Below are 126,127 nucleotides of genomic sequence, written 5' to 3'. Positions count from 1 at the left end.
ATTTATATAGTGACACTAATTCCGCAGCGCTGTACAGAGAACTCACTCACATCAGTCCCTGCCCCATTGGGGCTTACAGTCTAAATTCCCTAACATACACACAGAGAGAGACTAGGGTCAATTTGTTAGCAGTCAATTAACCTACTAGTATGTTTTTGGAGTGTGGGAGGAAACCGGAGCACCCGGAGGAAACCCACGCAAACACGGGGAGAACATACAAACTCCACACAGATAAGGCCATGGTTAGGAATTGAACTCATAACCCCAGTGCTGTAAGGCAGAAGTGCTAACCACTAAGTCAACGTGCTGCCCACAAAATACTTTGCATTTTAAATACTTCTTTTCAATAATTAAGAAAAGCTGAGAATATGAATACTGTCAATGGTTAGAATTACATATAAAATACATAAAATGAGGAATTGTATTATGGAAATAGGGACAATTGCAGGAACAGATATTTACATTCTGAAATGATGGACAGTGAACTATAACTACAACATGCATTTTCTCCTCTTCCGAAGTCCACATCTGTTGGATTGCTCTTCTCTGCAAATATTATTCCAGCCATGAAATTGTTCAGGACAGGGTGTCATGACCTCTGAAACTCCTCCATAAACAAGTAAACAAACATAGGAGCCAGTCCCAGCACAACATCATGAGAGGTTTACAGAGGCTCACCCAAGCCTCTCAGAGTTGTTTTCACAAGACCGCTGAGTAAATGTCTCTATTTAACACTTCCTATAAGATGCTGAAGTACAATTCTCCTTTACGGTCAGAACAGTGGGCAGCACTGTGGGGCGTGTTTAACATTCCGTGCAGGTTGCTGCCTGCATGGAGTTCATATGTTCTCCGTGTGTCCACATGGATTTCCTTACACAGTGCAAACATATACTGATAGGTTCATTAGTATGGTGCCACAGATTTCGCAACTCCTGACTAGGGATGTGCACCGGCCACTTTTGGTGTCTCGTGTTTTGTGTTTTGGATTCGGATTTGCTTGAGGTTTTGGGTTTGGAATAATTCGCAAAACACCTGACGAAAGGTTTTGGTTCGGATTTAAGGTTTTGGATTCGGATTTATTTTGAAAAAAACATAAAAATTGTTAAAATCAAGTTTTTGGGTTTATTTTCACTCCTACGCTATTATTAACCTCAATAACATTCAATAACAATCATTTCCACTAATTCCCAGTCTATTCTGCAGAATCAGTGAACTTTGTAATATTGCAGTACCAATGGACTTATACTGCAGGATTGTTTTTGGATATTTTTTTTTTTATAACTTTTTTTAAAAATTTAGTGCTGTGCTGTGCTGTTATTTCCCCAGCACAGCACGAGATATAGCAGGACAGAGGACCACCTAACACAACCTCCCTCTACCCTGATCAATGCCCGAGTGAAGATCGCGTCGGCTAGCGGGGAATTTATAGGATCCGAGTATTGCGAGATCCGACAACGGGATTATGACTCAGAGCCTCGGTTTCAGTTTTGCAATTGGCGGGAATACCCGGATCTGTCTCGGATCCGGCTCGGAACGGCAACGTTTGGGTGGGCTCGGATTTCGGATATCCGAGCCCGCTCATCTCTACTCCTGACATAGTAGCATAGATATGACATGCATTAAAACAATAAACACAAAGAGCCTCATTTCTTCAAGGCACGCCTGCTGATTTTGAGCGTATCGTATGTAAAATCTCTCTGCACATATCCAGAATTCGGCAGAAATGTCCATGAAAGCAGTCATGTTCCGTGCATCTGCAAGCGCAAAGAACACTTGCTACAGCCTACAATTTCTGGGAGTGAACTGGGAGAAGAAGGGGCATTTTGTCACAGAAAATTCACAGTAGGGGCGTTCCAAACTCAAGGGCACAGAGCCAAATCCTAAGCCAGCTCTGAGCACCTGAAAGTTATTAGTTTTCTGCCATATCTCTTGTCCCAGTTACAGGGCTAGTCTAAGTCCTGATCAACAGTGATTGCAGTCTAGTATGCATGCTATAACATGTGTTTGCAATTACAAACAACTGTAAACATTTATTTTATGTTCAGTAGACATTAACAACATTTACTGATTTAACATTAATACTTTTATTATTATCTGGAAACAATAATATAAGATCTTTTGAAAATGTATACTCCACATAGGTATTGGACGCATCCTGCTGTGTCCGTTGTAGTAGAACACAGCCGACCTACCCTCAATTTCGAAAGCACACATATCTTGAGCTCCGTGCCTTGCTGAAATTGGGCAGATGCTAAGCTTAAATACGTGCATTTAATACTGAACGCGGGTTGTGCTCAGAATACGTGCCTTGATGAATCAGGCCCAACATAGAAACATAGCTATATATTAAATGCATGGATGCAATTAACAGAACAAATTGCAGACATACAGGAACAGTTCAGCATAAGACATGACAGGGCAAAACAAGGACATCAGAGAGTTGGTAGAGGCCCATGAGAGCTTACATTCTAGAGGGACAGCATAATGAGAGACAAAAGGAGCTAAAGGGACAGTAAGCTTAGGGGTCCAGGCGTGAAATAGAGGATGGGGAGTCTAAACAGTTGAACTAGCAGGAGGGTGGGTTGTACTGGTGATAGGGTAGAAGGATAAGGATATTGGGCAGGGAAGATGGGGAACACTGGAGGAAAGATCGGTTGGGAGTGAGGAGAAGAACATGGGGCAGTGTGGAAAGATATGGAAAGCAGTCAGCGTAGTGCGAGTAGAGGTATGTTGTACAAAAGATCAGAGGTGGAACTAGCGAGCCCCGGATCCCTCCTCCGCGCTTCCTTGCACACAGCTCGCTAGTTCCCCATGCAGCAGGCCCCATTATCTCCATGGGCCCCGGTGCACTGCACCAACGGTAGTTCCGCCACCTAAGAGAGAACATACTGAGAAACATAATGAGAGACAGGGTTTGCAAGCAGTCATGAAACCACTAGTGATATTATCCATGCTAGTAGACCAGTAGGGAGTCTACAGGTAGTGTACATAGCAGGTGCTTGAGGTGGAGGGTAACAAGACTCACTGGAGAGCGATGGAATTTGTCATCTCAGTAGAGTGTTCTCCTCCTTTTTACCTTCAGTTTAACTCCGGTATAACTCTGAATCTTAATACACTTGTAACAAAACACACTTTGAACGAAAACACACTAGCTAAACAGCCAAGACTGACTTCCAGCCACTACCCCACCGAATGAGATATAGGTATATTTGTCTTCAGTGCCCCTCAGTCCTTCTTCTTACTGAAATATTTTACCTCTGCTCACCTGCTCAGCCATCCAGAACTAGGTTGTGGTCCAATTTTGCTGAACAGACTAGTAAAATTCAGTTAATGTGTTCTATAGGAAAAATGCAGCCTGCATGAATGCAGAGTATGGAAGCATGGGTTGTTATATACATAGACCATATCTTTTTAATTTGTGTGTGAGTTGAGTGTGAGCTGCCATGTTACCAATCCGAAAGTCTTCAAAGACAGTAACAGCACACCCTACTCGTTTACAATCACCCAGAAATAACATTAATACCCTCTACGAGCCCACACATAACATTAATACCCTCTACAAGCCCACACATAACATTAATACCCTCTACAAGCCTACACATAACATTAATACCGCCGCCAAAAAAAATACCTGCTCTCAAGTTGGGATGGTGGATCAATTCAGGGACAAACCTTTCCCCCCACTAGCTCATTAAAGTGGGAGGGGAGGAGAGAGAAGCAAGGGGAAGAGCGCGGAGAAAAGGAGAGAGATGGAAGAGAAACTGATCTCTGATTCGTAGCACATATGGACAGGGGGCTTGTTTGCCTTGCTGGTGATTTGGTCCTGCTTACTTATTCTGGGTACACACTACAAGGTTCTCAGCCGATTATCGGGCCAATCAAACAATAAATTAACCTCTGTTAATATCACATTAGTGTGTACTCTCCAACGATGAACATCATTTGATTTTTAAACCGAACTGAAAATCCCGTTCAACGATGGAACAATGTCGTTCCAATTCTGCAGTGTGTATGCCCTCAGGACCGGCAGTGTCCATAGATCTCTATGGAGTGTGCAGAGTCACGATCTTGTCAGCCTATGGCTATGACAGGTGAAGAGCACAGATCTGACGGTAAAATGTGTTTAGAGTGTACACATGAATCGGCTGCTGATTGGGATATTTTATTTTTTTCAGTCATTGGCACAATTGTTAACAATATCACATTGGGAGAGATTTTCTGTAGTGTGTACCCCGCCTTACATTATCTGTAACCTGGTAAGCGGGAATACTTCACAGGCTGTTCACCTGCAAGTGTTCCTCAGTAGTAAAACTGCTATGACAAACATACAATACTCAAGCAGTAGATCAAGGGAAATAACAGCCAGCTGACACGAGGAGCTTTAGTTTCCTTACTTTTGAAGGCATATTCCAAAAAGAAAAGTCTTGTACAAGAAGCTCTCAGTCGTGCATTATAATGTTTCCCCCAGTCTGGCTCATAAGAGATTTGTATTCCATCACCTGCACATACAACCCCAGGATGCTGAAGATGGTATGGAGGTGGGGGGAAGGGTCGTGCTTCCATAACGGTGTCAGACATCCCGCTGGGACCAATTTTCCAAAGCATTTTTTGCTGACGGAGCAGTTGCAGATACAAATCTGACACGGAGTCATTATTTTAAAACATGTTGTGTGACAGGTTTCATCCTGATGCCTGGAGCAGAGAAAGAGATATTACACACCTGGGGTCCTAGAGAGCAGAAGGCCGAGATCCAGTCACCCATTGTCCTGTGTGACTGACAAAGAAACCAGACCGGACACAGGCAGGTAAAAACTTTAACTGTAGAATGAGACATACAGCAGTATTGTAGTAATGTATACTGGTTCCCGACGCTCATCACATCTCCTAACATTGTCCTGGGAAACCCCTTGTGTGCAGTCCCTTACTTGGGAACCGTGCAGCATTTACTGTGCAATACATGGACAATGAACAGGTACTTAGGTAAAACTCTGACTAGCCTCCCAACAGCCAGGGACTCTGCCTCAATTTCTGCTACTGTTGCTCAACCACAGGGCGTAATCTACATCTCACAATGGAGACTCCTTTCCATGCTGCATAGTTGCAGTGACCAATCACAGTATGGGCGCACTTTTCAAGGGGGCTTTCATACAGAGGGAACCTCCTCCTCTAATTCAGCTCCTGTTAGCCATGGTGCCTCTGCAGTACCCCCCCCTCATTATATGGGGATCCTTTATAAGGGGGTCCTATACAATGTCCTCTCTCTCATTACTTGCGTCTTCCAGCCAGTCACACCCTTAGAAGAGTCCATGTCTGTCCATCCACGCCTCTCTTCCAGGCACTGTCATCCAAAGGCTTCCCAACCTTTCGGACCTTTGTGGCTTCGTCACTGTGGCCTCTAACCCCTCTAAGGGATCACAAAATTGCACCTCACGGCACCCACCAGGGACCCAGAACCTCCTTCCTCCTTCGTAGGTTCCAGCTACAATATGGCCACCACCAGTCTAAAGGTGGGAAACTAGAGTCTTTTAAAGACTCTGACTCCCACCTGACCTGCCTATACATGACGCTGGCGATTTTGTGCCACACCGTAATGCTCCACCACCGTTATGGTGACACAGGTTCAAATCTCACGTCTCCTGCTCCTCGGTACCTTCCGTAGCCCTCCTGGTGCCCTCTCTGCCATCACCAGAGGGCGGGGGCACAATCAGTAGCGCTATCGGAATTACAGTCCCACAGGTAAAAGCGACAAAGAAGGTGCACCACAATAAGGGGCATTTTTGTAAGTGCTAGGGTGTGTCCAAAGCCCCTCCCCTAAAGACATATGTGAATTGCTGCATGCATCTAAGGCACCAGCCTCTGGTACCCACGGTACCTCCATGATGATGTCCCTGCTGACCATGGTGAGTGGGGACATACCTTCTAAGTTCCCACAAGTCAGGATAAACATGACTCACAGGATGGCAGTACAGTCCCCTCAAATCAGGACTATCCCGCTGAATTCATTTTATGTAAATGAGGTGGAAGGGACAGATTCAGCAGACATTCCAGTAATGTAAAAGTAAAAATAAGGCCACTGACACTGTAGGTACATGAGAGGGGGACACAGGTTCGGCAGTATTCTAGTAATGTAAAAAGAAGGATGGTTCTTGACACTTTATGTAAATGAGGGATAAGATAGGTTCATCAGACATTCTATTAATGTAAAAGGAAAGATGACTGCAGACATTGTATATAATTGATAGCGGTGAGCTAAATTCAGCAGACATTCCACTTGTGGAAAAAGAAAGTTGACCCCTCACAATATGTAAATGAGGGGTAGTCACATTCAGCTGTATTCTATCAGCATAAACAAAAAGATGTATTTTTGATATTTTCTACAAGAGAGGGGGAGACAGATTCAAAAGCATTTCGGAAATATAAAAAGAAGACGTTGGACACACGTCTTCATGCACACAAAAAATGCCTACACATAAGTCCGTTTGGAGACTCTTGTATACCGTTGGCTTGCTTCTCTTTCCACCTGGAGAGGAGGAACAGGGGATAGAAAGGGGCGAGCCAGTGTATGTGGATGCACACACAGATACCCCTTTTTAGGTGATGGAGGGGTATTGCAACGATTCACAACAATATTGATGATGATCTGCAGCACTAGCTGCTTCTGATTGGCTAATTGCATATTGACCCCTCCAGCTGATAGCACTTAATTAATGAGTGTGGCAGCTCTATGAAGTGACAGCAGTCTATTTGCTTTACTTTGTTCCATTTCCTTTTGGTCTAATGCAAAAAAGAAGATTGCCATTGGATTTTCAAAGGAACAAACAACATTTGTTATTTCATCTAACTTTTTATTTAATGTTATTTCATTTTAATTTAATAGAACTTAATTTACATTTAATTAAAGTTTGTTTTGAAAATAGTATAACTGTCAAAACACTACTCCATATGTATTTAATTTAATTTATACTTAATTACCTTTAAAAGGGAAATTACGATTTTACAATTTATTAATAACACTGCACTAGGAAGACACTATTCTCTCTTGTGTATGTGATACTTCATTACATTATTATATTGTGTACAAATCAGGTAACTTGTGACTTTAGTATCTACTGCTTAAACCACCTTTGCCAACTTTTGCATTTTTTCCTCTGGGAGATCCTAGAGGGTGGGTCAGCTGACAAGTGTGGGAGGGGGCCATGGTGAAGTCACTGTAGCCCCACCCCCTGCCACAATTGTCAGCATTGAGCAGTTGGGGGCAGGTCTTAAAGGCGTGAATTGCGCTGTTAAGCCCCGCCTCCACTGAGGGATCCAGGAGAGAAACCCAGCAGACATCTCAGTGGTGTAAAAAGAAAGTTATGTGGAGTAAGGAATGATAGCGTAATGATGACAGCTCCTCTCTGCTAAAAACCCACAGCCTCTAGCTATATTTTTTTGGTTGTGTTCCTCGGTTTGGGGATAATTAGTTAATTTTAAACAATATAGATGCATTGACACCATTATCGTGGAGCTCTAAAGTTGCTTAGTTAATAAAAAAGGAAAAACACTTGGTGGATTGTAATTGGTGCATTCAGCCCAGAATCTCCTTATTGAAAGTCAATGGTGCAATAATAATATATTATATATATTATATATATATATTATATATATTATATTCATACAAAACATGCTTTATTTACTTTTAAATAAATATTAATTTCTAATAAGAATGGCAGAACAATTTTTTATATATATATATATATATATATATATATATATATATATATATATATTGATAGAAAAAACAAGTAGGGCGCCCAATGTGTAGTATCAGATAGAAATGGGGACGATGTAATAAACTGCGTACCATAAGGATTCCAGGATCATGTAGTATGGTAGGAGTTCCTCTTCAGAGGTAATACCTCCCCCTTACCCACAGGATGACGACAATGTGGATATTTAAAAGCACATGTAGTGTAGTATAGTCGTGTAATATAACACCAATTGTGATAGATCCACCACCACTATCAATAGTGTAAGCCCAAAAACCAAATGACTTTAATATTAGGTATACACCGCCAAATGGATATAAAAAGTCTGCGTACCAGAGATCCTATTGTATAAGCGACGTAAATATGCTCAAGATCAACAATCCATCATAGTGAGATCAGTCAGACAGATGTCATAGGCAGACAGAATGAGGTACAGAAATGATGCCAGTAGAATGTCAGTAGGATCAAATAGCTCAACGCGTTTCGTCCCAACACCGTGGGACTTCCTCAGGAGCAGAATGCACAATGACTAAATCAGTCAAAAGCACCGGCTTTTAACCGGGCGGACGCCATATTGGCGCATGCGCAGAACCAGCGTGTATCGCGCAAGCGCGAGAATAACTTTATTAACAAACACACTAGTCGTCAAAAACGGAGTGAAAAGTTTGCTCAATACATTTTTAGAAATACGAGCTCTATTGTAATCCCATATGGGAAATTAACTTAGAACACAGTCATCAACCCACAATCTAGCCATATTAACTCCGGAAACACGGAGTAGTACAAAGAAATTAAAACAATAATACATAAAAATACATAGTGATATACTAACTGCATACATATAATTATAGCAGCATATCCAATTAATAATCAAAATTCAATATCCATAGACTACATTACTATTAAAGGATATGGAACAGCTGTAATATCTCCCTACAAATATACAGTAAACCGAACAATAGTATATGTGTATTAATATACAAAATATACATAGAACAGGTTAACCAAGTATATGGAACAATTATGTCCCCTAAGGTCATATGGTCATATAAATACATGTAAATCTAATACAAATCATTATGCTAAAATTTGAAAACGTAAAATAATAAAATAATAAAATTCAAGGGGATGGTTATTAAAGAAAAGGGGCTATTTCGTACATCTCATTTAAACCAGTCGGTATTAGAGTCCCCAGTTGGAAAATCTTAAGTCACCTCCTCTTGACTTAAGTGATACTTTCTCCAGGGCCATAAATTTAAGATATTTCGGATCACTATTATGTTTAGATACAAAATGTCTGGACACCGAATGACTCTGCACACCATTCTTAATATTTCTTATGTGTTCCTGGATCCTTAGTTTAAGTGGGCGTTTTGTTTTGCCCACATACTTCAGGTTACATGAACACTCTAACATATAGATGACTGATGTTGTCAAACAGTCAATTCTTTGTTTCACACTAAATTGTCTACTATTGTCAAAATTAGAAAAAACAGTTACATAATAGTGATCCGAAATATCTTAAATTTATGGCCCTGGAGAAAGTATCACTTAAGTCAAGAGGAGGTGACTTACAACGAAAACTTTCCCAACGGGAAATGTTTTGGATTTTCCAACTGGGGACTCTAATACCGACTGGTTTAAATGAGATGTACGAAATAGCCCCTTTTCTTTAATAACCATCCCCTTGAATTTTATTATTTTATTATTTTACGTTTTCAAATTTTAGCATAATGATTTGTATTAGATTTACATGTATTTATATGACCATATGACCTTAGGGGACATAATTGTTCCATATACTTGGTTAACCTGTTCTATGTATATTTTGTATATTAATACACATATACTATTGTTCGGTTTACTGTATATATGTAGGGAGATATTACAGCTGTTCCATATCCTTTAATAGTAATGTAGTCTATGGATATTGAATTTTGATTATTAATTGGATATGCTGCTATAATTATATGTATGCAGTTAGTATATCACTATGTATTTTTATGTATTATTGTTTTAATTTCTTTGTACTACTCCGTGTTTCCGGAGTTATAATGGCTAGATTGTGGGTTGATGACTGTGTTCTAAGTTAATTTCTCATATGGGATTACAATAGAGCTCGTATTTCTAAAAATGTATTGAGCAAACTTTTCACTCCGTTTTTGACGACTAGTGTGTTGTTAATAAAGTTATTCTCGCGCTTGCGCGATACACGCTGGTTCTGCGCATGCGCCAATATGGCGTCCGCCCGGTTAAAAGCCGGTGCTTTTGACTGATTTAGTCATTGTGCATTCTGCTCCTGAGGAAGTCCCACGGTGCTGGGACGAAACGCGTTGAGCTATTTGATCCTACTGACATTCTACTGGCATCATTTCTGTACCTCATTTTGTCTGCCTATGACATCTGTCTGATTGATCTCACTATGATGGATTGTTGATCTTGAGCATACTTACGTCGCTTATACAATAGGATCTCTGGTACGCAGACTTTTTATATCCATTTGGCGGTGTATACCTAATATTAAAGTCATTTGGTTTTTGGGCTTACACTATTGATAGTGGTGGTGGATCTATCACAATTGGTGTTATATTACACGACTATACTACACTACATGTGCTTTTAAATATCCACATTGTCGTCATCCTGTGGGCAAGGGGGAGGTATTACCTCTGAAGAGGAACTCCTACCATACTACATGATCCTGGAATCCTTACGGTACGCAGTTTATTACATCGTCCCCATTTCTATCTGATACTACACATTGGGCGCCCTACTTGTTTTTTCTATCAACATTTACTCCAATTCCTCCGGATTAACCATCTGGACACAAGTCACCTGTGGCTGTCGCTCTTAAATTGAGCTATGTGTGTTCTTCCATTACGGGACTGATCATCTGGTACATTTCTATACCAATTATATATAAATTGGTGGTTACAGTGTGGTTGCTAGCGCCTCATTATATTGATTTTGTGCTTTTATATATATATATATATATATATATATATATATATATATATATATATATATATATATATATATATATAGCTAACGCTGTTCCTCACCTTTATGAATTCACAATCAAACCACACCAACAAATTTGGTGAAATACTTCCAAATGACTCTTGTATACTTGACTATTCCGACTGACTAGATTTTCCTAATTTCTTCTTTTTTGTTTGACTTATTTAGGCTTTTTGGCTGGCAGTTACCATTTATAATGACCTTTGCTATTCCAAATTGACTCGATTTTTCTATCCATTTATTTTATTTGTTTAATGAATAGGAATATACTAATTAATTTAAGCAACAAAGTGTAACTGCGAGGCCACCTAAAAGGCAAATGTCTGCTGTAGAGTAACTGCACAGCAAGAAGCAGCATAAAGACGAAGGGTGGAGCGGGATAAAGCCCAACGTCAAACTATGACGGATGACCAAACAGAACATGATCGTCATAATCATGCAAATATGACTCCTCAGCAAATTACCCGTCACAGAGAAAACAATCGAAGAGCGAACAGGACAGAAGTAATATCACGTCAACACCTACAAAGTCAGTCCACCAGATGCCGCAACATTCTTCATGTTGGTAACTTTGATGAAACAAATATGAATGCTCATAACTGTGGTCCCATGAACAGTATTTGTGAATTTCGCCACTCTAAGCATTTAGCGGCTGAGCAGCCATCTGACAAACTATTCAATCAATGTTTCCACAGGGGTAAAGTCAAACTGGGTGCAATAAGGTCTGCCCCTGTTAGTGAGCACTTAATGAAAGGACAACATGAACATTCAAAACATTTCTTTGACAACATAAGATCAATTAATAGTGCTTTAGCATTTGCGTCTATGGGTGTTAATATTGCCCCGCCACCTGGCTACGGTCCCTATTGTTTCCGAATTAACGGTCAAATTTACCATCCAGCAGGAACTTTGTATCCAACAAATGAGGACCAACGAAATTTTTCCCAACTATATATATTAGACCCGGATGTGGCTGCAAATCAAAGAATGAGGATTGTACGGCGATCTGCAAAAGTGGAGATCAAAATTGCTGGTGGCATGGAACAGGGGAAATTGGTAAAAGACTCTGAGAAGATTTACACAGACAATGTGGTATATAAAGAAATATTTGTAAAATAGGAATTGTGTTAAGTTGGGTTTGTTTTTTGGAGCCGGTAGTTGATTCCACAGTGATGCGCGGAATTAAACCGTTACAAAACATGGGCCCAACATGATCTTACTCTTATTTCTTTCTGTCATTTTGATGGGCTTTTAACTAGTTTTTCTAATATTTTTCTAATATTTTTAAACATTTTATTTTTTTTATTTTGTTCTTTGGTTGAGAGTGGAACTGGCAGTCCAAGGCATGGTTTGCATGTGTTAACCAAGACTCCACATGTACAGGTGGACCGAAGACTGACTGGTAAAGTGGCAGGAGTACTCTTACCACTACCAGCCAGTACAGCCGGCTGGTACTGCGAATACCTCGCAACATTTGGGTAACCAGCATTGGGACAGGGGGCATGGCCACTTTCCAATGGGGTGTGGCCATATCACAATGGGGTGTGGCCATGTCACAATATGGGCGTGGTCACATTCCAGGGACATGCCTAGCGACTATGAAGTGCTAGGTTGCCTTGTACTGAACCCCCTCCCCTCCAAGCACTTTAATTACTTTATTTTGAGCAGCAATGAACAGACAATGCTGTCCCAGACGGGGTGGCCCAAATCAGGACTGTCCTGCCTAAATCAGGACAGATGGGAGGTATGACTCAGTGATACTCAGCTGCTGCAGTGATACTGCTGCAGCAATAACAGATTTTCTATATTTGTTATCGTCTCATAGTAGTAAGTAGAGCCCAAAGTGAGCTTGGGATAAGGGATTTCTGTATAGCAATAAGGGTGAGATCTCAGCAAAATGGGGCATAAAAAACTGCCCAAGACAACTCTCCCCCTCTGAGAGCTCGTCCATTGTCTGATATAGTTTCAGGGCATGGAATGCATCAATGAGGAAAGTCTGCAGACAACTACAGCAATACAGCCACCAGGGGGCCTATGGGAGCAAGCCTGCAGCTGATACTTGGAAAAAGAATGGATTTGGAAACTAAACATATTTGTCTAAGAACTGGTCCAACAGACACGTTGCTTATCAGCATTCTGACAGAAGAGAAAGGCTAGGAATACAGTTTTTGTAAGAGAACACAGTCTCCTACTGTTTATTTTTTCCTTTGAAAAAAGTTTGTGGGTCTATTTATTAACCGAAGAAAAGCCCTATCTCCTGTATAAGGCTTCTCATCAAGGGCTACCGTCGGAGGAACGTGTGCCGCAATCCTCCTTTCGCTATCGTCATCTCAAAATGGCGATAGCAGCGTATATTCATTGCAAAAATGCTATATTTATTTAAATAAAACATTTTTTTTTTCAAACTGTATTACTTAATTAAAATGAAATTCTTTTATATATTTTTTTTTTATTTCTTGGAAAGTGAAATTGGAACTCCGAGATCCACGGCTTCCATTTACACTGCACATACATGAAAGCCAGGTCACGCATGCGTAGATGCAATCAAGACTGGCCGGTGAAACTGCTCCTGCTATATTTTCTATGTAAATCTATGTTATTACTGCGTAATTATAAACGCAGTTGGTGTTTTAAATCTGTTTGTATGCACTCTGCAGATGCATGTCGGTGTGTGGAGAATCATACAGACATCATACTATACTGTATGCTCCAAAGTGATTTTGTTAAAGGGAAAAGAAGACCATATATTTTTGGAGGGGTGGTTACTCCAGGTGGTCATCAGCATATCGATGCCGAGTATAGCGACAAGACTCACCCCGACTCCTCTTCACCCCGACAGCAGCCAATGACGATGAAGCAAGATGGCGGCTGCAGCTGATGATGTCACTAAGCATGTCGACGGCATTATCGCTGATGTTAAGGGGGTGAGGTAAGTATGCACCCATGTACGACATACTTGCCAACTCTCCCGGAATGTCCGGGAGACTCCCGGTAGGTCTCCCGGGAGAGCAGGCAAATATCCCGCATATGGCATTTGCGCCTCAAAATGACGCGATTCGCTGTGATTTGCGTCATTTTGATCCCCCTGCCCCCCCGCGACAAAAAACAACATTTTGTTGCGGGGGCGGGGCCAAACTGCCGCAAATTACCGCGCCCCACCCACCAACCACGCCCCCCTGCCTGGGATCTCCCGGAAGGAACTTACCAAAGATTGGTAAGTATGATGTACAATGTATTTTAGAAAGTATTATTCATAGTCACGTCGGGGTGAGTCTTGTCGCTCTTCTCGGCATCGATATGCCGTACCACACCCGTTACTCCTGTGTTGCTGTTTACAGACAGAACCAGACACCTAAAGGGTTAAAGTAAAACCTGTTATATTAAAATTTTTGGGTGTCTAAATGCAAACTACTCTAAACATCAGTATTTATCTATCTGCAGGTGTATGACATATATGCCAGGGGATAGATGGAACAAATCACTGTTCTGCATATCTCTGGGGAAGTTAATGCACAGGGCCTGTTTTAAGGGTTCAGTCTGCCCTAGGCTAATAAGCTCAAAGTGCCCCCTCACCTTCCATGCCAGGCTAAAAGGCAGCAGGTTAAAACAAACTTGTCCTTAATTTAAAATCCAGCTTTCTTCACCCTCCCCCTCACACACACACAACAAGTTTTATGCCCCACTTGGCTTTTTAAAATGATCACGGCAATCTGTCACTTATTTTGTTTTCATTAAAATCAGAACTGTCTAGCAGAACAAGTACTGATAGTGAAGATGTGAAGAGGGAGAGCTACATCACACCTGCACCTGCTGTCATTCTTGCCTCTCCAACTTGCTTATCCTTGAGCGATCAGGCAAGGGTGACTCATTGGGGAATTTTCAATTAGGATTCTCGGCCACACGGGTCCTGGTACCGCAACATCGCGGAAATCCACGATGTTGCAGTACCGTAATGGCACTCTATAGGCGCAGCCGCGCGTAATCACTCCCTCACTCCCGCGAATCTTAATTGAATACCCCCCTAATTCTTCAGCCTTTACCATGGGATTACTACATTTTTATTTCATATTTTCTTTTTAACCATTTTCTTATATTTTAAAACAAACGTGCCAAAGATGCGGGGGGGGGGGGGGGGGGGGGGAGCGGGTCAGGTGGGCGTGTGTGGGGCTCGGCAAATCACATCATGTGGCCCAACCCCTAAATGCACATTATTAGTTCTAGCCTATTATGGAAGGGGGCAGGGCCATGATGACGTGTGATTTGCGTCATAAGCCCCATCCCCACCATTTAATTGTGTCCAGGACCCGGGAGGTTGCCTTGCTCTCCCAGGAGCACGCTCATAAATTCTACAGTCTCCCAGACATTCCTGGAGAGGAGGCAACTATGTTTTAAAATGAATTTCAATTTATACCTCTCCGTCACAATTTGGCACCCCCCAAAAGCCTCACCCCCTAGGCTGCAGGCTGGTCAGCCTGTTGGATAATCAGTTCCTGTTAATGAAGGACTAGCTTGAGTGTAAAGGTACAAGGTTAGGGTTGGTACCTATAAGAGGCTGGTAGGTGGGGTCTAAGGGGTTTGTTTCACTTTCATTCTGATGCACACTGTATAAATACTTGGTTTTGCATGATGTGACTAGATGTTTTAATCTCATTTACGTCTAAAACCAATTCTCGCGTTTGCGCCGCCGGGCAATATTAAGCCACGAGTGCGTCTACTCACTCCATACTATTTTCTAGGATCACCCTTATTCCGTCCAGCTCCTTCCATTGGCCAGTTTAAACTTATGCTCCTCTGCAAATGTCACCCTACAGTAGTACTCCGCTAAGTGCATGATATATAGGCGTCCCTGCGCAAACTGAGGCGCACGCAGTTGGATGTTACGCTGTGCCCCGTAAACGAGGCATAGTCGTGTGTACAGAGAGTTGAGTTATTGCACAACTTGAGTCCTGGAGTCCAGTGACCAGGTATGAGGGAGCAGTGTCAGTGCTGTGCTGATCTCGGTGCAGTGTCAGTACAGTGCGGGGTTAGCTCAGTGTGCAGTGCCGCTCAGTCCTGCAGCTCTAGCCACGGGGAGAGGAAGCCTCTGTCAGGCGGATCACATCATCTGGAGGTTACAGAGCTCAGCCCGGGGAGTCTGCCCTGCAGCCGGTTACAGAACACTGACTGCAAGAGCCTGAGAATCCTCTGTCACCCGGAGCCCTCTTACAGGCATGTGTGCTACACATTACCATCATATACTGCCGGAGTCCTATACTGTCAGAGACCTGTGTGCTAGGCAGTGACATCATATGAAGCCATGCATTGCCATATGCGACTGTCTGAGCACCTTGTAAACAGCATCTGGTGAGTGTCACTCACCAGCTCAGGACGCAGCACCCAATAAGTGCCACCTACCTATACATCAGCACTTGCTCTGCACTTTATTGCCATATAGCTAATCAGCACTCCGGACACAACATCCATCAAAACTGTGACACCCATCTGCAGCCTGACGATTCAGGATGTTATATTGGCAGTGAGTCCCCCATCTATAAGAAAGTAAGGTCAGTTATACATCAGCCATCAAGATTCTTAGCACATCACCTGCTCTGCATGACACCTGCCATCCATGCCGAGGATACTGTCAGCGCCCAGGACACAGCACCCACTGTCACCTATCAACAGACAGGGCACAGCACCCAGAAGACGGCACACGTTCTTATCCATCATCAGCCAGGACACCTCACCCACTGTCACCCATCATCAGCCAGGACACAGCACCCACTGGCACCCTTTAACAGCCAGGGAACCCCACCCAGGAACTTATACCCGCTCTCAACCATCAACAACCAAGACACAGCTACCATTTGTCACTCAGTACCAAAACCTGTATCATCTACTCAGAACTTGGAGCAGAGCACCCACTGATTGTGAACAGCTATTTCCCCAGGTACTCCACCCACTGTATATCACACATAAGCACCCATTAAGTGTTACCAGTAGAGTAGACACTGATTCACCTATTCAGTTCAGTCTAGGACACAGTCACGGTGTGTCGCCCAATAGCACCTGTTGGCAGAGCCACCCAGCTCCATCTCCATCCTGGCTCCAAATCTGCAGCTGTCACTTTCTTGGTTACCTAGGTACAGCATGTTGCTCCTCCGCAGGGACCGCTTGCTCTTAGTCCTGGTTCTGTCTGCTCTCTTGGGGGCTGATATTTACTTCCACCTGTGGCCAGAGATTCAGATCAGACTCAGCCGGGGCTGTGACTGCAAGACCCATTCACCTGGCGTGAATACCACTGCAGAGACCGGACAGGGGACTACTAGCAGTCATATTGGCTCAAAACTCCAGCAGCTCTTTTCTCATCCTCTGTATCAGGAGCAAGGCACAAAATCCATACCCCAGGATTTACTGCTACACCCCCAGGAAACCATCCGCAACTACAAGAGAAGGGTCGCCAGCCTCAACAGGTAAGAAGACATTGTCTCACTACAACGTAAGTAGATACTTTAAACTCAATGTGACAGCCGTAAAAGATCCATTAGTTGTATCTAATTAACCGCATAGCGTGATCTAAAACATTTACCGTATATGACAATATGGCCAGTCTGAGTGGCATGAATGGTCTTTAACACCAAAACTTTACTTGATCATGATTTATATACAGTCTAGGCCAGTGTTGGCTAACCTGTGACACTGCAGGTGTTGTGAAACTACAAGTCCCAGCATACCCTTCCAGCAATAAGCTGCTATATATTTGCAAAGCATGCTGGGACTTGTAGTTTCACAAACACCTGGCGTGTCACAGGCTAGCCAACACTGGTCTAGGCCCTATATGAGCATCTGTTCCATTTCTGTCTGTTGCCAGATGCACAGTGCCCTGTCATTAGCTAAGTGCACGTCTATATTATGCTGAGACAGTATGGGTGGCTGTGGATATACCAAGACTAAATGCTGAGGAGGAAGCAACGGACAAGCAGAGGGAAACAGGGCAGCTCTCTAACTTCTGGTGAGCTTTGTTATCACACCATGCACAGGTAGCTAAAATCTGTAAGTATACATTGATATATAGATTTATATCATCATCATCATTTATTTATATAGCGCCACTAATTCCGCAGCGCTGTACAGAAAACTCACTCACATCAGTCCCTGTCCCATTGGAGCTTACAGTCTAAATTCCCTAACACACACAGACTAGGGTCAATTTGTTAGCGGCCAATAGGAAAGCATCGACCAGACATATCTTATTCTAATATACTATAACTAAACAATGTATGGAAGGGCTTCATCAGGCAGGTAAGTAAGCTTAGGCCCACTAATCAGTGCCTATATTCCTGCTCTCCTCACAATAATAATAATATTACTAATGGATTGTTTCCAATTAGTGCCTAATTAATAAGCCTGTGCTTAAGAAGAGAACTGGAAAACATGTCATGTTGCCTAACAACAATCCGTCATCTAATGCCAGGCTCAGATCACCCTTTTTATTTAACAGATTTCCTCTTTGTTTTTCTAAATAAAAAGTTTTCCAATATTTTTCTAATTCGCTTCAATTTCCACATCTGTACAAGTTGTCATTTATAGCCAGCACAGATGACGTAGGCAGGCAGCTTGGAAGCGTGATCTATGTTTGCAGAACAGCTGAATATTTTCAGCACCATATGTATTTCACATGTCCCAGGCAAGAAATATGGTAAACCCAGTTTCCCTGTATATGTCAGACAGAAAGGGACTCTTGCCTGGACACTATGGGGTTAAACTTTCCTGTCCAAATCCTTGAAATTGTTTGTCTAAGGATGTTCTGTCTATTTATTAATTTCAGCTGAATTACTTTTCATTAACTAGGTCCTAAGCACAGTGCGCTGACACCTGGATAATTCTACACATCGCCTGAGGGCTTAAGTCACATGGGGAATAGTTTAAATGACAGTTTTCTCACCAGTGAAGCTGGCCATACACATTAAAATTCCATCTTAAGATCCAGTCATTTGTAATCGAATTGTAAAATGTCAAAACGTGCCAGTGAGGATAGATTGAATACAATCAGGTGTAAATGTGTGAATCTGCGGGTAATAGAAAACTGGGGGGAAGCTGTCATTTGAAATGGGATTAAAGTCACAATCTGATTCTTCTTAATCTGATATTTTTGAAATATGCAAAGATAGCGTGTGTGCTGTCATTGAAAGCGTCTTGTTGTATATAAGGTGAATGATTAGCTCTGTATATTCATAGGACTGGAATTCCAGGTAATGTGCTACTTACCTGTTTAGTCATTCTGTAACTATAGACCTGCGAATCTGACTCCTTTCACAGTGAGCTAATACTCTGTTTATGATTGTCACACTCATCTTCCAATGGCAATAACCTGAACTGAATTTAATGATGTACTAAATGCCTTTATGACTGGGTCACATGTATATTCTAAAATGCTGCAATAGTCAGGAAGTTGCAGCATTCTACAGAGAGGACACTCTACGTTACGTCCGCTCATCATAACGTGGAAGAGAATGGGACATGTTGCGTGCAGCATTTAGACCAGTGTTGGGAACAGGAGGGCCAACATCGGCCAAGCGACCCTTCACCTGTGGCCCCCAGCCAGCTACACCCGATCTGACTTATTCTCTGCCTTATAACCAAGCTGATAATAAGTCTGAATAGGAACAACAGACCTCAGCATCAACTGCACAACCCTGGGAGGTCACATAACGTACCGAAAGAGGAGAGGGAGAGAGTGCAGTGTGCTCTGGCCAGTTTGATCCCCCTCCTTCCTCTGTGGGCATAGCAAAGTGGGGGAGGTCTTATGGGCAGGTGGTGGAGGTCTACTGGGCATGTGGAGATGTCTGCTGGGCAGACTGTTGGGCTTGGAGGAGCATGTGTAGGAGGTCTGATGGCCATAGAGAGGAGATCTGAGGGGCAGGTGGTGAGGTTTGAGGGGCATATGGGTAGGTCTGAGTTGCATGTGGAGGAGTACATGAGAGGTCTGAGTGCATATGTGGGTGCATTGTACAAGTGGGTGTCTGAGGGCATGTGGTGGGATTTTGGAGCACGTGGGAGCATTTAGGATGAGTGATGTGGATGTGTCATGGTAGTATTCAGGTTGTTGTTTTCATTCATGAAATGAAGGGTAATGTGCGCCCCTTTTGAAGGCTGGAGGGCTACACATTTACTTCTTGAAGTATATTGGGTTGTCCATCACTGATTTAGACAGAGGAACAGCATTTACCATTCACTTCCATGTAACTCTGAGTGAGCGTATCTCAGCCTACTCATCATCCTCATCACCATTTATTTATAGAGCGCCACTAATTCCGCAGCGCTGTACAGAGAACTCATTCACATCAGTCCCTGCCCCATTGGGGCTTCCAGTCTAAATTCCCTAACATACAGACACACACAGGCAACTCTCTTTAGAATCTTTTAAACTATATGGATAGAAAGAAATGTATCTAGTAAAAGTTGCATGAGGGCATGTACAAGCCAACCAGCTAGTCTTCTAGAGGTGAGAAGTGCTTTCATCTACAGCTAAACCACACAGCTGGGATATATGGAACTAGCTAGAATGGTGACTGATATTTTGCTACGTGATTTTACCCCCAGCCCATGGACTTTAATGGTGTTGCCATTTGTCTCAAAACAAAAAACAAGAGGTTATACAAAAATAATGACAAGTGACAAATTGTAGATAGTAGCAAGAAAACCTTGCGTCAATTGTTGTATGTAACACAAGTTACGCACAATTGTATTCTTAGCATTAATCTCTGTGCCGGCTGCTCAACTGGAAGCTCCTAAGCGATATAGTAACATTTTAACTTCTATTTCTGAGTAAACCAAAGCACATTGTTGTTGAATTTTGCAAATGGTTTATGTCACAACATAGAGAGAGCATTACAGGGGAAATGTCAAATGTTGGTTTTAGACCACCCTTGGTCATTGTCTTCTGCCTGGGTGAGCATGTTATAAGCTTATTACACTGCATACAGGGCCTGATACAAGCTGGAACGCCACACCCTGCTTAATGAATATAAACATTAAATATAGGACCCCCCCACACACACTTTACGTTTCAAAACCTCCAATATATATATATATTAATAATTGTCATCATCATCACCATTTATTTATATAGCGCCACTAACTCCGCAGCGCTGTACAGAGAACTCACTCACATCAGTCCCTGCCCCATTGGAGCTTACAGTCTAAATTTCCTAACACACACACACACATACACACACAGACTAGGATCAATTTGATAGCAGCCAATTAACCTACCATTATGTTTTTGGAGTGTGGGAGGAAACCAGAGCACCCGGAGGAAACCCACGCAAACACGGGGAGAACATACAAACTCCACACAGACACACACAGTCAAATCTAATGAATCTAGTTTTAAGCATATATATTAATGTTACTTAAAGGTTACCTGTTATTGGATAGCACTATTTGTATTTTGTATCTGTGTTCATTTAAAATAAAACATTTTCAAAAAGAGAACTCTTCATTGATTACTATAAAATGCTAAATTTTCAGGATATAACAATTTGCAAGTTTACACTTGAACCAGGACAATAGTCAGCCCTGTATATTCTGCCCTATCGTAAAAATGTGTTTAAAGAAAAATATGAGGAAATGTAGTTTTTCCCTAATAACACATTAGACTATTTCCTAGAGCTCTATGTAGTATATTTGAAGAGGTACATTTCTTAAATTTATTCCCATTTGGCTCAGTATCGGGTATCTGTGACATAGCACTGTCCCAGCGGGTCCTTTGTAAGCCCACGTCAAAACTATCTGTGCTTTCTACACTTCAATGTCACTGTCCCCAGCATAACGGAGCTTACAATCTAATTTTGCTGCACACAGCAGGGCCCAGTGTCATGTGACTTGTCCAAGGTCATGATAGCGATACTTCTTCAATGGGTAGTGATCAGATAAGATATATCATTATGGCTGGAGAGACAATAAATACACGCACAGGTGGGGTGTAGTATATGCTCTGAGTTTATCAAAACAAATCATCATCTATATATAATGTTTTAGTCACATAGACATTTTAGCACTGCGCAAACGTGAATCACAAAGTCCAACATCAGCAAATATTACAGAGAACAAAGAAACATATATATGTCCTGTGGAACTGGACATAACTGTTACACATCATAGTTGCAGTTCTTGTATATCCTTGAAACTTGCTAATAAAACTAAAGCCTATTGTGACTTGCAAAGCTGTAGGCCTGAACTCTAAACAATATTTTTCTGAACAAACCAAGTGAACTCTTTCAGTCACAAATGGCTGACATTGGGATGTGAATTTCAGCAAATCTATCTATCACAGTTATACTGTAACCTGCTGAATCCATAGCTACCTGTTGCCTCTAATTTCAAAGAGACATTCCCAGATTTGAAATATATTGTCCCTGATTTATAATGCTGACTAACTGGACAGTACAATTTCTCCTATTCCGTATACAGTATAACGTGCAGTTCTTGCTATCCTTTTTCCATGGATTTAATTGGTATTTATTAAAGAAGTGCAAGTCACTATTCTCCTATTTACAAGAGAATTTCATAAAAAAAGTGTTGTGAATTCATTATTTACCTCTCTGCTCCCCTATGAGGCCCCTGCTCTACCCTCTCAATGTACCTTGTCAATATTAGGTTCTAGCAGAGCCATCCTTGCATCTAGTACCATATAAGTAGTAAGAGTAGTACAATATTTGGGGATTTTCCCCTCTCTGCAAGTACAGGGGATGGAGATTCAGCATTCAGCCTGCGACATTGTTAGGAAACAGAGGAGGGTTTTTACTCATGACAGAAATATGTGGAAATAAAGGCTGAATTCTCAGGATAGAGGCGGAGGTCCCGTCCAGCTCTCGTCTGGCCTCACACCCGTCTACTACTAACGCCAACTGAACATAGTTTGGCATGCTGGGAAGTTCATCTCTGCGCTTCCTCCCTGGATCTCTTTACCCTTCAGCTGCTGTCTTCTTGGGGGAACGGGCTGCTTGGGGAGTCAGGATTGTTGGTCTGGAACATGATTCTTCAGTTGGTTCAGTAAAGGGATTTGTTGTAATGTGTTTTATATCCAGAGTTCACAATTAAAGGGTGGAATTTGGGTCTTGGATGGTGGATTTTTCATATTGTAATACCCTGGCGTAAAGCAAACAATGACTATTTTGTGGTGCCAACTAGACATTATCCCTACCTGTGTTTTGGTTCTGACTTGGGATATGAAGGGGTTACTTTTGCTTATCCTACATTCCTGTGTAGGATACCAATGTGCGTTACTTAGCAGTCAGGTTTATCAGCTGTCTGGGGAATTGAGGATTTTTTAAAATGGTTTCTGGGAGTGTGTACGAAGTCTTGATCTGTCCGAGCAGAGACAGACAGACAGGTGGATAAATTCAGCATAGTTTATTAATGGAACTTTGCAGGGAAAATTGAGGTTAATTATCTGTAACGTGTATTTCTTTTTAGGCTGCTTCTTAGTTGCAGCTGCTGCTGATATCCAGGTGTATTGCTGCAAATATAGTCAGAGTAGACATTAGGTGTGTTTTTTTAAGTGCGGCTTCTCTTCTCTTGTTCCTCAGGGGCATATTTAACAACTACCGATGGCAAAGTATCGTGCACTTACTGTTAAAAACACGTCCCTCTGTGTGTCCCAGCATATTTAAGAAGGGTGCATCGCAGCAGATATCGTGCATCCCTTTTGGTTTTTGGGAGCAGTCACCATTCTACAGTATGGTGACTGCTCCCGGCCGCAATCTAACAAGTTCTGAAAAATATTTTTTTTTTCGGAAACTTGTCAGCTGAAGCTGTTGTACATTATCATAAATGAAAAATGTCAGTGCTGTCAGCTCTGCTCCGGAGAGCAGAGCTGGACAGCGCATGTGTGGAGGGATCACATGATCCCTCCCTGTCACTCACCGCTCGCTCTCTGCAACTATAGTTGCAGAGACAGAGCGGAGATGTCTGTGTGCATGTGCAGTTCTTAGAACTGCACATGCGCAATTGATGTATGAAGAGGAGCGAAGAAGACCTGGAGGAGATCCAGAGACATCGCATTACGAAGAAACAGTGGTAAGTATGATTATTATTTGTTATCACAGAAACAGCAGTTTATCGGAACTGCTGTTTCTGTGTTGCGTTTATCATCAATTTGAGAACTAGTTTAATCCTTATCAATGCGAGAAGGATTGAAAACTATTTTTCACTTTATGAGAAGATTGATAAATGTGCCCCATAGTCTGCATGTAATCCTTTATATATCGGTTTATGGGCAAGTGGACATTAGCACTTCTTGTTATGTGGTCTAATTTTGACCCCTTCTATGTTCTTTACATTAATTATCACCCTGGCTTATAGTCTAGAGTAAAGTGATTGCAATCTGACATATTCTAACGGCCTTTGCAAATTTCCTATGGAGCTGAGCACAAAGCCTGTCAGTAGAACAGCTAACGCCATCTTCAATTGGCGTTAGCCGTCGGGGTAAAGCTTAAAATTTCGGGGCTTGATAAATAAGATGCTTTCACAGTCTCCATAGACAACGGCTGGGACTGCGATTTTTGATGCGATCCTCTTAAAATTAAATAGCTTTGTTACTTTAGCATGCTGTGATCACCCCTAACTGCAGCTTTCGGGGGATTTAGCGCCATCTGAACCTCCTTGGACTTTGTGCTTTGTGTCATTCGCGGTGTCTGCTCTTAGAGTAAGTTAAAGGGTAGTTAATGCTAAAGTAGTTGGTGATCACTTTGAAAGTCTGGCTTGTTTACGTTGGGTGGTGGTCATTTCAGTTATAACAAATGTGTGTGTTTTGTATATAGGTTAAAGTCTACAGACTGACAGATACTCTGTTTGGATTTCTTACGCACAGCTGGGATTATGTCAAGGCTGAGTGTATTCATGAATGACAAGACAAAAGCAGAAAGGCAGATTTTACGCAGGTTAAGCGCACAGGAGATAGCAGCCAAGCCTGGCCGTGTAAACACAGCTATGATCGTAATTCACAGGAAAATGACCAGCCGTTCGGAGAAAACATTGTTGATCATGATATTACCTGAAGTGTTTTACAAGTAGCTCAGCTCCACAAGAGTCATCCTCTAGATCTTGTACAAATTCTGTGCTTCCACGTAAGAAAACAACCTGGCCCCCCAGATTTCTGTGAGCTGTGTCCTGGAATCGTGAAATCAAACTGCAAATTGTCATGAAAGGTCAGTTGTCTTCAGGAAATGCCCAGCGTCATTACGTGGTAGCCACATGTTGGTGCCATGCTCAGATGAGCGAAACTGGTCTATGGAATATTTGCCTCGTTCTGCATTTGGCCACGGAACGTCACGCGTTTCTTTGGCTGCGTTTGGCCTTCAGTGTTCTGCATGCCATCTTTTTGGTTATTATATAATATTTTTAAATTTTTACTGTATGAGTGCCCAACACTTTTTCGTGACAATTCCATAAACTAATCACCCTTTCTGCAAAAAAAAAATAACACTTCTTTATGGTACCTTCCAGTCCTCCTCCCTCCAGTTTGCATGTTTGTATCTTTACTCTAGAAAACACTGACTTCCTGAATTATATACATTCCTTTGTTATGTTTTAATGTTTCTATCTTATCAATCCTGTGTCTTCTCTCCTCTAAGTGCTACATGTTCGGCTCTTGAAGTCATGCAGCCCATCCACCATTTTATTTGCCCATCTCTGATTTATTTTATTGAAGTCTTTTAGAAGAAGTGTCTCCATAACTCTACACAGTTCTCCAGGTGAGGTATTAAAGTGAACTATAATGTGGTAATGTAACGCATACTCGCCTACACATCGCCGCAACAGCATAGGAGGGCGCAAATCATCTAATTACGGCATTTTGACTCAGGGGCGGGGGCAGAGTTATGTGATTCTTGGTGAATCGCGTCACAGAGGCCCCCGCCCACTTCACTTGCAAGTCGCCAGGGTGCAGGAGAATGGCCGTAATGCCTGTTATGGTATGGACACAACAGATGAAGATCCTTTAAAAATTCTTTATTATCATAATAAAATTCAGTAATATTTAAAATATTATTTTTTTAATTTTGAAAACATATTGAATCTGTTGTTACACTGTTTTATACAGTATTTATTTAACTTTCTTATTAGTGGAACCGAAGCCCAAAACTTGGCTTTCAGTTCCAGGGCGCATGACCCTGGAACTGAACAGGGCCCTGTACTGCGACAAATTAACCCTTTCTGCCCCGGGCCAGTATTTCCTGGGAGCCTTGAAGGTAATTTTTTTTGTCGTTGTTAAATTTCAGCGATAACGGAATTTGTATCGCTGCAATAAAGTATATTTACCTTTCTCATAATCCACGGTACTCTCTCATAATCCACGGAACTCTCTCATAGTCCACGGATCTCTCTCATAGTCCACGGATCTCTCATAATCCATGGAACTCTCTCATAAGGTATATCTGCTACAAGATTCAACTGTGTAAGGATTTTCATTGCAAAACAGTCCGGAACACTGTGTGATTAATTAGCGCATTGACGCTTGCCTGTAGATGGTGACATCTTTTATTCATAGCCACTATATGGCCCTTTAAGATGTATATCACATACTTGCCAACTTTTCCTCGTTGGCTTCAGGGAGATCTGGGGGGAGTTGGGCGTGCGGGGGTGGGGCTTGACGAATTGCATCATTTTGGCCCCGCCCTCTAAAGGATTGTCACAATTTTGGACAATTAACATTTCGGGGCTTGATAAATAAGATATTTTCAGCCCCCATAGACAACAGCTGGGACTGCGATATTTGATGCAATCCTCTAAAATTAAATAGCTTTGTTACTTTAGCATGCTGCAATCCATACTTGCCAACATTTTAGATTTGGCTGCCGGGGGAAGGTGGGCGTGCAGGGGACGGGGCTCCGAAAATTGTGTCATTTTGGTCAAGCCCCCGTGACATAATATTTGCGTCATCATTGGTGGTTACCAGAGACGAGACAAGGTGCAGGTCAGATAGTTCTAAGAGGGCGTGTGGGAGAGTATTTTGATATGAGATTTAAAATGTATGAAGGGCTGGTGTTGAGGGGTTTGTAGGTAAGGGTGAGTAATTTGAATTTGATTCTGGAGGACACAGGGAGCCAGTGTAGGGATTTGCAAAGTGGTGCAGCAGATGTGGAGCAGTGAGAGGAAAATCTTGCAGCAGCATTTAGGATGGACTGAAGTGTGGATATATGGGTGTCAGGAATGGCAGATAGCAGGAGGTTGCAATAGTCAAGACGGGAGATGATGAGAGAATGGATAAGAGTTTCGGTAACATGTTGAGTAAGAAAAGGGCGTATTCTGGCAATGTTTTTAAGGAGGAGTCGGCAGGACAGGGAGAGAGTCTGGATGTGAGGAATCAAGCAGAGCAAGTGTGTTGTACTCCTGACTTTGAGGCTGTAATATACGCCTGAGACAATAGGATTCCATTCACTGCAAAGTTAGCAGTACAACAGAACATTGCTTTGCTGATCTTTGTTGAAGAAGTGTGCAGTTACCATCTGATGAGGTTGTACAATGACTGCAGGGTTAATTTGACAAACCATTGTCTAGATAAGAATGTGACCTTTGCCGGGGTGACCTCTTCTGGGAAAAAATCACAGGGCAGCTTGTTTATCGGTATTGACTGAGCACAGGGAACAGCTTATCTTTTTATATCTGTTTTTAATCCAAAATATTCTGTAACAAACTCACCTGAGCAGGCAGACCCACATTCTACATCCACACACGTGATTTACGTGGAAACGGATTTTCTATCAGTGTTGTCCATTTCATACATGTGTTACTGCAAAACTTGTTCAGTTATCTACATCTCAGGGTGACGATAGCAGAAAATTAATGGGAATAAAGCATTCAATAAGCAATATTTTCAAAAAATATTTTATTTAAGAAAAAAAATTATATTTTTTACAATAATTATTTTTCTTTTTATGTGGAACTGAAAATCCAAGTCTGGGCCTTAAGTTTCGCCTGTGCATGTGTAAACTGGCTAGCAGGGTCACACATGTACATATTCGCTCGGACTGGTGTGGCCAAATGGTAAGCGGGTGGGGCCATTTCCATAATTTTGGCCCGCCCCCTGGCAGAATCTTTATTTTGTATCGCATCATTTTGACACCCGACCTGCAGGATGCGGGAGACTTGCTTGCTCTCCCGGGAGTCTGGGAGACCTAACCGCAATTCAGGAGTCTCCCGGACAATCCAGGGGAGTAGGCAGGTACGATATATATTAAAAGTTGTCTTTAAAATTTGTATCTCCTGCCAAGACTTTTTGTGATCCTTGCGTTAAATTTTTTAAAGAAAGAAATTAAGCGTAAAAAATATTTGCATTGTTTAATGTAAACAATCATATAAAAGCCTTTTTTTTAGTTCAAGTTTAAACATAATTATGAAGACTTTGTCTATTTTTTTAAAAAATGACTCCAATATACTGAATCAGTTTTTGTGAATTCTGTGAAGTCTAGCATCACAAATAGGAACAATATGCATCTAGCACAAACATTTTGTGATCTAAATAATATTCAACATTTTGACCAGTTTATTATATTTCACAGCCTGTATTTGTGGTGGCGCACTTTACTATCGCTGTCTATGGATAAGTGGTTGCTGACGAGGGGGTAAATTTATCAAGCTGCGAGTTTCCGGCAGGTTTGAAAAGTGGAGATGTTGCCTACAGCAACCAATCAGATTCTAGCTGTCATTTTGTAGAATGTACTAAATAAATGATAACTAAACTCTTGATTGGTTGCTATAGGCAACATCTCCACTTTTCAAACCCGCCGGAAACTCGCATACATTTACTCCTAGGACTTCACCAGAATGTAAATATGATATATTTCAATAAACTGATATAATGGTTGCTGCTGGTTTAAGGTTTCCTGAGGAGATTGTCAGTGATTGGCTGCTGGAAAAACTACATCTCCCAGCATCCTCGAGTATCCGTGTATATTGGGAGAGAGTGACACAAATATGGCCGCCATACCGTTCTCTTCTGGTTGGATCAGCAGCATGGATGGACGCAGGCAGAGAGACAGCGAGACACATTTTATTATTATATTTTTTTTACCAAGATACAACTAGGTAAGAGACTGAGGGGCCTATTTAGCAAAAGCCGATAAGCCCCTTTGTTTTCCCTGTTTTTACTGGTAATGGGGCTTTCTTACTTTGTGCCCTATGTAGTAATAAAGTTGACCCCCATGACAAACTTATTGTCTCTGGCTATCGCTGTCCCCCTACTGCTGTGGGTTCGGCAAAATATATTAAATCGAGCAGTGAAAAAGTTTTAAGGAAATCACAATCATCATCACCATTTAATTATATAGCGCCACTGATTCTGCAGCGCTGTGCAGAGAACTCATTCACATCAGTCCCTGCCCCCATTGGAGCTTACAGTCTAAATTCCCTAACACACACACACACAGACACACACACAGGGAGAGACAGACTAGGGTCAATTTTGATAGCAGTCAATTAACCTACTAGTATGTTTTTGGAGTGTGGGAGGAAACCGGAGCACCCGGAGGAAACCCACGCAAACGCAGGGAGAACATACAAACTCCACAGAGAAATATATAGAAATTGTGTCTATGACCCGCGCCAAACCAACGAGGAATAGCAATATAGTCCACGTTCGCAGCTTTCAGGGATCAGTAAGGTCTCCAGTATCCCCTGACATACTGTATGTCAGACCAGCAAAACGACATTCCTCAGTGCAGAGTGCATCATAAATTTGGGGAAATAAAAATGAGGAGCGGCATATTGAATGTCATTGGTTAAAAAACGTTACCATCTAAGGAAAGCAGCGGACAAAATAAATTATTGATTATGCAAGTCATTTTAAAATGAGCAGGCCTATCATCCTTCTCCAGATAATACATTTTCTGGGCAGAGGAGTGCATAAAGAAACTGTCGGTATAATATAACTTATATATTATATCTACTTTATGTATATAAGCTTTTTTTTTTTTCTTTTTAAGACTTGAATTTAATCTTTTTTTTATAGCAGTGGAATCTGCCGGCTCACAGACACAATAATGGCTCAGTAGGATCAAAAGATGATAAATTAATTCTATAAATTAGTTTTTATAGCTGCAGTGGGTATAATTTTGATAAATAGGACCCAGAGTATTAGCTGCCACAAACACGTGTTCTGAGTTTGACAAACGGCAGCTTATATATTCATGTTGTTAGCTACAGTTAGTTTATTTTTGAGTGAGTGTGTGTGTGTGGGATTTATTGCTAAATTAATTGAATATAGCAATGGGAAGTAATAGAGTTATCAGCATTGTCACGAGCGCACTATCCGTGCCCATAACTTGGATGTTTACTATAAGGGTTTAAATAAACAAAGCTTCAGTACACAACCTTATACTCCCCTATCACAAGTCTAGCTAAACTACACCCCAAAGCGGGTCTCTCATTCATACATTTAATTACAATTAATTAATTGAATTACTGCAATAAGCCCCTGAGAATCTGTTACACAAATGTGTGTGTGATGTCCCAAGCACACACCACTAGGAAGTCTTGTTGAGTCTTGTTGCCAGGACTTCGGCTTCTACTCATTACACCACCATGCTAATTGTTTAGCCTAACCTTTAAATACCAATATCTTCCAGTCTTTACAATAAATAAACTTGAATCTATGTAGGTATCCTAGACTTATATCAAGGGGGGAATTTGGGTCGTTAGATGGTATCTCACAGATGTGGCGACACTGGTCTGTGACATGCATGTGCTGCAATTGCTCGCTTGCTTCCTGAGGCCATTTGTGCCATTTTAATCCACGCCAACCTTCCCCCCAGCCCCAGCCACCCTCAGTTTTTGTCAGTTATATCTTTATCTTATGGAAGAAAAAAGGTTCTTGGACCATCTGCACATGTTAGTGGGAGGTCTGTTGTAGTGATTGCTGCATGACGGAATGTTCAGGAGTTTCGGTCCTGTAGATTAAGGTGTGTTGGTGGATGTGTGTTTACCTGTGGGATGTATCGTATTCCGCTGGTGGTCCTCTTGGAGCTTCTTAGAATGTTGGTTAGTATCTTCTTGTTGGTACTGTGGAGAAAAGAGACGAAGGGACAGGGGAGAGAAGAGAGGGGGTCTTTCCTTGTTTAGGTCACTATATTGGTCTTCAATGGTTACCTTCTTGGTCGGTTCTTGCGGGTCTCTATCAGGATAAATATCTGTTGTTCTAAGACGTCGAAATCTATTTTCTGTGTAGGTTTAAGCTCTTTTTTTTGTTGGTTTATGGTTCTTTTGCCGACCCTAATAGCTCGCAATGTTTATAGCTGATATTGTTTGTGGCTCTAATACAAGAAGTAAAAGACAAAAAATGTCAATGGCTCTTAATGTCAGCAGCTTGTAGTGGTGTAAAGTGCACAGTGTGGCTGCTAGTTTATAGCTTGTAATAGGGTTTTTTTTATGAATGTCTATAGATCGTAATGTTAGCACTGTTTTGCTAAAAAAAACATAGAAGATCTTAAACCAACACAGAAATTAAATTTTTTTTAGGGCGCAAGGCTTTTGGGAGAGTGCAACAATTCTTGTGGGTGCAAAATTTTGCTAAGAAGTATAAACTGAAATAAATTTTTACGTATTCGAGAATCGTTGTTCTGCAAAGTAAAAAAAAAATGTAGTGGTTTTAATCTTGACATTTTCCCATGGTAATGGCTGAAGACAATGGGGCATATTCAGTTAGCTGTGGAGTGCCTCCAGAACGGTCATGGGGGTTCTCGGCGGTGATGTAACATTGTGGATTTCTCATTGCCCCTCATAGGGATGCGAGGAGAAATCCGTGATGTTGAGAGTTGGGGGGAACATCACGGCTAATTGAATATGCCCCAATGAGTCTTCCATTGGTGGGCGCTTCAGAAGTGCGTAGGGAAGATGAGGATGGCAGCACAGTGGCCTAGTGGTTAGCACTTCTGCTCCACAGCACTGGGGTCATGAGTTTGATTCCCGACCATGACTTTATGGAGTTTGTATGCTTTCCCTGTGTTTGTGTGGGTTTCCTCCAGGTGCTCCGGTTTCCTCCCACACTCCAAAAACATACTGGTAGGTTAATTGGCTGCTATCAAAATTGACCCTAGTTTCTCCCTCTCTGTCTGTCTGTGTCTGTGTCTGTGTCTGTGTCTGTGTCTGTGTCTGTGTCTGTGTGTGTGTGTGTGTATGTTAGGGAATTTAGACTGTAAGCTCCAATGGGGCAGGGACTGATGTGAGTGAGTTCTCTGTACAGTGCTGCGGAATTAGTGGCACTATATAAATAAATGATGATGATGAGGACAGGTACTGATGTAACTGCTCCCTCCCCCATCACATCTTCACCCTCAACAGCAATTGTTCATTCCTCCATTTTACAACACAGTTATGATAATAATGAAAATGAAATAAGTGGAAAAGATGGCCTTGAGGGACCCCAATGGGAAGTGTGAGGGGGGATTAGGAGGTGGAGATAGAGACGGAGAATGATCTGACCGAGAGATAATAGGTGAATCCAGAGAAGACTGTCTGGCCAAGGCCAATGGAGTAAAGGGTGTGTGCAGCAGAAGAGGGTGGTCCACAGTGCCAAAAGCGCAAATAGGTCACAAAGAGTAAGTACAGCGAATTGAATCTTGGACTTTGCAACTAGACAGTCATTGGTATCTTTGGTGAGGACAGCCTTAGTTGAGTGGGGGGGACAGAGGCCAGATTGGAGAGGGTCGCAAATAGAGTTGTCAGAGGAGAGAGATTAGGTGGTAGTTTGACGGTGAGGCAGGGTCAGGATGCCGGTGTAGGAAACGCTTGATGAGGTGGAGGCACACGTTAGGGGAGCGGAAGTAGAGAAGGTTATATTCTATTTATTAGTCAAATTTGATTGTAGGAAAATAACGTGAACCACATTTTTATTTGAGTGACATAGAGGTGTTTTATAAGAGAACATTTTTCACTCATAGCTGGTATAAAGTATGTTACAAAAATTTTAACCACATGTCTTCATTTGGGGAGCTCCATTGTGCCGCTGTGTGTGTGTATTTAGGGAGGGAGAGTTGCACTGTGCCGCTGTGTGTGTGTATTTGGGGAGTGAGAGCTGCACTGTGCCGCTGTGTGTGTGTATTTGGGGAGAGAGAGTTGCACTGTGCCGCTGTGTGTGTGTATTTGGGGAGGGAGAGTTGCACTGTGCCGCTGTGTGTGTGTATTTAGGGAGGGAGAGTTGCACTGTGCCGCTGTGTGTGTGTATTTCGGGAGTGAGAGCTGCACTGTGCCGCTGTGTGTGTGTATTTGGACAGTGAGAGTTGCACTGTGCCGCTGTGTGTGTGTATTTGGGGAGGGAGAGTTGCACTGTGCCGCTGTGTGTGTGTATTTGGGGAGTGAGAGTTGCACTGTGCCGCTGTGTGTGTGTATTTGGGGAATGAGAGTTGCACTGTGCCGCTGTGTGTGTGTATTTGGGGAGTGAGAGTTGCACTGTGCCGCTGTGTGTGTGTATTTGGGGAATGAGAGTTGCACTGTACCGCTGTGTGTGTGTATTTGGGGAGTGAGAGTTGCACTGTGCCGCTATGTGTGTGTATTTGGGGAATGAGAGTTGCACTGTGCCGCTGTGTGTGTGTATTTGGGGAGTGAGAGTTGCACTGTGCCGCTGTGTGTGTGTATTTGGGGAGTGAGAGTTGCACTGTGCCGCTGTGTGTGTGTATTTGGGGAGGGAGAGTTGCACTGTGCCGCTGTGTGTGTGTATTTGGGGAGGGAGAGCCGCACTGTGCCGCTGTGTGTGTGTATTTGGGGAGTGAGAATTGCACTGTGCCGCTGTGTGTGTGTATTTTGGGAGGGAGAGTTGCACTGTGCCGCTGTGTGTGTGTATTTGGGGAGGGAGAGTTGCACTGTGTCGCTGTGTGTGTGTATTTGGGGAGGGAGAGTTGCACTGTACCGCTGTGTGTGTGTATTTGGGGAGTGAGAATTGCACTGTGCCACTGTGTGTGTGTATTTGGACAGTGAGAGTTGCACTGTGCCGCTGTGTGTGTGTATTTGGACAGTGAGAGTTGCACTGTGCGCTGTGTGTGTGTATTTGGACAGTGAGAGTTGCACTGTGCCGCTGTGTGTGTGTATTTGGGGAGTGAGAGTTGCACTGTGCCGCTGTGTGTGTGTATTTGGGGAGTGAGAGCTGCACTGTGCCGCTGTGTGTGTGTATTTGGGGAGGGAGAGTTGCACTGTGCCGCTGTGTGTGTGTATTTGGACAGTGAGAGTTGCACTGTGCCGCTGTGTGTGTGTATTTGGGGAGTGAGAGTTGCACTGTGCCGCTGTGTGTGTGTATTTGGACAGTGAGAGTTGCACTGTGCCGCTGTGTGTGTGTATTTGGGGAGTGAGAGTTGCACTGTGCCGCTGTGTGTGTGTATTTGGACAGTGAGAGTTGCACTGTGCCGCTGTGTGTGTGTATTTGGGGAGTGAGAGTTGCACTGTGCCGCTGTGTGTGTGTATTTGGGGAGGGAGAGTTGCACTGTGCTGCTGTGTGTGTGTATTTGGGGAGTGAGAGTTGCACTGTGCCGCTGTGTGTGTGTATTTGGGGAGGGAGAGTTGCACTGTGCCGCTGTGTGTGTGTATTTGGGGAGGGAGAGTTGCACTGTGCCGCTGTGTGTGTGTATTTGGGAAGTGAGAGTTGCACTGTGCCGCTGTGTGTGTGTATTTGGACAGTGAGAGTTGCACTGTGCCGCTGTGTGTGTGTATTTGGGAAGTGAGAGCTGCACTGTGCCGCTGTGTGTGTGTATTTGGGGAGTGAGAGCTGCACTGTGCCGCTGTGTGTGTGTATTTGGGGAGTGAGAATTGCACTGTGCCGCTGTGTGTGTGTATTTGGACAGTGAGAGTTGCACTGTGCCGCTGTGTGTGTGTATTTGGACAGTGAGAGTTGCACTGTGCCGCTGTGTGTGTGTATTTGGGAAGTGAGAGCTGCACTGTGCCGCTGTGTGTGTGTATTTGGACAGTGAGAGTTGCACTGTGCCGCTGTGTGTGTGTATTTGGACAGTGAGAGTTGCACTGTGCCGCTGTGTGTGTGTATTTGGGGAGTGAGAGCTGCACTGTGCCGCTGTGTGTGTGTATTTGGGGAGTGAGAATTGCACTGTGCCGCTGTGTGTGTGTATTTGGACAGTGAGAGTTGCACTGTGCCGCTGTGTGTGTGTATTTGGACAGTGAGAGTTGCACTGTGCCGCTGTGTGTGTGTATTTGGGAAGTGAGAGCTGCACTGTGCCGCTGTGTGTGTGTATTTGGGGAGTGAGAGCCGCACTGTGCCGCTGTGTGTGTGTATTTGGGGAGGGAGAGTTGCACTGTGCCGCTGTGTGTGTGTATTTGGGGAGTGAGAATTGCACTGTGCCGCTGTGTGTGTGTATTTGGGGAGGGAGAGTTGCACTGTGCCGCTGTGTGTGTGTATTTGGGGAGGGAGAGTTGCACTGTGCCGCTGTGTGTGTGTATTTGGGGAGGGAGAGTTGCACTGTGACGCTGTGTGTGTGTATTTGGGGAGTGAGAATTGCACTGTGCCGCTGTGTGTGTGTATTTGGGGAGTGAGAGCCGCACTGTGCCGCTGTGTGTGTGTATTTGGGGAGTGAGAATTGCACTGTGCCGCTGTGTGTGTGTATTTGGGGTGGGAGAGTTGCACTGTGCCGCTGTGTGTGTGTATTTGGGGTGTGAAAGTTGCACTGTGCCGCTGTGTGTGTGTATTTGGGGAGTGAGAGTTGCACTGTGCCACTGTGTGTGTGTATTTGGGGAATGAGAGTTGCACTGTGCCGCTGTGTGTGTGTATTTGGGGAATGAGAGTTGCACTGTGCGCTGTGTGTGTGTATTTGGGGAGGGAGAGTTGCACTGTGCCGCTGTGTGTGTGTATTTGGGGAGTGAGAGTTGCACTGTGCCGCTGTGTGTGTGTATTTGGGGAGTGAGAGTTGCACTGTACCGCTGTGTGTGTGTATTTGGGGAGGAAGAGTTGCACTGTGCCGCTGTGTGTGTGTATTTGGACAGTGAGAGTTGCACTGTGAAGCTGTGTGTGTGTATTTGGGGAGGGAGAGTTGCACTGTGCCGCTGTGTGTGTGTATTTGGGGTGTGAGAGTTGCACTGTGCCGCTGTGTGTGTGTATTTGGGGTGTGAGAGTTGCACTGTGCCGCTGTGTGTGTGTATTTGGGGTGTGAGAGTTGCACTGTGCCGCTGTGTGTGTGTATTTGGGGTGTGAGAGTTGCACTGTGCCGCTGTGTGTGTGTATTTGGGGAGTGAGAGTTGCACTGTGCCGCTGTGTGTGTGTATTTGGGGAGTGAGAGTTTCGCTGTGCCGCTGTGTGTGTGTATTTGGGGAGGGAGAGTTGCACTGTGCCGCTGTGTGTGTGTATTTGGGGAGGGAGAGTTGCACTGTGCCGCTGTGTGTGTGTATTTGGGGAGTGAGAGCCGCACTGTGCCGCTGTGTGTGTGTATTTGGGATGTGAGAGTTGCACTGTGCCGCTGTGTGTGTGTATTTGGACAGTGAGAGCCGCACTGTGCCGCTGTGTGTGTGTATTTGGGGAGTGAGAGTTGCACTGTGCCGCTGTGTGTGTGTATTTGGACAGTGAGAGCCGCACTGTGCCGCTGTGTGTGTGTATTTGGGGAGGGAGAGTTGCACTGTGCCGCTGTGTGTGTGTATTTGAGGAGTGAGAGCTGCACTGTGCCGCTGTGTGTGTGTATTTGGACAGTGAGAGTTGCACTGTGCCGCTGTGTGTGTGTATTTGGGGAGGGAGAGTTGCACTGTGCCGCTGTGTGTGTGTATTTGGACAGTGAGAGTTGCACTGTGCCGCTGTGTGTGTGTATTTGGGGAGGGAGAGTCGCACTGTGCCGCTGTGTGTGTGTATTTGGGGAGTGAGAGTTGCACTGTGCCGCTGTGTGTGTGTATTTGGGGAATGAGAGTTGCACTGTGCCGCTGTGTGTGTGTATTTGGGGAGGGAGAGTTGCACTGTGCCGCTGTGTGTGTGTATTTGGGGAGGGAGAGTTGCACTGTGCCGCTGTGTGTGTATTTGGACAGTGAGAGCTGCACTGTGCCGCTGTGTGTGTGTATTTGGGGAGGGAGAGTTGCACTGTGCCGCTGTGTGTGTGTATTTGAGGAGTGAGAGCTGCACTGTGCCGCTGTGTGTGTGTGTATTTGGACAGTGAGAGTTGCACTGTGCCGCTGTGTGTGTGTATTTGGGGAGGGAGAGTTGCACTGTGCCGCTGTGTGTGTGTATTTGGGGAATGAGAGTTGCACTGTGCCGCTGTGTGTGTGTATTTGGGGAGGGAGAGTTGCACTGTGCCGCTGTGTGTGTGTATTTGGGGAATGAGAGCCGCACTGTGCCGCTGTGTGTGTGTATTTGGGGAGTGAGAGTTTCGCTGTGCCGCTGTGTGTGTGTATTTGGGAAGTGAGAGTTGCACTGTGCCGCTGTGTGTGTGTATTTGGACAGTGAGAGTCGCACTGTGCCGCTGTGTGTGTGTATTTGGGGAGTGAGAGTTGCACTGTGCCGCTGTGTGTGTGTATTTGGACAGTGAGAGTTGCACTGTGCCGCTGTATGTGTGTATTTGGGGAGGGAGAGTTGCACTGTGCCGCTGTGTGTGTGTATTTGGGGAGGGAGAGTTGCACTGTGCCGCTGTGTGTGTGTATTTGGGGAGTGAGAGTTGCACTGTGCCGCTGTGTGTGTGTATTTTGGAAGGGAGAGTTGCACTGTGCCGCTGTGTGTGTGTATTTGGACAGTGAGAGCTGCACTGTGCCGCTGTGTGTGTGTATTTGGACAGTGAGAGTTGCACTGTGCCGCTGTGTGTGTGTATTTGGGGAGTGAGAGCCGCACTGTGCCGCTGTGTGTGTGTATTTGGGGAGGGAGAGTTGCACTGTGCCGCTGTGTGTGTGTATTTGGGGAGGGAGAGTTGCACTGTGCCGCTGTGTGTGTGTGTATTTGTACAGTGAGAGTTGCACTGTGCCGCTGTGTGTGTGTATTTGGGGAGTGAGAGTTGCACTGTGCCGCTGCGTTTGAGTATTTGGGGAGTGAGAGCCGCACTGTGCCGCTGTGTGTGTGTATTTGGGGAGTGAGAGCTGCACTGTGCCGCTGTGTGTGTGTATTTGGGGAGTGAGAGTTGCACTGTGCCGCTGTGTGTGTGTATTTGGGGAGTGAGAGCTGCACTGTGCCGCTGTGTGTGTGTATTTGGAGACTTAGAGCTACACTGTGCCGCTGTGTATGTGTATTTGGAGACTTAGAGCTACACTGTGCCGGTTTGGGACTATGGCGAGTCTGTGAATATTGCACTTTGCTGTATTTAGAATTGTGGATCCCATCTACATAAATGTTTCAGTAGCTCTGTAATTATCCAGTAACTGATATACAACAATCTCTAGCAATGAAGCATCCTCTTCCCACACATCATAATTCAGATAGGGCCTTAAAGGGGAACTATAGATATAATCATGAGATTCATTAAAAAAAAATCTGTTATCCACAGATCCATAGGAATAAATTGATATAATACATTTTAAAGAATACATCTTTATTGGATTTATACAAAATATTTTAATAAGTTGAATGTTTCTGGTGGGGAGCCAAACTTTATGCTGCACCCTCACCCTCTCATCGATGACCTCATCTGTTCCACAATGAATGAAGTGTTACAGAAGGTATAGTCTGCCCGCACACAACACAATGTCCTTACTGGAATGTATTGACATTCCAAGAACAGAAGATATCATTGTCTGTGTGTGTTACATCTTAAACCACACTTACATTCATCTCACTACTCGTGCACACCTCTTCTGTGTCTCTTCAGCCTGGATGTCACACTGATATTGTAAACCCAGCTTATCCAAAAATGAACTAGTAATATTTCCTCCACCATCACATGCTTAGTCATGTCCCTGAATTTTCCATCACTGTCAACACAGCCTGCCTCCTATGCCAACCTCACATCCCATCACTCTGACTTCACGTACACAGATTCCTTAGGGCACATATCTGCCGATTTTTAGCGCACGGTACGCAGATTCACTCTGCGCATGCGCAGAGCAGACAGATACGGCCGAGAAAGTGGGTAAGCAATGTTCATGCGATAGTGAGTGCAAGGAGCACTTACTACAGCTTCCGATTTTGGAGAATGAAGAGGGCGGAAAAGCGGCGTTTTGCCGTACTCCATGTACAAAAGTGGCGTGCCAAACTCGAGCGCACGCAGCCATGGCCTTATCAAGCTCTACGGTCATAAACGCAACTTGTTTTTCTGCCGTATCTCTTGCATTAGCTCTGGGGCTAGTCTAAGTCCCAATCAGTAATGTATACATCCTGTAACATGACTTTGCAATCACGGGCAGCTGTAAAATGTATTTGTATGTTCAGTAGACATTAATCGTTTTCTAATAAATGTATTTCATGAAAAAAATTAAAAATAAAATACTTCCCCCCTCCCCCACACAGTTTTTTTCATGAATGCCTTTATTATTACCAGGTGACATTAATTCTTTATTTTTTTTTAATATCCTATGCGTTGTTTTGAGAATTTGTAATCAACAAAGGGATTGGACGAATCCACACTGTAGCAGATCTACACTGGAAGTCAACAGTACATGTATCTTGAGATCCGTTCCTTGATGAATTTGGGAGTCCGCAACTCATGGATACGTGCACAGAATACGGAGCGCGAGTTGGCCTCACAATGTGTGCCCTAATGAATCAGGCCCAGCATCTCTATAATACACCCTCTTCTGAGAAATAGTGCCACCAAGCTCTTAACACACCCGGATTTTATACATATAGGGTCTAATTCATTAAGGAAAGTTAGGCAAAAAAATGAGTTAGTTTTCTCCTGGACAAAACCATGTTACAATGCATGGGGTGCAAATTATTTTGTTTTTTCATGTAGCACACAAATACTTGATAGCTTTATTTGTGACATTAAAAGTTGATCTAGGACATGCCCTACCCTAACTATAAATCTGTCCTCACATTTTAAATTTACCTCCCCCTCCAATACAACATGGTTTTGCCTAGGTGCAATTCTGCTCCATCCTACGTATAGAATCTTGCTGCTCTCGCAGCTGCCCACTGAGCTCGATCCAGCCCCTCTTAGCATCTCCTCACTTGCACATCTATAGGATCACTCTGGAACTCGCCTAACCGCCCACTGCAGTTGTTCCAAGACTTTACGCTCATTCCCTCTCCCCTCTTGTTATCTCCTCACACGCACATCATCAAGACTTCTCTTGTCTGGAACTACATTTGTCCAAAGACCTGACACATAGACCTTTTCGTTATCTCCTCACACGCTCATCTCTTGGACTTCTCTAAAGCGGCTCCTCATCTCTGAAACTCTCTAGCTTCCACCACTGGACTGTGTCCTGGCTTCTCTACTTCTAATCGGTCACCAAACACGCATCATCCGGAGAATAAATACACTGACTGCTTCAAGCCCAACATCTTCCTTTGACTCTTGTCTTCCATGCTCCCTTTTCACTTTACATGGTAAGATCTCAGGAACCGGGCCCTCTGTTTTCTGTCTTATAGGCTGTGCAGTGTTATGTAAAATGTTGGTGCTTTAGAAATTCTAGCTAATACTAATAAAACATGAAAGTTTGGAGTTGGCTTTTCAGAAAAAGTAGATTGTGATCTGTAATATGGAAGAAATACAGATGTTTTAGAAGGTTCCTTATGTCATTGTAGGTTGAAACTGAGCAGTTCTAGATGTACGACATTGTGTGATCATAGCGGCAAGGTCCCAAGGTCATTGTTATGAGCAGTATTTTGGTCTTGGGGTAGATTAACAAGAAATCGACCCAACAGATCATTACTTGGACATTCGGTAACAATCGTACTACACATGGCAAATACACAGACAGGTCTTCAATATAATTGATTGCCACTGTCACTTACAGTTTAATATCCCATTTAGCAGCTTCAGAGATCTATTTTGTTGGCGTATGTGACCCCATATTTTCTCTCTTTGCAGACGGCGCAGGACAAACCACTACGAACTAAACAGCACTATCCCATTCATAGAGGCCAAGTTCGATGTCCAAGCTCCTTGGCTGGAGTTCCACTTGGGGATCACTAAAAACGCACTTTACCCACGTTCCAGTCCTGTAGTGGACCGTCTTCTTGATGGAATGAGTAATATAACTATTATAAGCGCAGGTAAGCACTAAGCTCTGAGATGTAACTTCCATATCCACCAGCAGGCAGTTTATTCTTAATCCTGTATTTAAGGAACCTGTGCTATATAGTTTGGGCAGTTTACAGAATCAATTACTCTGCACGACAGACACAAAACATATACTACAGCTTAAAGTACATTCATATTTTTACTATTGTTTAATGATCTAAGTAAGCTGAAAGGCACAGAGCAGCGTAGATATATCTTCTTTCACCACGTGCAGGGCTGGCATGCCGAGGGAACGGATGGGGTGTGTAAATGGGCTATTTGGGACCCCAGAGAACAGGCGTAGCTCAGTAATTTTCCCCTTACTGATTTCTATTTCGTGCTGATAGGCGCAGGAGAATTTGGGGTTTGTACTACAACAATCAAAGATTTGTTGTGTACATATTTACTAAGGGGTCTATTTAAGATGCGGTGGAGAACCAAAAGGCTGGCAAAGGACTCTATCACCACTTGTTGTATTTATCAAAATGTTAACATCTGAGAAATAATAGACCTCTATGGGGACAGCAGCACCTGTCAATTTATTAAGCTATGAAAAGCAAAGTTACTGGTATTGTCTATGGGTCCAGCTGAAGCCTCTCCGGCTTCACTGGTCTCTCACCGGGAAAGCGCTTTGCACATATCACTTTCTCCATTTGCCAGTGACTGTAGGCTGCCGGTGAAGAGGGAAAATACTTTGGGGTTAACGTTGGGGCTCCCAGAGCAGTCCCGGTGTCACGGTTCTTACGAGGAGACTCGGCAGATGTAGCGAGACCAAGAGATTCGAACAGTTTGGCACTACTCCAACAGGGCGCGGAGTCTAACGAGGAGACGGTGTTCACCAGGAACTGCCGCAAAGCGGTATGGGCTTAGCTGCATCTACCTCGCAGGTCGCGGTCCCTACTAGAGCACTGTACGAAAGTCCCTGGGAAGACTACAGGCAGTAGTACCGTAGGAAGGATGATCAATACAATAAGTAATGGCAATGAAGATGATGCAGATCGGTGTAACTCTGTAAACCATTATGTGGTGTAAAGTTCAGGAGAATGAGCGTCAGCTCTGAAGACAAATGTAGAGGAGATGTCTGGAGGTGAGCGTCAGCTCTGCAGGCCACTATGTGGCAGAGAGTTCCGTAGAGTGAGCGTCAGCTCTGCAGGCCACTATGTGGCGGAGAGTTTGGTAGAGTGAGCGTCAGCTCTGCAGACCACTATGTGGTAAAAGTTCAGGAGAATGAGCGTCAGCTCTGAAGACAAATGTAGAGGAGATGTCTGGAGATGAGCGTCAGCTCTTCAGGCCACTATGTGGCGGAGAGTTCCATAGAGTGAGCGTCGGCTCTGCAGGCCACTATGTGGCGGAGAGTTTGGTAGAGTGAGCGTCAGCTCTGCAGGCCACTATGTGGCGGAGAGTTTGGTAGAGTGAGCGTCAGCTCTGCAGACCACTATGTGGTAAAAGTTCAGGAGAATGAGCGTCAGCTCTGAAGACAAATGTAGAGGAGATGTCTGGAGATGAGCGTCAGCTCTTCAGGCCACTATGTGGCGGAGAGTTCCGTAGAGTGAGCGTCGGCTCTGCAGGCCACTATGTGGCGGAGAGTTTGGTAGAGTGAGCGTCAGCTCTGCAGACCACTATGTGGTAAAAGTTCAGGCGAATGAGCGTCAGCTCTGAAGACAAATGTAGAGGAGATGTCTGGAGATGATCGTCAGCTCTGCAGGCCACTATGTGGCGGAGAGTTCCGTAGAGTGAGCGTCGGCTCTGCAGGCCACTATGTGGCGGAGAGTTTGGTAGAGTGAGCGTCAGCTCTGCAGGCCACTATGTGGCGGAGAGTTTGGTAGAGTGAGCGTCAGCTCTGCAGGCCACTATGTGGCGGAGAGTTTGGTAGAGTGAGCGTCCAGAATGGAGGTAAATAACTGCAAAGTAACAGAAAGCCACTTCAATCACCAGGAGGTAACACGAAGAACAGGCACTGAAGATAGAGAGGAGGTGCCTTTTAAACTTGCAGCCAGGGAGAAGGACCAATCAGCAGAGAGCAGGTGAATTAGAATAATGCGCAGACCCGAATCCAAGATGGCGGCGCCCAGCGGGAAGCGGAGCGCCGATGAGAGGTGAGTCTGCCGGGTGTCAGGTGCGCTGCCTGAACACCCGGCGCGTGATACCCGGCTTAGTAAAGTGCAGCGGTACATATTGGGGGCTACCACGCTGGCAGCAGAATTAGACCTTAAATACACTATATGGACAAAAGTATTTGGCCACACCTGTTAATTATTGAATTGAGGTGTTTCAATCACACCCGTTGCCAGAAGTGTATAAATCAAGCACCTAGAGATGCATTCTCCATTTGCAAACATTTGTGATACAAAACGGGTCGTTCTGAAGAGCTCAGTGACTTCAAGCGTGGTACTGTGTTAGGATGCTACAGTTACAATAAGACAGTTCGTAAAATTTCATACCTGCTGGATATTCCACGGTCAACTTTAAGTGATATTATTAGAAAGTGGAAGCGTTTAGGAACAACAGCAACTCAGCCACGTAGCGGAAGACCACATAAAATCATAGAGCGATGTTAACGACTACTAAGGCACATGGTGCGTAAAAGTCGCCAACGCCCTGCTGATTCCATAGCTGAAGAGTTCCGAACTTCCACTGGCATTAATGTAAGCACAAAAACTGTGCGGTGGGAGCTTAATGGAATGGGTTTCCATGGCCAAGCAGGTGCATGCAAGCCTCACATCACCAAGACCAATGCCAAGCGTCGGATGGAGTGGTGTAACGTACACTGACACCTTACTGTGGACCAGTGGAAACATGTTCTGTGGAGTGACGAATCACGTTCCTCTGTTTGGCAGTCGGATGGGCGCATCTGGGTTTGGCGGATGTCGGGAGAACGTTACCTGCCTGATTGCATTATGCCAACTGTGAAGTTTGGTGCAGGAGGGATAATGATATGGGGTTGTTTTTCAGGGTATGGACTAGGCCACTTATCTCCAGTGAAGGACAATCTTAATACTTCGGCATACCAAGTCATTTTGGACAATGCTATGCTTCCAACTTTGTGGCAACAGTTTGGCGAAGGCCCTTTTCTATTCCGACATGACTGTGCCTCAATACGCAAAGCAAGGACTACAAAGACATGGTTTGATGAGTTCAGTGTGGAAGAATTTGACTGGCCCGCACAGAGCCCTGACCTCAACCCCATCGAACATCTTTGGGATGAACTGGAACGGAGATTGCGAGCCAGCCCTTCTCATCCAACAAATGCTCTACAGAATGAATAGGCACAAATTCCCCCAGAAACACTACAACATCTTGTGGAGCCTTCCAAGAAGAGTGGAAGCAAAAGGGGAACCAACTCCATATTAAAGTACATGTGTTTGAATTCAATGTCATTACAGTCCCTGTTGGTGTAATAGTCAAGCGTTCAAATACTTTTGTCCGTATAGTGTATGTGGCTGTCCTGTACATACACTAATATTCACCTGTTTATAGCTACCAGTCCTGTGTCTGTGATGAGCCACAAATGAGCTGATGATATGCAACTCTCGGTAAACGCAGTGCAGAGCTTCAGGAATAAACAGCAGGGCTATGGAAATCAGACGTGCAAATTACATCTGTCAGAGTATCATTAACATCCCATGTATAATTACTCGTCTGCCGCATCTCAATCAGCCTGTTAGCAGAAACCTATTAACTCCTTCATGACTTGTGACCTCACACCTTGCACACCACACGCTGCACAAAGTATAATAACTCCACATCAAACATACAGGGCTTTTCCATTTGAATCTGGGTATAAGTCCTGTCTGGCTATAAGATACTTGCCGTACGCAGACAGACAGAACACAGTGCAGGATACGTACAATGTATAAGTCTCATGAGAACACATGCAACAACAAAAAAGATTTCATACAATTAATTTACAACTCCTGATACTGTAATCATTAATAAAATTGTTTAAAGAAAAAAAAAAAAGTTTTTTTTTCCCATTTCTTTTTAACATGAAATATATAAATCAGGAAGTTCTTAATGTGTACTGTACATAAAATGCATACAGTTTCTATTACTTGCAAACACATGTTCTGGCACCCATACGTATCACTGTGATTCGGCACTTACACCCGCACTGTAGCTGGTGCAAGTGATATGGCTGAAAATCACGTACCTAAGAATTGCCCCGAGCTTGAGTCAGGCGCATGCGCGTGGGCGCACCCTCGGCAAACCATATTTAATCTAGATATAGAGTAAAGAGATTCTCTGTAAGAGAGTTACTATGTTTCTGAATAATAGAAGTTTACAGGGTAAAAGAGTCACTAATTATGAGTAATTGAAGAATTAATCAGCTTGTGGTTCTGGATGCTCATTAAATAAACTAATACAATTATATTATTATTACGACACATTCTTATGGTATGATGGGGCAATTCCTGGTAGAAGTTATTTTACTAAAGTGATATATACAGTAGAGACTCACACGCTGAGCAGTTAACCCCATCATTGCTCTCCTCCACTTCACCTCCTGATCTCATTAAGAGACATTTCCTGTAGCAGACATGTGATTAGTGCGGGCATTGGCTCAGGTCTTGGTTGTATACAGCTGAACCATCCTGAACTCGACCAGTGCCCGCTGAGCTCTCAGAACCATTCATTAGTCTGGGAACTGTTACAAGAAGCTGCTGAGAGGTGGCCAGCACCTCTGTGTGCGCTGCAGTAATTACAGCACTTAGCGGCCTGATTGTATACCAGCCAGCAGATGGCGCAATTAGCGGGACGGCCTAGGGCAGAGGTTACAGGCTTGGCCAAGACGATGTGTTATGTCAATCAGTAGTGAGTATATCAAGCTGCTCTTTTTATAAGTAACCTGATTTTTCATGTCTTTATTACAGATTATAGTGCAGATGAAAAAGCTTTGAACGGGGACTGCGACTGCAGCCAAAGTGAGTGACCCCTCTCGCGTCATTATGTTGTGTTACATCACGTTCCGGACTATAGTGCGCTTTTAAAATGGAAACTGCCGTCATCTTTTTTGTATAAGTGATTTTTACGCGTACTTGCGATGTACAGTACTGATAGTAATTGATAATTGAGTCAGAATTTCTTCCTGTCTCTGTTCACAGTTGTGAAGCCGAGCGGGACCCATCTGAAACTGGTTATGCGTTTCCAAGATTTTGGGAAAGCCATGTTTAAGCCTATGAGGTATGTGGGAAGACCTGATCTGAGGGTGAGAATACGTTGTATTCATTAGTATCATTTTAATGTTATTTATGTTTTTAGGTGCAGTTTTTGTTTTATAGTTTAACAGACTTGGTTCTACATAACCTGCATCAATGTCTATATAATAAGGTGCCGCTCGTGCATTGGCGGAACTACCATTGCTGCAGTAGGTGCCCATAGAGACACTGTTTCCCGCTTCCCTGCACCGGGGTCCACAGCTCGCCAGTTCCGCCTCTGCGCCCGTGTAATACCCCTGATGCTTGAGTCTGACCTAGAAACACAGAAATTAGGGCTAGTCTGAAAACTCACTAGTGCTGGTCCTCTGAATTGCGATTCCACCTACCCAGAACTGTATTAGTGATGAGAATTGGTGACAAACTGGGCAAAGCAGGTAACTTGTCTCTCCTCTCTGACTTTTTCGGGGCTGTGTCTTCTCACGTCTGACCCGATCCCCTCATAAGACAGAGCCGAGAAGAACAGACCCCAGAAGACTTCTTCTATTTCGTGGACTACCAGCGACACAACGCCGAGATCGCTGCCTTCCACCTGGACCGGTAAGTCCTACAGGACACCCGACATGTCATATGAATTAAAACGTCAATGTAATTATTATCACTTGTCCTTTGCAGTAGAAGAGGGGCTTCTCTAGACAAGCGGAGTGTAAGAGCACTTGTTTATTTGACATAAACGTCCTGGAGCACACAACATTTGCCTCATCCAATTCTATCATCTTCCAGATGGTTGTAGTGCAGAGAAACCGGTGTGACCTCTAAGAGATTTTATAATAGGCCTGCTTGTTATAAGGAAGCCTCTGCCACTACACCTCCAGCATAACACACGGCTATTAATAACACTAATATTCGTTCACTTTTATTTTTCAATCATCCATTCAGATATTTTCTAACTCTTAAACTTAAAGTGTCTCTATTCTTATATATTCTGTATATGTATTACTTCTAAGATATTCTCTGACCCACCCTCTTAAACATACATGGTATTGTGCCTGTTGACTAACTTGTGTAGATTGTAGCTCTTCAAGCGTCCTATCTTCCAGTTATATACAGACTTGTATATGTATAGGCGTATAGTATTACAGGATATGCCTGACCTTTAAATCTATATCAGTTATTTAAACTGCAGAAGTAAAGGGTAATTGCTCCTAAATATCAGGTGATTATATGTTTGAGGAGTATGTTTACCAGGCAAGAATATAGGATAAATGAAGATAATTAATAGCCTGTCCAGGTCACGTAGCACTGTACAATGCAGCAACTGTAATCAAAGCCACTACAAGACAGGAAGTTAGTGACAATTAGCCTATTACAAATACTGTTCTGTTGGCTTGTAATATGTTGTGAACATAGAGAATTTACAGTTATAAGGGTTAACCCGTCACATAATTGTGAGGAACAAGGCCTAAATCATAACTGCAGTGTAAATATGGTAGATCAAAAGAATCCATTAATAAGTTGAGTTACTAAAGTGTAAAATGTGAAGCCAGAGAGTCTGTTGTGTATGTATTCGGTGACTCTGCACATCCCAGTGTTAGAAGGTAGCAATGTCACCTGTAGGAGCTTCCAAGGGCGCTGCGGTGAGCTATATCCTGACACAAGTTATTTTTTTGGACACTTGAATAAACTGTGGGGCCGTTCACAGCTTAACACCCTTGCAGACAAAGGCAGCATTTGAAGGCTGCCTATATAGGTATCTAGAAATATGAACTTCAAAGAAAATGTCTTCATGGTTCATATTTTGGGAAATATGTGTGGCACTCCATACTGAGGAACAGAAATCGCACCAGGGTTGTGAATGACAGGTACTGGTAGTATCAGGGAACAGCTATAATAACATGTCTTTGGGAGAGCTAAGTCACATTGTTATAATTCCATCATGTTTGGTATTTAAATGTGCCGGAGATTATGACCGGTTTATTGAAGGGGGAGTTATGTTTCTGGGATATATCTGTGGAGAGTTACCAAAGGTCAGAACTTTTGGAATATTTGTTAGCAAACTATAGTGACACCCAGGGGACATTCCTGCCCCCCTATTAGCATTAACACTGCCCCTGTGAAGACCGTCCCATTTCATTTTGCTTAAAAAATCTGTGTTGAGAAGTAGCAAATTGTCAGTCTTTTGTGAAATCAATCACTATTGATAAGCTGTCCATCTTCACGCCAATTTCCCTTGGCCAGAATATACCAGTTATACTCTGAATTTAATCCCTTTTATTTTAAACTGTTTTGCTTGTGTATGTTATGTCAATTGTTTATTAATTGTTTTTTTATATCTGAATGCCCTGTACCTTTGTATATTAAATCTATAAATTTAATAAGTGGCATCCTTGATACTCTAACGAATCCATTAGCCTGTTGAGAAGAATATAGCTCAGCCAAGTTAACCCTTTGATTGCTGGTGTGGACTTTGCTAACCTGTGGGTAGGCAGAAGCCTTGTGTGCCAGTGGTCGGCAGTATATTGGGGTCCTATTGCCCGTATTCAAACCTGAAGTGTGTGGGGGTGTGAGAGCGCTGTGTGGGGGCGATTCAGCAGGTCTATAACCTGTGTGATAGGTAGAGACATACTGAGTGCTGGCATCATGTGTAACCTCATACAGCAAACACCCAAAGTCACGGAAGCTGGGAGCGTGTTTGTGACATATTACACAGTAAAACTGGTCTCTGAAATTGCTGAGATCTAATCAACAAGTCTTTATGGGTCTAATTCATTAAGGTACTCAATTTAACGCAAAATGGCACGTATAGGCATTTACGTTCCTTAATGAATCAGGCCCTAAATATTTAAATGTTGGGGAGTTTAGTGAAAATAAGCATTAGGTTGTTTAAAAGATTGGGATAAATATGAAAATATCCTGTAATGTTCCTGTGTGTTTGACTTTGAGCAGCTCCAGACTAATAGTTCTGTCAAAGCCCTGCGGCCTATAGTCCTTTTCTGATCTATTAGATAGATAATAGACCGCTCATCACACAATGTCGGTTTGGGCACGGGGTAGTTCATTTTCCAAATAAAATGAACAGGTTTCTGCCCCAAACTTAAATAGTTAAATGATACTGTCCCTTTCCTAAAAATGGGGATAAGGGTACGTGGGAAAGTTTGCCTTTAAACCGGCGGTTCCCAAACTGTGCGCCGCGGCTCCCAGGGGTGCCGCGGCGCTGTCACTGGGGTGCCGCGGGCCAGCCATAAAAAAAAGAAAGAGCAGATAAACTTACCAATCCGTGTGGCGCCGGGACCCAGCAGCCTCCTCTCTCCCGCAGCTGTCACTGAATATTGACGTCAGTGACAGCTGCGGGAGAGAGGAGGCTGCTGGGTCCCGGCGCCCGGCGGATTGGTAAGTTTATGTGCTCTTTCTTTTTTTTATGGCTGGGAGAAGCGGAGGAGGGCAGCGGGCAGCGGAGGAGGGCAGCGGGCAGCGGAGGAGGGCAGCGGGAAGCGGAGGAGGGCAGCGGAGGAGGACAGCAGGCAGCAGAGGGGGACAGCGGGAAGCAGAGGAGGACAGCGGGCAGCAGAGGAGGACAGAGGGCAGCAGAGGAGGACAGAGGGCAGCAGAGGAGGACAGAGGGCAGCAGAGGAGGACAGAGGGCAGCAGAGGAGGACAGCAGGGCAGCAGAGGGGGGCAGCGGGCAGCAAAGGGGGGCAGCGGGCAGCAGAGTGACAGAGGGCAGCAGAGGGGGGCAGCGTGACAGAGGGCTGCAGAGGGGGCAGAGTGCCTGGATGCAGAGGGGGAAGTGTGACACTCTAAGGGTGCCGTGAACTGCAAAAGTTTGGGAACCACTGCTTTAAACAATGTTTCCTGGCCCCTAGGACTATCCACAGGTTGATTATATGCTAAATATTGTATGTGTCAATATCTTTCCCTTGGACTATTAATCTCTCAAGTGTGACTGTGATCTTCTTGATCAGTTCTGTTAGATGTTAGAAAATACTCCCTTCTCCTCCACACCCTTTTTCCACATTCCACACATGTACAAGATAGCCGATTCCCGTAATATCCACCAGCTACAAATAAGTGATCACTATATAAATCACTCTTGGGGAGACAGAATGAATGGAAGGATGGTCATGTAAATATTTGTTATAGAGACCAGAAAAAAAATTCTCCTGGGTGTCACAGTGCCCTGGAACTAGAGACAGGCGTTGCTGCTGCAGGTCAGAAGTCAGGACTGTTTAATGGATAGTACACTGAAAATGTAGTTTACCGGCAAATCCCCTTTGTTCAAATAATGCACAAATCAAGGTATGATGAAGATAGATTGCAGATGTTGTGTCCTCCTTTTGTAAATCTTTGTTCTCCTATTCCAATCAATGAGAACATATGTCATAAAATTTGAGCAAAACTTTGAATGGGTCACTTATGTGCAGGAAGTTTTTTTTTCTGAATTAAACAGAGTGACTCCCATGAGCATCTTGGTACTGCAAGCGTTCTACTACTATATGTGACTATCCGTCCAATTGGTGGCACAGAAATATTCTACAAATTTTAACGCTCTGAACGGCAAGTCTCTCTGATTGGCTGTTCGTATACTGAACTCTTTTATTAATTTGTGTTGTGGTTCCTGTTAATATGGAGAGTTACGCTCCGCCTCCGATCTTGGTAGCGGAGTCCCCTGTGATCTAGTGAAGACAGGAAGTGGGGCATCCTCCAGCCGTCCACATCGCACTACTGAGCATGCACAAACAGGAAGTTTAGCTCTCAGCAGGTTCTTCCAGTGACTGTTAACCTGTAAAGAAGTGATAACTGGAGATTGTATTCGTTTTGTGTAAACTTATGTATAGATATATAAAGTGAGTGGAGGCACAAAATATATATAAGCAAGCTCTGCTGTGATAAATGCTGTGTGTGTTCCGCTGCAATGAAACTTGTATCACCAGTTCTCATTTCCCATCTTACTTATATAATTTTCTGTGTTGTAGGGTCCTGGATTTCCGGCGTGTTCCTCCTGTCGCTGGGCGGCTTGTGAATGTAACGAGAGAAATACTGGAAGTGACCGGCAACGCCGACCTAGAGGGTGTGTTCTTCGTTTCTCCAGGTATGGGGGTGTTCCTGGGGTACATGGGTCGCTCACCATAAACTTGACGTTACAACAGGAAAAATGTACTGCAGGTCTAGGTTATGTGATGTCCTTTCTTCCATTCTGCACTTATACATCGGACATTATATCATTATTATACATTATAGCTTGTCCCACGAGGGATTAAATGTTTAGTTATTTTTCATCAGACATTCTAGTAGTGTAAACAGATGACCTCTGTTACTGTATGTAAATGAGGGAAGAGACAGGTTCACCAGACATTCTAGTAGTGTAAACAGACAGATGACCTCTGTCACTGTATGTAAATGAGAGAGGAGACAGGTTCATCAGACATTCTAGTAGTGTAAACAGAAAGATGGCCTCTGTCTCTGTATGTAAATGAGAGAGGAGACAGGTTCATCAGACATTCTAGTAGTGTAAACAGAAAGATGGCCTCTGTGACTGTATATAAATGAGGGAAGAGACAGGTTCACCAGACATTCTAGTAGTGTAAACAGACAGATTACCTCTGTCACTGTATGTAAAAGAGGGAGGAGACAGGTTCATCAGACACTCTAGTAGTGTAAACAGACAGATGACCTCTGTCACTGTATGTAAATGAGGGAGGAGACAGGTTCAATTAGTTATTCTAGTAGTGTAAACAGACAGATGACCTCTGTCACTGTATGTAAATGAGAGAGAAGACAGGTTCATCCGACATTCTAGTAGTGTAAACAGACAGATGACCTCTGTGATTGTATGTAAATGAGAGAGGAGACCGGTTCATCAGACATTCTAGTAGTGTAAACAGACAGATGACCTCTGTCACTGTATGTAAATGAGAGGAGACCGGTTCATCAGACATTCTAGTAGTGTAAACAGACAGATGACCTCTGTCACTGTATGTAAATGAGAGGAGACAGGTTCATCAGACATTCTAGTAGTTTAAACAGACAGATGACCTTTGTCACTGTATGTAAATGAGGGAGGAGACAGGTTCAATTAGTCATTCTAGTAGTGTAAACAGACAGATGACCTCTGTCACTGTATGTAAATGAGGGAGGAGATAGGTTCATCAGACATTCTAGTAGTGTAAACAGACAGATGACTTCTGTGATTGTATGTAAATGAGGGAGGAGACAGGTTCATCAGACATTCTAGTAGTGTAAAAAAGAATGATGGCCACAGACACAAGTGTTTGAGTAAGGTGATTAAAAACAGCTCCTTTCTGTGTAGTTAGCCCATAAACATTTTGACACTTCTGATCTGATGTTCTGCAGGTAACAGTTTGGGTTGGTTCGGGATATGAGGATTCACATTAAAATAATCAAGAGCCGGGTACCGTTTGACACTTCATACGATGCCAACACGCAGATTGTGCTTTATGCCGCTGACTACACGCTGTGGTTTTTGCTTGATAATTTGGCTGCCCATCCATTATAAAAACATTTGTCCTACGAGAAAATGAAAATAGGCTAGAACTGCCCGTGACCATTGGAGGGGTGGTGCCTCCTTCCTATGTCACAGTTAAAGAAGTCCAAGTTGGCACCCCAAGTAATTTATTTATTAACATTTTTTTTATATATCGCTGACATATTACACAGAGCTTTACAGAGAATATTTACTCTTTCACATTAGTCCCTAATGGAGCTTACAAGCTTTAATCCCAACTACACGGACACACTAGTGTTAATTATGTCAGATGCCAATTAAGAAACATACAAACTGTCCGCAGACAGGTCACAGGTCATGATCAAACTAATGAAAAAACAGTCAGTATTTAAATTATGTGCAAAACAGAATACTAATTTGCACCCCTTGCATTGTAACATGGTTTTGTCCAGGAGACTGAAATAAGAAGTTTCTTAAGTTAAGATCCTTAATGAGTCAGGCCCCTGGTTCGGACTTTACCTGTACAAATTTAGTGCTTTATGAGCAATTGATGTTTGAGAAACAGAGGATAATGTCTGTAAATGGGGATAAATCATATCTGCGTTGTGACCGCCATGTTATTTATTCTTTTCCCAGCCCAGAACGTGTGTTTTTTTGCAAAGTGTTTATACATGTGTAAGACGGAGTATGCGGTTTGTGGAAACCCCCACATGTTAGAGGGCTCCCTATCCACGTTCCTTCCACCTCTGACCAACGCACCCCGGCTCTCTGTCCCGAATCCCTGGATAAGATCCTATACCTTCTCCGGAAAAGAGGAGTAAGTATAAGCGAGTGGGAACATTGTATTGTAACTTCCGTCCTGATTAAACCGGTGGTAATCGTTTTCACGATTACCACTATTCCGAGTCCGACACCGAGGACACCTTCAAGGAAAATCCGAGTGTCTACAAAACTGATTTGAATATAACCAGACTTACCTCCAAAGCGACGCTCTACATCTCCGATCACAGCAGCATGTTCCCCGCAAGACTTTGACGTCCTCGCGACCTGAATAAATCTTAATTTAAAGAGGCAATTGCGGATTTTCCTTGGAGGTGTCCTCTGTGTCGGAATTTTCCGCACCGTTAAACCGTACCCTACCCGATTAAACATAGGGGCTACCATTACTATGTGATGAAGCATGCAAAAAAAACTAGCAACATAGAGTGGACCGGTGCTTCTACTGCTGTATTATGGAGTGATCTAGCCTTCGACCAAATACTTTCTATAGACAAGAATTGCAATACTGACACCTGGAGGCTAGAAGACGGTACTGCCAAAAAAAAAAAAAAAATCTACAGGACATTCAGTTTAATCTTTCACATCTTACAATTACACTTAGATGATACTATCACTTTAACTAAATGTAGGATGTTATATGATCTCAGTATCAGACACCCGTCCGCCGCCCCCCCCCCTCCCAGCTGATGATAAATGCAATGACTCCAGCCAGATATTTAAACCAGATCCCACAATCCTTAGCTTGAGTCACAGAGCCCAATGCAGCGGCCGCCAGCCAGATGTTGCGGCCGGGACAGAACAGGGAGCGCTGCTGCTTTTAACCCTTCGTTGTCCTCGTTCAAGAGATATCATATGCAGTTCCGCCTTCTTCTTTTCAATATGTTGAAATGTACTTTGCTCAGAGTGCAGCTTGGCAGCACGTGAACAAGCGCTAACAAGGATGGCTGCAGGTGAAGCAGCGACAAAAGTTCATACAATGAGCCTGATATTTTTAGCAAATCGATTCTTGTTTCCGTCCTCAGTTATAATCTGCCCTATCTACAGATCTAACCTTATTAGAGGTCTCTGCACTCTTAGAAGCTGCTCAAGAGATTGGGACTGTATAATAAATCTGTTGTTATAAAGCTTCCCCCAGTCACCCTTTTTTTTTATAACCAGACTATAATTACAATACCGCAGCATTTATCAGAGATGATGATTTGCATCACACTCATCCCTTCCAGACCTTGTGTCTCTGCAGAGCTGAAGACATGAGACCTGATGACAGATTTAAATAGAAAAACAAAAAACATGTTGGGAAATAATGACCAAACTCTGGGTATTATTGAGTCTGCTGCTTGGTGTCTGTTATGAGATCAGTGTAAGGTGGAGGGAAATATAATCACTGTACAAACACTGTCTGACCGCACAGAGAAATATTGTGCAATATCTTATCTAGAGGTTCAGCTTTTATGGTACGTGGAGACACTAGACCCTATGTAGCGTATAAACTATTCATGGTCATTATACCCCATGCTGGCATAGCATATACTGCCTCGTTTACCTGTCACTAGACAGCGATCAGCCACGACATTAAAACCACTGACAAGTGAAGTAAATAACACTGATTATCTTGTTACAATGGCACCTGTCCAGGGGTGAGATGTATTCGGCAGCAAGTGAAACAGTCTGTTCTTGAAGTTGATGTGTTGTAATCAGGAAAAATGGGCAAGAGTAAGGATCTGAGTGACTTTGACAAGGGCCAAATTATGATGGATAGACGACTGGGTCACAGCATCTCCAAACGGCAGGTCATGTGGGGTGTTCCCGGTATGCAGTGGTTAGTACCTACCAAAACTGGTCCAAGGGAGGACAACCGGTGAACTGGCAACAGGGTCATGGGTGCCCAAAGCTCACTAATGCGAGTGGGGAGCAAAGGCTAGCCTGTCTGTCTGGTCCAATCTCACAGAAGAGCTACTGTAGCATAAATTGCTGAAAAAATGAATGCTGGCTATGATAGAAAGGTGTCAGAACACACAGTGCATTGCAGCTTGCTGCGTATGGGGGCCTGCATAGCCGAAGACCGGTCAGAGTGCCCATGCTGACCCCTGTGCAGTGCAGAAAGCATCTGCAATGGGCATGTGAGCGCCGGAACTGGTCCATGGAGCAATGGAAGAAGGTGGCCTGGTCTGATGAATCGCTTTTTTTTTATACATCATGTAGACGGCCAGTTGCATGTGCATCGTTTACCTGGGAAAGAGATGGCACCATGATGCCCTCTGGGAAGAAGGCAAGCTGGTGGAGGTAGTGTGATGCTCTGGTTCTGCTGGGAAACCTTGGGTCCTGGCATTCGTGTGGATGTTACTTTGACACGTACCACCTACCTAAACATTGTCACAGACAAAGTACACCCCCTCATGGCAACGGTATTCCCTGATGGCAGTGGCCTCTTTCACCAGGATAATGCTTCCTGCCACACTGCAAACATTGTTCAGGAATGGTTTGAGGAACATGACACAGAGGTCAAGGTGTTGACTTGGCCTCCAAATTCCCAAGATTTCAATCCAATCGAGCATCTGTAGGATGTGCTCGAAAAACAAGTCCGAGCCATGGAGGCCCCACCTCGCAACCTACAGGTCTTATTTGCTGTTAACGTCTTGGTGCCAAATACCAAAGGACACCGTCGGAGGTCTTGTGCAGTCCATGCCTCGGCGGGTCACAGATGTTTTGGTGGTACGAGGGGGACCTACACAATATTAGGCGGGTGGTTTTAATGCTCTGGCTGTTCGGTGTATACTGCTCATTAATACAAATACTGAGGCTCCAGAGAATAACCGATTACTATGCAAATAAGTCCGCATCCTTACATGCTACAGTGAGCTTCTTATTGGGGTTAATATTTCTGTCTGACGTCTCTAGTGATGAAAGAGTTTCCCAGCTTGTTGTTTTTTCACAAGACAGGAAAAAATAATCCCAGTGGCCAATTTTCCACTGACATTTACACAAAACATCTGGATTGCAAGACGCAGGAACCCGGGGGTGGGGAAATCGCATCCATTGAGCCGCAGAATCGCTGACTTCTCATTGTTTGATAATAATTTAACCCAATTAGCTCTGCTGTCAGCTCACTGCAGCACACCTACACATCATGCTGGGAAGCCTGGTGCCCTCCTGTGGGACAAGAGGGACATTACACCACGTCAGACCCGAGAAGAGCAGATTCCCGTATTAGGGCTTGATCACATATAACAGTTGTGCCAATGTGCGTCTCTGTAGACTTTTTGAATGTTTTGGTTGGGCTTATAAGAGTTTTCTACACTTTTAATGTAAAACTGGACACGTCTAAAATGAAAGTTGCAACATTGCAAAAACCACAAACCGTGGCTGTGTGCACTGCTCCATTAAGAACTGGGTGTTGGAATGTTGTGAATTTCTTCATGTGAAAGAGCCCCTAACATTCCCAAACTTCATTTACTGGCAGAAAGTAAGAAAACTCGTAATGCACAGTGTGAATCAAGAAGTATGACCAGTCCATCTGTCACTGCTCATGGAGAGGATCTCTCACCCAAGTTCATTATAATACGCAGCAACCCGCTCACCCCAAATCCATTTCACAACACAGCAGTTCTATGTCACCATAGATCAGTGTTGGCTAACCTGTGACACTCCAGGTGTTGTGAAACTACAAGTCCCAGCATGCTTTGCCAATATGTAGCAGCTTATTGCTGGAAGGGTATGCTGGGACTTGTAGTTTCACAACACCTGGAGTGTCGCAGGTTAGCCAACACTGCCATAGATCATATAATACAATACACAGCCGTTCCCTGTACCTCTCGCAGAATGAACTGCTATGAATGGAGAAGGTTATTCTTCTGACTTTATATGCTGAATATACTCCCATCTCTTCGGAGTCTATTAGGATCTGATTGTTTAATTATCTTCATTTGTTAGGTGGGAAATAAATCCATCTTACTGTGACTCTGTGAAACAGCTTCATCCCTACAGCAACCAGCAGAGGCTCCTCAACATGATGGACCTGGCCATATTTGACTTCTTAATAGGTAACATGTTGTCTGTGATGACCGATGGCAGAGACTGATTGCTATGATGCTCTCCAGCCTAACCCTCTGTGTGATTGAGGTCTCTTCTGATTTGTAGGCAAAACGGGTGGGGGCGATCTTGTTGCTTGCTTGATAATCCACAAACTCCACACAGGGTCTCATGGAGAGTTCAATGTGTACACAATTATTTTGCTTTCCCTATCACGCACGCCCACAAACGTATGTAGACTTACATCTGTGTGTAGATTGGGTTGCACTTCTATTTTTACAACTGCTTACGCTTAAGACGTGTACACACCTATGTAGTTATCCTGTAGATCACGATTCACAACCATTTGGTCAGATATTGAAAAAGTGTGTGTACGCTTCCACGATCGCATTTGATTTTCTAAAAATCATGATCAACAATGTCGGACAAATGTGGAAGTGTGTACGCACTCACGACCAGCAGCGTAGGCAGATATCTGTAGAACATGTACAGAGTCACGATCATTTCAGCAGATGGTTATGAGAAATGAAGGTCTCGGATATGAAGGTAAACCGTGTAGGTGTGTACCAGGGGCGGATCTAGAAAAGTATCCTACCACGGGCGATTTAGGCGGGGCGATTTAGGCCCCGCCCCCTTTTTGACTTCAAGGCTGCTGGCGGCTGCACAATATGTGCAGGTCCGCTCGGCAGTGACAATGTGCTGCCCGGCTGCTCTGATTGTGTTTTAAACACAATCAGAGCAGCCGGGCAACACACTGTCACTGCCGAACGGACCTGCACATAGAGTGCAGCCGCCAGCAGCAAGCCCCCCCCCCCGGATCCGTCACTGGTGTGTACACATAAATGGGCATGCTCATCGGGACTTTCAATCCTTGGTGAAATCGTTACAGAAATCACATCTGAAGCGAGATTACATAGGTGCGTACCCAGCTTTAGAGAGGTAGGATGGGATAGGGATGGGGCGTGCAATCGTAAGTGGCGTACAGTAAGGGTGTATTCTCATAAATGCAACCAAGTCAGACCTGGACACAGACGCATCTCAAGAGTCGTAACTCTTGGGGGCGCTGGAGAGCTGGTGCAAAATACAGACTAACGATGATGATCAGCAGCATTAGCTGATTCTGATTGGCTGATTGCAGCTTGCCCTCTAAGCGGATTGTGCTTTATTAACTTGCATTGTGCCTATATGATAATAAGCAGAAGATTCAGATTGCACTCATACGCGGTAAAGCGAAAGGTGTTAAATGCATAAGAGAGTATCCCTATTTTACATATCAGGAAATGGTACGTTCATTTTAATGGACGATTATCATCGTAGTTGTCTTATATAAAAGAACCTACTCATAACATGTACAAAGATGGATGTAGAACATGTCTGAGGCTGAGCTGAAGATATTTGAGGTTAAGCTGTTTGTGGGGGAAGGATATTTATCCCGCACACAGGACATCCTGACAGCAGTTAAGGTGAAGGACACAGTCACTTGTCTGAAATGGCTGATAACATAAAACCATAGTTTGCCCTCAGTTATATAGAAAATATAAATAGAATATAAAACATTACAAAGTATATACTGATCACAGTTCTCCCTTGTAAAAGATTCATCAGACAATATACTATTGAGGAAATGTTCAGTTTTCAGTAGAGTCCGTACACAGTTATATAGTTCACTGCACCACCAGCAGAGAGGATCCTGGGAAATGGAACCTTGGGCATTTCACAAGGCGAAGCGGTCACAGGTTCATGAATAGAGGTTGTTGAACAAACAATGGGAAATAGAGACTCCCAATAGTTCAAGTGATTGGCTTATGTATTAAAGCAGATCTTCTAAACATTTCAAGCTGCCTTCCACCTCAACAATAGCAATATGTGTGGATCAGGAGTATCCTTGCTTTAAGAAACAATCTCTTTTACAGGCATAGGAAAATGTGTTCCAACACTCTCCGTTCATGAATCAGAGACCTCTAGAGATCTGTTGAAATATAGGAACTTTTAATTATATGCGATTGTTAGTTGTAGCTATTTTAATACGAATTGGTCCTTTAGTGTTTCACAATATTGTTCCTCTCACACACACTACTTTCTATTTAAAACGTATTTCCTATTTTAACTTTGCCAGTATTTGGCAGTGAGTTTAGTGCAGCCGACCTATGTGTATGTAGAAATTATTTAAATTACAGTGGTTTTATTCTTTAGATAACCATCCAGGTGAGAGTGCCTACGTTGCAGAGGAAATTGTAACTTTACCCAAATAGAATCCATTCCTAAAAAGATTTCAAGAAGAGACATCCTGCTGTAGACTGTTATTATGTGAAAATAGCTGCTAGCGTTTCCTTATGCTCAGAGTGACAGACAACACCTTGGAGTGTTCTATTTCTGACATGTTAAAGGTATTACTCTTGGAGTTTCAATGTAGGAAATGAACTCCATCTCGCCCATTCACTCTGCAGGAAACATGGACCGCCATCATTATGAGATATTCACCAAGTTCGGAGACGACGGTTTTCTTCTACACCTGGACAACGCGAGAGGGTAACGTCTCCTGTTCCTATAATACTCAAGTGATGTTATACTGCTTAACTGTATAAACAGTGAGTTCTGATATCTCTTGTGCTCATTAGAAAAACTTGTGTATTTAACGGAATAATGCAGCCATACTGTAAACTGCAGATAAGAAAAGTTGCAGAGAAGTTACAGAAAAGACAGTAGGCAGAGTGCATGAATGCAGCTCGCAGACTTCTACTAGCTATATACTTTACAATGGGGAGTGCGCTATCATAAACCACCAGATGACCCTCTAAGTTGAGCGTTTTGTTTTTAAATGTGTTTCTATGTTTGTGCACTGTAGGTTTGGGCAACATTCCCATGACGAGCTTTCCATCCTGGCGCCTCTGTACCAGTGCTGTCTGTGAGTATTACACTTTTTCCTGTTATATAACAAAGAGCAAACAGAGGATCCTCCTGCATACCACAAGGTGTAGTCTTAATTACAGTGTATGATAATATGTGGATTTAAATTTTATGTCTTGCTCTTTATAATTCTACCCTAGTTATAAGAAGGTTGGTATAACAATGGAGTTCCGCTATTATATTGCAGGAAACCTGGCTGTGGTAGATTTAAGGAATGGATAAGATTTACTTTCATATTTGGCCCTAGTCACTGACATTCTCCTCCTAAGTTTATAAAATGAATGGATTAGTCTGTACTTGTCATTTTGTACTACAAAATACTTACATGATAAAGATTACTCCATAATAGGACAGAATTTGTCCCTCTGTTATATGCAGGACACTAGTTTCCATGACATTTACCCGATTTGTTCTTGCAGAGTGAAAGAAGAAACATGGCAACGCCTGAATCTCCTGGCCTTGCCAGAGTACCAGCTGAGCGATGTGATGAGAGAATCTTTAAGCCGCGATCACCTTGAAACCATCCTGACGGAGCCGCACTTAGCTGCCCTAGACAGACGGCTGCAGAGAGTACTGCACACGGTGCGAGAGTGTGTGCAGAGATATGGAGAGGAGGCTGTATTACTGAAGAATGACCAGCCCACTCCTTTCATCCAGTGGCACAGGACGATAATTAGCTAGAGATCTGCAAGGCCCCTACAATAAGCAATGAACATACGGTCATATTTACTAAGTGTTTTTAAATCATCTACAAACTATGCGCCTCCAACTTAACCAGCCACTTAGTAAACATGTGCCTTACGAATATGCTGCATCAGTCTCCAGTCCTGTTTACAAATGTGAGGATGCTCACATATCGGTGATCAGACTAGCACCAGTTTCTGAATTTGTGCGATACCTTGTGTGTCCTCGGCCCTGGAGATAACCTGTGTTGGACTAGCAGACTGTGATTAGACAATTAAGCAGCCTCGCAGTGGGGCAGCTGGTGAAGATGACCTTTAACCTTCCCCTGAATTATTGGGGAATAGCACAAAAGAGTATCAATATGAATCATGCTTTTTTTTTTTTTTTTAGCCGTTGGTGACACAAATGCCTGATTCCTGGTAATTAATTATTAATCTGTTACTTGTATGTGGAAGAAAGGTTGTCTGATTTGGTGATAGCACAGATTTTGTGGACTTGTAATAAATGAAGTGCCAATTGATATGCAAATGACAGCAGCCTCTCATATTCTACACTAAGTGGTGGCCTAGGGACTCCAATTTGTCAACCTTTCCTTGAAATCCACCGCAGATCAGGTTTTCCCTATGTAAGATAATTACACGTGTATGATGAAGGAAAGCCTGAAAACATGGAGACAACTGATGAACTCTGCGCACTAGTCCTCCTAAAATCTCATCAGTATGAGTGAACTACGAATCATTACATTATAGCTTTCTGGGAAGAAAGGAGTTTATTGGTTGCTCTATTTAACATTAAAAGGTACAATAGAACGAACTGTAAACTTAGCTGTGGCTTTAAGTGTTTCTGTATCAAGAATTGGTGGCTCATACTGACTTTAATGATCCGGATATTGCATGGAGGAGATTGTAGAATGCAGAGACCAAACACTCCACTCTGACAGACAATCTCTACCCATGGCTCTGGTAAGGTCACCATTACTGATCGTAAGGTAACAGATTCATGTGTCTGGTGACGGTGTTGGCATCAGCTCTGAGCTGGCAGAAATAGAATATTGTCCTATATGTTACTGGGAAAATTGTTATCTAGCGCAGTCGTATCTGTTTAATGCAATCTATATTTAAATGGGACAACTTTTTGCACCTTCCTACTGGATTTCAGCTAACGAGAGCACTTCTAGGTGTAAAAAAAACAATCAATAAAAACAAAATCACACTACTGTGACACATATAATAATGTCCCAAATGCCCCCTCAGTGCTGCGTAATTTAAATCATAAATGAGGCTAAGCCACACAGAATTTTAGGATTAAAGCATACATTTTATTTGACTAAAAGGGGTGGTCCTAAGTCGGTTTGACAGTGCCAAGGCATCAACTGTGCTTTGTAAATGAGGTCCTCAGGTCCTCTAATGTTCAACTACACTGCTGCTGCCACCATGTGGCAAGATCATGAACAGCACCTGGCCAAACTTGCCACAAGGAGTAGAGTCCACAGCAAGAAAGGTTAATCCCAGCTGCTTGTACATTACAGGTCAGCATTCCACATCTCACAGAGAGTTGCTGGCATGGAATCTACATCCACTTCATATCTTGCTGCATATATATCTATCTATATCTCTATATCTATATATCTATATATATCAAACACATTTCCCCGGAAGAACAATTACACCACACTCCATAGTCAGTAATGAAAGCCAGATGCAAGCTTACCCATTACCTGCAGGGGGCAGCATGACTTTACCAGAAGTGAGAGAGTGCTATCATGTCCAAAAAGCAAAAGAAACACCAACCAGACACATGAAACAAGTTATGTTGAAGGCAGATTCTCCCCCCAAAAGGACTTTACAATAGGATAGCCTTTATAGAACATCAGGCAGAAGGTGCTGTGTTGCTGTAGGCAATTAAGAGGATATAGTCAATCTGTATATCTTCGGTAAGCAGACTCTACAAGACTACGCATCTGACTGTGGAAGCGAATCAGGAGTTTTAACAATAAAAAAAAAAAAATTAAGAAAAAAATAATCTACAAATACCAGGCATATTGATCATTTTCACAGTAATTGTACACTACATTGTCCTTTTATATGCAAAATGCGTACACAAGTGTATGAATGAAAGCCACAGATAATTTTCACACGTCCCTTTTACTTTAAACTGGATAAAAGACAATTTAAGAATTAAAATCATTTTTATTGCTGAACCTGCTTTTAGGAGAAATCTATAACAAAAGGAATATATATTTATATATTTTAGCACATACAGTAAATGAGACTTATATAATCAGGTAACAATACAAAAATGGTCCTCTTTATGTGACTAGACGGTACCTCTCTAGGACACCAATCTCCAGAGCCTAAAGGTGCCAGCTAAGATAGAACTGTACAGAACTTGTGTCTTCAGATAGATGGCGATAGCACACACAATGGAAATAAAACAAGGTGCGCTATTAATATTTCACTTCACACTGGCCTGCTTCAAATCAGATAGTCTACAAAGCTAAAAAAAATCCGGTGGTGGTGATACAGGACAAGATGCAAGACGCAGACACACACAAAGTGATTTGGAGTGACAAAATAAAATCCAATATATATATTATAGTCAGATCCTGCGGGAACGTGCAGTAAATGCCCAACTACGCCCGATAAGAACACCCTGCCAGAAAACTGCAATCGTTTAAAAACGCCCAAAAAAGTGTTGACCCCAGCTGTGTATTAAGAAGCTTGAAATTTTCCTATGCAATGAAGCAATTTAAAATACATCTTTATTAATTAGCATTAAATAAAAATAATAAAATTCTGGGGGGCTCATTAGATTTTGCAGGGATAGAACATGGAACTGTACCACTAAACAAAAGACAAACGTAATTCAATGCTGACAAAACTCCAATGAATAGTTGGGTTGTCTTATAAAGAAGTCAGTAACTCCGCCTTGCTATACTGACCTTGGATGACAATACTCGTTCCATAGTTCAGGACTCTGATCTAGCTTTCTCCCAATCTGCCCAGCAAATTCTCAGATTGTGCCGGCTAACCCTGCTTCACCCCCCCTTCCCCAATCCTGGCAGTGCGTGAACTTCCCAAAAATGACACACTCTTCACTGATCACCAAAGATATCAAAGATCAGAAGGAAACCAGATCTGAAGGCATCTCCTACCCTATATAAACCTTTCATACCACACCAGCAGTAGACTTGCCGATTCCTAAAGTCCACAGTGTCACCTTACTGGATCACCCCGACAACACAGGAGTGAGATGGTAGGGGACCCTTCTAACGGCCCCGCCAAACTGAGCTAAAATCAAATCTTATGAGGTTCGAAAGAAACGTATTCTAGTTTTGGAACAACGAATACCAAGACTACAAGAAGAGAGGAATAAAGTAGGGGAACTCCAGAAAGACAGTCCCTGCATTTGCGAAATGTGAAGACAGGACACCATTGTGTGTGTGACCGCAGAGTAAAAACACATTGAAAAATACAAACCATATTTAAAAATAAGAGAAACAAAAAAGAAAAGCTTTCACTGGTACAAGCTACCAGGCCCCCCACCACCCAACAACAAATAGCTTTTGGTGCCAGATACCAAGCGATGCTCAGCCCTCATTACAGAACCACCGCTCACAGGAATATCACACAGATAAGCGGTCGCGGTTTTCCATGCGTACAGAGATGTGGTGTCGGCCGGTGCTAAATTGATCTACAGGGTTAAACTGGGGGGTGGGGGGCTCAGAAACGCCAACACGAGACGGACATCACTTGTTTTTTTTTCGGTAGCTTAGTCTTAGTGGCCGAATCTACTCTTATTCGACAACCACCAGTTAAACAATGAAATAAACATTCTTACAATTGTTCCTACAAGCAGTGGCTTGCTGTACCTGAACAGCTACTGGGGCATAGGTCAGCAACTAACCCACTCAGCTCACTTTATTCCTACATGGGTGGCACCAGGACTTCCCTCCACAGCAAGAAGAGACTGGCAGCTCAAAGGTTAAGAGGAAATAGAAAATGACTTCGAAATTTAAAAAAGAAAAAGAAGCTGAGACTTTCCAGCTTGTCCTTGTCTTGAGACTGACAGGGGCGGTGGTGCCATGGCGAACAAGCAATCTGCGGAGGTGGAGGTACGGTGGTGACGCATCGTGGAGGTAAAGCGGTGCAATGGTGGCGTGGTGCACAAGCTATCTGCGGAGGTGGAGGGTGTGGGCAGGAGGGGGGGGGGGGGGGATTCAGACAGACAGTGACACAAAGCTGTTGTACTGCTGGATGTTTCTCTTCAAGATGTCTGAGCAGGGCCCCAGGACACGTTCAAAGCGTGGGCGGTCCAGCTTGACACACTTCAACGGTCCGCGGGCCACCACGGTGGCTGCTCGTGGTCGGTTCATCAGCAAAGCAATTTCACCTGGAAGGAAATGACGACAGGAGTCACTTAATGTAGATTACATGGTCCATGCAACACTCTCTGTATAGTTGTCAACTGGGAAGCAACCAAAGGCGCATGCTACAGAACATTAGATTAGCGTTTGATTGTTTGGGGCTCTGACTGTTCTGACTGGTGAAATCCATCACAGGACCTGCACCTGGATGTAGTGTAAAGAGAAAGCAGAGGGGGCGCCAATTAGCACAGAGGGTAGGTTTCTCAGGTCGTCTTTATAAGGCAGCTATGTAAATAAGAGAACATACACTCTAGTGTACAAAGAAAGATGATGCTTACACCTCTGCTTCTGGGAAGGGAATAAAGAGCCATCCTTTCCGCTTGTGTTTGGTCACAATGTATATGCAAGCTGGGACTATTACAACAATACCATTTTGTTGGCGGTCAAGCAACCCCTCTCCAGTCAGTGGGGTTTCTGAACATTATCGCTCCCCTGGACTCCAGCATAAAGACGTAACTCACCAAAATAATCCGAAGGACCCAGTCGGCCCACCTCCACAAACTCCTCGTTCTCAGATCGACGTTGGAGAACAGCCGCCGTACCCTATGGAGAACAAATACACCGAAACCGAAGGTTAAAAAATGCAAATTAGAAAATGATTATTTAAAGTTATTGGGAAAAATATTGAGATGCCATATTATTGGGCTGGAGCATGAGATAGGGATTATATGGCATACTGACAGAATGACCATTACAGATCAGCATGGAACACAGCGCCATCTATAGGCAAGGTCGAAATCACAGACAATGCGGCTTCCCATTGGTCCCCCTACCCAGAACCCTGCTCTGCACCACTGTAGGTGCTAGTACAGCTTAAATCATACATTGCAGAGTACGTCCATATACATGAACAGGCCGGGGTTATACACGGTGACTAAAGGCCTCTCACCTCCAGGATAATGAAGAACTCATCCCCAGGCTCGCCTTGCATCACTATCTTCTGTCCGTCCTCAAACTGGACAGGTTCTAGAGCGTCTGCTACAGTCAGCCGTTCCCACTTGTCGAGTGATTCTGTAGAGTGCAAAAAAAAAAAAAAAAGAGGGGGAAAGTTGAAACATTACCACAGAAAACCTCTAATGTGAACATGGTGGTAGACAAGACTTGTCCTTTAAACACCAATTTGGAAGGTTGGAAATGTAGAAGCAGACTCTGTTATAACAGCCACACACCATCCAGAGAAGCTTTAAATGGTTGTATAACATTCATGTAGATCACTAATCAGCTCTTAGGTGGGCAGAGTATGCTGGGACTTGTAGTGGCACAGGAATCAAAGGTTTATAGATGGAAACAACACATTACAACAGCCCACTGGTGGGGAGTACACAGCAATTCACACCTCGTCAGAACCATGGCTTTGCTTAGAAAATGTAGTGAGGGAAATAATAACTATATGAAAGTACTAAAGATATAAACAACAGGAAGCTCAGCGTGTAGAGGATGCTTTTGGTCTATGAACAATCCTCGGCACAGGATCTAATGGTGAACAGATAATGAACTGGGGCAGATTGCTTCACACTGAAAATCTATAAATTAACAAACCTAGCTAAAACGCAAAGACCTTTATATGTGTTTATCAAGTCTGAGATGTGCATACTATCCGTGGCCTTATCCAAAAGTATTAGAAATAATCACCTCTCGGTAACACAGAGACACACACAGCATTCAATAACTCACCTAGAATAGACACCTTGCTCAGAAATTCCTCATACATCTTTCGTTTCCGCAATGTACTCCCCTGGAATAAGATCACACATTAATACACAGATTATGTCTATGTAATTGACTTCTTCCAGATATCTAAAGGTAGGCAGACCTACCATAAGGATTCGTCTGTAACTGTCTCTGTCAATTCCCCACAACTTAACATTGGTTTTGGCTTTCACTGTGGCGGCTCTAGGAGTTCCATAAATCAAAGCCAGTTCTCCAAAGCTGCCACCCTCCCCGATACTGGTCATCCACTCATTGCTGACATACACCTGGAAAATAAAACATTTGTAGGATCTACAATACATTGCAGCCAATTCCCAAAATACAAGATTTCTTTTACTTAAGATTCAGTAAGACAGCAGTCGCACTCAGGCCGATCCTCTTATATACATTGCAAGACAAGCTGGGGCTATACGGCGCTGTACACCGACAGGGCAAGACAAGAACGCTTACAGTTTATTTCTCCCTATAAACTGCCATTGTCATGGCTAGAATCAGACATCAGTGAATGTGTCATGGTTCATGCCACTGGATAATGTTGCACTTAAACAGATCATACCTGAAGAGCTCAGTGACTTGTGATAGAATGCCACCTTTCCAACAAGTCAGTTCATCAAATTTCAGCCCTACTAGAGCTGCCCAGGTCAACGGTTTGTCCTATTATTGTGAAGTGGAAACATCTAGGAGCCACAACAGCTCTGCCGCCAGGCAGTGCTGTTACAAAAGCTCACAGAACAAGTCTGCCTACTGGCGAATAAAAATAGTCTGTCCTAGATTGCAGCACAAACTACAGAGCTCCAAACTGTCCCTGGAAGCAACATCAGCACAGGAACAATTCGGCAGTTGCTTCATCACCAAGCGACCAGACAAGCCTCAGACCACTTTATGCAATGCCACACACTGATTGGAGTGGTGTAGAAGCACACCGCCATTGGACTCTGGAGCAGTGGAAACGTGTTTTCTGATGCTACTCTTCACTATCTGGCAGTCTGATGGATGAATCTGGGTTTGGCAGATACCACGAGAACACTTCCTACCCGAATGCATACTTCCAACTGTAAAGTTTGGTGAAGGAGGAATAATGGTATGTGCTGTTTTTCATGGTTTGACCTGGGAATGTCACATAATGACATTCTAGAGAATTGTCCACTTCCAACTTTGCCACAGTGCACAAAGTGAAGTCCATCGAAAAATGATTTCCAGAATTCGGGTGAGAAGGAATTTGATTGGCATGGACAGAGCCCTTCAACCCCATTGAACGATTTTGTGATGACATAGAACTACAACTTCGAGCCAGGCCTCATCGCCCAACATCAGTGCCCGACCTCAATAATCCTCTTGTGGCTGAATGGGAGCGAATCCCCACAGCCATGTTCCAAAATCTAGAGGAAAGTCTTCCCAGAAGAGTGGAAGTTGTTATAGCAGCAAAAGGGGGACCAACTCCATTATATTTCCCATGGTTTTGGAGTGAGATGGTCAGCAAGCACATATGGATGGGATATCCGGATGTCCATATACTTTTGGCCACGTAGTGTACTTAAATAAGTACTGATTGTCAGTTCATATATAGTTATGTTTTTAAGCAGGTCTAGTCACAACAATAAGACAAAATTATGAATAATTTGAAAAATTAGCCATGTAAACATGCCGGGATATTTCTATCATCTACACATTGCTAGCTATGCTTTATAAAAAAACAACGCTATGTAGTAATATGGTCACCCTTGAACCTCCCCTGCAGATTGGTCATTCAAAGCCAATACATCTTTTTTTGTGATGTATAATGTTAATTGACCAAGCTGCTGCACACATTGTTGAAAAACTAGTTAAACAAATTACAGAATACTCACATCCATTTCACCTTGGTCGACAACATAAAAATTATCTCCTTCATCTCCTGCAAGAAATTACAAAATATTGATGGAGAAACAACAAATGCTAACAGGGACAGAAGAAAGTGAGGATCGACATAGAGTGTTAACCCCACTGTATCACATCTTTGTCAGAGCCCCGCTTCTTATCCTGCCGTATCATTCCTCTGCCAGAGTCCACGCTTCTCATCCTCCTGCATCATTCCTCTATCAGAGCCCCGCTTCTTACTCTGCCGTATCATTCCTATACCAGAGCCCTGCTTCTTATCCTGCCGCATCATTCCTCTAGCACAGCCCCGCTTCTTATCCTCTGCATCATTCCTCTATCAGAGCCCTGCTTCTTGTCCTTCCGCATCATTCCTCTAGCACAGCCCCGCTTCTTATCCTCTGCATCATTCCTCTATCAGAGCCCCGCTTCTTATCCTCTGCATCATTCCTCTATCAGAGCCCCGCTTCTTATCCTCCTGCATCAATCCTCTAGCAGAGCCCCGCTTCTTATCCTCCTGCATCATTCCTCTAACAGAGCCCCGCTTCTTATCCTCCTGCATCATTCCTCTATCAGAGCCCCGCTTCTTATCCTCCTGCATCATTCTTCTATCAGAGCCCCGCTTCTTATCCTCTGCATCATTCTTCTATCAGAGCCCCGCTTACCCTGCCATATAACTGACAGATTTAGCGCTTACGATTTCGTATTGCCCCTTTGAAAAAAAAAACCAAAAAAAAAAAAAAACCACACTTCTTACCCTGAAACATCTCCTCTCTGATAGCTTACTCTGTATAACCCATATGACAAAGACCATCTAACCGGGCTATACCCTCCATCAGACAGAACACCCGCTTACCCTGTTGTATCACAGTCTCTCCGGCAATATATGTCACAGAAAACATGGCATCAAAGATGTCACTGTAACAAGAAAACACCATGTACACATTTGGATCATTATCTGGCATTGAAGTAATTTAGGGCACACGCATGTTGTATGTGCAATCAGCTGGAGACTCAAAGGGAAAAACTGCTGCCTGTTTCCATCAGATACAACATGTTAGGGTAGCAATAGTTTCCCTATATTACAGCTCAAACCTCGCCCACCCCACCTATAAACACTGCTTTGTAGCCAGACAAGCTCAGAGATATCCATCTTTACCCATGTTCTGAATAAATGATTACACAGGAATCTAACTGGTACTAGTAGAGGCTAAGTAGAAATCAATTCAAGAAAACAATTACACCATAATATTAACTGTGAGCCTAGTTTGCACCAGGGACACTACTTAGAGTATATATACACAAACACACACACACAATTAGTGCGCCACTATACCATTATCAGACATTCCTAATATCAATTCCGCACAGGTGATCTTACCTCCTCTCATTGTCATCCAGATGAGCAAACAAAACATTCTTCTCAATGGCCTTAGCCAGAGCAGCCATAGTCTTGTAATCTTTGGGGATCACCTGCAAGGAGCCGCAATACAGGTGTCAGACACTGGTGTAGTGATGTAACAAAGGCATGTCGCATACAGGAAAGATCAGTTCCCATCATTTTATTACCAAAATGTCATATTACATCCAGCCACCTTTAGTACATAGCTCATCAGCATGGTTGGGTTATTATACCTGGATGGCCACGGTTGGACTATCATAAGGAGTAAAATGACCACTGATAATAATAATAATAATAGTGCAATACACAATATTATTTATTTCACAGCTGGAAGCCGAGAGCTTGTTTACCTTGCGGACGTACGAAGCAGCATCTTCCTCGGTGTACACCTCAGCACTGATTGCCCCACGGCGTCTCCGGCCCTTCACCACTGGGTTCATGGGTGGGGGAGGGGAGATCTCATCCTCACGAGAGTCAGAGCGGGAGCCCGATTTCTGCTGGTTTACTGACTGTTTAGCTTCCTCCTAGTGCAAGACAGAAGGAGTAGTATTAATTGTGACCCATTTGCTGCCAGCATTGTCTGGAAGTGAGTGCACTGCGGCTAGGTAATGAGAGCCCGGTTCTATGAGTGGGAGTGTACACCCTGTGGATAGGTCTTTACTCACCGTTTTCTGGGTGTAGTTAATAAACTAGAGAGAAAGGTGAACAGGAGATAGGAAAGATGAGCAGTAAAAGGTTTAATTATGGTATGGTGTGCTGATACAAGATAAATAATGTCGGTTGAGGTTGTTATGAAAAAAGTTAGCCTGGTCCAATAATGTCTGTGCCTTGTTCAAAAACGAAAAGAGACTAGACAACAAACCCCTTCCTCTCCTTTAGTTTACAGCTAACCACAGAACAGTCAGCACAGACTGTTGGAATTGGCTCTGGTTTCCAAATCACTAATAAGCTGTCAGTACAGCGAAGGAGCCTACCTTTTCCAGCCGCTCAAAGTACTCTCTGAGGAAGGCCATGGGTTTGTCAGGCCGGGCCGTGCATAGCTGTACAATGCAGTCTTTAAGCAGCTGCTGGATGTTGTGTTTCTGTACATAGTGCTCACACTCCCGAAGGCTGCGATCCTCCTCGCTGCTAGTACTGCACGATGCCATGGTGCTGGAGCTGAAACAAAGGAAAGAAAGACAGCTATTTATAGGAAACAGGAGCAAGCTGTCCCGGGTACTAGCTGACATCCATGTATAGAGCTAATCTGTATAGAACTTTGGAGACAGGGTCCCAGGATCTTCTACAAAACATCCTCAGCAGCGATAACTTTGTAGTGCCGCCCCGTCATGACATCATCCCTGAGCGACTTAACACAGACTGCGTCACAAAATAAACCCATTTACAATAAATTACAATAGAAGCTTCTTTATCTATAACTAGAGATAAAAACATAAAACTAACTAGTGAAAAGCATGATTTGTAGCCATGAACGGGTAGAATTTATACATAAGTATATGCACAAATACTGACTGTCACATCATGAAAGACAAATTTATTAACATGTTGTTCCTGGTCTTGACAGTTTCATTGTTTCTATTAGTTGCCAAAGCCACGCAGAGGACAGATTACAATAAATGCTCTTCAATGATTTCATTAACAAGCAGTTCTGTCTAAATGTCAGCAGCATTCAGATGTTCTTACTATTGCAAAGCAAAATGACTGGCGTAAATTATTGCCTGAACTGAAATAAAAAAAATTTTTGCTGTACTTTTAAGCTGACCACACAGACTGATCTTGTTGCTGCATGAGCACCAGGTGACAGGACTAATATCCAATGGGTGAACAGACGTAGTGACCAGATTAGACAAGACCCACGTCTCACTAAGCAGCTGGACCACTGGAGCATGTTAGTGCGGGAGGAAGATGAACGCACAGACCACTAGCAGTGATCTGCAGTCATCTTACAAGCACATGTCCAATAATAAACCAAGCGATTTCAATTATCATGATCGCTTTCAGGCTATCCGGACAACTGCCAGCGGCCGGCTGTGTTACCACAATGTGCATGGCCAATATTAAAATACTGCCAATTGGTTTATGTCAGCTCTGCCAGTTTAAGTCCTTATAACCATACCGACTCTCTCCATTTCCCATTACCATAGTCTAACATTCTCCATCTGATATTTCTAATGTGCACTCACCTCTAGAACGACATGATGGTCACAAACTAACATAACAATCAACTTGGCATGACTAACATCAGTCCATGAGAAATGGAACATATATGGCTGGCGGATGGTTTGCAAACACAACCTTGAAATTCCCGGATGTCCCTTTACACAATGTAGATTGAGAACTGAACATACATAGTTGGTCTCATTTATGAAGCACCCTTGATGAGCTTCACAAATGCCTTGGGGGTCATGTGTCAGGGTGGTCTGCACAGAGCACACCAAAGGGTCTTCCTACTTGCTGTTCCCTGGAGACGCCGAGTTGAGGGGAGGCCACAAAGTCGAGAGTACAAAGTGTGAATGTCAAGGCCCGCTTCCTACACCTTCATAAACACCCCTTCCAATAAATACATTTTTCTATAGCGCTACTAACATACCCCACCTCTTTGTTAAGCCTCACGTACGGCTGAAACAATCCATGAAACAGAGGAGACATCAGGAATGTCTTTATTACATGTGGCAGTCTTCCGTGTGTGAAGCTTTTTATTGCATTGCTCAAAGCGCACATAAAAAGTTGCATACAGCGCCATCTTGCTCCACAAACCAAGTCGTGGGGGGAACCGGATCTTGCACTGCACATGCAAAGATTTTGGGTTTCGGAAAGTACCTTTAGTATGGCAGAAAAGACTCCACATGAAGAGGTCAGATACCACACCGATGTCCAAGGTCATTATAAACAGTAACACCCTGCTTGTTATGGACAAACAATGTTTCCCAGGAAGTGTCATTTATCAGATAAAACAGCTTCCGACACCTTCTACCACTGAGTTACGGGAGCTAAACACAAATCTTACCACAGAGCAAGGCTAGTACCACCAGTACATGAAACAGTACTCAACTAGACACTTAAGGCTCATGTAGAAGTAACGCATATAAACATGCCGTCTGTATGAACCCCACCTATGGGAGCCCTTAAAAATGAAATGACAAGATAAGGTGTTTTTTTCTTGTGCTTTGAAGCACCGTCTCTCTACTACAGATCGCTCAGTATAACCTGTCACAGTTACTGCTCTCCGAGCAGAGAATCAGTCTGTGACGGAGCATTTCACAATTCGTCTATTAGAAATCCTTTGACTTGCTTACTCACAACTGCTAAAGGAGATTATACGCTGTACTCCTTTGTAAACCAACTTCTCAACAATTCCACACTTCACATCAGTTCTGTGACTTGAGTCTGTCCCATTCTATTTCCTTCTGTCAATCTAGCGGAGACAAGATAATACTCTTATAATACATTAGCTTGGGGGAAGTGGCCTAATATGATATCTGAAGGCAGTGGGGGAGGGGTGTGTATCATAAGTGTGCGGTAAGGTCCAGAGAGGTCACTAACTTTGCTCATAGCTTGTAGAGAGGGATAACACAAAATGTCTAGCATATACAGCATGCTCTAAAACTGTCACTCTGGAAAAAGAGGAACAAAAAAGCAGTATAAACAGCTACATATCATGGTAACAAATTACAGGATTTTATTTCAAGTAATTTTGAAACAAATACTTCCTACAAAAGCAGCAGTTTTAAAATTATTGGACCACCTATATTTTTTGTTGCAAAAAACAAACAAAAACGAATAAAATATCCAATTAAACTGATCTTATACAGGTTTTTCACCTGATTATCAGGCCAATCACACAATAAACGACCGCTCAGTCCGATATCGCATTGGCGTGAATGCTCCAACGATGAACGATTATCGTTCCAAAGCAAGTTATCGCTTCATTTGATTTTATAAACGAACTAAAAATCTCGTCCAACGATGGAAGGATGTCGTTCCAATTCTGAAGTGTGTATGCACTGATGACTGGCCGTGTAGGCAGATCTCCACAGTTTAGAGTCACAATCTTTCAGCCCTTGGTTATGACAGATGAAAAGCACAGATCTGAAGGTAAAACGTATATAGTGTGTACACATGAATCGGCATGCTGATCGGGACTTACAGTCATTGGTAAAATCTATAACGCTATTGCATCGATAGATATTTTCTGTAGTGTGTACCCAGCCTTAGCCTGGAGTCTGACAAACATAATTACGCACACAAGAAGTTTGAGGTTTGTGATCAACAATATAGTAAATTGCACACTGTCCACTATGACGAACCAATGTCATCTCAGAAAGGCAAAGCACAATTTAGTTTTAGGATAGGTGTGTGTATGTATATTTATGTATATTTTTATACATGTCTATCAAGAAAACATTTAAAAAAAGAGTAATTAAGAGGTCTTCTGATACAGAGCCAATGGATATTTTGATCAGTAGACCAGTGTTCTATTATTGGGGAATTTGACATAACATTTAATGTTTTTTAGCAACCCGCCAACTATGCACCGATTGATGGTAACAATGCACTGTCCAGGATGCTCACATAAGCATATCAAGTCACAGGGAAACCTCATTTACATTTCAAATATAATACTACACAGCAATGATGCAGACTTATCATATATCTATACTTTGTATTGTGTTTAAAAGGAACCGGTCATGTTTGGCTTAACACCTGTTTTACATAGCATCTAATGCTCTATGGAAATGTACAAAAAAATCAGCGGGCCCTATAGGCTTATGCAGGGACTGTGTGCATAAGGCACCATATCCGTCCCAGACACTGCAAGCCAAGTGCCCTGGGTTGAGTATAGTGCATAACATTAGCATACAGGGTGCACTGAATTTTCTGTGCTCTCCCACAGAGACAGGTTCTGTACTTTGTATTTTCCGAGAGAGTGTTGACACAGGAAACAGCATAAATATTTCATAGCTTTTTGGGCGCTGATCAGGGTAGGAATCTCTGGACTCACAGAACCAGAAGTACGAGTCTGTTAGCATGATGCCAAGGCTTATTTACAACGTGGGGCAGGCCGGGGTAGGTGCCAGGGGCCCAGAATCCACAACAAAAGATTGCTAAACCCAGTTAAGACATTCTCAAAGGCTGCATTGATTCAATAACAAACAAGTCACAATACAAAGTCCCACTATGAGCTAGTTGTGGGACGGTTTTAGCCGTCACCACAAAACACGGCACTGCTGACGTGTGACAAGTCACCCTCTTTCTATTGTAAGTCAAGAAACAAAGTGTCACCTCTTCATAAAACCATTATGTAAGGATGTATAATTCTCTGTATTCCTCTCCCTAACTTTCAATGTAACTTTCTGTTAATACTGCCAGAATGTCTGCCAAATCCACTTCCTCTATTTACATAGAATGTTGTTTGTCAGATAGTTACAGGAGACTGAAGAGAATGTAAATAGAATGTGGACATAGAGGACAGAATTCTTCCAGCCAATGACAATGCTTGGTGCACTAAAGAGCAGATATTACCCGGAATCCCCGCTCTACACTGTTCACTCTCCAAAATGCTGTCAGGAAGGTAAACAGTTCATTTACTTTGTTTTTATTTATTGAGATATTCATCACAGTTTCTATTTAAATGAACAATGTCATTACACACTTTAAAATTCTCTGTGCAACTGGGAAACACCAATCAATGATCCTCATTTCTCATGGCAGCTGCAAAGGAGGAGTAGTCTGTACATTTCAGCTCTTAAAGGAAACATTCTACATCTAAATAAATTAAAGCAAACAGCATTCTCCAAAACAGTGCATATACTTCTATCAGTACCTATAAACAATAATTGTCCATGTGTAAAAAGTATTTTTGTTAAAGTCGCTCGAATACCATCCAGGTTTCTCCGTTGTTATGACATGCAAACAAAGAGAGATGGAAACTCCAATAGCGTTATATCGTTAAAACAATTTATTCTAAAACAGATAAAAATTTAAACTTGCATTTAGTAAGTCGTAACGTGCATATAACGGGTTCTTGGCAATCCTTAGGTCCAGAGACTCTCACTGTAGTTAGGGGTTAGACAGCGCTTTCCCCTGGCAGCTCGTCAGCTGTTTCTGACTGCTCGATGCCTCCGTGACTTCCGGGTTTACTGTCGCCTAGTGACCGTCCTCAATCCTCATTGGACCCTACGCGTTTCGTCAATTCACTTCATCAGGGGTAAAGTATATCTCTTAAGTCTCCGGCCACATCTCTGTGTATAAATCCCCTAAACCAGTGATGAGCCATAGGCCTTTTTACCTGTGCCCTCCAGAGCTTTCCTGCTTTGTCACATTTTGTTTTTGTTATAGCTTGTAACATTTGTTTAAAGTCCCTACTGATATGTTATTACATATAGGGGTCTCTTTCTTAGATTAAATGTATTATATTCAAAAGATTACTGAGATTAAGGGCAATGTGTGGCCCTTTTGATGGCTAGAGGGCCACCCATGCCACCCCTAAATGGTTTTTGGCTTGCTGATCACTGCACTAAACACTGCATTTCTGCAAGTCTGCCAAGCTGTCACTCAAAGACTGCCTGCTCAGAGAAGCACCTCTCCCCTGCACAGATATATGTAGTGCTCTATAAACACTACAGCTATTCCTTGTATATCAAGTGGATTAGTGTACATATCATGTATATCAATAAAGAAAATGTCAGTATTAATTAAATAACAATACTTTAAAGAAACTTGTTAATTTATTAACTTTCAAGGGCATTTCAAGTTGATGAATGTATGAAGGTTTTAGTACACGGTACCTATGAGATATAGCCCTGGTAACAGAGGACACTGTGACACTAGTATTTTAACCCCTTCTGTCCTACGTTTTGGTTTCCTTTATGAACTTTAATAGATACTGAATACCAAAGTAACTGAAATACTCTTCAAACCTAACGAACGCCCCTATACTCACAACATTTAATCAAATCATTAAGTATCTGGATAATTTTGACTGTATCTGAATTATATAAACTGATTTCAAGCTTTCTAGTAGGACAGATGAAATCTAGTCACTGAAGGCAGTTTAAAAAGGCTGGTACGGCTTTTACAGTAGTAAAACAAGAATTTAAAGGAAAAAAAATATCAAAATATAAATACTTAAACTCAAATTTGCTGCTGTGACACAGTATTTGACAATAATAAAAAATTTCTGATTAAAAAAAACAAAACACTTAAAAACCAGGTGTTAAAAAAAAATAAAAAAACTGAACAATCACTTCTGAAAATAACCCTTAAGTGACTAAGATGTATGATCATATAGCAAATTCTCTGGTGTATGTGCGTATTAGTAACACCAGGCCACATGAACTGCAGTCACAACTGTCCACATGTCTCCAAAAGGTCATTAATGTGACATCATAGAACTACCTTGCACTACAGTTTCTGTGAAATGGACCAGCAACATCCCGATTGGCCATTCCTACCGTCCGTCCCAGCACACTATTATATATTGCCTGGACATATGGGAACTTAAAACTTACAGCGAGGGAACACACACCAGATATTTCCAGAAGCGATATTGACCAGCAAATAGTTTACTTACTAAACACACCAGGCAGAGACAGTGCCAGACTTTAAAGGAAACTTGTCAAGCGTCTGGAACACTGTGTTTAACCTCTTCCCTGGTAGAGAGGTCAACATTACTAAAATAGCTAAACAAAAGTATGTAAAATATCTAGAGAGCTGTAAATAAATAATATAGTCTCTCCTGCCAATAAATAATAAAACTTATAGATCTATCAGTGCTCAATATGGATGGAACTAGTACTACTGAAACGTAATAATTTCTAGAATACCATTGAGCAACAACAGGAAGGATGTTTTTTTTTTCCTTAAAGAGTCTAAGGACATCACAGGATATCCACTAGTCACGAATCCATGCAATTAAAGACTCCGTTGCAGTATTCAATTACATAGTTAGGGAGATTGAAAAGACACAGGTCCATCAAGTTCAAACTTTTGTAAATTCTAAGTATTTCAATCTAGAGGAAGATCAATCACACAGCAAGAAAATCAGACTGCAAAAGTAATCATCTATTCTGTGACAACAGAGCAAATAGTTCAAATACTGTACTTTATATCACCTCTCCTGTAACTTCATATTTATTTCATTTTACCCCACTTTAAAATGCCAGTATTAAAAGGATCAAGGTATTGCAGCCCACAACAGTATATCGCAATAGAAAGTGGATAATCCATCTGAATATATATGTTATGCAAAAGATAAAATGACTGTATAAACATTAACTCTCAGGTTAGTAACATGGTGCATCTAATGCTTTCTATAGAGATGTTTATCCAACCACACAGACTGACAGTTCACTAGAACAGTGTCCAGCGTCTCCTTTCTCACATCCGATACATGAAATACAGCCAAATTGCTGCTAACTATCCTCAATACAGGCCCAGGGGCACCCAACACAAAGCCCCCAGCACTGTCCCATATCACCAATAGCAGCAGTAATCACTAACAGTCCCTCAGTCCCTGAACTCTATCGCTTGACAGATGTTCAGGGTACCCCAATAACTACAGAGTTGGGCTCATAACTATCTGATCATTAATACAGGTAAAAGAACCCTCAAAAAAAAAATCCCCCATTACTCACCCTCTCATTAGTACAGGTACAGTACCCCTTCTCCCCAAAAGTAAAGGCCCAGTACTGTCCCCTACTCTATAATATAGATGCATCGTCCGCCAATATTGTCCAACCTCAATACAGACACCCAATAATAATACAGACCCCAGTACTGCTCCCTCTCATAGTGTTGTCAGAAACACTGTATTAAGAGCAGTGATGAACAGTTCATCCTTCAAGAGCCCCCAATACCATCCCCCAGTAATGACATAGCCCCAGACACTGTCTCCTCTCAATAACAGTATAAGTCAGTGGATCCCAAACATTCTCAGTTCAAGACACCCTTAGGGTCTCCATAATTTTTTCAAGGCACCCCTAAGCCAAAATATTTACCAAGAAGTCCCCTGCCTTGCTTACAAACGGCCCTGACCGATGCACCCCTGTGAGATCGCCACGGCACCCCAGGGAGCCACGGCACACAGTTTCGGAACCACTGATATAAGTAATAACTCAGCCCCGAATGCTGTCTCCTCTCAGAAACAAAGCCTACAAAACCGTCTCCCTCTTGTTAACAGTATCTTCCAATGCTGTGTCCTCTCATTAAGTGCCCCCCCAATAATAACAGAGCCTTCAACACCGTCTCCTGTCGATAAACACTGTCCCCCCAATACCGTCTCCTGTCGATAAACACTGTCCCCCCAATACCGTCTCCTGTCGGTGACACTGTCCCCCCAATACCGTCTCCTGTCGGTGACACTGTCCCCCCAATACCGTCTCCTGTCGGTGACACTGTCCCCCCAATACAGTCTCCTGTCGGTGACACTGTCCCCCCAATACAGTCTCCTGTCGGTGACACTGTCCCCCCAATACAGTCTCCTGTCGGTGACACTGTCCCCCCAATACAGTCTCCTGTCGGTGACACTGTCCCCCCAATACAGTCTCCTGTCGGTGACACTGTCCCCCCAATACAGTCTCCTGTCGGTGACACTGTCCCCCCAATACAGTCTCCTGTCAGTGACACTGTCCCCCCAATACAGTCTCCTGTCGGTGACACTGTCCCCCCAATACAGTCTCCTGTCGGTGACACTGTCCCCCCCCAATACAGTCTCCTGTCGGTGACACTGTCCCCCCAATACTGTCTCCTGTCGGTAACACTGTCCCCCCCAATACTGTCTCCTGTCGGTAACACTGTCCCCCCCAATACTGTCTTCTGTCGGTAACACTGTCCCCCCCAATACTGTCTCCTGTGGGTAACACTGTCCCCCCAATACTGTCTCCTGTGGGTAACACTGTCCCCCCAATACTGTCTCCTGTCGGTAACACTGTCCCCCCAATACTGTCTCCTGTCGGTAACACTGTCCCCCCAATACTGTCTCCTGTCGGTAACACTGTCCCCCCAATACTGTCTCCTGTCGGTAACACTGTCCCCCCAATACTGTCTCCTGTGGGTAAGTGTCCCCCAATAATAACAAAGCCCACCCTAGCCCCTCTCAGTAAGTGACCCCCATTACTGCCTCCCCCCACGGTAACAGTGACCCCACCGATGATACAGCCCCCCCTACCTGCCTTCCCTCAGTGAGTGCCCCAGTATAATAATACTACGGTCAGTCAGAGCCTGGTCTCCCACTCGGAGGCCGCAGCCCGCTCCCACCCGCCGTCTCCCACAATAACGGCCAGCACGGTTACCGGAGGGCGCTGCGCTGGGTGTAGGTCAGGTGTTCGGGCCGCTCTCCCCGGTGATCCGGGTGTCCTGGGCCTCCACCTCCGGGTGTCTATTCCTCGCACTCACCGGAAACCGCCGCGTCAGCCAATCACAGCCCACAAGTGACGTCAATGGGCCTCGGTCTGACAGGAAACGGTTACCTTGGCAACGCTCCCCCTCTCTCCGCACCCTTCCACTGCCGGCCTGTCCGACTTCCTCACTACCCAGCATGCACCGTGCTACCAAACACACTTTACATAACAGAAGCAGCTATCATAAGGCTCATAGAACAGTGTATTATATGTAGTGTAAGTATACTGTAATAATATCCCTTATGTCACCCTACAGGAAGCAGTATACATATCTGTATGTTACTATACATTATATCTCATCAGCCCTGAAGGTTAGACAGACACCAAACATATTTCTTTTTATTTTCTTCCCTCTCCCCCATCTTTTACTCCCTCCATCACTCTTTACCTTTCTCTCTTTCCTAATCTCCTCTCACTCCCTTCTCTCTCCAACCCTCTCTATCTCTTTCTCTCTTTTCTCCTTCCCTCTCACTCTCCATTTCTCTCATTCCTCCTCCCCTCTCTCACTCTCTCCCGTTCTCTCTTTTCTTTCACTCTCTCTAATTCCTTCTCCCCTCTCTCACTCTCTCCCGTTCTCTCTTTTCTTTCACTCTCTCTCATTCCTCCTCCCCTCTCTCACTCTCTCCCGTTCTCTCTTTTCTTTCACTCTCTCTCATTCCTCCTCCCCTCTCTCACTCTCTCCCGTTCTCTCTTTTCTTTCACTCTCTCATTCCTCCTCCCCTCTCTCACTCTCTCCCGTTCTCTCTTTTCTTTCACTCTCTCTCATTCCTCCTCCCCTCTCTCACTCTCTCCCGTTCTCTCTTTTCTTTCACTCTCTCATTCCTCCTCCCCTCTCTCACTCTCTCCCGTTCTCTCTTTTCTTTCACTCTCTCTCATTCCTCCTCCCCTCTCTCACTCTCTCCCGTTCTCTCTTTTCTTTCACTCTCTCTCATTCCTCCTCCCCTCTCTCACTCTCTCCCGTTCTCTCTTTTCTTTCACTCTCTCATTCCTCCTCCCCTCTCTCACTCTCTCCCGTTCTCTCTTTTCTTTCACTCTCTCTCATTCCTCCTCCCCTCTCTCACTCTCTCCCGTTCTCTCTTTTCTTTCACTCTCTCATTCATCCTCCCCTCTCTCACTCTCTCCCGTTCTCTCTTTTCTTTCACTATCTTTCATTCCTCCCCTCTCTCACTCTCTCCCGTTCTCTCTTTTCTTTCACTCTCTCTCATTCCTCCTCCCCTCTCTCACTCTCTCCCGTTCTCTCTTTTCTTTCACTCTCTCTCATTCCTCCTCCCCTTTCTTTCTCTATCTCACTCTCCCTTTCTCTTTTTCCTCCTTCCCTCTCACTCTCTCCATCTATCTCACGCTTTACCTTTCTCTCTTTCCTCCTCCCCTCTCTCACTCCCTCTATCTCACTCTCTTCTCTCACCATCCCTCCCTTTCTCTCCTCCACTCTCTCACTCTCTCCCGTTCTCTCTTTTCTTTCACTCTCTCTCATTCCTCCTCCCCTCTCTCACTCTCTCCCGTTCTCTCTTTTCTTTCACTCTCTCATTCCTCCTCCCCTCTCTCACTCTCTCCCGTTCTCTCTTTTCTTTCACTCTCTCTCATTCCTCCTCCCCTCTCTCACTCTCTCCCGTTCTCTCTTTTCTTTCACTCTCTCTCATTCCTCCTCCCCTCTCTCACTCTCCCGTTCTCTCTTTCACTCTCTCTCATTCCTCCTCCCCTCTCTCACTCTCTCCCGTTCTCTCTTTTCTTTCACTCTCTCTCATTCCTCCTCCCCTCTCTCACTCTCTCCCGTTCTCTCTTTTCTTTCACTCTCTCTCATTCCTCCTCCCCTCTCTTTCTCTATCTCACTCTCCCTTTTTCTTTTTTCTCCTTTACTCTCACTCTCTCCCTCTATCTCACTCTCTTCTCTCACCATCCCTCCCTTTCTCTCCTCCACTCTCTCACTCTCTCCCGTTCTCTCTTTTCTTTCACTCTCTCTCATTCCTCCTTCCCTCTCTTTCTCTCTCTCTCTCTCTCTCTCTCTCTCTCTCTCTCTATCTCACTCTCCCTTTTTCTTTTTCCTCCTTCACTCTCTCCGAGGGAGGGAATTCCACAAAGTGGGTGCAGCCCGAAAAAAGTCCTGTAACCGAGAGTGGGAGGATGTGATGAGAGTGGAGGAAAGATCTACCCTTTTTCACTGCCTGAAAATCAAGCCATGTCTCTACATCGCTGAAAATCTCAAACGTGGCTTTATAAGGAAATGTTCGTCCTCAGCAAGAGCCAGTTTCTTTTTTGTCAAAAAGAAAGATGGAACTCTGCGACCCTGCATCGATTATCACCAATGGAACGCCATCACCATTAAGAACCGGTACCCTCTTCCACTTGTCACAGAATTGTTCAATCTGATAAGTGGCTTTAAAGTCTTCTCCAAACTGGACCTCAGGGGAGCTTATAACCTAATCTGCATTCGTGAGGGTGATGAATGGAACACTGCCTTTAGGACTCGCGAGGGACATTTTGAGTATCTTGTTATGCCCTTCAGGCTTTGTAATGCCCCGACAGTCTTTCAGTCCTTCATCAACAAAGTCTACCAGGATCTTCTTTACAGCTCCTTGGTAGTATACCTCAACGATATTTTGATTTTTTTCTCCTGATCTCATCTCACCGCGCTCATGTTAAGAAAGTCCTTACCCGTCTCCGAACAAACCAATTGTTCTGCAAACTTGAAAATTGTGTGTTTGAAGTTTCTTGGATTCCATTCCTGGGATACATCGTCTCTGGCTTACAGATGGATCCTGAGAAGTTGCCTGCGATTGTTAACTGGCCTAGACCTTTAGAGTTGAAAGCAGTGCAATGCTTTATCGGCTTTGCCAACTGCTATAGGCAATTTATTAAGCAATTTTCCACTCTAATTGCTCCTATTACCGCCCTCACCCGAAGATCGGCTAATCTGAGGAATTGGACTTCTGAAGCTATATCTGCATTTGAGTCCTTAAAGTAAGCATTTTCTGCTGCTCCTGTTCTTGTCCAGCCAAACCAAGAGATGCCTTTCTTCCTCGCAGTGGACGCCTCGCCTATTTGTGTGGGAGCAGTGCTTTCACAGGAATCTCCTGCCGGTTCCTTGCGTCCCTGTGGATTCTTCTCCAGGAAGTTATCTCCGTCAGAACGCAATTATGATATAGGGGATAAGAAGTTACTTGCTAACAAATCCGCTTTGGAAGATTGGCGTCATCTCTTGGAGGGAGCCACCCTTTCAGTCACTGTATTTACTGACCACAAAAACCTCATTTACCTGCGAGATGCCCGCTGTCTGAACCCTCAGCAAGTCCGCTGATCTTCGTTCTTTAGCCGCTTTAATTTGAGACTTACTTATCGCTCTGGTGCCCAGAATTTTCATGCAGATGCTTTGTCTCGGTCCTTTGATAAATCTGACTTGCTTCCTCTCTCTGAGCCTTGACTAATACTTGAATGTTCCACCATTGTCGCCATCACTAGATCCTCTCCTAGGACTCCTCCAGCTGGTTGCACTTACCTCGATCCACATCTTCGCTTGAAGGCTCTTCGCTGGGCTCACTTCTCTAAATTTGCAGGTCATGCCGGCTTTAAGAAGACTGTTGCCTTATTATCCTGGTGTTATTGGTGGCCAACCCTTCGGTCTGATACGCGTGAATTTGTCGCTGCTTGTGCAGTTTGTACCCAAAGTAAATCTCCCAGAGATCCTCCAGCTGTTTTGCTTTCCCCTCTACCAATTCCGGAATGACCATGGGTCAGTCTCTCCATGGATTTCATCTCCGACCTTCTTCTCAGCAATGGTTTCAACACTATTTGGGTGGTAGTGGATAGGTTTTCTAAGATGGCTCACTTCGTCCCATTAAATGGTCTACCCTCTGCCCCTAAACTAGCACGAGTGTTTATCAAAGAGATCTTTCATCTCCATGGGTGCACGCAAGAGATAATATCTGACAGTGAATCCAATTTGTATCATGCTTCTGGAGAGCTTTTTGTAAAGATTTGGGAGTTGATTTGAAGTTTTCCTCAGGCTGTCATCATCAGACCAACGGTCAAACTGAGCGTGTAAATCAGGATCTTGAGTTATTTCTTTGTTGTTTTTCCTCCAACAACCAATCGGAATGGAGTAATTACTCCTATGGGCTGAGTTTGCCCATAATTATCATGTTCATAGTTCCTCTGGCTTTTCTCCTTTCTACACAGTATTTGCTTCTCATCCCATACTACCAGATTTTTCCTCCTCTCAGGCCCCTGCTGCTCGCTCTCTTGTTCACGACCTAGCTCATATTTGGACTTCTGCTAGGGAAAATTTATTGAGATCCTCTCAGCAGTATAAACGATCTGCAGATCACCAACGAAAATTGGTTCCTGTTCTTCAACCTGGTGATAAAGTATGGCTCTCTACTCAAAATCTCAGACTGCGGGTACCATCCATGAAGCTGGCTCTGCGATTTATTGGTCCCTTTCCTGTAACCCAAGTCATCAATTCCATTACTTATAGTAACCTCTAGTACTGATTTACTCGCATTCCCTCCCAGCCGTTCCCCATTCTATCTACGGACGGTGACGAGTATGAGATCAGTCACATCCTGGATGTTCTTCGCCTTTGCGGGCATTCCCAGTATCTTGTCCACTGGAAGGGGTATGGACCCAAAGAAAGTTCCTGGCTGAATGAAGAGGATCCTCACGTCCCCCGTCTATTGTCTGCTTTCTAAAGAAATTATCTTCAAAGATTTTCCTTCTCAGAGAGAGGGAGGGAGTACTGTCAGGCGCAGTTCCCGCACTGTCAGGAAGTGCCGGGGATGGGCGCCTTCCTGACCAGCTCGATTGCATTACATTGCCAACCGCCTGGGCATGCAGGGGCTCTTGGCGTCCTTGTTGCTAGGCAACAGGACGCTCTGCTCTGCTTCCCGTTGGCGTTCAACTGATTCTGACTGCCGATCCCACTGCCACCAATGAGAGATTATCTCTTTATTTAAAGGAGGCTCTGACTGCATTCTGGTGCCAGAGTATCAAGGTCCTCATTTGCTCCAACACTTCTAATGCATCCTGATCGTCTTTTGGCTTTGACCCGGCTTTCCTGACTCTGCCCCTGGAATCGCCTCCTGTCCAAACAAACCAAGCACTTTGGTAAAAAAAAGTGGCACTGCTTGTCGCTGGAGAGCTTGGTTTGTTAAACTGCACATGTCCTTTTCAGTATCTTACATAAGGGTGGGTGGGAGGACCCAAGGACAAATCCATCTTGCACCACTTTTATTTTCTGTCACTGCTGTAAAGCTGTGTTTCTTAGATGTGCTATGAACTGCCATGTGTTGTGTCGTTGCTCTGTCAATTAGCATCCAGTCAGCTCACTGCAGTCTTTGTCCCAAAGTGTATGAAAATAATATTGTGAACTGTGAGGTGGTCAAAATTGACTGGAAATAACTGGAAATTAGTGTTATTGAGGTTAATAATAATGAAGGAACAAAAAAAGAGCAACATTATGTGATTTTAGAATATTTTAGCTATTTTTTCTTAAAAAAATACAGATCCAAAACCAAAGCAGGCAAGGGCGGTTTTGCCAAAAACAAAACACAAAGTCAATCTAGATCCAAATCTAAAACACAGGGGATCAGTGAACATCTCTACTTCCTAGTGAAGTGGGCAGAATTAGAGTTTTAGGATTAGTCTTAGCCTTATTGGATTATTTGGAAATTGCATCATTTTGGCCCCACCCCGCAATGTAAAATGATGCATCTGGGTCATTACGTCACAGGGCCAAAAATTAGGGTAGGACCTCCCGGAGGGGCACTTGCAAAAGTAGGCAACTATGAGATAAAACTACTGAGAATTGGGCAGGACTCTTGTTTCCACCATGCATCGAAAGTCCACATTAATTCTATACACATCTGGAAACTGGGGCACCCACTGGCACTGGAAAGCTATGTACCCCTCACCATCTGTGCTTCCCCTCCACCCCCATAGAAGCGGGTGATTTCCTACACAACTACTTCCTTCACTTACTTTCAGATGTATTTCAATTATACTTGCCCACTCTCCCAAATTTCAGGTAGTTATTTGTAGCCCAGGAGAGCCGGCTCTTCTCCCAGATCCTGCACACTTCCTTGGAAGTGGGTGGCTCAAGCGCATCATTAATGCAATTCACGTAACTTTAGCCCCAACCACCAGGGCGCGTTGATGCAATTGAGGCATTTTGCTGCGGGCCTACATTACATTATTTGTGGCACCATGACCCACTGCTCTTGCCACTTGACTTTGGTTATTTAAGTTGGCAAGTATGATTATTAGCCCGCCCCCCACGCATGTACAGCGGGAGAGGCGATCTGTCAGCTCTGGTCTCACTGTAGAGGAGGGATGCACAACATTATTGGTCCAAGAGCCTCATTAAGAGAGATAGTCAGGACCGGATTAAGGGAATGGAGGCCCCTGGGACCCACCTCCCTCTCCGGCGTGCTGTACGCTCTTTACTGAGGAGATCTCGTGAGAGTGAGACTCCCGAGATCTCCTCAGTAAGGAGACTACAGCGCGCCGGAGAAGGACCGCAGTGAAAGTGCTCAGCAGCACTGATCGCGCCGGGGGCGCCCCCGACCGATCAATACTGCTGCTGAGCACTTTCAAGGGCCCCCTGGATGCCATAGGCCCCTGGGCTGTAGCCCAGTTAGCTCTATGGTTAATCCGGCCCTGTCTGTATATCACACTTGAGAAACTGTGTAGAAACAGAAGATCTGCAAAGAAGATTGGATGAATTAAAATATAATTTCTAAATTTCTTTTGATATGATTTTTTTATATGGATCCAATTAGAGATATATGCAGCGCTTGAAATTTTTCTTTCTTTGTTTCTTATTGTTATACATGAGGTTTGTTCACCAAAAACAAAACACGAAGATGTTTTTATAACTAAAACTAAAACACTGAGGTTTGTGTAATCTATATAAAGTATAGAAAGCATCTAGTTATTGATAAACAATAAAGTATGCACTTATTGATTAAACCAAAAGTTCCCAGCACACATTAATTATACTATGAGTACCCCACACACTGTTCATATAATCAGCAACCCACCCCCACCCACACATTAATTATACCAGAACTGCACATTGATTTTATCAGCAATGTAATCCCATTTAGAGTATACCAGCAATGCTGTCACACAATAAGACTCTCCTCTGGTCTACAAACTTTCAAGCGTTCTCTGAAAACCCACCTCTTCAGACAAGCTTATAATATTCCTCAACCACCCTCTTAACCTTACTACAATACCCTATTACCACCCGTTACACAATTTCACACAAGACAACTACCCCTTGACCAACATTGTTGTGTGACAAGATCATTTAGCTTATGAGTCACTTTTACCTTTGCAGTTTGGCTGGACCGAAATGCAAAATGTAGACTTAACCTCATGTATCAAACTCCCATTGTCCCATAGATTGTAAGCTTGCGAGCAGGACCTTCTCACCTCTGTCTGTTTACCCAGTTTGTTTATTAGTTTACTATGTTTGTCCCCAATTGTAAAGCGCTATGGAATATGTTGGCGCTATATAAATAAATGATGATGATGATATTGGTTATAGCAGCAGTGTCTGCACACATTGATTAGAGTAATGTCCCCATACTTTGATTATACCATAAGTGAGAGCAGACATTCATTATACCAGAATTGCCTGAACATATGGACTATTTCAGCAATGAAATCACACATTGATTATACCAGCAATACAATCACATATTGATTATATCAGCAGTACCCCTACATATGGATTTTACCAGCAGTGTCTGCAGACATTGATTATATAGTTTTCCACACATTGATTATAGTAATGTCCCCATACCTTGATTATACCATCAGTGCAATCAAACATTCATTATACCAACAGTGCCTGAACATTTTGTGCCCAATTCACGTTCGGACGTACGCCCATTCGCGTAGCGTATCTTGCCTGAATAGCTCTGCACACGATCAGAAAGGAACATTGCGTCAGTGAACGCAATTGCATGCAATTCATGGCTGAACACAAATGACATTCACGACAGCCTATGACTTCTTAACTACGTAAACTTTACATATTTTACATGTTTTAGTAGGTTAAGTTTTATTGCAAGTCTTTGAAATGAGTACTACAGAAAATGAAAAATATCCACCTTGCTTAAGACTGTGTAATTCAGTCCAAATGCATTGGAAAAGCAGAGCTGAGGCCTTTTCGTTTTTGAACAGATTCAATAACATCTATAGATTGGCAGTATCTTCCAATGTATTTAGCACCCAGGGGCAAATTTAGGATGTGATACACTGCGTTTGTTCAGTCCTCTTTTCCGGTAGGAGTATCTGCACATATCAGTTTTATATATTTTATTGTTTAATGAAATGTGAGTGTAATTATTGCATTATTACAAAAAATTTTGAAGATTTTTCAAAACCGTTCTATGCTAGATGCTTCTTATTTGTTTTACATTCTATATGATTGCTGCATTATGGGAGACTAAGGGTGATCTCACCCTTAAGGAAGGAGAACATTAAAGAAAATTGCAAAAGATAAAACATACTTGCCGACTTTCTTCAGCTCCCTTCCGGGAGCCAGCCAGTGGAGGGGGGCGGGACGGACAAAATCGCGTCATTTTGGCCCCGCCCCCTGTGACGGCATGACGCAAACGCGTCATTTGACAGCGGGGGGTGGGGCCAAATGCCGTGATTCACCGGGAATCGCGGCGTTTGGGATCTAATTCTGCCCACTTCACTAGGAAGTGGGGCACTTCCTAGTGAAGTGGGCAGAAATCGGGAGATTTCCACACTCGCCCGGGAGACTCTCGCAAAATGCGGGAGTCTCCTGGACATTCCGGGAGAGTTGGCAGGTATGAGATAAAAAGCATTACAGAGAAGCTGCAGAAAATTTCTAGTAAGTTTTCCTACAGTAGGGGACAGCACGTGTGGAAAGCGGTTTCATAAACACTATTAAACAGATTATCATCCTAAAGGCAAAAGTTAAAGAAAGCTTCTAGTAAGTTTTCCAACACTAGGGGGACAAAGTTTGATCTTTATTGAGCCCCTTTCAACAAAGAAAGGCAGGGATTTTTGATTAGTATTTGTACAAAAAGTGTTGCACTATTATTGTATTTTTTTTTATTTTTATTTATGTATCACAGTCATTTACAGTCTATTTTCTAATGACCACCACAAAACTGTCAATATTTTCACCAATATTGGCCAAAGGCTGCAGCGAGCTGGCTGGCTAAAAATAGTGACACAGCAAAGGCACAAACACATGGCAGCTTAAAAAACATTTACAATATCTATGAAACATAATTTAAAAAGAAGATATCCCAAAGTGAGCCCACCCCAGAAGTGAAAAGGATTGAGAAAGTAAGTGGTCAGGAATGCCACTTTTGTGGCTGAAGTGTTTGATTTGTTTGGGCCCCCACAAAAGAAAATACTTTGATTGTTGCTTGTTGAACTGTAGAATATCTTCATCATCATCATCAGCTATTTATAAAGCGCCACTAATTTAGCAGCGCTGTACAGAGAATTGACTCACATCAGTCCCTGCCACATAGGAGCTTACAGTCTAAATTCCCTAACACACAGCCAATTAACCTACTTGTATGTTTTTTGTTTTTGGAGTGTAGGAGAACACCGGAGCACAAACATGGGAAGAACATACAAACTGCACCGATAAGACCATGGTCGTGTCGAAGTCAGCAAATTGTATAAAGTCATTTCAATTAACATCAAGAAAACTTGGTTGTCTTTGTCTGAAAATATGCGTAGAGCACGCTAAGCGCGGAAGGGCGTACCCAGCCGCAACACGTGGCAATAACAGTTTTTACACCTTTATGTACATTCGCACAAACACACACTTTTGTAAATAGTACACATTAATTGTAGTTGCAACACAGTTATTTGTGTCGAAATATAGTAGTGTTTATGTGTAATATAAGTTATATGCATATTAGTAAAACATATGGTACAGGTCAAGGAAATGTGTCATGTCTGGTATCATTTTAATTCCCTATTCATCAGCAGCTGTCCGGTTCATTCGGCGAAGAGATTGCACATTGCATACTCTAGTTATTGATGTTAGGGAATAAACCTTTAATATGATGCTGACTATAAAATGCTAATGGACTAGTTGTAACTGGAGTCTTGGCGGGAAGATCGGAGCACATCTCCTGGAGAGATGACCCCCACCTTTGGATTCTTTAGTTTGAACTAGCCTATGATCTGCAACCTCCTGGACCTTCCTGAAACCTGGACCAATAGAAGCAAGCCACACCATCTGCATTGTTTTACTGTATTTCTGTCTGCATATAAGCAGGAGCTTTTCATCTAGTGGACAGTCATCTTGACCACAGACTTCAGACCTGAATGACTGTTCACTGGATCCAGGGCGCCTGCGATAAGTAACGTCTGTACTTATTATTATTTCGCTTGAATTATTTTGCTACTTTTTGAGAATAAATATTTGTGTGTTGGAAACACAAATCGAGATTGGACAATTTTTATTGGATAGCGACAAAACGTGCATAACAGTCGGGAACTTAACTCATGACCCCAGTGTTGTGAGGCAGAAGTGCTAACCACTCAGCCACTATGCAGCCCTTATAGAATAGAATATAATTGAATAGATATGGATTTTAACACTTTATTAATAGGCTTTAGGCTAACAAAGGTCACCTTCCTTAATGTTAACAATGTCATCACCCCCATCCTCCTCATCACTGATGTCAATATTATCATCACTGGAATCCAATGTTAGAGATTCTGTTTGTAATTGGCAAGAACAATGGTTTTCCTCATAGAATTTGTAGCTAATTTTGATGAACAACAGTTTTTCTACATTTTTGGGAAGTAGCTACCTACGACAATCGCTCACAATGTTCCTGGCTGTGCTAAACACTCAGAGAACACACTGGAGGGTGGACAGATTAAGTAGACCATAGCTAGTTTCTACAAGGGGCTACAAATTGCTTTTTTATCCATACAGAATTCTACGGGACTGTCTGAGATGCTAATTTGCACACTATCATTAAAGTAAACTTCCACCATTCTACTATTACAATATGTATCAAAATAAGACATGGTAGAAGAATCAATATATTTTGAATTTTTTTTTTTAAGTCTGACCAGATTCATAAAAACCTTTCACATTGGGGTGCTGTACTGACTCACCATCAGTTTGACTCTTGTAAAAGGTACGTTTTACAAGTTTGCCAATCTCGAGCGCACGCAGCAGCTGATTTCAGCTCTGGGCATCTCTCAGTTACTAGTTTTTCAGCCATATCTCTTGCACCAGCTACAGGTCTAGTCTAAGTGCTGATCACTAGTGATGAGGGCTAAGTATGTATGCTAGGATATGTGTCTCCAATCAGGAGCAACTGTAAAAATGTATTTTATGTACAGTAGTCGTTCATAACATATAATAAATGTATTTCATGGGGGAAAAACACTTTTTTAAAATTTTTTAATGTTTTATCATTAATGCCTTTATTATTAACAAGTGACATTAGTAGAACCATTTTTTTTTTTTAATTCCCGTGTCATTATTTTGTGATTTTATATTCCACATATGTATTGGATGTATCCTGCAGTGTCTAGTAGAGCAGAGCAGAGCCGACCTAGACATGAATTCAGCACCACACGTATCTTCCCATCCGCTCCTTGTTGAATTCAGGTGAATATATACCCGATGTACCTGTGTTTTTAAACAAACGCACATTGCACTCGGTATGTGTGCCTTAATGAATCAGGCCCAGTGTTGGATGCTTGAGGGAAAGTGCACATCAGTGGAGAAAATTACAACTTACCAGCTTGCATCATACTTGACCATACAAAACAGATATACAGTCATTTTATCATTTTTATATCAGACATTCAAACAAACGTAAAGTGTTGACAGTAAAGGAAAAAAAAGTGATAGCTCATATTACTCCCTCAGGATGCTGATCCTCGGGTGGATCATGTTGTGTCCCTACTATGGTGGAGGGGTGGAGTATACCTGTGTAAAGTGCAGTCTGCTCACATCATGCGCTGTGCTCGGCAGGTGCCTGTGGATGTGTACCCTGTGCAGTTCAGGTCCCTGGAGGTGTCTGTAAGCAGCTGATCCTGCGAGAGTCTAGTGTGACAGCTGGTGTAAGCTCTGTCATGCTATAAGTAAAAAACGTAGGTGTTAACTGTGTTGTGACGGAAGCCTAATCAGTCTGGGGGGGTTGACGTTCAGTATGGGGATGTTTCTTTACGCCACTTGGGGAGGGCTCTTTTGAAGAGAGTTTCAAAAAAAAGCTAGAAGGGGGTCCTGTCTGTTTCCTTTGTACTGGGCACCACAATTTCTGTTGGCAGCCCTGCTGCTGGTATAGTCAATGTGTGATTCCATATTTAATTTGTCACTACATTGCTGCTATAATCAATGTTTAAAGGCAAGACGTAACCAGTATATGTGGATGTGGGGGGCTTACCTGTGGGGAGAGTATTCGATGGCTCCTTCCGTTCCCGTGGCGCTGCTCCCTGTTTGGCCAGGGCGGTGAGCCAATCAGGCCTCACCTCTCTGCCGTTTGAATGTTTGCAGCCACGGTGAGCCAATCAGGGCCCGCCACGTCCCCGCGCAGCATCACATCGATGCTGCATGAAGTTGGCTCGCCGTCAGCTATCTAAGCCGGCGCGTGCACTGCCAATTTCAGTTCCTCGGTGGAGAGAGACTGAAGAGGACGTCAGGCAAGAGGCGGCGCGGTCAAGTAGAGAAGAGAAGAAGATGCCGAACAAGGCGACGGGGTGATCAAGAGCAGAAGATAGAAGACGGCACGAAAGAGGCACCGGAGCAGAGAGCCTTTGTCAGGGCTAGGAGCTACTCTGCGACCTGAAGACCCTCTTCTGGGCACCATCTCTCCTGGGCCCCCGCCCGCACTCCTCACTCCCAGAGAAGGGTATAAGGCCCTGCTGCAATTCGGGCACTAGACCCGTGGCACCAGTAGTGGGTATAAGGTCCTGCCGCTGTTAGGCTATAGGCAGGGTATGTTTGGCATTAGGCCCCATAGTTAGCCAGGTAATAGATAGTTGTTTGGACACAAGCTCCAGTAGGTAGTTGTTTGGGCGCAAAGCCTTATAGGTAGCTTGGGCACAAAGCCCAATAGTTAGTTGGGCACAAGGCCCAAACTTGTAGAGAGGCACTTGCCTCTGAGTTAGTGGGGCACAAGGCTCCTTATAGGGTAGCAGGGCAGCAGCCCTGTAGTTGTTAGAAGGACATTAGGTCCTTGTGGTTAGAGGGACTCTAGGTCCTGGTTGCTAGCAGGGCAGTAGGCCCTTATATTTGATAGCAGGAGATAGGCCTTGGTTTAGTAGGACGCTAGGTCCTCATCCTCCTTGACCTCTCTGCAGCCTTTGACACCGTTGACCACCCCCTCCTCCTTCACACCCTCCAGTCTTTCGGCCTCTCCGGCCCAGTCCTGTCCTGGTTCACCTCTTACTTTACTCACCGTTCCTTCTCTGTCACCAACTCTGGGTCTCTCTCCCCCCCATCCACCCTTCCAGTCGGGGTCCCTCGGGGCTCTGTTCTGGGACCCTTACTCTTCTCTCTATACAACTCCTCCCTGGGTGAACTCATCAGCTCCTTCGGCTTCAGCTACCACCTTTACGCTGACGACACTCAACTTTACCTCTCCTCTCCTGATCTCTCTCCCTCCCTCCTCTCTAGGGTGTCCGCCTGCCTCTCTGCCATCTCCTCCTGGATGTCCTCTCGATTCCTTAAACTTAACCTTGCCAAAACTGAGCTCATAGTTTTTCCTCCCTCTCATACCCCATCCCCTTCTGACCTCTCCATCACTGTCGACAACACCTCTATCTCCCCTGTCCGCCAACTTCGCTGCCTTGGTGTCATCCTCGACTCCTCTCTCTCCTTTGGCCCCCACATCCTCTCTATTGCTAAATCCTGCCGCTTCCAGCTGCGCAACATCGCTCGCATCCGGCCCTTCCTCTCCCAAGATGCCACCAAATGCCTTATCCACTCTCTGATCATCTCCCGCCTGGACTACTGCAACCTCCTCCTCACTGGCCTCCCCCACTCTCATCTCGATCCCCTTCGATCCGTCCTTAACGCTGCAGCTAGGCTTATTTTCCTCTCTCGCCGCTCCTCTTTTGTCTCCCCCCTCTACCTAGCCCTTCACTGGCTCCCATTCCCCTTCAGAATCCTCTTTAAGCTCCTCACACTCACCTACAAGGCCCTCGCCAACTCCACTGCGCCCTACATCTCCACCCTCCTCACTATTCATGCTCCATCCCGCCCTCTCCGTTCTGCCTCTGACCGTCGCCTCTCTTCCCCCCTTATAACCTCCTCCCACGCACGTATCCAAGACTTCGCCCGCGCTGCCCCCCTCCACTGGAACAAGCTCCCTCCCTCCATCAGAACTTCCCCTAATCTGTCCAGTTTCAAACGGGCCCTAAAAACCCATCTTTTTCTTAAAGCATTTCTGTCTCCCACTTAACTTCCTACCTTATCTTCTGCCTCCGTCCCCCTACTCTCCCTCTCTCCCCTGCGTCTCTCTGTCTGTCCACCCCTCCCCTTAGATTGTACGCTCCTCTGAGCAGGGCCATCTCTCCTCCTGTTTCCACCACTTCTAACTCTGCTCTCCAGCTACTTAGCCCTCCTCCTCGAGGGTCCTCCACTCCACGTCCACTCTCGCTCCCTCCTCCCCCCTGGGGGTCTCCCTGTCTTCCGCGCCCTCCTTCTTGGGCCCCGTCGTTTGCGGATCCTCCCTCCCCCTTCCCCACCCTCTCTAGCTGTGCATTGAGCTTACTGAGTTGCTGTGTTTACTGTACTGTGCTGTCTCCCATTGTATTGTAATTTTGTTTGTCTCTGTACGGCGCTGCGGATGCCTTGTGGCGCCTTATAAATAAATATTATTAATAATAATAATAATAAAAGTTGTGGAGGATACAGTAGAGGGCGCTGGAGAGAGTAGCATAGCAGCAATAGGGGAATGTTCTAGATATTTCTGACTAATAATAAACCAGAAGACTTGAAAGCTGACATATGTCTATCCCATGTGTGCTCTCTACAACTTTCTATAACAGTTACTTGACCCTTCAGATGCTAATTGGAAACCTGTAACACTAGCATCCTGCAGTGGCCATTGTCCTATCATAAATGCATTCTTACACTCAGCTAGACTGGGTGTCACTCCCACAACAGCCTCTGTGTGATAAAGCTTTATGACACAACAAATGCTGTTGGACATAGTGTGGTCATTTTTCAGTCCTTGGTTTCATATAGGAAGCTAATTCATACCTGCATAAGTCTCTGTATCTATTTTTAAGTAGTGTACATAGGCCCATGATATATGTCGAGTTCAGAGCCAGATTTAGACCTCATGGGGCCCTAGGCAAGATACTGGTTTGGGGCCCCCTCCCTGAAAAAATCCATAGCACTATAGTTTTTAGCATAACATATACCCCTATTCAGGGGCTGGCTGGCAGACTTTAGCCCAGGGGGCAAGCACATAGCACTGGCCCATAAATAGCGGCCCATTTTTAAAGGTTGGTCTCACCGCCGACCCTGGGAGGGCCCTCTGGTGACCGCTGGGCCCTAGGCAATTGCCTAGGTTGCCTAGCGGTAAATCCGGCCCTGGTCGAGTTTAGATATCAGCTTACTAACGAAGCCATGGAAATATAGCATTGTCCCAAATAATAAATATTTCCTATTTGTGTCTAGTATGCATCTGTGTGTAAATTTATGATGTTGGTATGTTTCTGAGGAAATTCATATTTTACAGATTTCTTCACTATAAACAGTCTTGCATACAAATGAAGCAACTTAGGTCGTTAATCCAATTAGCTACTCAGAGGTCTTACTTGAGTGAATTCATTTGAAGCTGGGATGTTGGCAAAAAGGAATGTGTTCAAAAAACATGAAAAATTGTTAACTATTGTCATTTCCTTGGGAGTAAATTGGATATTGAAGATTTGTCCAATTTTCCAACCTCTGCCAGGTACAGTTATGGAAAAATAAGTGCATTTTCTGTTTCTGTTTTTATACCTTTTTATTTCAAGGAAACATGTTTGCATTTTAATACTTTATGTCATACTATTACTATTCTGTTTTTGTTAACCTTAAGCATTTTGACTGTTTTTTCATATTAAATTACATTTAAAAATGTTCTCCTTTTGTTTTCTTAGATAATTCACGCATTACATAGTTTGGTTGGCAAATTTATAAAGCTTGTTAAAGCTGGTGCATTTAAAGATCAGCAACGCTGCTTCTTTAATTTCTAATCAATATATTGTGAATGTAAGCTCATTAAAATATTTTAAACATGCAGGGGCTGGTGCAGATTTGTTGGCGTACACATATCGAATTGCATCCACCTTCGCTTTGGCAGCATATGCGCCTGATGTGCAGTCAATTTTGACCACCTCACAGATCACATTATTATTTTCATACACTTTCGGTCAAATACTGCAGCGACCTGGCTGGATGCTAAGACAGAGCAATGACTCAAACACACGGCAGTTCCTAGCACATCTAGGACACATTCTCACACAGCAGTGGCAGAAAAGAAAAGTGGTGCAAGATGGAATTGTCCTTGGGCCCTCCCACCCACCATTATGTTGGATCTTAAAAAGGACATGGACACTTTAACAAACCAAGCACTTCAGCCACAAAAGTTCCACTCCTTGTGGCTGAAGTGCTTGGTTTGTTTGGGTCCCCACAAAACAAGGTAACAATGGCCATAAACCACCTAAGGTAACAGTGCTGTTAATGAACTCTACTGTGGCAAGATGTTGTTGTCATCATCCTCAGCCTCAACATCCTCATTAGCGCGCTCGTCGGCTACACAAATATCCCCCTCATCCTGTTCCAATTCCAAAGTGGCACCCTCAATTGGTGTATCACCGGCTACACTTGGGCTGTTTAGCTAGTTTGGGCTGTTGGGAGGGGCTGTGAGAAGTAGGGTGTTAATCGAAAATATTACCACAAATGTTTGCTAGGTATGGATTTAGGCCAAATATGTGTCTGATAATAGTGTTATTTATATCACAGGTGGCAGGTTATGAAGTAGATTGGAAGGGAGGGCAGAGGGAGAATGTGGGTCGATCTGTGCCTGGACCAGCATTGTCCCAAACTGTGGCATAGATAAGGTGGGGTCTGAGACAAAAGAGATTTAGGGGTAGGGGGTTTTGCCTCAGTTATCTCCAAACAGGAAACTTGCATAGTGAGAGGGTGACCCCCAGCCTTAACCCTTTGCAATTTGTTCACTAGCACTGGGATGCACTATCCCTAGAATTGTGTGGTAGGGATAATGCACCCCAGTGCCAAGAAAACTAACAAAGCATGAGGAAGGGCAGGGGTAGTGCCAGAACTGCTAGATTCCCCACATGAATGTGTCTAGGGGGAGGAAGGTGCTTCCTCAACTAGCCCCCAAGAGGAGGCTCAAGTACTGAAAAATATATTATAGGTAATACAGTTCTGCCTTTGTGTTCTTAATATATTCAGGTGCGAGTTAGCTTGGTCAATTTATAAATGCTACATAACTGAAATACAGATTGACTTATGAACTGGTTAAATTAAGTTTGATTGTAGTAGGATATAGTTGGACAGCTAAAAACAATGATATGATGCATGCTTAAACAGTACTTAACTTGCTATTACAAGAAAAAAAATATCTTTGTGGGATTGTTGGTTTAGCATACTGGGTGCAAAATAATGAATTTATAGTGTATTCATTCATAGTGCCTAGGGCAGTGTCAACTCTCAGTGTGGATTTAGTCACAAAAAGTAATTTAATTTTCTCCTATGGCTCCTCCTCCAGCATACCAGTGCACATCTGAGAGCCCCAGGCAGTGTTAAATACCTGCCTGTCCCCACCCTGTTCAGAAATATTGAAACATTTAGAATCCAGCAGCAGCCTCGGAGACATCCAGCTCACATCATACCAGGTAATGTGACATTACCAGCATACTTTCTGATGCTCAGAGATGTCCAGCTCACACATCATGCCAAGTAATGTGACATTACCAGCATATACTCTAATATTCTGAGACGTCCTGCTCATACATCATACCAGCTAATGTGACATTACCAGCATACATTCTGCTGCTCAGAGATGTCCAGCTCACACATCATACTGAGCAATGTGATATTACAGCATATACTCTATTGCTCAGAGATGTCCAGCTCACACATCATACCAGGTAATGTGATATTACAGCATATACTCTAATGCTCAGAGATGTCCAGCTTACACATCATACCAGGTAATGCGATATTACAGCATATACTCTAATGCTCAGAGATGTCCAGCTTACACATCATACCAAGTAATATGTCATTATCAGCATACATTCTGCTGTTCAGAGATGTCCAGCTCACACATCATACTGAGCAATGTGATATTACAGCATATACTCTATTGCTCAGAGATGTCCAGCTCACACATCATGCCAAGTAATGTGATATTACAGCATATACTCTAATGCTCAGAGATGTCCAGCTTACACATCATACCAGGTAATGTGATATTACAGCATATACTCTAATGCTCAGAGATGTCCAGCTTACACATCATACCAGGTAATGTGATATTACAGCATATACTCTAATGCTCAGAGATGTCCAGCTTACACATCATACCAAGTAATATGTCATTATCAGCATACATTCTGCTGTTCAGAGATGTCCAGCTCACACATCATACTGAGCAATGTGATATTACAGCATATACTCTAATGCTCAGAGATGTCCAGCTCACACATCATGCCAAGTAATGTGACATTACCAGCATATACTCTAATATTCTGAGACATCCAGCTCATACATCATACTAGGTAATGTGACATTACAGCATATACTCTAATGCTCAGAGATGTCCAACTCACACATCATACCACGTAATGTGATATTATAGCTTATACTTTAATGCTCAGAGATGTCCGGCTCACACATCATACCAGGTAATTTGACATTACAATGCTTAATGCTCAGGACATCCAGCTCACACATCATACCAGGTAATGTGACATTACAAGAAATATAATTCATAGGGGCATATTCAATTGTCGGCGGGATCGCCGAAAATCCTGCCGCGGAAAAACTAATAAATGTAATACGGTAATTTGTAGCTGGATTTCAGCTCGCGGCTCAGGGAGCCGCGAGCTGAAATCCAGCGAGTAAATTACCGGATTACCGTATTACATGTTTTTCTGCGCACGATTACCGTAATATCGGTAATCGTGCACGGACCACGGGATTTTCGGCAATCCCGCGGACAATTGAATATGCCCCATAGATTCTAAACTTGCGAGCAGGGCCTTCTCACCTCTTTGTCTGTTTTACCCAGTTTGTTTATTAGTTTACTGTGTTTGTCCCCAATTGTAAAGCGCTACGGAATATGTTGGCGCTACATAAATAAATGATGATGATGATGATAATTACCCAGGGATGTTCAGCTCACACATCATAATACGTTATGTGAAGGTTACCACAGATACATTCTCAACATTAACAATTCACATGATATTTACACCCACCTCCCCATATAGCTATTGACATGCTAGTTGGAATGACAACCTGTGATAAACCTTAGACATAATTTTTTGTTCACAAAATGTTTTATCTATTGTTTTCATTTCCACCACATAATCTGGGGGCTGTACCAAGCATCTTTTATTGTTTGACTTGTATAAAGTAAGCCAAACCCCCCCCCCCCTTTGTCTAATGATACGCCCTCAACCTAGTGTATTTTTTATAATGTATACAATCAAGTATATTTTATATCAATGACATGATTTGCAACTGACAGGAAGTACAGCAATAGACAGTGTTAGAAAAACTTAAGGCTAGTGAAAACTAGATGCTCTCCTAACCGTAGATTTATTAACATATAGCATACCTGCCTACACCACCAGAATGTCTGGGAGACTCTCAAATTACTTGTAGTTGTCCCGGACCGCCATGAAAGCAAGTCCTTATTCCAGATCCTGCCCAGTTCACTAGAAAGGCACAAATAGTGTAATTTTGGCCACACCTCCTGCATTTCACCTTTGGGGGCAGGGCCAAAATTATGCAATTTGCTTCACCATGCAACAGTGAGCCAAATTGGTGATAGTGCTATCATATGTCCCCACTACTTTGTCTGCCCTCAGCTGCATACAGTATATCTCTGTATTACAGAGAAGTAAACTAGTGTTGACAGAGCTCCAAGTTATACAGCTCTGGCTCTAATTACATACCTACCGTCTGTCCCTATGTAGATGGGACTGTCCCAATTTGAGCGCCTGTCCTGTTATTCCAAACATAGGCACATTTGTCCCGACTGTCGGAATGATGGGAGGTATGACTTGATCACCTCTGCTCTGCATGGAGCTGCCATGCTGCAGGTGAGAATTTGAGTGATGGGGAGGGGGTTCACAAGCATAAGGCGAATATATACAGATCATACTGGCCGCATGTGGTGGCCCATCGCCCCTTATACAGGTGATTCGATTTTTTTGTCCACTACCAGTATTTTGTATGGAATTGTTTAATCAATGACACTTTTAAATAAATGTTACTCTAACTTAAGCTAGTTATAAGAAGTTAGTTAGTTAGCAAGAAAGAGGTGCAATTACAGATGACTAGCTCCAGATCCAAACTGTGAAGCCAGGGCTTCATTTTGATTGCAGCTCTGCTCCAGATCCAGTATGTCGGTTCCAGCTCAACTTCACAGTTGGAGCATAGTTACAGAAACAAACCTGATAAGAACTGAGGTTTTGGAACTGGCTCCTCGCTCCGAAGCCATCCACAAGATGGCCGACAGTGGAGTGCATGAAGGAGGAAAGGGGACAGCGGAGTGCATGAAGGAGGAGAGGGAACAGTGGACTGCATGGAGGAGGAGAGGGAACAGTGGACTGCATGGAGGAGTAGAGGGAACAGTGGAGTGCATGAAGGAGGAGAGGGAACAGTGGAGTGCATGAAGGAGGAGAGGGAACAGTGGACTGCATGGAGGAGGAGAGGGAACAGTGGAGTGCATGAAGGAGGAGAGGGAACAGAGGAGTGCATGGAGGAGGAGAGGGAACAGTGGAGTGCATGAAGGAGGAGAGGGAACAGTGGAGTGCATGAAGGAGGAGAGGGAACAGTGGAGTGCATGAAGGAGGAGAGGGAACAGTGGACTGCATGGAGGAGGAGAGGGAACAGTGGAGTGCATGGAGGAGAGGGAACAGTGGAGTGCATGGAGGAGGAGAGGGAACAGTGGAGTGCATGAAGGAGGAGAGGGAACAGAGGAGTGCATGGAGGAGGAGAGGGAACAGTGGACTGCATGGAGGAGAGGGAACAGCGGAGTGCATGGAGGAGGAGAGGGAACAGTGGAGTGCATGGAGGAGGAGAGGGAACAGTGGACTGCATGGAGGAGAGGGAACAGCGGAGTGCATGAAGGAGGAGAGGGAACAGTGGAGTGCATGAAGGAGAGGGAACAGTGGAGTGCATGGAGGAGGAGAGGGAACAGTGGAGTGCATGAAGGAGGAGAGGGAACAGAGGAGTGCATGGAGGAGGAGAGGGAACAGTGGACTGCATGGAGGAGAGGGAACAGCGGAGTGCATGGAGGAGGAGAGGGAACAGTGGACTGCATGGAGGAGGAGAGGGAACAGTGGAGTGCATGGAGGAGGAGAGGAAACAGTGGACTGCATGGAGGAGGAGAGGGAACAGTGGAGTGCATGAAGGAGGAGAGGGAACAGTGGAGTGCATGAAGGAGGAGAGGGAACAGCAGAGTGCATGAAGGAGGAGAGAGAACAGCGGAGTGCATGAAGGAGGAGAGAGAACAGTGGAGTGCCTGGAGGAGGAGAGGGAACAGTGGACTGCATGGAGGAGGAGAGGGAACAGTGGAGTGCATGGAGGAGGAGAGGGAACAGTGGAGTGCATGGAGGAGGAGAGGGAACAGTGGAGTGCATGGAGGAGGAGAGGGAACACTGGAGTGCATGGAGGAGGAGAGGGAACAGTGGAGTGCATGGAGGAGGAGAGGGAACAGTGGAGTGCATGAAGGAGGAGAGGAAACAGTGGAGTGCATGAAGGAGAGGGAACAGTGGAGTGCATGAAGGAGGAGAGGGAACAGTGGAGTGCATGAAGGAGGAGAGGGAACAGTGGACTGCATGGAGGAGGAGAGGGAACAGTGGAGTGCATGAAGGAGGAGAGGGAACAGTGGAGTGCATGGAGGAGAGGGAACAGTGGAGTGCATGAAGGAGGAGAGGGAACAGTGGACTGCATGGAGGAGGAGAGGGAACAGTGGAGTGCATGAAGGAGGAGAGGGAACAGTGGAGTGCATGGAGGAGGAGAGGGGACAGTGGAGTGCATGAAGGAGGAGAGGGAACAGTGGAGTGCATGAAGGAGGAGAGGGAACAGTGGAGTGCATGAAGGAGGAGAGGGAACAGTCGATTGCATGGAGGAGAGGGAACAGTGGAGTGCATGGAGGAGAGGGAACAGTGGAGTGCATGAAGGAGGAGAGGGAACAGTGGAGTGCATGAAGGAGGAGAGGGAACAGTGGAGTGCATGGAGGAGGAGAGGGAACAGTGGAGTGCATGAAGGAGGAGAGGGAACAGTGGAGTGCATGAAGGAGGAGAGGGAACAGTGGAGTGCATGAAGGAGGAGAGGGAACAGTGGAGTGCATGGAGGAGGAGAGGGAACAGTGGAGTGCATGAAGGAGGAGAGGGAACAGTGGAGTGCATGGAGGAGGAGAGGGAACAGTGGAGTGCATGGAGGAGGAGAGGGAACAGTGGAGTGCATGGAGGAGGAGAGGGAATTCGGCAGTGAATGGGTGGGAGAAAAGGGGCTGGTAATTGCATGGGGGAGAATACTTAAGCCAAGTATAGGTCTGTATAAAGTGCATATCTAGCAGCTTTTCTATACAAATTGAAGAAAGAACAAAAAGAAGTGATGTTGCCGGTGAATACGGACGTTTTTGCCAGTGATAGTGCTTTCTTTTTGTTTCACCCGATACATGAAAGAGTTAGCGCTGGTGGTATCACCAGTTGTAAGTCCCAGAACTGAAAGCCTAAACAGGGATTCACTGTGTATACTCAGTAGAGCAGAGACAGGGCATCCAGGGGGAGCATGGGCATGTATCACCACCACCACCCCCCCTCCCCAAAAGAATATTCTTTGGGGCCATATGATTGCTAGTTACACCCCTAGGAAGAACTAACTTATTTTAAAGAAAAATAAAGGTGCTTTAATGCGCTGTATAGCTGATCAGTGAGACATTAATTGCATCTGTTATATTGCAGGTGCTTGAAAGTTTTCCAAACATGTCATACATTATCCCAGATTTTTTTTAATATACATTGGTATCCATTAGTACTTTGTGTCAATGAGAAAGACCTCATTTCAAGTTTCATTCCTAATATACACAAAATGTATTTGCTGTTCCAACCACCTCTTTAGAAACATATATGAACATATTCTGCAGAAAGGTAGAGAGGTAGGATGCAAATCTACTAGTAGTGTAAAAGAAATATGGCATCGGACACTGTATCAGTATCAGATTCAATAACAGATGGTCATTGACACCATGGCAAGGTGGAGGTGTTGCCCATGGACAGCTAGGATCTGATTTTTTGCTATGGGCAACATCTTCACTTCTCCTTTTTAGAAAGTTTAGTAAATCTACCTGCACATGTTAATGAAAGGGAGGATACAGATTTGTCAGACATACTAGCAGTGTAAAGGAGACAGATGTGTAGAAGGTTTTATATTTAGTTATAAATAACCTATAAGGTGTCTAGTTAACAAATAAAATACACTGTACCAATATAAAGAGGCTGGTAATCTACCCTAATTGTCAAGTGCCCTAGGTCTGACGCCGTTTCCCAATATGTGTACACTGATCTAACCAGGAACCCAGGGATCTTTGTAATCTGTCAGTGTTTAATGACAGATAAGCTGTTACAGCAGGTCTATCCTGAGCAATTATATAATTCACTCAGCCGAACTAATCAGCATTTCTGCTTTTTTATGTCAATCAGTTACATTTGCTTTAGAAATATAAATCTTTCTCTAGGAAAAAAGATTATATTCCAAAGAGTAGGATATAGTATACAAAGAAGCCTTAAAACAATATGAGTATGCTGGCAGCATATAAATAATATTAATAGATAATAAATATCTTAACTGACACCCTGAAAGTGTTATATAGAATGAGCAGTATAACTAGCCCATGACATTTTTCCTTTTCACAGGGCAGGTATAACCCTGGTGAAATCTTAGTATTCCTGGGATATTTTCAATCAAGTCTTAACAAACCCTGCTGGCTCTGACACAAGTCTTTGCATGCTGCACTTCTCTCAATCAGCCACTGTCTGCTATATCGCCTACATATTACACTACAAATAAAAGAATGTCTCAGCACGTCTCAACAATGCTGGTATAAAAATATATAAAAATGAAGAATTTCTGCAGCATTCAGGTTAGTAGCTAGCAATCTGCAGAATATATTAATATCTGTTCAAGGGAAAGTGAAATAGAGCATTTGTTTGCAGATCAGGGGGTAAATGTATCAAGCTGAGAGATTTCCGGCGGGTTTGAAAAACCAATCAGATTCTAGCTATCATTTATTTAGTACATTCTACAAAATGACAGCTAGAATCTGATTGGTTGCTATAGGCAACATCTCCACTTTTCAAACTCGCCGGAAGACTCTCAGCTTGATACATTTACCCCCAGATCTTTAGAGAGTGCAGTAAACTAATAGTCTGCAGAATATATCAATATGTATCTGTCACAGGCGTAGATAGAACAGAGCAATGTTCTGCAGATCTCTAGAGAGTGCAGTATTAGTGGTGCTATATATAATAGATGATGATGATGATGATGATAGTCTGCAGAATATATATCAATATGTGTCTGTCATAGGCTTAGATGGAACAGAGCAATGGTCTACAAGTCTCTACAATGTGCAGTAAACTAATAATCTGCAGAATATATTAATATGTGTCTCTCAGGTGCTAAACGAAAACAAAGCAGTGTTCTGTAGATCTCTAGAGAGGTCAGTAATATAATTATTAATATATATATATATATATCTGTCAAGGCGTAAATGCAACAGAGCAATGTACTGCAGAATTTTAGAGATGTTAAAATTAATAATCTGCAAATTAATACAAAGGGAAAAAGGACACTACAACAGAAGGAGGTCCTGCAGGGTAAACGTTTACAGGTAGGTTCCAGTACCCCCACAACCTCAGAGGAGTAATTATTAATATAATGTATATCTCTCAGGGTGGGACGCCATTAGATGAGAAGTGACACCATGGCAGATATCACAGAATAAAGCAGTACTGTATATAATGCAAGTATGCCCTTTAACATATTTATGATTTATTTTTTACAGCTACATCGTGATGTCTCTTTACAGTTTTGGGACAGATCCCATATCTTGTCATGCCTGGAACAAAGATAGATCTCGTAAGTCCCAAGTAACATAACTCCCAAGATGTTAAAAAGCAAAACTGACACCCATGCCATGCCCTATTCAGTTCACATCATGCCCAGTTGCATTCAAACCACACCTTCTTAAACCCTAACAACAACCAATGTTCCAATTGAACCACACCCCCATGAACGCAAGGCAATGCGCATTTCTGGATGTGTTCTGCCCAAATAGCAACTGTTGGGAGGTATGGAGTGAAGGTCATTTTAGAACATGGAAAAATGCCATCCAGTAGTGTAAATGGTCTTCATGTACCTACTTTGTGCAAATGCAGCTGTTTTTATTGGTAAGTGAATTGGTTTGGAGGCCAAGACGGTGACATCTGCTGGGAGGCGATGGACAAATCAATCAGGGGCTTCCCTTGTGCATCTAGTTTTGCACTTAAGTGGAAAATGTATATTTTATATAAGCTAGCAAGAGTGGAAAGGTGGAATTAGGAAGGAACGCATAACTCCCAACAGTCCTAATTTGAGAGGACTGTCCTATCGCCCCACGATCAAGACTTTTGTCCAGATTCCAGGTCAGCTGGGAGATATTTCCCTCTACCTGATGATTTGACTGATTTGTCTTCCTATTTGGGTGTCAGTATGTGAAATGTCATACTGTACTTTCAACTCTACTTGGCACCTCAAAAGGACCCTGCCATTTAGCCAACAGCTTGCTCTCCTGCATGGGTGCACCAATAGTTATTTATTACTTGGAGCAAAGACAAGTCAGCAGATCTTAGGGTTATACAATCACTCTTGTGTCTGTTGTGAAGTTCTTCATTTTCAATTGGCTGACCATATCAGTCGCACATGTTCAAAATATTCTGGAAAATATTTTCTGCCCAGAAAAAGGTTGCACCTCTAACAATTACCTCTAAAGGTTGAGGATACCCCAAGGCATCCTGCCATATCACAACTCAAACAGTAAAAGCTGGTTGAAGCCCGGGACAGTAAAGATGAAAAAGGGTAAGAGGTTGTTCTTCTGTTATTCTAGCAGTGGCAATTTATAGCAGAACGCAGAAGAACGTACCTGAGAACTTGTTCCACTATTTCCAAGATTTGTGTCAGGCTCGTAAGGTGGAGAAGACAGCATGGTTTTATGTCGGTATGCTTGGGTCCATAGGAACAAGTGACTGCCCTCTTTTCCAGAGGCGTAAGTAGAACTATCTGGGCCCTATTGCAGAATTGTGATGGGGCCTTCTAAGCACCACCATTAAGTAATACCGACCACAATTTCTGCTCCATCTGGTATTAGGGCACAGTACTAATAGCAGTCTTAGTATATATAGCAATTTAATCCTCACTATTTTCCAAACGATATGACTGCCTGTATAAGTGTGTTATTAAGTTTGAACATTAACGCCTATTTTTTCCCAGGCCACATATCAGTCTTTGCTCTAGCCACTTGTTGGTGTAATTGTACAGGCATTGTGCAAGGCCAGAGACCTGTGGATAATAGAAAAGACTATCTGGCATTAAGGAGTGATGGTCAAAAGTAGATTGTTTTGATCCTTTAAAATTCCGCAGAATATTCAGCCACCAAATCCACATAGGCCACTAGGCTTCCCGTATGAGCAAGGGTACCAGCCGGATTGCCCAGTTACTCTTAGCCCAGGTCTGGACCGTGGTCACTCTCTCAAATATGGTTATAAAGGCATACGGATCTTCTCCTCCTTTATCTTAGGAATGAGGTGAATCTCCGGCATCTGAAAAGAAAGAGTTGGCAAAACTGCCTCAGCTCTAAATTTTACAGCTCCTCCTGATGAGCAGCTGCGAAGTGCAAAAGTGTATTAATTTACAAACTCCATCTGTGCCTGCTGTACTGCTTGCTGTTGTCTCAGGCTACAGTCTTGTAACCCTTTTTGGATTGAAATGAGCCTGTGAAAAAAGGCCTCCATGATGTCACTCTTGAGTCCTAAAGATCTGGACTTGACTTAATCCCACTTCTCACACCAACTTGTGAATGGCAGGTGTAGAGTCAAGACTTGAAAGACAGACATACATTTCAAACACAGCTTTATTATTCCAAGTGCAGGAATAGCAAACACAGCAACACAGGGGTCATGTATCTTTTAACTAGTATTAAACTAGTTTCTGATTTATTTATTTTTACTTATAAGGACAAATACATAGATATTCATATTGCAGATGGTTAATTTTTTTCTCTTTCTGATGTGCACAAAAGTCTGCGTAATCGCCAAATACATTTATCTTTATGTCTCCTGATAAGGATACCTGTTGTGGCAGGTATAGCAATTACTCTAACTAGGTTATAATTCCTGTGCTATATACCCTTCTACTTCTTTAACTTTAATGGTTTATCTTTGCATTTTAAGAAAAAGTTTGGATGTTTATTTGTTTTCTTGTTTCCTGTATAGAAATTGCCATCAGCCCTAATAATCACATTGTGCAAATATACCAGAAAGTGGACGATGGCTGGAGTAAAATCCATGAGCTGACAGAACACAATGGCCGGATCACAGGTAAGGACAGATATGTAGTTTAATACAAAAGTTACAATGATTAAAACTGAAAGAAAATCAAGGTCACAAAATACAGGCTTATGAAAGGAAATGATCAAAGGCACATACTGAATACACAGGCAGTGTCACTGGGGTGGGTAAATACAACATTTAGGGAACATTACATGTAACTTTACACAATATAACTGTCTGCACACTATGGTGATAAAATACACCTGTAATTAAGCATTAAATAGACTTCCCCATTGTGTTGTATAAAACGGGAACTGCATGTTCGAAGCCAGCTCTGATTGATGTAAATGATTGCTAGTTCTTATTGCCAATATAGGGCCTGATTCATTAAGGAAAGTAAGGCAAAAAAAAGTTTTCTTCTGGACAAAACCATGTTTCAATGCAAGGGGTGCAAATTAGTTTATTATTTTGCACATAAGTTAAATACTGGCTGTTTTTTCATGTAGCACACAAATACTTGATCTAGGACATGTCCTACCCCAAATATAAAACTGCCATCACATTTTACATTTAACTCCCCCTCCAATGCAACATGGTTTTGCCAAGGGGCAAAGTTACTCATTTTTTTTGCTTTACTTTCCTTAATGAGTTAGGCACATAGTGTTCAAATACAGGAACACCTGGGTAGACAGAGGCCTGTATATATTTCCACAAGTTTGTCTCTTCCATTAAGTTATTACACCTTCAGTTCTTTGCTTTTGTCCTGTACATCTTTTGACAAGGTCTTTATCCCCTTCATCGTCTCCTTATTCACAGTCTTCTATCTATGATTATATTTATACTGCTCAAATACCTGACTCTGGGCTATAACTGTAAGCTCTGGGGCCAAAACCATGTGACAAAGCCCTTCCATGTTGTATATATTATTAAGACAACAAATGTAATAATGGCAATAAGAGTATATTGTGTCAGGGTTCCCAATATAAGACCACAGTGAGAGCGCAGTGAACAAAGTGGTTTTTATCAAACAACAGTTACACGGGGTTCAGGATGCAGTACGGTAGGGTATGGCTAGTAACAATCTGCAACAAGTTAGTCCTCTGTAACACTGGAGAGCTGAAAGCAGGTATTGGTGGTAATACTCTGCAGCAGGATAATGCAAAAACACTAGAGAGCTGCAAGCAGGTACAGAGTCACAGACAAGGACGGGCAGAGGTCAATACCAGGAGATCAATCAGGATAGGAACACAGGAACAGCGACACAGGAAAAGGCAATAGATGATCTGGCTAAGACTGCTGGGACAAGCAGGCTTTTGCAGGCCAAGGACAGGTGTTAAGCATCCTGGAGTAACAAGCCTAGCTCTGGCAGGTAAGAGGGAAAAGTGGCCCCTTTGGAAGAACAGTTTTACTACAGGCAGGATATATATATATATATATATATATATATTGTAACAAAAGGAGGCATTTAGCTGGCAATATACAGAGAAAGCAGGGAAGTAGAGTAAAACATTTGTGCAGTAATGCACCTAGAGTGAAGACTTATGTATGAAAAGCAATAGTTTAAATTTGGTTAAACTTACATGATCTGAAATCCTTCCTCTCAGCAAACAGACAGGGCGTGTCTGGTTGTGCAAACAGAGGCAGTGATGGGTGTTTTCTTTTAAAGAGAAGGTGGGTGTGTCACCTGTCCATCAAGCTAAGGCTGGGGGAGGAGCATCATGTATAAAAAGACCAATGCTGGGTGAGCTGGCTGGTCCTGAGAGAGACCTGGACTATGTATAGCTAGTGTTTAGGATCTCCATGATTGCTGTACAAGTATACAGTGTCAAACATTTACCATCCTGACAATAAAGCACCATAAAAGGAAGTTGTTGTTCGCGTGTGCTTCTGCAGTAGCGGGCTCTTGCCACAATATATATATATATATATATATATATATATATATATATATATATATATATAAAAGGTCCAACATAGTTCCTTGCAGACAGGAGCTGCAGGATGCAGGTCATGACAAATGGTAAGACAGGGCTGAAAGCAAAAATGAGCAGATTTAAGCATATTTTATCACACAAACAGTACTGTAATTGCCTACAATTTGCGCTACAAATGAACGTGCGAAGCAACTATGGAACTGACGCTCCTAATTGATTTGCCCCCGTTGTGCTTCCCATGCCCTTCAGCAATGCATGTCAAATGATTACAGAGATGCGTTGTGCATCCCATCTGTTCTGACAGTCAGATTATTGTAGGGACAACTCTCAATTCCCCCACCACTATCCAGTACTGGCAGTCAGATCATTATACAGACAGATCACATTTTCCATGTCTTGTACCGAGAGGTTATTGCAGGGACACACTGCGTTTCCCCTGTCCTTATCAAGTACTGATAGTCACGCATTTCAGTTCATTTAGACATTTACACTGAGGATCTCTGGTATGAAAAATTGAACACACTCCACATATGTTGCAGGAATTGACTGGGCCCCGGACTCCAACCGCATTGTGACGTGTGCTGTGGACAGAAATGCGTATGTGTGGGCTCTCCGAGATGATGTGTGGAAGCCCACCCTGGTCTTACTGCGCATTAACCGTGCTGCAACTTGTGTCAAGTGGTCACCCCAGGAGAACAAGATCGCGGTGGGCAGTGGATCACAGGCCATTTCCATCTGCTACTTTGAGATGGATAATAACTGGTGAGTAACCCTAATAAAAGTAAGCATGAGAGCGGTGATATCCAAGGTGACCAAACACCCATGTCTTAATCAAGCAAACCAGGGCAGGAAAGAATTGTACCCAGGTTCCAGGTAGTTTTCTGCTGCAATAATTACTTTTCTTCTTTACTAGAACCCAGTGAACGTTGCTTCCTGTCTCAGGCACCCTTGTAGCTAGCCCGGGCCTGGGACGAAAGACGTAATATGTGAAACTTAAGATGCCACAGAACATAATGGTATAAAGTGTACATGAGGGGCCTGATCCATTAAGGAACAGAAATGCTGCTACATGGCATATCCAGAAACAGACTATACCCATTGAACACAAAAACATCCAAAGGACACTTACGACAACCTACAATTTCATGGGTGGAACAGGGAGGGGAAGGGGCGTGTGCACGTAGTCAATGTACAGTACGGGCGAGCCAAGCTCGAGCACACGCAGCAGCGCCCAATTCAAACTTTGGCCATCTCCCGGGTACATGTTTTTCTATCGAATCACTTGCACCAGGTACAGGTCAAGTGTAAGGGCCGATGACGGTCGCATTTGCAAGCTAGAACATGTGTATTGCAATCAGGAGCAACTGTAGAAATGTTTTTCAGGTACCGTAGGCATTAATAATATCCTGATCTCGCGGGTTTTGGATTGTATAAGTACCGCCCTCCATGGTTATTCAGCTGGGGTAGCACAGTTCTTGGCAGTCTCTACTGCAGTTGGGCAGCATCATAGGTAGAAAAGAAAGAGGAGGGTTAGCAGTGTTCTTCAAAGTCTCCAGTGACATTCAGGAGAGCTCCATTGCTAATTTTCATTGCTGAAATAGAAATAATATGTCTGGCAGGCTTGGTCTTCTAAATCTGCAGTCACATTGTACTGTGTTATATAGGTAACATACAAAGAGGAGAGCTCCATTGCTAATTGTCATTGCTGAAATACAAAAAATAGGTCTGGCAGGCTTGGTCTACTAAATCTGCAGTCACATTGTACTGTGTTATATAGGTAAAACACAAAGAGGAGAGCTCCATTGCTCCATTGCTAATTGTCATTGCTGAAATAGCAATAATAGGGCTGGCAGTGTTGTTCTTAATCTGCAGTCACATTGTACTATGTTATCAAAATGGATTCACAGCAGTGCACAGAAGACCAGGAGCACCAAGCAGCTGCTGGTACCAGTCATGATGATAGTAGTCCCTCTACGTCATCTGCTAAAGCCTATGTAAAAGTGCATAATATTTACAAAAATGTAAAAAAACACCTTTTACCTTGGTCAAGAAAAAAAGACCTGTAATCCAGGCAAAGTTATCTACAGAAAAATATAAAATTGGCAACATGCCATTCTACACACGCAGTGGCAAGGAAAGAATTAGGCCTTCGCCTTTTTCTATGAGTGCTTGTTCTGCAACTGTCACTGAGGCATATTCTTGCAAGGTCCGTCATGACCAAGCAAGACCTTGTCATTCGGACTCCAAAAGTGGTGTCCAAATACTTTTACATGTAAAAGCCAAGCTGGAAGAAAACAGTAAGACATTAGAGGAAAATGTATGTTCAGATTCAGAAATTACACAAATTCCTGAGGAGAGTCTATCCAGGAGTGCTATGTGTAATCCATAGCTGTCTGATAGTGTACCCATAAAGAAGGCCCCTTTCAGCATTTCTGCAGATGTGTGTATAAACAGCCCAAGTGTAGCCGGTGATACACAAATTCAGGATGCCACTTTGGAATTGCAACAGGATTAAGGGGATATTTGTGTAGCGCTAATGAGGATGTTGATGAGGATGATGTTGTTTGTGTAAGCCCTGCACCACTGGAAGCAGTTCTTGTACGTGATAAGAAGAAGGCCATTGTCATGCCTGGGCATAAGACCAAAAAATCCACCTCTTATGTGTGGAATTATTTTTACCCAAATTCTGACAACAGTTGTCTAGCCATTTATAGCATTTGTAAAGCCACAGTAATGTAAGCATGGATGTCTAAATAGACGTGTATATGAATTACCTTCCACTTTGCTGCTGTTTCATCAGTATTGCACAAAGTGTTTGTAATCTGTTCTTTACTTCAAAGGTACCTAACAATTAAAATTTTTGGGGAATTGGGGCTGATTCGAAGCTCTGTGATGAACTTGCTTTTTGCTGTGAATTACAATGGCTCTTTTTAGTGCATTGTCTGGCACCCTGGATTGGTCTGGGTCTGATAAATGCACGCATCCTGGGGGGGAAGGGGGTCAGCGCACGTCGCCATGTATTAGCTGTAGAATTACCACAGTTGTCCAAAGAACAGGTGGAGCGATCAAATGAACCGTAACTGATTTCATGATCCAAGGACAATTCCATCTTGCACCACTTTTCTTTTCTGCCACTACTGTGTGCCAATGTGTCCTAGATGTGCTAGGAACTGCGGTGTGTTTGAGTCATTGCTCTGTCGCTTTCCATCCAGCCAGGTCGCTGCAGTCTTTGTTTGAAAGTGTATGAAAATAATATTGTGACCTGTGAGGTGGTCAAAATTGACTGCAAATGACTTGAAATTAGTGTTATTGAGGTTAATAATAATGTAGGGGGGAAAAAAGCAAAAATATGTGATTTTAGCAAAAAAAATTAAAAAAAAATTGTGATTTTAGAAAAAAATTTGAGATCCAAAACCAAAACACGCAAGGGCGGTTTTGCCAAAACCAAAACATGAGGTTAATCCAGATCCAAAACCAGAACACGGGGGTCAGTGTCCATCTATATTAATAACTATATAATTAACAGACAACCAATCAATACTTTTATCTTTTTTTCTGTGTTTTCTGCATGAACTTTATATTACACATATGTATGGGGCATTTCCTGTAGTGTATTGTGTCTGTCAAAGCAGAGCAGACGTAGATCCATCAAGAGACATTTCTTTTTCTTAAAAAAAAAATACCCTGCAATTTACTTTAGTTTTGCGTGCCTTAATGAGTCAGGCCCCAGATGTCTACCTATCGTACTGTATGATGGGCTGTGCGCTTTGAAGAGGAATGGTGGAATTTAGTAGCATAATGGACAGCAATATTTTGATTGGCTCACAACCTCTACAGCAGTTAACACCCCTCCTCCTGTCAGCAGCATTTATAGAAAGGAGGGGTGCAGACCCTTTAAGGCCACTATTAAACATATTGCTATATTTGACAGTGGTTTACAAGGAACAGTTAAAAGGTAGGTAAAAGGTAATTGTATGTTATTGACCATGCCATCCGTGTTCAACTTGGATCACTCCATGTGCTTCTAAGTGTACTGTGTGATTGCGGTCTCATTAGAAATATGCCACTCACCAAACCCGATGGGAATTCCGATGGTTATAAGGGTTCTACGCTGCTACTACTACTATTTTGTTAATGTCTTTGTTAAGAGTCTTCTTAGCTTACCACTAACATAAAGCAATCAATGCCTGCGATCAGGATATAATTTCGAGCTGAAAAACGATATCATGTCACCCTATAATTAGACATAATACCTTGTATCGTTCTGCATTTAAATAGGTGGATCAGCAAACATATCAAGAAATCTATTCGTTCCACAGTTCTGAGCTTGGCCTGGCACCCAAACAATGTCCTGTTGGCAGCTGGGTGCTGTGACTTCCAATGCAGGTATAGTGTCTGACCAGTCATCTGGGAACTCTTACTAACCTGGGGACCAGGTGCAGGACAGTAAGCGAAAGGAATCTGGAGCCTTTTACTCACTAACTTGGGGACCAATACATGTACAGATCAGTAACTATATGTCATTCACGGTTACTCACTAACTTGGGGACCAATACATGTACAGAACAGTGACTATATGTCATTCAGGGCCTCTTACTCACTCACCTGGGGACCAATACATGTACAGAACAGTGACTATATGTCATTCAGGGCCTCTTACTCACTAACCTGGGGACCAATCCATGTACAGAACAGTGACTATATGTCATTCAGGGCCTCTTACTCACTCACCTGGGGACCAATACATGTACAGAACAGTGACTATATGTCATTCAGGGCCTCTTACTCACTCACCTGGGGACCAATCCATGTACAGAACAGTGACTATATGTCATTCAGGGCCTCTTACTCACTCACCTGGGGACCAATGCATGTACAGAACAGTGACTGAAGTAATCTTCTCTTATTTCTAACCCATGGACTAGTGCACCTTTTGTATTAGTGTTGATCCATTATAAGCCCAATTCTGTATTTTGGGGTCTATGCATAAGAAAATCTAGCAACAGCTTGGAGAAGGTGGAGTCATGTTATTTAGGTACAACTGGTATGGAAATGGCTTTATAAGCAGTAAGTGTCAGACAAAGCTTCTTTCAGAAATTGGAACTTTTTATTTCAAACATTCCACAGAATCCGAGCGTTCTTTCTAGTCATGTTTCAGGATATTGTCACTTTAATCACTGTGAACCAACATGTCAGAAACAGGAAAGGGAATAACAGATATACCTGCCTGAGCCCATTCATCTAGGCCTGCACAGAGATTTGTCACTGGAACAGTATGGAAAATTTCTGAGGCTTTTTTTCAGAATTTTATCCGCATACGTGAAGGAAATTGAAGATAAGCCGAGTCCAACGCTGTGGGGTACGAAGATGCCATTTGGAGAGGTTCTGTATGAGACTGGTGAGAACGGAGGATGGGTACACAGTGTCTGCTTCTCTCCCAGTGGTCAATACCTCGCCTGGGTCGATCATAACAGCTGTGTCCATTTGGCCGACTCAACACACGACAAAATGTAAGACACCACTTAAATCAGAATATTGTGAGATACACTATTCCTGTATTTGCAATGTATATGATAGATTCTGAGTACCACCCAGATAATATTCTCCCAACCCACATTTAACTACTATTACCCAGGCCCAGATCTCTGGGCAAAGCTGGTGCAAACTGAGTTGTAGGGCGCACAGGCCATTGCCGGGCCATGGCCCTCTAGTGAGCTGTCTCCTACATTCAGCCCATTGCTGATCCTGTGCTCTCAAAGTGGATGTAAATCAGTCTGTTCCTCACCACCTGTTCAGTGCTGCTTCCTGTCTTCTCTATTACAGTGTCACCGAGCTGAAGACTGACAATCTCCCCTTCCTGAGTGTTCTATTTGTGAATGAGTCCCGGCTTGTCGCGGCTGTAAGCTTATCTGCCACTAATCATATTGACGTGGAATCTATTTTAAAAACATGTGCTCCTCTGTTGCTGTTTTGCTTTACAGCACATCGCATAATCAAACACTGTAAAATAGATTATTAATATTTATGTGGGACCTTGTTGACCAATTTGAGCTCAAAGTTCTTTGCACCAGTAAGGGGTTGTAGTTTTAATGGTTGGAGGCAGCTAAAACATTCGTACTGGTGTGACGTACATTATAAAGCACAAATATTAGCACTTTAATCATTATTTGGTCTACAAACATGCAATAGGTGACTAATTTCGATTCTTAAGATGATTTGCAATTTTTAAATTAATTATTGAATCTGCCTCTAATGTCAACTTCTTGAGACAGAAGCACCTGTGTGGATTGGCTCACAGACTTGCTTCTGCTCCCAGCATTTCAGTTCAGCAGGAACTATAATTCCCGACAAGTCCCGATCACAACACTTCTTATACCCCAGGGGGTAAATGTATCAAGCTAAGAGTTTTCCGGCAGGTTTGAAAAGTGGAGATGTTGTCTACAGCAACCAATCAGAGTCTAGCTTTCATTTTGTAGAATGTGTTAAATAAATGATAGCTAGAATCTAACTGGTTTTTCAAACCCCCCGGAAAACTCTCAGCTTGATACATTTACCCCCAAGTCTTTCCAGCACAAGGATAGGATATCATTGGCTGGGCTGATCTAAGTGGTGCTGGACCTAGAAGATAGGACAACTTTACTCCACAGTCAACATCCCCATGAGGTTCATGGTCAAACGGTTCCCTCGGGATACAATACAAAATACAAATGTGTATTTTGTGGAAGGAAAACGCCTTTAAAAAAGTTCTAAAACAAATGTTTTATCTCCCTTTTATCCTGCAAGTCTTTTTTATAGAATAATCCCCATAGACAGTTCATTGTTTGGTCATTCTCCCAACAGCATCCAACTCATAAAACAGATAAACCAGTGAGATTGGTAAAGTGGATTTAAAAAAGTCACTATAAACAAAATTAGAATTTAGAAAATATTTTGTAATTATATAATTAATGGGGATTTCCTCATGTGTGACAATTAATAATAGGATGACCATTGTTATTCATTTATCTGCTGATTTAATGTTTTATTATAAGGCTTCACTTTAATCAACTTGAAGCTGCGCATTGATGGTAACTGTGCTCTTGTGGGGAAAGAAGTCTGGATAAGAGCTGGCTATCTACTATATGTTTTTAATAAATAAAGTTAAATCTAGTCTTTTTTTCTAATTCACTTAATTATGATTGGCTGGGTCCCGCTGCATTTAATTAACCTTTAAGGAAAGTTTACAAAATAAAAATAATAAATATTTAGTTCAATTATTCTTAAATGATGGATGGAATGACTAGACCTGCTTAAAATGGGCCTGTCTTATCCTGGATTCCCATTTATTCACTCAGTGCATCACAAATTCCCCATACATATACAATCAGTGGTGGAAGTGGGGGTGTAAACGGTGGTATGCCATAGCGCCACTTCTCCTGTAGCCTTCATTGGAACACTATAACATTCCATTCACTTACACTCCCATTACATTATTCATACCGCCACTTCTAAATTGTCCACTTCGACCACTGTAAACAATTTCAGTGGTTTGTTCAAGACATGAGTATTTTCTGGCTATTTGAATCTATCCCTCCCTCTTGTTTCCTAGCAGTCGTCCCTCATATGAATGTGACATTCTATGGAATCAGAGGGTCAGCATTTCTAGCAGTATAAAATAAAGATGGCCATTGACACTGGCCAGGATGCCACACACTTTACAGGGACAAACACAGGATTTGTGAAGGGGGGTTTCTACACCATGCCAACAGTTGGCATGACCAGGATGCATGGGGGCACGGCTATAATATTAGACAGTGCTTGGTTGCTCTCCAACTCTTCCTATCCCTATAATATACATGGGCAATGCTGCCTGCACTACTTTTAGGTCAAGCAAAGCCATGTGAAGCGGGGGCAGGGTCCAGCCACCTCAATTATACGGTGCCCCAGGCTTAGAGGGGGGTTTTTCCGGACACTAAGAACCCCCCTCGGTTTGCCTATGCTTTATTGTGCTGTAGAATATGTTGGCACTGTATAAATCCTAGATAATGTGGATAATACCCAGTGTTCTCCCCAGGACCTATTTCCCCAGTGCTCCACCGGGCTGTTTTTACTTGTCACTCGGCTCTTGGAGTCCGACGGAGTCCTATCACATTAGGACAAACCAGTGTTTGTCCTATTATAAGAGCGTCTGTGTAAGCACAGCAGTGTGTCCAGCAAGCAGGCAGGCAATTACCTCCAGAGTCCTTATGAATAATGTAAGTGTTGGTAATAATTAATAACAATTATTATTATTGTAAAGTATTACACTGCACCCACCTAGCTACTTCATAATGCCATCCGGCTTGGAGCATTTTCTGGGGAGAACACTGATACCCTTATTACTGGCTTTATTGTGGAATGACGAATTCATTTTAATAGCTAATAAATATTTAATTGCTTTTAACAGACATTAGTGTAATGATCTCTCCATCAGGGACATGACTATGCCCCCTATCTGTTCTCATACTCTGGACCTGGGAGCATGGAGCTCGTCTGTAGATATGACGCCCAGAAGCAGAACTCCAAGTCAGCGACGTCAGCTATGCAGCATTTCCGTAATCTGGATAAAAAGGCCGTGCAGGAGAACAACAGCTCGGAGGTGGACACCCTGCACCAGAACAGCATCAGGTGGTAGAATACGCTGTGCATATAGCGCTATATAAAGGTGCTCATATAGTCAGATAAAAACGTGTGTGTTCTGCAGCAATCGTAGTAATGTTGTCATCCGTTTATATCTTCCATCTGTAAATGTGCACATGATTAATTAATCCCAAGAAATTACAGGATTTACTAAATACCTTTCTTTTGGGATTCCCAATTTATGGCCAGTCTCGAAGTACTTCCTAAAAAAAAGTGGTGAATTTTTTTATTTCAATTTGCGCTGACTCCATCCATTTTTGTACGGACATCTATCTGGGTGTATATACAATGGACCAGAAACAAATATTTTTTTTTATCATACTACTAAAGCAAACAAACAGTGCAATAAGAGGAAAGTCTTGTGTTGTGGACAAAAGCTGGCCAGGTAAATGACCACACACAGCCAATCGCAGGACACGTATCTACGCCACTAACACCCTCACACTCCACCTCTATTGTCTCAGTTTAGTACCCTAATCATAATAATGTTAACTCTCACAAGTTTGTCCCACTCTACCTCCTGTCTCATTATCCTCTTTGTAATTTTTCCTTTGCTCTAGTTGTGTCTTCTTATGTAGTTGTTTTCTCTAGTCTCTTGTATTGATTTTTACTGATTCTATTGTTTTGCTTGTCCCTTATCTGTATGTACTTTTAATTTTTGTTGATGCGGGGCTGCAGATTCTGTGGCGCTATATAAATACAATATGATGATGATAATGATGATGAAACTTCTGTAAATATACACACTGAAATCACTAGCAGAGCTTTTCTCCTCTGTCCTCCTCCAAGTTTGCATCTGAAATCTCTTCTCTCTGTAATCTAATGCACTAGTCCTAATCATACCTAAGCATTAATCAGACCCTCTGCTGCCACTCACAGGTGAAGTATCTCACTGCTCAGATGCTTACAATTCCAAGCACGCCGTGGTCCACTTATACAAAGTACCAATCGGCAAGGTGAAGCACCAAATCCTCTCTGGACATGCCTTGTGCCTCAATTTACACAAGCGGCATAGGGTACTTCCAAAGGCATAGGTTACAGAGTAAAAGGGCAGCGTTTGCAGTAAAGCGGAGCTTTGCCCTGGACGAGGGAAGTAATTTTGGCAGAGTGAGTGCATTCATTCCAAAGGTCGGAGCATGCGCACTGATACACCTAGTTTCGCGGAGCAGTACAGAAATTACATTTCGAGTAAGATTAATGAACTGAGATAAAGGGGCGGTGAGTGCACATTATTAGGGCAGTTCCTTGCTAGGTAGAGGGCACATGACCATTTCCACTCAGCTAAAGGATGTGATTTTTGCACCCGGTTTGACCTGACAAAGCTCCTGTCTTGTTCTATATTTTTAATGGGGGGAATCTTGCCCCACCAGCTGCATTTCAGCAGCAAAGCACACTTCTAGGTGTAGTACCCATGTAAAAAAAAAAAAAAAAAAAGGTTAAAATAAGACACTCCCACTGTCCCCTCAATCTAATGATTAATTTAAGCCATAAATTGAGCAGTATTTTGTTAGAAAAACAAAAGAGTTTAATGATAGTTTAATGATAGGGGGGTTCCTAGAATGGCAGGACCTTTAACGTGACATATACAGTTTTCCACAGTGTAACTCTCTTCCAGTTTGTGCATCTCTCCTCACACCAAGGCATACTTCTATCTTGCAGAGGCATATTTCATGTGTGTTGAGTATGTATTGTAGTGTAGTGTAGTGTAGTGTAGTGGTGTTTGTGCTTCAGAAAAAGTGGTCCAGAGGCCAGTGTATTCATCCCTCCAATCTCTTGCATGTCTCCTTACGTGGAATAAGTCCGTTTACACCTAAAGCCACAGCATACATTACTTCCGCTGTGGCTCGGTGGGTTAGTGGCAACTTGGGGGGGGGGGGGGGGGTAGGAGGGGATTCTGTGCAACGCTGAGGTGGTGTGCAGTCTATGCCATGCAATCCTGGAGTGTCTGTGCAATGCTACTGTATGTGCAATGATGGAGGTCTGTGCAGTTTGGAGGGAGCTGGGGTGTGCAATGCTGGAAGCATCTGGTGTTACTGCTGTGCTGGGGGGTTTGTCCAGTGCTTGTAGTTCTGAGTCTTCTGTAATGCTTGGGGGGGGGGGTGTAATGAAGTTCTCTGACAACAGGGTCTGAGCAATGTGGAGTGTTTGGCATTGGGGCTTATGAAATGTGACAACTATTTTCAGTGAAGGCTGAAAATACAACATTTCACCTTCTTATTTCAGATACGTTCCCTTTAGCATTACTTTGACACACTTGAGTTGGTGGGATGTGAAGTCTCTCTTGTATCGTTTTGGAAGGGGAAATGAGAGAAAGGCAGTATGAGTAACACGCTTACATCTTCATAGGTAACATAAATGGCCAGAATAAACAGGTACACCTATCCCAACAACCCTTCAATCACATGACACTAAAACAATTCTGGAGCATAAGTGTAGAGTAACATTGAACAGAGTTGTCTTCATGTTTCTTATATTGATATGTCCCTTTTTTGGTGAATGTCAGCCAGAATGAACTCTTCAACATTACCTGTCCATCTCTTGAACACTGCATTTTTCATTGAATTATACCAAGTGGGGGTATTATATCTCAGGTGGGGCTATCCAGTTTCATAGAGTGCAGAACTTTGGCAGAAACTGCCCTTTTTCCCGAGTCCTATGTGGGAAGTGATACATACCCTATAATATGTAGTAGCTAAGAGGGAAGTTACACATACTGCATTACTCACGCATTTCTCTTCTTCTGTAATGTGAAATAATATGGAAGTAAATAGATATCTGCTCAGTTGTCGATCTGATTATATATTATAATGAAGCCGTAAGCTACAGTAGCTTAGTTAAAGACCATATTGAGTGAGCACATATTTTATAATAAATATTGTGTAATCATCTGTGTTTGCTGCCTGCTTATCCTCTTCCCCATTCTGCAGCCAGTTATCGGTTATGGAAGGAGACCTGACCAATGTCAACACTTTCAGCAGCAGTGGGATGGATGGAGCACTGGTTATTTGGACCACTAAGGCTGTATAAAGGTGTGTGTGTGTTTGTGTGTTAGTCATTGGGAGACACATGGTTAATTCCAGGAGTAGATAAACATGTTTCTCTGTTGCAGAACTGAGCAGACGGCACTCACCAGCCTCTCTTGGGGTCAGCGGATATGTGATGATTAGAAACCAGAGATGCGGCTTGTCACTCTGAAGTGGATGCAGAATGTCACGGAGAATTCCTGGCAGCGCACAACTTCCGGATGCTTCACATACAGACAAGCCAGAGGACAGTGAGCTGTCATCTCCAAAATGGGTCTGAATCTGTGCTGAGCTGCAACTCCTGTGGATTAAAATATGACCCCTGTTGTGTAATCATAAGTGGACATTTTACAAAATACAGCCCTGTTTACATGTACTTCTATGAGCTATCATTGTGTCATTCATTTCATTCACCCCAATAATTTGTTTTAACTACAACATGGTCAGGATAAGATATGTGGACCCCTAATCCACTCCTCAGCTGCAAAATTAATTAGGGGTAATCTAAAACAGTGAGTTATAAGGGCTGTACAATTTTGGGCAACACCTCCTCTTTAGGTAGTGCTCCCCCATGTAGAACTTTAATGTGATCTCTTTATAACCACCCCCATAAATTAATGGTGCTGGACCGCAGAGTTTGACAGCTGGGAAAAGAGAGAGCTGTCCAAACTGGTGATGTGGGAAAGGGAAGGTGAAAGCGCCATATTTTAAAAGGGCAAGAGATAATTATCCTTCTTTAAAAACAGATGGGTATATCAATATGAGAAAAAGCTTTATACAAAATCTATTGGGAACCATAGTATCTAATTGCAATATCCATTGCATTTCTGCCTTCGCTAATGTGGTATTTCTGGTAGAGATGGGCGGGCTTGGTTCTCCGAGAACCGAACCCACCCGAACTTTGCCTATCCGAGTACCGAGCCGAGCAGGCTCGGTACTCTCCCGCCCGCTCGGATTCCAAATCGAGGCCGAACGTCATTGTGACGTCGTCGGATCTCGGAGCTCGGTTCTTGCGATATTTGAAAATTATAAATACCCGCCTCCACAGCAATCCATCACCATTTGACAGAGGGAGAGAGCAGGGTGTAGTCACAGGCTGATTAGAGCAGGGACAGAGAATACAATTCTGATTACAATTCTGATAACAATTGATAGAGAAGAGAGGAGGATAGAGGAGTCTTTTTTTTCAATATTTGGCACTACAAGTGCTTTGGGGTGTCCCCCATTCTTTTGCATTAATATTTCTGGCTGTCAACAGTCTTGTTTGTCAGCAATCAGAAAAATAATTTTTAGCACTCCCAAGTGCTTTTGGGGTGTCCCCCATTCTTTTGCTTTAATATTTCTGGCTGTCAAAAGTCATATTTGTCAGCAGTATCTAAAACAATTTGTAGCACTACAAGTGCTTTGGGCTCATAATGGATTCAAAGCAGTCCACATATGAGCAGAATGAGCAACCAGGTTCTGTCACCAGTCCTGATGGTAGTGTTCCCTGTACGTCATCTGGGAAAGGCGATGTCAAACTACACAGTCTTTTCAAATCAGTCAAAAAAACACACACCCAAAAAAATTTTACTGTGTTGAAGGGAAAAAGAAGTGTAACTGAAAAAAAGTTAACTGCCGATAAAAAAAAAATTGCCAACATGCCATCCTACACACGCAGTGGCAAAGAAAGAATGAGGCCTTCGCCTTTCTCTATTAGTGGCAGATCAAAAAATGTTACTGAGCCTTCTTCTTGTACGGACACTCGTGAGAAAGCAAAACCAAGTAATTTGGAGTCTAAAAGTGGTGCACAAGTACTGTTACGCGTGAAAGCCGAGCTGCAAGAAAACAGTAAGGCATTAGAGGATAATGTATGCTCTGAATCAGAAATGACACCAATCCCTGTGGAGAGTCCATCCACCAGTGGTATGTCTAATCGTGAGCATTCTGTTAGTGACAGTGTACCCATAAAGAAGGTTCCTTTCAGCAGTTCTGCTGATGTGTCCCTTAACAGCCCGAGTGTAGTCGGTGATACACCAAGTGAGGATGCCAGTTTTGAATTAGAAGAGGATGAGGGAAAGATTTGTGTAGGCGACGAGGGCACTAATGATGATGTTGATGATTATGATGCAGATAGATACCAAATTGCCTTTTTCAATTTCTATTTATATTCTAGACACTATAACGGCTGAATAGTTTTCTATATTACTCCTAGTGGAGAGGGGGTTTGATTCAGACAGATACCAAACTACCTTGGTCCATTTATTTTTACTTTCTAATTCCACAGTCTATGCAGGCTGCTATTTTTCTATTCAACTACAAGTGGAGGGTGGGGGGGGGGCATAGATAGCCACCAAACTACCTTGGTCCATTTATTTTTACTTTCTAATTCCACAGTCTATGCAGGCTGCTTTTTTTCTATTCAACTACAAGTGGAGGGTGTAATATACACCCAAAGACGATGGCTACATTGCCAATAATCAAAGATGGAGGAGTTAGACAACCAGGTTTGTCTGTATAATTTGCAGGCAAGTGTTCGCATTAAGGACGGCCTACCAGGGATTAAACGTTTTTTTTCATAATTTATTAGCTTGAGAATTACCTCACTGATCCAAGAAACTAGTGGAGCACTAAATTAGGTTATTTTAGACCAAAAATTTTTTATTTTTTTCAAAAATGGCAAAACAAAACCAAAACACGCAATGACGGTTTGGCAAAACCAAAACACGACGGTAATACAGATCTAAAACCAAAACACGGGGGTCAGTGAGCATCTCTAGTTTCTGGCTCAAAGGGCCTTAATTGCCTGTATACCCATAAAGAAGGACATGGAGCTTAGAGAACTATTTTGTATGGCCCTAAAGTGCTCAGATTCTATATGTTTTGTGTAACCTTCCCGTACATTTCACATATGCTCAGATAACCTCTCCTTCAGCAAGGAACATCTTCAGGTTTGGAGTGGACATGGTTGGGGGACAAACCTGGGGCTATAGATTAGCTACATTGATGACATTTTGTTTATTTAATTAGAATTCCATATTTTTGAAAGAATTTTGTACATAATTGAATTCTAATTCTTTTAATATTAACGATAACTTTATATAATAGGACGATGTGAGTTTTCTTAATTTAAATATAACTGGATCAAAGGAAAGTAGATAAAATGTGGATTAGCGACAACTCCTGGACAAATTTAGGGCAAATAGACTGCAAACTATCCTAACAGATTTACTCTCTTTTTCATATCTGGTCTCCTTCTCCCACCTTTTCTACTTAATACAATATTTGCCAATACTCTTATTGGCTAAAAATATAAAACATTTACATTTCGTCTTTAGGAAGTTTAATAGGAACAGAAGAGACCTTGGATTGGCATGAGAAAGCTAAAGCAGCATAACTCAAACAGGGGAATAATACTTCCCCAATGTTACTTTATGTAATTAATCTGCAATCCTAAGATATTTAAGGGAGTGGCTGCAAGATCGAGATATATATGCAAATTCTGGTATTGAAAGGAACCCAACAATGATTTGAAAGCATTTTTACATCAACATGATCAGGAGATCTCACAAGAAGTGAAAGATAACCCATTATACCATTGCCTCTGTCGTTGCCCCATAGTCAGGTCTTCTTGGCTGTCGGAGGAAGGATATGAGGAAGAGGAATTGGTATGTTTTGTTCCATTCACCCCAGAAAGGGCAATACTTTTGTATTAGGTCCTATCCACGCCATGTTGGATTCTGGAGCCGCTGGGAATTTTATTTCACTCTCCCTCGTGTCTCAAGCTTCTTTGCCTACACAGCTGTTGGAATCTCCTGTCTCCATCACTGCTATTGATGGCTCCCGCATCTCTAACAGGTTAATCAAGTGCAGCACTAAGCCTATCACCCTTCAGGTGGGAGCATTACACAGAGAGATAATCTCCTTCCATGTTTTACTGTCCTCCACCAGTCCTGTCATTCTGGGATTGTCATGGCTCCAATGACATTCGCCTCAAATGGATTGGACCACCTCCCAAGTTTTATCCTGGAGTCCG

The 126,127-nt window shown here is 43.2% G+C and overlaps 3 protein-coding genes across 8 annotated transcripts; 2 read left to right on the top strand and 1 right to left on the bottom strand.

Moving 5' to 3' along the window:
• Positions 1-15,394: 15,394 nt before the first annotated feature.
• FAM20A (FAM20A golgi associated secretory pathway pseudokinase) lies at positions 15,395-61,400 on the top strand. The gene is made up of 11 exons (XM_075177949.1): positions 15,395-17,221; positions 40,673-40,857; positions 45,736-45,786; positions 45,967-46,045; positions 46,525-46,617; positions 50,991-51,106; positions 53,117-53,297; positions 57,191-57,300; positions 59,737-59,818; positions 60,135-60,194; positions 60,616-61,400. The coding sequence occupies exons 1-11, from the start codon at positions 16,899-16,901 to the stop codon at positions 60,875-60,877; spliced, it is 1,542 nt and encodes a 513-aa protein (XP_075034050.1). The 5' UTR covers positions 15,395-16,898; the 3' UTR covers positions 60,878-61,400.
• Positions 61,401-63,049: 1,649 nt separating this feature from the next.
• On the bottom strand, positions 63,050-80,715 carry PRKAR1A (protein kinase cAMP-dependent type I regulatory subunit alpha). Its single transcript, XM_075177950.1, has 11 exons — positions 80,565-80,715; positions 71,247-71,430; positions 70,623-70,796; positions 70,252-70,343; positions 69,727-69,788; positions 68,864-68,910; positions 67,124-67,282; positions 66,981-67,041; positions 66,196-66,317; positions 65,768-65,849; positions 63,050-65,272 (listed from the first exon to the last, which is right to left on the bottom strand). Exons 2-11 carry the CDS (start codon positions 71,418-71,420, stop codon positions 65,100-65,102), a joined length of 1,146 nt encoding a protein of 381 aa, XP_075034051.1. The 5' UTR covers positions 71,421-71,430; positions 80,565-80,715; the 3' UTR covers positions 63,050-65,099.
• A 102-nt stretch (positions 80,716-80,817) lies between these two features.
• Positions 80,818-122,488, top strand: LOC142095140 (actin-related protein 2/3 complex subunit 1A-A-like). Of its 6 annotated transcripts, none has more exons than XM_075177951.1 (11): positions 80,821-80,883; positions 92,228-92,310; positions 105,977-106,050; positions 108,441-108,545; positions 110,971-111,193; positions 114,710-114,817; positions 115,735-115,941; positions 116,255-116,330; positions 118,884-119,077; positions 122,017-122,118; positions 122,199-122,488. In XM_075177951.1, exons 2-10 carry the CDS (start codon positions 92,261-92,263, stop codon positions 122,114-122,116), a joined length of 1,137 nt encoding a protein of 378 aa, XP_075034052.1. In that variant the 5' UTR covers positions 80,821-80,883; positions 92,228-92,260; the 3' UTR covers positions 122,117-122,118; positions 122,199-122,488. The 6 variants fall into 6 exon arrangements, with proteins under 6 accessions (XP_075034057.1, XP_075034052.1, XP_075034056.1 ...); XM_075177952.1 differs by lacking the exons at positions 80,821-80,883; positions 92,228-92,310 and adding exons at positions 98,450-98,561; positions 100,922-101,000; XM_075177956.1 differs by lacking the exon at positions 122,199-122,488 and having other exon boundaries at positions 80,818-80,883; positions 118,884-119,114; positions 122,017-122,091.
• The last annotated feature ends 3,639 nt before the right edge of the window (positions 122,489-126,127 follow it).

This window comes from Mixophyes fleayi, chromosome 6 (genome assembly GCF_038048845.1).
Source record: "Mixophyes fleayi isolate aMixFle1 chromosome 6, aMixFle1.hap1, whole genome shotgun sequence".
Classification (NCBI taxonomy): domain Eukaryota; kingdom Metazoa; phylum Chordata; class Amphibia; order Anura; family Limnodynastidae; genus Mixophyes; species Mixophyes fleayi.
This window is presented reverse-complemented; position numbering and strand designations above follow the sequence as displayed.

What these genes read in the sequence shown, in the direction of transcription:
- PRKAR1A (XM_075177950.1), bottom strand. Translation starts at nt 71,420, where the DNA reads ATGGCATCGTGCAGTACTAGCAGCGAGGAGGATCGCAGCCTTCGGGAG. An exon ending in GAGCAAGGTGTCTATTCTAG is followed by an intron (nt 66,318 to 66,980) that starts GTGAGTTATTGA and finishes TGCACTCTACAG; the next exon opens with AATCACTCGACAAGTGGGAA. An exon ending in AGTTCTTCATTATCCTGGAG is followed by an intron (nt 65,850 to 66,195) that starts GTGAGAGGCCTT and finishes TGTTCTCCATAG; the next exon opens with GGTACGGCGGCTGTTCTCCA.
- FAM20A (XM_075177949.1), top strand. Translation starts at nt 16,899, where the DNA reads ATGTTGCTCCTCCGCAGGGACCGCTTGCTCTTAGTCCTGGTTCTGTCT. An exon ending in GCTGCCTTCCACCTGGACCG is followed by an intron (nt 46,618 to 50,990) that starts GTAAGTCCTACA and finishes TCTGTGTTGTAG; the next exon opens with GGTCCTGGATTTCCGGCGTG. An exon ending in ACCTTCTCCGGAAAAGAGGA is followed by an intron (nt 53,298 to 57,190) that starts GTAAGTATAAGC and finishes TTCATTTGTTAG; the next exon opens with GTGGGAAATAAATCCATCTT.
- LOC142095140 (XM_075177951.1), top strand. Translation starts at nt 92,261, where the DNA reads ATGAATTCAGCACCACACGTATCTTCCCATCCGCTCCTTGTTGAATTC. An exon ending in TTTGAGATGGATAATAACTG is followed by an intron (nt 111,194 to 114,709) that starts GTGAGTAACCCT and finishes GCATTTAAATAG; the next exon opens with GTGGATCAGCAAACATATCA. An exon ending in GACTCAACACACGACAAAAT is followed by an intron (nt 115,942 to 116,254) that starts GTAAGACACCAC and finishes TCTCTATTACAG; the next exon opens with TGTCACCGAGCTGAAGACTG.